We start from the raw sequence: 105,935 nt of genomic DNA, 5'->3' as shown, positions 1-105,935 counted from the left end.
GTACTATTTTGTGGTGGAGGTACCAGAAGTGGACCCCATTTTCTAACATTATTTAAATTTGTAAAATATATTACGGAACTATCGTGAAAGCCACATGAACGGACATTTGTAAATTGACTCCAAATTGTCTAAAACGGATATTATTGAGGCGAATTTTTGCCATAGCAAAGTTAAAACCATTAACATGAGGAGGCACCCTAATGTTTTTAATGATATGGCCGTATGATTGTGTGCGCACTCTGGTCGGCTATTATTACTTTCTTTTATCAAGACTCCATCCATATCATTCATTGATATTAAATATGGAATTGTATAAACATTTCAAGATTTCCCCATTACTTTAGAATTTCTTTATCACAAGCGTTGAATAAATACGGGTTTCACGACCTTGATCTGACCGACCGACCGGTGGTCGGTGCGACAGCCATTCAAAGAAATTGTACCATGTGCCCATTTACAAAAATAGCGCCATTCAAGAAAATCAGCGGCGTCAACAGCATAAACTGGAAACTATGGGTCACACCACCGCCGCAAATTTCCACGCCACACACAAATTGGCTGTCTCACGATACGAATTTTTTAGTTATGTAACTTTACTATACAATTTCTTTTCGCTTTCATTTCAAAATTCTCGAGAGGGGGTTTGTTTTTTCATTCAGACTTTGCCACCTTTTACCATCAGAAGACAGCAGACATTGTTGCAAATGACTTTGCCACCAATTCAATTCAATTGATTTGTTCCTCGACTATTTTTTGTTGGATGACTGCCAGCTAGCTACCTGCTAGCCACCAAAAACCCGGTGGATTACTTACTTGAGTTCCCTTTCCAGAGCCGGGAGGTCCCAACAGGATGGCATTGATGCCAACTTCAGGTTCATAACGAGATTGGGGTACGGCCTTAGCTGCGTTTGGAGCCATTTTCACTTTTCCGAATATTTCCTACGCCGTGATGATGCCGAAGCAAACAAAAAAATCGAAACGTGGATGTGAAGAAGTTGAAAAAACAACTAACGAAAAAAATACACACACGTTCAGAGAGTAACGCAGTTGGTGGCCGTAATGGGGGATGGAATGGAATTGGAACATGCAAGCAAAACATATGATGGGAATATGAGGGAAAATGAAACCAGTTTTTTATGGCAGCAATGTGGCATCTCGTTCATGGTTTGTGATTTAAACAGCTGATCGGTATTCAAATATATAAAATTTATTTGAAAAATTTAAAATAAAAAATAAATACTATTTTGCAAATACTCAAAACAGGAGTTATTTTTTTATAGACTCACACAAGGCGGGAATTTAAAAAAAATATTTTTTCAAGGCGTATATTCTTTAAAAAGCACCAATTCTTTAAACATTATTTGTAAGGACTTACACAAGACGTTGAATTTAAAACATATTTTTTCATGGACTCACACAAGGCTTTGTGAGTCCATGTGAGAGTTGTGAAAATATATTTTAGAACATATTTTCACAACCCGGAAGATTTTAGGCAAATAAGAAAATATTTTCACAACACGGGGGATTTTTAATAAATATATTTTACCCGTTCAAATAAAAACTCCAATTTTCTTCTTACATTTTGGAAACATACACTCATTTTATTTAAACAAAAAATAATAATGTATGGGTGATGTTCATTTGCTGTTGTTGTGTTACATTTCTTTTTGTTTTATTTTATTTTGACTTAGATAATACAATTTGTTGTTTTTTTCATTATAATTAAAACATTGCAATAAAAATTATCAACTATGGCGGCCAATTCGTTTCAACATTTTTTCTTTATTTGTGTCATTATTAATTAAAAATCTTAATTTTACTTTTTTTTCAAATGATTTAACTTTCAATTTGTTGTGTTTAGACAGACGGTGAATTAAAATTAATTTGAAAATTTGTTGTTTTTGGTTTTCTTTTCTTTGTTAATCTAATATTATTTTAAAAATCAATTAAATTTGTTTGTTGTATTTTGTTTTGTTTTTATTTTATGATAATAAACACACTACACATTAGAGGGGCGTAAAGTGGTCGTTGTCTGTAAAATATAAAAAAAAAATATTAATATTTATAAAATATTAAATATTTTTTGGGAGTTTTGAAAATTGCAATATTTATACCGTTTTCGTTTCAGACGGTTTGATATTTTCTACAGCTTTCTTCTCTTCTTCAACAATATTGTGCTGTTGTAAGGCTTCAATATATGAATTCTGGCATTCTTTGCAAATATTTTTAAAGGATAGCTCCATTTTTTGACTGGCCAACGATAAGAGGGAGATCTGGAAAAAAAAACAAGAGAAAAAATATTAATTTAAAATATATAATAAGTTATATTGCAAAATAAAAACATATATTAACACAGGATATTTCAAAATGAATGGACAAATAGAGAATGAATTTTTAAAGACCTCAATGTAGCGATTCTGGGAAATGTTTTTCAAAGAGATTTGACTTCCAAATCGATTGGAATTTATTTACAGATTCCATAAAAAGAAAGAGGTTTTAAACTCAATTTTATTTCCTTGCCCCGATGTTCATTCGAATCTTGAATTTCAAATTAATCCATTTTAACAAAAAAAGGTACTCCAGCCCCATAATAGATATTTCGTTAAAATCTCCACTTTCATTGCCTTTTCCATTTTGTGTATTAATTTTCAAAATTCATTGTCTATCATATATTGAATTCCCAACTTACATCCTTTTCCAAACGCGGTACATCTTGACCCAAATTAATAATTTTCTGTTTGTATTCTGGCCATGTGTTTTCCAATGATGTTACGTGGGATGTTATATTGGCACTGCGATCAAATAATTCATCCAATTTGTTCTGTAGAAAATAGAAAAACAAGTATTTTTTAATACGACCGGCATTGAATGAAGTTGTTCGGAATACGCACCTTGTGTTTCACCAACTCCTCATGCATGATAATTGACTTTTGTGTTAGGGTATCATTGATGAAACTGGCATTGGCTTCCAATTTGTCAATTTTCGTTTGTAAATCGGTACGCAGAGATTTCAACTCTTCGGTGTAGTTAACGGGTAAAGCCATGTTCTTCAAGCCATCACTGAAGTTGGACTGAAAAGAAAGAACAATAAAGGTTAAATATAAAATGGAACTAATGAAAACAAAGACAAAACTGTGGAAAGTGGTAACTAAAGTTCCGCTGTTTTTTTCCTAAACAAATATCGTGAGAAATGGATGGAAGGCATGTGTGTCCTTAAAAATAACTATTAAAAAATTTACTCCTTTTTTGATTCCTTAAAAATAAAAAAGTCATGTGTGAGTCCTTAAAAATAACTTTTTAAACATCCTTGTAAATAATTCATAGTCGTTGAAAAACTTGTTTTTAATCCACGCCTTGCGTGAGTCCTTAAAAATAACTTTTTAAAAAATCCACGAATTGTGTGTGTCCTTAAAAACAATGTTTAAAAAATCCACGCCTTGTTTGAGTTCATGTGAGTCCTTAATATTTAAAAAAAATCACGCCTTGTATGGGTCCTTGAAAATTTTTCCACTCACCTTCAATTTCTCGAAAACATTTTGCAAGTCCGTCTGTTGCCGCTTCACATTATTATAGTGGTCCTTCATGCTCTCCACATCCGTGGCAATCGCCTCGATTTTGGCACCAAAATCGGCCACAATTTTCTCTTCCTTATAGGTTTTTTGTGCTTCCTGTGAGGTACGATATTCACTGAAATTCTTCCATAGCACCTGTAACGATTGCTGTAGCTCCGCTAATTTGGAGGAGATCAATGTTTGATTTGTGATTAAATTTTTGGAGGTTTCATGCCAGGCTTGCAGGGTGTCGGGGAGGATTTGACTGGCTGCCGAGACTGAAAAGAGTTCAAAAATGAAAACAATTTCCGGGAATTAAAGTGGACAATGATACACACCTTGTTCAACTTTTTGTCTATATTCATAGATTTGTTGTTGCAAATTGAAATTTAGCCAATAGGTAAAGCCAACAAATATCGAAAGGGTTATCACGAACAATAGAATGCCGTATAGACGAAATATCAATTGTTTGTTGTGGCCACAATGATGTGTGGGTTGTTTGACTTTGGGCTGCAAATGCAAAGAGGGGGTGGGGGGAGGTTATGTGGTTAGTTTTGGATTAAAATTCATTCATAAAATGCTTGACTTGAGTATTGCACAGTGAATACTCACCCAATTGTAATCCTCCTGGTCATCGGTGGAAACATTGTTCAACAATTTGTCCTGGGAATATAATGCTCCGCCTCGACTATTATTACCGCGTCTCAAGGCGCCTCCACCGCTGGCACTGCCGCCACTACCACCGCCACCCTTGGCCTGTGACAGCAGAGCATCCAAGTCGCGACGTTTACGCATTTTCTTGATACCATAACGTAATGGTACCGTCACATGATGACTAGAATCCATTCTAAACTAAAATTTATTTATTTTAACAAAAAAAAAATTACAACAACTCAGTTTTGTTTTACAAACAAAATGAGGAGAAAGAAAATAACACGACACACACACAGACACCACAGAAAGTTTAAAACAAAATTTTCTTTCTATGAAAAAAAATGAAGAAGGATTTTCTGGCGTTTTAATTTTTTCTGATGGTCGGTCGGTTGGTTGATTATACTGCTTGCTCCGCTTCTCACAACTGATGTAAAGTAATTTTTATGAAAAACATTTTTTTATTATTGATTTCTTCCTTCGGCTACGCGCGGCTTGACTTTCAAGTCTATTGTCCAGTAGTTATAGTAGAACTGAGTGTATCTGCCTCTGGCTGTGTCTCACTCACCAAACACAACTAGACACAAAATTCACCTCAACCCTTGTGTTTGGAACTGAATGGCCGACGATTTGAATCTTGGAGACATTTTTTTGTCTACAATTTTTCACATTTCATCACACAAAAGAGCGACTATCTAATCACACGGAAGGAAGGACGGATGGATGGTTGATTGTTTGAAACTCAGAGAGCCATGTGTGGTGGGTGCATTTGTGCGGATTTTGCGCATTGTGGTCCCCACCAAAGTAGTTGCTGTTTTTTTGTTTGTCGTTTTAAATGCCAGCTTTGTTTATATCCATCCATCCGCACTCACAACAAACGTTTCTATATTCTTGAATTGTGTCAAATTTGTCATTGAATAACACTCGTCGTCGTCAGTCGTTGTAGATTCCGACAAAAAAACAGCGTTCACAGGCATTACTCTCATCAAGCCATTACCAACAGGCGAGTAGTACACTAAGGTCTTTTGGTTCGCGAAGGGAAATTTGAAAACAAAATTTTTTAGAAATGTTGGACTTTAAAAATATACAAAACCAATATTCAACCAATGAAAAACAATAGTTTCAAACAAAAAACACATTATAATGCATAATATTTGAATGCAATTTCTACTTATTTTGTGATATAATTTTTCTTTTCGAAAATTATATTTTATTATTTATTTTTTTTTTTTTACAAAAAAAATCTACATCCCTTAATCCGGCCATAAAAAGTGGCCCAAGTGTATTAAGTCAAGTCTACGTTGTATCCCCACAAAAAAAAAATAGAAATTGTATTCAAATATTTCCCCCATTTATTGTTATTATTATTGTTATGCCAAATGGGGAGGAAATAATGATTACGACCACTCTTTCTCGAGCACCACTCTCTCTCGAGAATTTGCCTCTCTTTTTGAGTTAACGTAATATTTTTGTACGTTTGTTTTTTTATTGTTGCTAATTTTGCTTCCACGATAAAGCCACTACTTGAGTACCGAACATCGGTAATAATAATAATAAGTTGGAAAAACAAAAATAAATTATATAGAATTTCATGAATTTATTTTTTTTTCTTTTCAAAATGAGTTATGACGTTTGTTGGGGGAACAAAGCAAACAATACAATGGAATGCATGGCTATATATGGTGGACAAAAAAAAAATATAGAAAAAGTAAATTGCAAAAATTAAGCCCCCCCTCATAAATGTAGTGTGTTGTTCGTTTGGCGGTTTGGCATGTTCGTTTTCCCTAAGCCTAGTAATTTGGCGCGAAAAAATATGACAATTATCCACAAGTGCATATTGAATTAGAGGCTTTTTGCAAAATTGTTAAAAATTTAATTTTTTCTATTTAATATATATATTTATATATATATATATATATATATATATATTTCTTTTTTTAACAAAAACTATTTTTTAGAAAATTTTGATTTAAAAAAATAATAGAAAAATTGAAATTTTGTATAAAATAAATTTGCGATCTTTTATAGTTATATTAAACATTTTTTGTTTGAAAAAAGTTGAATTTTTATTACAAAAAAATATTTCAATTTCAATTTATTTCATAAACGAGAATCTAGCCCAAAGGGCCAAAAGCATTTTTAATTTTTTAATTATAATTTTCTTCTTTATAAAAAAATTAGTTTTTTTGAGAGATTTATGTTGTGTATAAATGTTCTGTGAATCCTGGATTTTTTTTTTTAATTCTCAGTATTGGATTTTTGTTTGAATTGTTACACACACACTCACAGTTCCCACTTTAATTAAAACTTTGCAACATTGTTTGAGGGTGGTTGATGCAACCAACCAAAACCATTGGAATTTTTTCGTTAAAAGGTAGTTTTGAAATTTATTTAGGTTAAATTAGGATAGGTCATTGCCAGCACACCCTGTCCGCAAACATCAACCCCCCTTCGCCTCCTTTTGTTTAAGGGAAGGTTTGGTTGTTGTTGTGATGAAATTCGGTTTTATCAAAATAATTTTGATTTGCTTTCTTTATATAAAAAAATATTAATTAAAAAAAGATATTGAAATCAAACACGTATTCGTGGAGGAGATAGCATTATCAATTTAACCGATTACAAACGTCAATAAATCGTTCGATAAAGGTTGGTGTTGCAAAAAAAAAAATGACAACAAAAACAATAAACTCTGATCGAGTTTAAGGGAAATCACTGAGTTATTTTTTTCTTTTAATATTGAAATTAAATGAAGGTTACATTTAATGAAGGTTAATGTTGGATTATTGTATGTTTAAGAAGTGTGCACATATTTTGTTTATGCGTGGAAACTGTTTTTTTTTTATTTTTTTATTTTATTTATTTATTTTTTAATTTATATAATTTATTTGAAGCCTCAAAGGCCAATATCTATTATTATTATTATTTTTTAGGTGATTAGTTATACTCTTTCGAGTCAAGCTTAATGATCTAAGTTTTGCACTGAAAAGGAAAGCCAGGAGAAGAACCCACATACCCACCATTATGCGACGTGTTTCGCCGTTGGTTAAGCGGCTCATCAGGCATATTAGGCTATGTGCCTTTACAAAGGTCGCATGTTGATAACTTGTATTTCTTCCGCCCTGATGCGAAACTTGCATATGCGAATTAAATTCAAATTTGTCAAAGTTCGACATTTGTCTTCATTCTAGAAACAGTCCTTTTCAAAGCAAATTTTTGTTGTAGCGATGGATTTTTATTATTATTTTTGTGGGATTTGAGTTTTAAAACACAACACAGTTTCTTTATATTTCATTTCACAATGTGTTTATATTTATTTAATTAATTCTTTTTGTTGAATTCGAACTGATTCTTAAACTCAGTTCGATTTCTTTTCATTTCCATAGAGTTTCATTTCACTTATATTTTATTTTTAATATTACTAACCATAATATTAATATAAATATTTTCTTATTCTATAATCTATTTTATTTCATTAAAACAATAAACAATCGACCGCACCATTACTTCACACACACACACTCCCTCTCTAGATGATGTTTATCAACTAAAAAAGTGTTTATCGCCTTTGCCGTTTTTCACCCATAAATTATTAAAAAAAAACCGTGTAGAAATACACTTACCCAGCGTGGCCAATAACGAGAAGAAAACTTTGCCTGAAACTCATTCGCTCACTCGAACACTGATATTTGCCGTGAGCAATATGTGTGACTTTGTGTGGCTAGCCTTAATATTGACATCGTGTTGTTGTAGATATCGTCGTTATAACCATGAATTTGTTTGGTTTATTTTTTGTTCGCATTTATTTATTTACATTGGAATTTTATTTAATGCCAAATCATATTTGGGGGGATTTATTACTACATTCATTTTTTCCATTTTCTTCTTAAAATTACATATTCAAATCTCACAAATATTGATGATGACAATTATTTATTTGGCTAATTGATATACCCCACCGGAATAGATTAACTTGTGATCGCGTACTTTACGTTGCAGAAAATCTTTCAAATCATCTTGGGTAAATTCAACACCCAAACCATTTGAGGCAAATAATTTCAGCATTTGATGTATACGTTCAATGGGCAATGAATCCAAATTTGTTAACATGCCAACAATATAGGACCAGAAAACCTGTAAAAGGAAACGAAAAAAATGTTAAAATTCTGAATTCAAAGGTGTTAATCAGTAAATTCAATTTCAAGGTATAACTAAAAAGTGTTACAGTATTCTAGATTAAGTTGTTAATTAGTAAAACTGATATGAGGGGAAAAAATTTTGTAAAGAGAAATACAGCAAACACGAGTTTGAGGTTAAATTAATTTCCATAAAAAATAAAGAATTTCTTTAAATATTATTATTTATTTATTTATTTTTTTTTTTTGAGATTTTTTATAACCTTCGCCAAGCCTCATTCGGTTTGCAACACCTCCATATATCCATAACGGATATATATTCTTGATCAGAAAAACAAAATTCCATATCCTTGTAGGTATTACCGGCTGTTGAAATCCCGTGCATATACATTTTTACTAGTCCCAGAATCGGTAGTATTGAAAATGGGATATATCGTCCACGATTTGGTACAACCCCACAATATTCGATGGCGGGGGTCTACTATCCGAAACGACCCGAGTCTTACTCGGCAAACGTCTCTCACTTCAGCCATTGTGTTAAAGCAATATGACTGCTGCAAAACAACAATATTCCACGACAGAGGGGTTTACGATCCGAAACGACCCGAGTTATACTCGGCCAACGTCTGTCACCTCAGCCCATTTTGTAAAAGCAATAGGGCTGCTATAACAACAACAACAATATTCGATATTTTGGGCATGTTTTTTTACAATAATTATCAATATTGGCTCACTTTTCAGGTTAGCGCCCATATAACAGTACCTCCAAAAATTCTGCATTTTGGATAATTTGGGAACAGATTTCGACCAAATGGACGGTAATTTAGTATTTTGGCTACTCATTGGTTAGAAAATCTTCCTAATTTGTTCTAATTTTATATTTTGCGTTCACATTTAGAATAAAGTATTTCATATTAAAATTATCAACATTGGTCCACTTTTCAGGGTGGCTCACCATATAATGATACCTCCGAAAATTCGGTATTTTGAGGAGTTTGGGAATGGATTTCAACCGAAAGGGCTGTAATTTGTTAGCATCTTGGCCCCAAAAATTATCATATATACCCCATGAACATCAAATATTCGATATTTTGGGAATTTTAGACATTTTTAAATTTCAAGGTCACTGCCTAATGTTCCAAACTGATTGCACATCTCCCACATACTTTCTATGTCCACCTTCTTCTTTGTTTCCCACCCTGGAACCTGGATTTTTATATTAAATTTTAAATCCTACCTGTAACTCCTCTTCCCTTTGATCCGAAGCACTGGCCATGGCCGATTCATTATCTTCATCTTCGGTGATAATTTCATTGATTGGTAATTTTTCCAATTGTGACTTGGGTAACTCATCCTCAATTAATTTGTAAATACCCGGTTGAGATTCAATTATAATACCATGGGATTGCCAGAAGGCCATACGTCTTCTTAACACAGAGGGTGGAATTTTTACCAATGTACTCAAGTCGTCCAAAGACCATTCATCTGTAAAACATTTATTAGATAATTGACATCAATACTATGTCAATACAATACCTACTTTTATTTTGAAAATGATAGATGATAACAGCCTGAGTCGGAGCCACAGTCATATCTAGAACTCTCTCACCCAACTCTATACTAATGGATACCTTGCCGGTCACGGTGCGCCAATTTAGGGTACGATTACCTTTATACTCCTCATAGGATTTTGTGTATTTCCTAAATTCATTGGCAATTTCTTCGGGTAGCTCAACACTTTCCTTGTTAAACGAGGGCCAAAATTGTGCGGATATTATCAAGGAGGAGATATCAAATTGTTTATCTACAAAAAAAATAATAATATTGAATATGCACAATTTTAAACTAGAGAGATGTGTATTACTTACTCTCCACATATTTGGTATCACTGTGTATGTGACTATTAATACGCTTCGAATCGGCAATGTCCTTAAGCATTACCTCACAATTGTGTAGCAGCGACTCACCGAAACGCAATTTCAATAGCTCCAAATTACGTATCTCCTTTTCGGGATTAAATTCTAGTTGTGTTAGCAAACGATCTGCCAGCAGATTACGATATTCACTCATAAACAATTCCTTGCTACCATAAATATCCACAACCATGGAAATAATATCAGCACTGCGTGAAGTTTTTACCGCACGAGTTTGTACCGTTGTGTTGTCCAGACCAAATGGATCAGGTTGCCAATTTTCCCAATTACTGAGTTCATCGTGGACATTTCCTGTCGCACCATCTTTGACAGCATCTCCCTTGGCCAATTCTTCCGATAAATCAGTGGGCCCTGATTCAGTTTCTGTTAAACTTGTTACCACACAACGTACGGTGTCACTGCGCTTTCGAAGATACTCCTTAATGGGAGCTGTTACGGTTTCCAAAATAACACCACTACTATCCAAGTAGCGTATGGCTTTAATGGCCGCCACATAGCCGGTTAGAATATCCATGGTATTAACACCGGGATGTAGAATGCGAGCCTCCAAAGAAGTTTTTAAGGTATTGATAATTTGACGGCGTAAATTTATTTTCTCCATACAAATTTTTAAATCCTCTATGGCCGGTATGGAATCAGGGAAATCTGCAAAATAAAAATACTACTTGAAAATAACCATAAACTGTGAAGGCCTCCAAACTTACCAATGATAATACTAAAGAATTGATCAATCACACTCAGGGCATAGTTTTCATAGACATAAAAGGTCAATTTGACCTTCAGGCTTTGTATGACATCCGATGACTTGGAGTTATCATCGGTGTGCATGGCATCCGGATCACTGGAGACTTTGTTGTGGAATACTTGCATTAGCCAGCAAATGACTACATCATCAAGCCACTGTAAACATAGTAAAGAATAATATTAATTATTTTTTAATATTGAAACCTCTTACCGTTAACAAATTCTTCAAATGACTTCTATCGAATATACCATGACAGGTATTTTTAATGTGTTCTTTTATGCGTTGTTGTACCAAAAATGTCATGGACTGTCCGGCCAAGCGATCCAACAACTCCAAATCAACCAATTTTTGATTGACCTCATTGATGGTTTGCAATAGACTTTGGCATTGACACTTTTCCAATTCCTGATTGCAACCTTTGCAAGGCATGCCCGATTCATCCAAGTCTTCAGTATCTAGAAAATCAAAAAAAAAATCCCATTATTAAAATTCCAAAATTTTCAATCAGAACTTACCCTGCCCCTCATTCGTCGACTGATGTAAATTAAAGAATACCCTAAATGAGACACTATAGAACGAGAATACCACATTATTGAAATGTGTCGGCAATTGCGACAGCAGCGAGGAGCGCAATAATTCATTAAGTTTAGTCAACGATTTACTTGAATCCTTTTGCTGACCACATATACCATCTAATTTTTCCAAACTTGTTTTAACAAATTGATAATAGGCATCTAGGCTCTTAACGGCATTGACGAAATTTGTAAATAGTTTATATTGTTGTTGTAATGCCTCAGCACTTTCGCCATCTTTTTCAAATTTGGTCAGGGTTTGATTGTGCTTGAAGCAGGACCAAAATGTTGGTGTCAATTTACTGCGAACAAACGAGCCAATTTCAATCCACAACACTTCATAGATATATTCCAGAGAGTCTTCAGGTTCTTTGGACAATTCGGGGGTGTCCAACTGGAATTGAAATAAAAATTGAAATTTTTTAAAATCTTAAATTTCATACTTAATTCGCTTCATGGAAAATGCTTTACTCTGGAGGATGTATTAAAAGGAGCGGATTCCATATATAATTGATTAAAACAAGGAAAAATGACGTTACCTTTTGCGGGGTCTTATATGGACATATAGGAGAAAGTCGCAACTTAAAAAAATTAAAATAATTCTTCTTTAATTTTTTTAGACCCCTACCTCCGAAAGTATAAAATTCTCCTCTGGTTGTAATCAGTATCAGAGGAACTATCTCCAGCAAAATTTTTAAAAACATTCGAATTGGTATTCTTTAAGAAATTTAATAAAAAGTGTGGGTATTTTTGGAACTTTGGAGTCCCACCATATTACGGGAAGTACTAATTTCCCCCCCGGAACAACGTACCTGTGGTAGAAATTTCAAACTATTCTGAGAGGTGCCTGCAAAGGGCATTTGTTCCAAATCTATTTTTTATTGTGCATCAGTCTATATAACATCTAAAATTTGTTTGCAAGACCTCCAATAAAAAAATAAGAGTCTCGATGGGTGCCGTGCATTACCTTCGCCATTAACATATTCATATATACATATTTTATATACTAAAATTCTTACACATTCTTTTAATATTGGACAGCTTTCACTAAAATCGGACCAAACGATTTCCATTTTTCAGTATTTTTCGGTGCTAAAATTGCCTTCAAAACATTCCGATGAAGACAAATACAGCGACTCACCGGCAAATTGTGTGTTGTTTAGTTCAATTAAACGATTCACTGAAATGAACCACTGAACTTTGACACATTGTGCAAAACTCTGTAAAAGGGAAGCATCAACAAAAGTTCATGTTATAAATACGAAAGAAATCATGGTATACTAATAGAAGGTAACAGCAAGTGTTGTTGTACAACAAACGATACAACAACCACATGGAAATTTGTTGATGTAAGTTTTACTAGTGTCAACATCATTTGACAGACAAATGTAAACAAACAAACAAATTATCAACAAATTATATTTATTTTGAAAATGAAATATTTTCGAATCCTCAAAATAAAATTTGAAAAACATGAATACAAATCTATCAAATTTATATTTCTGTCGCTTCCACATCTGTCCTATAATTGAGCCATTGCCACTTATATGTGTAACACGTATGAAAATGCAGGGAATTGCGAGTTATTCCATGAAGAAAGATTTGCTTCCTCAAACTTTCCCAGCAGGCAGATTGAGTAAATTGAATACGGGAGCACATTTAATAAAGAACAATTTCGAATTGTATGCGTTAACAATTTTCCTGTTGGGTGATTTTTAAAAACATAATTTGTCAAATTCATATTGACACTAGTATTACGTTGGAATCAAATCAGCTGTGATTTGCTGTTACCTTTTATAATTGTACCATGGAAAGAAATGCAAAAGTGACGAATATGCTTACTTATGTTTACCAATGGGAATTCTATATATCTAAATTCTTACAGATTATTTTAATATTGGATTGACGGTGCTAAAATGCTTCAAAACATTCCGATGAAGACAAATGCAGCAATTCACCGGCAAATTGTTTTGTTTAGTTCAATTAAACGATTCACTGAAATGAACCATTGAACTTTTTTCGGTGCTTTTAATTCCATGAAAACATTCCAATAGACAAATGGCCTGTTCCCGTACTGCAAGAATCTACTATTTTTTTACTACGATAACACTTTTTTCCTTTATGATATCGGAAAAAATAGTAAAAACTCCCACTGTCCACACAGTCGATTTTTAGACTTTTCGTTTTTAGCCTTTGACTAAAAAGTCGACTTTTCGATTTTGTCAAGACTGTTCCAAATCGATTTTCGACTTTAACTGACTTCTGCCAAATCGACTAAAAATAGATAGAAGAAAATCGATAGTCGATCTTGAAATGTCGACTTTACGATTTTCTCATAGATCAAAAGTCGAATTCGACTTTTATGCGGTGTACACACTATCATTTTTGAATAGCACTCTTGCCCAAATTTTGCGTGTTTGATAGTGTGGCCTCACATGTTTGTCATTCATCAGGCAACCACAAAAATATTTATGGTTTTCCGACAGTCAGTAATCGATAAAAAAGTTGACAGTCAAAAATGATAGTGTGTACACTGCTTTAGACTTTTCAATACAAAAAGTCGATTAATCGAAAGTCGATTTACCTATCCCTACAACAAACGGCTTCAAAGACATAAAAGTATAAGAACACGGCGGCTTCGCATTGTGTATTGTGTTGACGACTCAAAGGGCGTATTCTTATTCAATTTTAAACTCTACAACAACAAAAATGAATTCGGATTTTTGGAATCGAGTAGCAAACATGAAGATCAACTATATTGATCCTTCTCTCCCTCGTGAATTGACGTGTTGGGATGATTATTATTTTGCTGAGACTCATGCTCAAAAGCAGAAATACAAGATTCCATCTGAAGTGGAGACTAAAACAGCAGGTCTCAATCTATGCCAGTTTTTTGCCGGCCAGATCACTATATACAGTGGACTTTTTACAGACATGTTAATTGTATTATTGTCCATGCCATCTCCTGGCATAGAATCAAACCGGGCATTTTTTAATGAATTTTTGGCAGCAGAGGGAACTATAAGGACTCCTTCTGCCGGAACTGGTGTAGATCAACAGGTGATTCCACAGTTGGATAACTATATCATGGAGCCCTATTCGACAAGCAAATTGTCCACCAATGATATCAATGCGGCATGGACAGCCATATCCAGAGGACTCCTGTCCATTTCAGCTCAAGGAGAGCCCACCAAAGATTCTCGAAATGCCAAGAAAGCCTTGGGTACAATCATTTTGCATTGTTTGAAAATGTTTTCTAAATCGGCAGAATCAACACGAGTGTCAATGGTTAAAACATTAAATAAGCATTTCAGAAGCATGTACAAAATAGATGGGGGTTATCCAACATTGGTACCTCCTCATTCTAAATCACTCAACGAACTAAGTAAGGTTCTTCAATATAACTGGGATTCCGCATTTGAAATATTATCGTTGCTGATATGCAAATTAATATCTATAACCAGTTCCAAACAACCGAATGCTGAAGCAAGGGATCTGTTATTTGGATCTTGTCTTACCCATATTGGTATGCATGGTTTATCTCCAATTAAACAACTTGAACAGACTGCAAATGCCTTGGGAAAATCAATCAACGAATTTGCGGCTATGATCTGTGGCACTTTTACCGAAGAATCCTTGATCCGTATATTGGAAATGATCAAAAAGATGGACCGAAAGGTTACCAAACTTAAAATTATGGACGTGGAATTTAATTATGACGAGCACATAACATGGAGATACTGTCGTCTATTTAATGAGTCTCATTACAAACGGTTCAAAACCAAAGATAACATAAGTGTCATAGTTCGATGCGCAGCATTTTTGGCCCATACAAATATGGGCCATCAAGTGAGCAATATGACGATACTACAAGACTCCATGTATAAAAATTGGTACAAAATGGAATATAACATGGCCAAAAAATATTGTCGGATGCATCTTAAACATTGCAGTGATGCTGATAATTCGGATTAAAAACAACTTATTTTTAATGAATTTATTTGGTTTTTTGTTTCATTTTCTTTTCAAACATAATCTAATATTGTATTGAATACAAGCAAGAAAAACATTACAACCCTTCGTTTCTTGATTGGCAAATAAAATAAAGAGAGAATTGGACTTGATCTGATAATTGAAATTGATCTGAAACATGGGCCAATAAAAACAGGTCGTATATGCGGGGTTTTACACTGTTGGTGATTGGTATTGTTCATGAGAGTTTTTTTCTCTCCCTCTCTTTGGTAAATTGAGAGTAATTAGAGTTGCCCTATTTTTAATTTTTTTAACAAGCGTACTTTTTGTTCGCAAAGGTACGAATTTACATAAACGTACCAAAACAAAAAGTAGATTTTTTTATTCCTGAATACATTTACGCTTAAATTATAACATATATTATTTATGCAAATAACTGGTATAAATATTGGACAATATTTCTGGATAATATATAGCATTTCCACATTAAATGAAACCTTTTACAAATTAAATGAAACCTTTTCCAAATTAAATGAAACCTTTTCCAAATTAAATGAAACCTTTTCCAATTGAAATGAAACCTTTTACAAATAGAATGAAACTTTTTCTAAATTAAATGAAACCTTTATTCTTATCTAAGGAAATATAATATTTGCAGTAATTTTAAACCAATATTTGAAAATTAAATTAACATAAATATTCTTTAATTCGGTGTGATTTCATTTAATATCATTACTACATAAAACTAAATAAATAGTAATACAAACTGGGGTATTTCTTGACATTTTAATAAATAAATATTTAAGAACAGGAATTGAATACCCGGTCCTAAATGCGAAATACATATTTGACTTAATAAATTGTTGATGATAAGGTAACTGCTTATCTTAATGAAGGGGTTCCCGACTTGCAGCTTGTGGGATTTTCAAAACCATGTCCATAACGTAGTTAGAACAATCTTGCCGAGTAAGCTTTTGAATACTTCGATCGATTACATCAACAATGTTATGTTCCATTGAAACGTCACACAGCTCAGCTCTTGGACATAATTTTATTTTTGAAAATGCATTTTCGATTGGATTTAGCATTGGAGAATAAGGCGGTAAGAATTTAAGGTTGCATCTTTTGGATTCGATCAAATTTTTTATGTCATGTCGCTTGTGTATTTGAGCGTTATCCATTATCAAGAACGAATTTTCCAACTCTGGATTGATTTCCTCCAAAAGACTTTATATAAATAATTTAAATCTGTCTGCATTGACACTGGAATTAGAAATGATTGTGTGAATGGGGTATCCCCAATATTCATTGATCGTTGTTGGGGTATCCATTTTGTAAAGTCTTGAGCATATTTTTGTCTCAAACCTAATGTTTCCAGGTTGACTTTCTAGATATAACTCGATCAGACTTAAAACTTTCCTCCACGCTTATTTTCCTTCAACAATTTCTTTTTGTATCTTCTTATGAATGCTTTTGCTGAACTTATTTTTATGCAGGTTAAATTTGCAGTCTCGGAAATTGTTCTACCCTCTTCATACAATTTACATAATAAAAATTTCATGTCTTTTATTATTTTGTTATACTCACCCAATTTGTTTCGGGGTCTTGTAGATGTAGCTTCGGTAGGTTCTGGAGCATTGCCACTTGCAATACTTGGCGAGGTTATAGATTCTTCTTCAGGTTCCCAATAATCAGAGGTTCCCGAGCTAAAATCAGGTTAGCTCATAATTATTTAATTGTGTATGACTATAAACTCTACTAAATGAATGACTCCAGAACATTAGGCTTGAGACAAAAATATGCTCAAGACTTTACAAAATGGATACCCCAACAACGATCAATGAATATTGGGGATACCCCAATCACACAATCATTTCTAAATCCAGTGTCAATGCAGACAGATTTAAATTATTTATATAAAGTCTTTTGGAGGAAATCAATCCAGAGTTGGAAAATCGTCTTGATAATCGATAACGCTCAAATACACAAGCGACATGACATAAAAAATTTGATCGAATCCAAAAGATGCAACCTTAAATTCTTACCGCCTTATTTTCCAATGGTAAACCCAATCGAAAAAGCATTTTTAAAAATAAAATTATGTACAAGAGCTGAGCTGTGTGACTTTTCAATGGAACATAACATTGTTGATGTAATCGAGCGAAGTATTTAACAGCTTACTCGGCAAGATAATTCTAACTACGTTATGGACATTCAAGTCGGGAACCTCTTCATTAAGATAAGCAGTTACCTTGTCAAAAATGTCAAGAAATACCCAAGTTTGTATTACTATTTTTTTAGTTTTATGAAGTAAAGATATAAAATAAAATCAGACCGAATTAGAGAATATTTATGTTAATTACATAGCCATACATCTATAGTTGTTAATATTCTTAGAAGTAATTTTCAAATACTGATTTAAAATTACTGGAAATATTATATTTCCTTGGATAAGAATAAAGGTTTCATTTCAATTGGAAAAGGTTTCATTTAATTTGGAAAAGGTTTCATTTCAATTGGAAAAGGTTTCATTCAATTTGGAAAAGGTTTCATTTAATTTGGAAAAGGTTTCATTTAATTTGGAAAAGGTTTCATTTAATTTGGAAAAGGGTTCATTTAATTTGTAAAAGGTTTCATTTAATGTGGAAATGCTATAATTCATTATCACATGAGAGAGAAAAAACTCTCATGGCCAATGCCAGTCACCAACAGTGTAAAACCCCGCTAAGAGGCGAACATTCAACACTTCCTGCAATAACAGGATGTTCCACAAAATACACAAAGCACAGATACTGGGTGTTACACATAAAATTTAAAAAAAGATATCACATAACGAAAGATATAATTTAAATTGTCTGTTTGAAATATTTTAAATAATCTCACCAAACACTTCCTTGGCCCATATATTTATATAGAAATTAATAAAAAAAACAGCCTTGTTAAACTAAATGACAACAAACGTCCAAAAGGAAGCTTTACATTTTGCCTTAACTATTCCTGCAGTAACAGGATGTTCCATAAAATAAACAAAACACAAATACTGGGTGTTACACTTAAAATTAAAAATGATAATGTGTCACATGGCGACATGTATTATTTAAAATTTGTCTTAACGTATATTTTTCGTACCAACACTAATGTGTTTATGTGGTCAAATGGTTCTATATTTTAAAATGTCTGAAATCAAAAACAACAATAATTAATTTTAAATAAAGATAAAAAAGTACTTGTGGTAAAGAAAAGAATCATGCATGTTAATCAGTTGTTACGTCATCATTTAAATTGACGACACACTTATCAATGGTACAATACCAATAAAGATTAAAAAAAAACAACAACAACATACATAAATAAATATTGTGAAATTAAGATAAAAAATACAATGATGAAATTGTAATGCAACATGACACATCGTGTCAACTAACAGTGCACATTTCGTGCGTGCTGTCCACTCCACAGAGAATGACAATTAAAAAATTCCTTTGTGGTATTCAATTGTCCATAGAGGGTGGTGGTTAGTCGGTCAGTATTGGTGTAAATTCTAAATTTAATTATGAAATTAAAAAAAGGTTTTCAACTGAATAAAATAGAAAGAATGAAGGTACTTGGTCACACATCAAATTTTATTTATAAAGAAAAATTGCTTTTATTTAATTGGATTTAAATTTGTGCCATTGAATTTGTCATTATCGAATAATGGGGTGTACCAGTCTATGGGGTAATATCCCGAAACATGAACCAATATTTATTTATTGTTTGGTAGGGAGATTTCCCATCCTTTGAGAATCAGAAATATCAAATTAACGCTAATTCCGGTGAAAATTGTGACCAAATTTTCCCAAATATGAAATTATGATGAGTACCGTTATATGGGGATTATCCTGAAAAGTGGACCCTATTAATAATTTCTAGTAGGAAGATTTGTTGCCCCATGAGAATCCAAAATACTAAATTGCAGACAATTCAGTTGAAAACCTTGCCCAATGAGAATCCAAAATGCGGTATAATTGGGGTATAGTAATATGGAAGCTATTCTAAAAAGTGACTTAATATTAATAATTTTTGGTAGTAAAATTTGTTACCCAATGAGAACCCACCAAACTACCAAATTACAGACAATTCGTTTGAAAAGCGTGTCAAAAATCCTCAAAATTCCAAATATTTTGGGGGTTTTATTGTATGGGGGCTATCTTAAAAAGTGAACCAATACTGATAATTTTTAGTAGGAAGATTTGTTACCCAATGTGAACTCAAAATATTAAATAACAGACAATTCGGTTGAAAAATGTGCAAAAAAAAAAAATTTAATTCCGAATATATGGGGGTATGATTGTATGGGGGCTATTCTAAAAAGTGGACCAATATTGATAATTTTTGGTAGGAAGATTTGTTGTTCAATGATAACCCAAACTATCAAATTAAAGCTTATTCGGTTGAAAAACGTGCCAGAAATCACGAAAATACCGAATATGAGGAAAGTCCTGTTATTTGGGAGCTCCTCTAAAAAGAGGACCAATATTGAAATTTTTTTGGTAGGAAGATTTGTTACCCAATGATAATCATAATTCCGAATATTTGGGGGTATCGTTGTATGGGGGCTATAGCAAGACGTGGACCAATATTAATAATTTTTGGTAGGAAGGTTTGTTGCCCAAAATGCCAAATTACAGCCAACTCGGTTAAAAAACGTGCCAAATATTTGGGGGTATCGTTTATGGGGGCTATAGCAAAATGTTGACCAATATAAATAATTTTTGGTAGGAAGATTTGTTACCCAATAAGAATCCAAAATCCTCAATTACAGCCAAATCGGTTGAAAAAATTTTCCAAACTCTACAAAATACCGAATTTTGGGAGGTTCCCTCAATGGTGGACCAGTTTTTGATGATTTTTGGCAGGAAGATTTGCTAGAAGTGAAGTGAAAAAATATTAATAATTTTTGGCAAGCAGATTTTCAACCCAATTAGAACCCAAAATACTAAATTATACAGGCTAATTCGGTTGAAAATCGATCCACAAAACTCTCAAAAATACCGAATTTTTGGAGGTACACCCAAAAGTGGTCCAATGTCTAGGAAGATTTTCTATCCAATGACAACCCAAAATACTAAATAACAGCCAAATCGTTTGAAAACCGTACCCAAAATCTCTTAATACGGAAATTTGGAAGGTACCGTTATATGGGAGCTACCCTTAGAAGTGGAACAATATTGCTAATTTTTGGTAAGCAGATTGTCTACCCCTAGAGAACTTGAAATAAGTATTTTCAGGACTTACCTTCTAGTCTAAATCTGTCTTCTAATGAAATTCAGTTTTTTTTTTTGTTTTGAATACTTAAAATTTAGAAAGTTTTCCATTTGTTTCATTGTTTTTTTTTATTATTAAGATGTGATATTCTAATTCCAATATTATAAACTAAACTAGAACGATAGAGATAAAAATTTAAACCAAAAATAGAAATTAAAGTAGGTAATTCATAAAAATAGGGGTTTTTTGTTTGCATTAAATTTCGTTTTCAAAAAATGAGTGTGGGGGGGGGGGGGGGGGGGGGGGGGGGGTTGTTTTGTTGCCAATATTATTTATGTACAGAAATATATATTTAGTTAACCAAATGTTGGTCGTCTCTTATTGTGTAAAGCGGCAACAAAGACAAATATTTTTGGATGAAGAATTTCAATTTGAATCATCCAATTAAGTCAGGGGATTTTTTTGCTTTCTTTCAAAATTTAGGTCTTCGACGCATTCGTTTTTTCCAACGCTGTCTTTTCTTGGCCTTGGTATTGGCATTGGCTGGGGGTTGGACAATTTGTTTCTTTTTGGGTGGTGGTGGCGGTACCTCTTCCAATGTCAATACTTTTTCCGTTTCCACCAATGACGGGCCGGTGGTGGTGGTGGCGGCGTTATGGGGTTTGGCAAATCGTTGTTCATAGATTTTCTGACGATGTTCTGGCTCCAGTATGTGATTCAGTGTATTGGTCAGGCGTTCAATGCGCATTTTGAAACGCTCCCGATCCCGGGCATACATTTCCCAGTTACCTTTGCGGGCAGCACGATAGGCATAGTTCCAGGTGTGCATAACATGTACCACGGGTTTGGTATTAAAGCGTACCTGCGATGATGGAAAGAAATACAAAATAGAAACAAAAACAAAGCAATTAGTTTACAAGGTTAAAACAAATGAATAAAACAATAACAACAACAAATAAAACAATACATAAATTAGAAGTCAGGTTGAACAATTATTGTTGTATAATTGTATCACGATTTTTTTATTTATTTGAAGAGAACGACGACATTTAGGAATTTCCCCCCAACAACAAAAACTCCATTGTCATATTGGAATGGAGAGTGGAGTACGTGAAGAATTGCAAATCGCACACAATGTTGATTTTGTTGTCGTCACCACACATCATCAAGAATTTCGGGATATGCCCCCTTCCATTTGGTTGAGATAAGAATTTACTATATACATATATATACATATTACTATATGTATGTGTGTTTGTGTTCGTATGTATAGGTGTATTATTTAGAGATAAACAAACCAGTACTTAAATACTTTGTTATGATGATTATTTTTTTTTGTTATGTGAAACAGTGCACATGACTTAGCGCTATTTCTCTTAAAAAAAGTCCGTCTGCAAAAACCCCAAAAACAAATATGGTGGAAATGAAATATCTCTCACCTGATTTATCAGCGATATTTTTTTGTGTAGAGTATTGAACTTCAATTATAAATTTTGTTTTGATAATTTGAAGTTCTATTCTATGTTTGTATATTATTTAAAAAAATATACAAATAAAAAATTATAAATAAGTTTGAAATTAATTTGTAGTTTTTGTTTAAAAGTTATCAATACTGATATTCGCTTTGTGAATACTAATTTTAAATTCAATGTCGTTTGCAAATAAAATAAAAAAACGCACAAAATAAAACCGCTAAACTGAAAACTCAATAAAAACAATTTAAATACCCAAAATATATTTTCTTCGAAAAAAAATCCTTGTTTCTGGATAAAATTCTATGGCGATTTAGCCAGTCTGTTTAATTCACGATCACGAACTCCCAACATTTAAGATAGAGCTTTGAAATGTTGCATGTACATTGTTATTACATCTAGGATGTTTGGTATTGAAAATGGGATATATCAGTCGAACCTTAGGTATAGTCTTCATATAACAGTATCCCCAAATATTCGAGATTTTGAGGATTTTTGTCACGTTTTTCAAATCGAATTGGCTGTAATTGGGTATTTTGAGTTCGCATTATGTATCGAATCTTTTTACCAAAAATTATTAATATTGGTCCACTTTTTGGGGGAGATCCCATATAAACGTACATCCAAAATTTCGATATTTTCGGAGTATGGACATGTTTTTCAAATCGAATTGTCTGTAATTTGGTATTTTGGGTTGCCATTGGGTAACAAATATTTTCCTAACAAAAATTATCAAATTTTTTGGGGAGCCCCTATATAAAAATACCCCTCAATATTCGGTATTCGGCAATTTGAGGATATATTGCGTTCTCATTGGGTAGCAAATCTTCCTACGAAAAATTATCAATATTGGCCCAGTTTAGTCCCAGATAGTCCCCATATAAGGGTATTCCCAATATGTTGGTATTTTGTTGTCCTTTAGGTATGTTTTTCAAACCGATTTTTGGGTTCTCATTAGGTAAAAAAATCTTCCCACCAAAAATTATGAATATTGGTCCACATTTTTGGGGGAGCTGCCATATAAAAGTACCCCTTATTATTTGGTATTTTTGGGATTTTAAACAAGTTTTTCAACCGAATTGTCTGTAATTTGATATTTTGGGTTTTCATTGGGTAACAAATCTTCCTACGAAAAATGATCAATATTGGCCCACTTTTTTGGATAGCTCCCATATAACAGTACCTCCAAATTTTCGATATTTTCGGAGTATGGACACATTTTTTAAACAAATTTGTTGTAATTTGGTATTTTGGATTCTCATTAGGTAAGAAATCTTCCTACCAAAAATTATCAATATTGGTTCACTTTTTATGTGAGCCCCCATATAAAAGTACCCCTCAATATTCGGTATTATGAAGATTTTAAGCAAGATTTTGATCCAAATTGTCTGTAATTTAGTATTTTGGCTTTTCATTGGGTAGCAAATCTTCCTACTAAAAATTATCAAAATTGGTTCATTTTTTTAGGATAGACCCCATATAACGATACATCAAAATTCTCGATATTTTCGGAATATGGACACGTTTTTTAAACGAATTGTCTGTAATTTAGTATTTTGGGTTTTCATTAGGTAAAATATCTTCCTACGAAAAATGATCAATATTGGTTCGCTTTTTAGGGGAGGCCTCATATAACAGGGCTCCCCTCATATTCGGTATTTTGGTGATTTCCGGCACGTTTTTCAAACGAATAAGCTTAATTTGGTATTTTGGATTCTCATTGGGTAACAAATTTGCCTATCAAAAATTTTTCAAATCTGCCTATAATGTTTTGCAAACGATTTGTCTATAATTCGGTATTTTAAGTTCTCATTGAGTAACAAAAGTTCCGAACAAAAAAAGTTCAATATTGGTTCACTTTTTAGGATAGCCCACATATAACTGCGCCCCTTATATTCGGTACTTTGGTGATTTCAGGCACGTTTTCAACCGAATAAGCTGTAATTTGATATTTTGGGTAACAAATCTACCTACCAAAATTATAAGTTACCTCCAAAATTTCGATAGAATAAAAAATAAACATTTTGGACCCCTTCAAAGGTCAATGTCTTTTCCCTATTCAAACCAAAAAAAATTACAACAATTTCCATTAAAATAGTTGTTGTTATAACCTCATTATATCATGGCGGGGAACCTGACCTAACACGTGACAAACAACTAAAACAAACAAAAATAAATTAATTTTCAGGTTAAAATTCACATTAAATAGTTCACGGTGAACAAAGGCACCCACTAAGAAACAAATTATTTTAAAATGTTCTTCATGTGTGTGAAAAACATTCACGTCATATTTGACACTAAAAAAAACTATTTTTTAAAAATATCTCACTGATTACGTATTTTTGTTAAAAGTACTAACGAAATATTAACAAACAAACGAAATGTACCCCCTCCTCCTAATGACGGTGACGGTGGTGAGTGTTCCTCATGATGATTTTCCATTCATTAAAAGTATTCAAACAAATATGATGATGTTCGACAACAACAACAATAACATTTCAATTTTGGGCAAACTATATATGTACTTGTTAAAAAAAAAGTTTTAGAATAACTCATAAAGTAAATATAAAGATCTAGTTAGGGAGAGAGTGTGCGATCGAAAGAGAGTGCAAAGAATTTTTAACATCTCGTGATTTGTTTTGAATGTGGTATGGTATGTATTTCTAAAAATAAATACAAAATTTATAGAATTTTGTTTTCCATTTTTTCGCAAGATGATTTTTTTAAAATAGAAACAAAAATGTATTGTCTATTTTTTTGGAGATCGAAAGAAAAAAATTGATTGTTACCAACTCTGTTTATAGAATGAATATCATATGGTATAATAAACAACTCAACGGGCTGACTAGTTGTTGTTATGAATTATTCAAATAAGTCTTGTGATTTTTTTTTTTTTTTTTTTGAATTTTGCTTTTCAAAACTTGTTTCATTGATATTGTGCTACAATATAAACCTTTAAAAAATGTTATGTGACTGGCAAAATGATGGACAAGTGGAAGAAAAAACAAAGTCAATCCGAAAAAATAAAATATATAAACCAGATCACAAAAAATAGAGCGAGATCATAAAATTAAAAAAAGAGTTAAACAATTGAGTATATTGATAATGATATTGAATATTAGAGAATAGATAAGATAGAGATTGCAACCTGAAACAAAAAAATAGAGTTAAATAAGTAAGTATTTGTTGTGATATTGAAATATTGGAATTGCTGTTTTTGCAAATGTTAACAACATATTGAAAAGTCAATATATCTGGGTTCTAGAATGTTACGACTCTAACAAAATATCAATTGCTTTTTTTGCAATCTTATCTCGAGTAGCTGGCAGTCGTCACACTGCATTTGAACATGCACACTCACATAAAAATTTAAATTTAAAAACAAATATATGTATTGAAAAAATATGTGTTTGAATTATTAAAAAAATAATCAATGAGACCATATTCTTACAGATTACAAACTGAGATCTAGCTGAACATCATACACGTGACCTTTATTTGTATACTATATAAAAATTATGGACTTTTATTGAAATCCCGAAATCGAAAATTACAAACCCTTATGAGAACCCAAAATATCAAATTAAATCCAATTCGCCTGAAAAACGTATCGGTAATACTCAAAATATCGAATAAAAGTTATATATTGGCCTATTCCAAAACATGGGCCAATATTGATCATTTTTGGTAGAAATATTTCCTACCCAATGAGAGAACACAAAATACTAAATTACAGACAATTATCTTTACAAACATGCTAAAAATACCCAAAATACCGATTGATAGGGGGCACTGTTATATATGGGTCTATCCCAAAACAGGGACCAATATTGTTCATTTTTAGTAGGAATGTTTTTTTACCCAATCAGAACCTAAAATCCTAAATTACAAACAATTCTGCTTACAAACGTGCAAAAAACTAAAAAATACCGAATAATTGGGGGAGGCTATCGTAAAAAGTATACCAATATTGATCATTTTTGATACAAATATTTCCTACTCAATGAGGACCCAAACTACCAAATTACAGATAATTCGTTTGAAAAACATTCCCATACTCGCTAAAAAAAATTAGGAGGTTCTGTTGTATGGGGGCTATGCTAAAAAATGAACCAATATTGATAATTTTTTGTGGTGAGATTTGGTACCCAATGATAATCTATAATATAAAATTACCGTCAATTTGGTTGAAAAATTAACTCAAACTCTCTATAATATCAAAATTTTGGGAGATACCGTTATATGGGGTCCCATCCTAAAAAGTAAATCGAAATTGATAATTTTTGATAGGAAAATGTTCTACACTATGAGATTCCAAACTAATAAAATAAAACCAATTTCGAAAGATGTACCCAAAATATCGTAATATATGATATTATATGATTTCACCTGAGCTGTCAAAATGGTTTAATTTTGACTTAATCGTATGAAAACGTTAACAAACTGACAGTATGGGGGATTTTCAACCAAAATGAAGCTACTCGATTTCAAACATCAATTCCACAGCGTATAGATTTCAAACATAAATTCTATAGAGTATAGTATACGTCAAATTAATCATTTTCACAAAATAATATTTATTGAAAAATTGATTTAAAAAAATGCATTCCTTTGCAGTTTGAAAATATACTTTAAAAAAGAAATCCACACCTTATATAGGAGCTTGAAAACCTCCACCTCATAATTATCCAATTTATTAAGAAGCCTCGCATTGTGTTACATTAATTTGACGTGTGACCAACATTCTATATTATAAAAATGTCACAAAAATAAATTCTTAACTGAATCACCCTGTTGTTAAACGGCAACTTTATTTCTCCTGTCAGAAAATGAAAGCATTATTTCGTATGAAGTGGAGAAAAGGAAATGTTGAAAAGTGTGGTTTTATATTTGTCGGGATCGGGATCGGTGTTGAGAGTTTCTCTCTCTTGAGAGAGTAATTAGAGTTGCGCTATTTTTAATTTTGTAACAAGCGTACTTTTTGTTCACAAAAGGTACGAATTGACATAAACGTACCAAAACAAAAATTATATTTTTTATTATTCGTGAATACCTTTACGCTTAAATTATAACAAATATTATTTATGCAAACAACTGGTATAAATATTGACCAATATTTCTCGATAATTATGATTTATTATCATTTGAAGTATAATTTTAGGTACCTTTTCGTACTTTTTTGTTCCTACCTGTGGCAATGTTTTCCAACACAATTCACAATTTACCACTGAGAGAGAGAGAGACTCTCAACACCGATCCCGATCCCGGCAAATATAAAACCACGCAAAGAATAATTCTTTTATTTACTCTCCCACCAATCTCTCACTCATCCCTCCATACAAATAAACAAATCCAGTTTCTGTGAATGACATACTACAATGGCATTTAGCACCCCGCCAAAAATGAACTTGTCACAGCCAACGGCAAGTGAAACGAAATGGAAATGAACCAAACTCACTCACTATCTCACTCTCCCACTGAGAAGCCATATGTCAGTGTTGGGCAAAATTCAATGGAGAGGAAGTTTCTGCGAGCGTAACTGAGAATTAACCATTAAAAACGACTGACGTAAAGAGAAAGAAAGAGATAATGTGTTTACCCATCGACCCTCAGTTACGGTAGCGTATATGGCCGAGCATGCCTGCCATATGTACTCTGCTCAGCTGTTGAGAAGTGAGGAAGGAAATCAATGATTAACTGACAAACAGCCACTACCCTTCTTATTTTAGCAGTTTAAGAAAAAAAAGGAAAAATAAATATTTACCCCCATTTTTGGTTTTTTTTCAGAAAAATGAAACCCCCTAAATAATAGTAATAAAAAATGGAAAGGGGGATGACAGTAAACACAAAAATAATGACATGCTGTGGCTATTTTCAGTGTATTGAGTCATGCCACATAATGGTTATGACGTTTTCACTTTTTTTTGAAGAAGCTATAAAACTGGTTTAAGGCATTGACATTTATATCGATTATAGTAAAGATCTAGAAATTTTGGGTAATTATTTGAGAATACATACAATAGTAAATAAAAAAATGAATGCTTACCTTTTTCTTTTTATCACAAAAACTATTTGGTACTTTTTGAAATGGGCAGGTGGAGGAGGAGTATGATGGTGGTGATTTAATAAAATCAACAACATCTTCGCCGTCATCATCATCATCGTAGAGGCAATTGCAATCATCATTGCCATTTAAGTCTAAATCCTCATCATCAGTCATATCATCCTCGTCGTCTTCATCCTCCTCCTCATCATCATCTTCGTCGTCATCATCATCATCCGAGAAATTTATATTCTGTTTTAAATCGTCCACATTATCATCATAGGCAAATTCTATGAGATCGTCTTCGGCATCTTCTTCGTCTTCTACTTCATCATCATCATGTTCGCTATTTGTCATACCAAATAGACCCATGGCTATTAGATTATCACATAAATCCGAAATTTGATGATTTATGGAACCATTGATTGTGGTACACATCATATAGACGTGGGCATCACGATCATCCAAGGGAATAGCCGTGGTCGGCATTGCTGTGGGAGCGGCCATAGGGAAATATCCGGCTGTGGTGGCAAATTGTGAACCAAATGGATGGTGGTTTTGCGGTTGTTGTTGATGAGGCGGGAAGGAGGAAAACCAAGAATTATTGTGAGGCGGGAGGTGATTTGTTGTTGTTGATTTTTCCTTGTTGATATTATTGTTGTTGCTGGCCATTGATGATGGTTTCGCAGTCTTTAAGGTCTGAGATTTTGCTAAGCCTGCAAGAGGTGGTGGAGGTGACGTTGTACCTCCTGCTCCTTTACCCCCAATGTCCACAACAATGCTACAAAAGGAGGGTTTCGCATATATGATGCTATTAACAACGACTGCGGCCTCCATCGGAGGCGCTTGTACAGCCGCCGTGGCCACTTTACACAGATCAGCAGCCAGTGATGACATCGATGTCATTGCAGCAGCGGCAGCAGACTTGCCCGTATTTCTGTGATTCGGCTCAAAAGAGGGCGCCATTGCGGCTGTGTGATGATGGGCTTTCAATGCTGTCGTCGACATTTTGTTTTGTTGGCCCAGGCAGTTAAGCAGCTGTTTGGTGTGTTGTTGTTGTTGTCTGTGGTTGTTTCCAATCATATGGCACCGGAATTCAGATGCCAAGTAAGGAAGCGTTTATGAAAGGAAAATCGTTGGTGCTGCTCCTTTTGTTGTTTCAGATGTTTTTTCTTGAACAAAGAGCCTTGTCGCAAACGCAGCACTGGTTGTTGTTGTTCGCCAACAATGGATCTCAAAGATTTCTTTTTAATGGGGTTACGAACGACAAAGGCTCTGAAATTATGGTTGTCGTTGTGGTTCTTGTTGTCGTCGATATTTCTCAATGCAAATACAACGTTCTTCTCCAAATGTTGTTCTTGTTGTTGTTGCCAGGATACATAACGATTTGTTGTAGTTGTAATAATAGCGTTCTTCTTGTTGTTTTCGATTGTTGTTGTAATAAAATTCTTAGAAGTCCCACATGTTAGCAGCGGGCTGTTGACAGGATGGCAGGAATGCCCCATGATTTTCATTCCGATTTCGTTAATTTGTACATCGTATTTATTGGAAACAAATAACATTGGGTTCAAAAATCAAGCTCACGCAACGGTCGGAGGTGCCCCGTATGAAAATTCTCAAACGGAAAATTTGATGATGAAAACAACAAAGCAATGCTTGCAATTTTTTATTTTGTTCAGAGTTCTTTCTTGTTGTTGTTTCTTTTCAATGTCTTTGTTATCAACAAAAATAATAAAAACACATACACACACAATTAAAAAAGTTCAGTCAGTTCACTTCAATATGTTTTTTATTATTGTTTCGCGTTTTCAGTTTTTGTTTCTTTTTTTCCTTGTGTTTAATTATTTTTCACTTCTACTGCTGTTGTTGTTATTATTGTTCGTGGTGGTGGTTGTTCCCCTTTACCATCTGTTCCTCTCCGTGTTCCTAAAAACAAAACGACGTCGTCAGTACAACAAATAAAACACACTTTACTATGTCGTTTGCCTTTCTGTATTTTTCTGTGTGTAATGTATCTGCTGAATTATTTCAATTCACGTGTGTGTGTGATTGTGTGAAAGGTGATTTTTTTCCTATATGTGTATATTCAATTCGTTCCCAACTGGTTGGTTTGGTTCGACTTGAAATTTTGTCTAATAATACGACGACGTGATCTTTTTTTCTACTGCTTCTTCTTCTCGGTTGTCTCTACTAGTCGTCGACACCACTTCTGTTGCAAATTAATGTTGTTTCAAGGACAAATGTAAATAATATTACAGTCTCTAAATGCACTCGTTTTAATACATTTTACGCACTTTTCTTTTTGCTCGTTATTTTAACTCTTTGTAAAGTCACTTATTATGCTTGTATACGCTTTTTAAGAATTGATGATTAATACACTTCCAAATAATTGCGAGATTAATAATATTCAGCTTGTCGTTGTCACTTTTTCAATGGGAATGACTGAGAAGAGGTATTTTTCTCGTCTTTCATATAACTGGGTGCAGAGTTGTATTTCGTTCTAGAAATTCACAGCAACGAAATGGAAAGAATAAAACACAGGGTGTTTCGCAAAAAAATGCAATGAAATGCCAAGGCGGGAAATGTCAAACAAAACAATGTCGACGACATGGCATGCATGTGTCGGGGATGGAAGTTTGGTTTCTTACAAATCAAAATATTTAAATGTAATTAATTTAAAGGAAGTTTTGTAAAATGTAAATAATGAAATAATACATATATTTATATATACCTTTGGAAATAATAAAAACAGGGTGTTTCACCCAATGTAGGAAAATAAAGGCGGGAAATGCCAAAGATATATATTCCTTTGGAAATAATAAGACAGGGTGTTTCATGCAATGCAGGGAAATAAAGGCGGGAAATGTCAAACAATGGCGGCAAGATGACATACATGAGTCAGGGATGGGAGTTTATTTTCTTACACATCTTTTAAATTATTTGAATTGAATGAATCTAAGGGAAATTTTTAAAAAATATAAAATAAAGAACTACTTTTTTGTTATTTTTATGATTTGTAATAAAAATTGAAATAATAACAGGGCGTTTCAGACCATGCAGGGAAATGAAGGCGAGATGGCATTGATGAGTCAGGGATGGATAATATTTCCTTACAACGGAGCGCGAAAAATTATGTTCTCTTGTCACATTGACTGGAAATTCCATTTATTTAAAAAATACATAATGATTTATTGACCGAATTTAAAACAACAAATGTTTATATGTGAAATGAATAATTTTTTTTATAAAATATTGATTTTATTGGCAGAAAGTATGTGAGTCACCCTGTAGCATAATAACAATTTTTAAAAATCGTATTGTGTTATATTATATTGAATGAAACGATAACGGACAATGGAAGATGAATGGAAATTTAATTGTTGTCATGAAATAAAAAAATAATAAAAATATTAATTTTGGTTCTGTATTTAATTACTTGTCTTTGTGTTTACAATAGACATAGCAGTTGCGTTTATGCATTCGGAAATTGTCACACATTTAAACAATGCATATAATTTTAATGATTTTTTATAGAAAAATTCATTTTCAATTCAATGAAAAATTAATAAAATAATACAGTCTTTCTATAACCTGCAAACATGGAACAATAATAAAAAATAGGGTATTTTTTCACAACTACCGAAAAATACAACTCTGGCCTTGTGGCTTGTTATGTCAGATTAAAAAAACAAAACAAATGTAGAAAGTCCTTAATTTGATATGTGAATAGTATTTAAAAAAATAATAATAATGGAATACTGCTTTTTATTAATTTTTATTGTGTTGGTCATTTTTACAAAAAGGTTTACACTGCCCTTTTTTTATTATTTTTTTTTTTTTAATTTAACATCGTCGACATAAATAACCCCGAGTATTTCCCCAAACAATCAATTAAATATAATCTCCTAATATGTTCTTTTAGATTTCCAAAGAATTCATATATGAACCGTGATTTTTTTCTATATAGACCACATGGGAATTAACGTTCCATCCGCATACAAACTCATTCATACATACATATATAGAGAAAAAATCAGAATAAAAATCATATTGTTTATCAGTTAATATTTGCGCACATTAATACTTGATGTTGTTCTTGTTGCTGTTATTTTTTTTTTCTTCCATACTGACAAAAGGTTATCATCCTCATGGTGGAACAGAAAAAAAAACGAACGGTGTTTACGCAAGTAAAGTATTCGCTCAGATTTAATTCCATTTTTATTAAGTACATTTAAAATTAAGTACAGAAAATACGGAAAAAATCATGATATATATTAGTAGTCTATGTTATTACTAACATGACGTTTATACAAGACAATTCGCCCGAAAATACAACTCTGATTTACTTTTTTAAATATGTTTTTTTTTCAATCTTCCATTTAAGGGGTGAATTTTTTAACTACTAAAGGCGTGAATTTTTTAAAAATATTTTTTTCAAGGTCCTTTCAAAGGCGTAGATTTTTAAAAATATTTTTTCAAGGTCCTATCAAAGGATGAAAAATAGGCGTGGACTTTTTAAAAATATTTTTAAGGATGAAAAATAGGCGAGAATTTAAAAAATATTTTTCAAGGATGAAAAATAGGCATGGCTTTTAACATTTTTTTCAAGGATGAAAAATAAGCATGGTTTTTAAATTTTTTTCCAAGGGTCAAATATAGGCGAGGTCTTAAAAACATATATTTTTAAGTATTAATTTTTAAAGTAAATATTCTCAAGCTCACTTGATAGAGTAGGATTTCATAGAAATAGTTTTTCAAGCTCCTTTTAAAGGCTTGAATTTTTTAAAAATATTTTTTTAATGCCCTAATATAGGCGTAGAATTTTAAAGATATTTTTTCAAGATCCTGTCATAAAAGTGGATTTTTTCAAGGTTACAAAACCCGACAGAGCTGTGTTTTTATTTCCTCTATATTTATTTTTATCGGAAATCCTTCCTCCAATAGGTCATTAGGTCAATTCCTTAAAACGTGATTAATATTTCTCAACAATATTTCTCTTCGCATTTCCATAATAATCTACAATATTCGCTGCTTAAATTTGGGTACAACGAAAAAAGCAACAACAAAAACTGAACACAACAACAGTGTACCAGAGTCCAACTGATAACAGAAATCTATCTTAAAACAAGTCCAAAGCTACAAAATAACAACAACACCAACAAACATCATTATGACGATTATTGTGATGATGATGAGGATGATGATGGTCGTGATGTTTTTTCTAACTCATTGAGCAGGAGAGTTCAATAACTCGTTGCTAAAACTAAAACACCGAATAAGCGATTAATCGCGAAACCTCAGCAGTACAGCCAAGAGCCAATAAGCACACGAATATCGCCCTTCGACTATACATGTATGTATATATATTCGCGATAAGCCATCAACGGATTTGTAATTAAATTCTATTATAATACAAACGTTTTAGCTAATCGTTTAGCCATTTGTAATCGGGCAAATGCCGAAGTACTTGGAAACATGTGTGTCCATGTGTGTCTTTACACCCCGTTCAATGTGCCGATTCGAAATCGGTCGTTGTTTTTGTGTTTGTCTTATATAGACCCCTCGAGAACACACAATGAGAACCTCGACACGACAGCGAGAGAGAGATTATAAGTAATAATTAAACAAAAAAGTACTTCATAAATATTATGAACCATAAAGCTTAAATAAATCAAATGGAGGTCTGGAATACACGGCGAATAAGTAGGTAATGTGGAAATGTTTCGATCGCTTTCACATTATTAATCAGCCTGGAGGTTATGACCAACCCGATTATCTACTAATTATACTACTTACATGATATTATATACAATAAAATAAAATAATGGTAATATCGGTAAACGCCTGCACCAGTGCCTTCCTCCATCTTTGATCCGACTGTGAAAAATTACAGACCTGACAGAGGTAAGGAGGCAATAGTCCAGGATTCCCTACTAGGAAAATCTACTCTGATGTCGTTAAAATCTCTATGAGAGGGAACATAGTAACTAATGTGAGTACTTCTCCTCAAGAAGTCATAACTTGGCGTCATGTTGAGGATAGATACTAGCGTGGCCGTAGTTCAAGGATTTCCAGGTATCCGTTTCTCAGAGCCTCAGGGCACATCTATCAGCAGCCTGGAATTTAATCAGAGTGTCCAGTGTTTGGAGATTCAAGATCGCATTCAAGGCTGTCTGTGGTGTTCTTCTTAGCGCTACGGTAGTCAGGATCGAATCCGATCGTAGAGTTGTAAAAAAATCGATGGCAATATCGATAGTATCGATTCTTTTTTAAAAATTGAATATCAATTGATAGTTTTGGCTATCGATATTATCGGACAGAATAACATAGGTTAGGTTTTGCCAATATGCCAATATAATTTGCTCGCCTTTTCGACTTTGTGTTTGTATAAAATAGTATTGTGAAATACGTATTATCCAAAACCGAACAATGTAAATTTGCTTAGAAGCACGTACATTTTTCAGAAACGCGAAACAATCGTAAAGGAGGATACATTGCGCCAGGCAAACCACTGACTGTGGTTCTCCTTGAGGTATGTATTAAGATGAATTATGTGAATTATTTTCAGTACCAAATGAGATTTGCGACACAACCAAATGTTCAAAACCAGGAAAAAGTCTACAATGTGTTACAAAAATTATTAATATCATCGGTTTAACAAAAGTCAAAAATATACATACCCTCAATTTTGTATTTGTAGATTCGGCATTTGTTTTTTGAATCAATAGTTTTGCGCCTTTGTGGTTTTATTAATAAAGTGTTTCTTTTCCGATAATATCGATAGCAATCGATAGATTGAAATGAAATATCGGAACTATCTAATGTTTGGAATATCGATGTTTTTACAGTTCTATCCGATCGCTGTACTAAGTTGATTTTAGTTAGTGTTTGGGTCAAAGCCTACTAATTTATTAAAAACAAAAAAAAAAAATAAAAATACAATGACAATGACAAAGAATAAAGGAAGAAAATAAAAAAAAAAACAAAATATATTCTGTCTTCCTCGTTTTTATGCGAAGCAACCGTCTTCCAGACGACTGACTACACGCTGTCATTGTTGTCATTATGTGTCACATATAATTGTCACAGTGAATTTCTTGCAGTGTAATACGTTGGTGATAAGAAGGCTCAGTTAAATGTGTGTTGTTGTTGTTGTTGTGGTTTTTGTTTTATTTTTCGAACTTTCCTGTTGTTATTGTTGTATTTTGTTTGTCTTTTCTGTAATAAAAAAATCGGAATCGGTGGCGGAGGAGGCGGAGGAGGCGGAGAAGTCATCACTATGAGATTTGTGTGAAATTATTTATTTCATTCAAGACAAAGACGGTGGGGACAACGGCGACACAGTCGAACGCCTAGAATCGAATGAAGCAAGAACAACAAAAACAACAACAAGAAGAAAAAGAGTACAAATCAGTTGTTTTTCCATTTCACTACAAATTTGTTGTTCTTGTTGTTGTTATCGTTTATATTATTTCATATTTTTATTATTTCAAAAATTATATTTCATATTTATTACTTTTTGTTATTGTGCTTTTGTTGTTGTGTTTCGATTCTGTGTGATTATTGTGACGGCGATGATGAAGATCCCCACTCTTAGACATCTTCTGGGGATTCGAGTAGATTTTTGTCGACGCTGGATTTATTCGACTCTCCGTTTCGGCTTGAGTTAAACGTATCGCTTTCCTGTCTGGCGGCTGCAAATCAATTATTTTTTTTCTTGGCATTTGCTTGTGGTCATCAGTTACCGTTACTATGTCAGAGAGTTCGCACCTACGGCGCTTGAGTTGATAACGAAAAAAATCGTTTAATTTTCCATGCGAGCGAGCGTGCGTGCGGAAAAAAAGGATTATAATTTAGTGAAGTGATTGTGGAAAAAAAATTAAATATTATTTAAAACAACAAAAAAGAAAGAATAAATTAATTAAAAATCCTAATAAAATATTGATCAGTTTGAAAACCTATTTTAAAAGAGCAACAACGTTATACGTCCAGCATATAATTAGAGTGTGAGAAAATGTACGTAAAAAAACATAAGAGCAAGTAACGGAAGTTATTTAATAAAAAAAATTAATAATGAAAATCATTTGTGTAATAAAAAACAACAACAACAATAACAAAAAAAAAACGGAAAATTAATATTTTAATTGTGAATGCGTCATTGTTCTCGCAATGTTGACACTTTTGAAGATCATGTTGCTGCTTGCTGTTGATGGTGATGCTGATGATGACAATGACATATTTATCATCCGTCTACCGTCGTCTGGAGAAACGTCATTATGACAAAGAACGAAACGTGCATTTCAATGTTTGAAATATGATTTGTTTTGTTTTCGTTAGCCGAATTTCTATTTCTGGAAAGTCAATTCAAGTGTTCAATAATTGGCCATTGCAGTTATCTATCGAACCCAACAGCTTATCATCAAATTTGCTATAATTTATGACCGACCGACCATTGGAATAATCCACGAGATAAGAATTTGTGATATTTGTTTTTAGTTTGAATATTAAAGTAGGTCATTAAATGCGTTATAAAAATAATCGATTTGAAAGTGTTCATGACCTTAATGTGTGGTGTCCGAAAATTAAAAAAATATGTTTGAAGACAAAAAGTCTACAAAATCATGAATGTTTGCGCTTTAATTAAAAAATATTTGTCGAATGTTCTAGCCCAAATGCAAACCTCCAAAATATTTTTTTAAAAACTTCACGAATTGGATATTCTTTTAAAAATCCATGCCTCGGATAGACTTCCACAAAATATTCTCTAAAAAATCCACGGCTTGAATAGACATCAAAAAAAATCTTCAAAAAATCCACGCCTTGGATAGACCTCTAAAAAAACAAACACATGTGTATACCATAGAAGCAATTCTAGGTTTGTAGATTAATTATCCATCACTACAACAAACATCTGCTTTGAAAAGGATTGTACCTAGAATGAAGACAAATGTCGAAGTTTGACAAATTTGAATTTAATTCGCATATGCAAATTTCAGGGCGGAATAATTACAAGTTATCAACATACACCTTTGTAAAGCCACATACCCCAATATGCCTGATGAGCCGCTTAACCAACGGCGAAACGCGTCGAATATGTAGGTTCTTCGTATGTACTTCTCCTGGCTTTCCTTTTCATTGCAAAACTTAGATCATTGAGCTCGACTCGAAAGAGTATAAATAATCATATAAGAAAAAAAGTGTTTGATTTTTTTTTAAATCCGCGCCTTATATACTTACTTAGCTGGCTTGTTACAGGAAGGTTGTTCCATAAGCCGAGCTTATTATGTGCGCACGATGCGCTTGGAAATCTTTTTTAAGCTCGGCTTTCTGTCTTCCTGTCAGTGTCTTGTAGAGTGTGAGTTTGGTCTGGCGGGAGGTGACCTTGTTTCTAAACTGCTTACTTAGACCATAGTAGTATTTGTCCGAATTTGGCGGTACCAAAGTATATAAAATCTTTGACTTCCTCGAAGCTGTAGTTTTCAAGTTCCACAGTTGGTCCGTGTCTACTGGACGTCTTGCGCTTTGATACCATTCATCTTGGTCTTCTGATCTTTTACCAGTTAAATTTATCCTGCATAGCCAGACATGGCTCCAAACGCCTCTGAACGGATAGGGATGTTGAATGCGGCTTTATAGTCGAAGAATAGGTCGCATGTTTCGATGTGTTTTCGTGGATCTTTTCCAGGATTTGGTGCAGAGTGGAAATCTGGTCAATGGTGGATGTTTTAAGTCCGAAGACACATTGATATGGTCCAATAATTTCATTGATAGAGTTGGGTAGTTCCGAAACGAACTAGTTCATTGGAACTATTCTGAGAAAGGAAACGATCGGAACTAGTTCCTTTCACTGATCTCTTTCCCTTATTTCCATCACGCACAATAAAAAGATAATTCATTTAGCGCAGCTGATGTCTCGATTAACTGTCCAAAGTGCGTAATTTCTCCTTGAATTCGAAATTTCGGAAAGAGCTCATTGCAAAGCTTCTGGTATCAAACAGTGGAGGTGAAGAAGATATCACAGAAACAATAAGAGATGACGGTAAAGAGTGTATACCACCTAGCCAATATGAGGTCAGAATAGCAATAAATTGACTGAAAAATAATCAAGCAGCCTTTGCTGATGGGTTACCCCAGCCGAATAGTCAACCTATGAATAAATTGAGTTTGGAAAAGTGGATCAGGAAGTACATGACAAAAAGGCCAAACTGATGACATTAACACGCAAGATGTCCAGTAGACTCGGGCGAACTGTGGAACCTGAAAACTAAAGCTTTAAGGTAGTCAATGATTTCATCTACCGTCATAATTAAAACAAATGACATCAGTTTTGGGATTCGGAGAAGGATAGTGTTGGCTAAAATATATGCTACTAAGGTCTAAGTAAGCAATTTAGAAACAAGGTCACGTCTCGCCAGATCAAACTCACACCCTACAAAACGCTGATCCATATACCGTGCTGGTATATGGATCAAAAGGATGGGTACTGGCGCAAGCTGATAAGGCAGTTCTTGGAGTGTTTGAGAGAAAAGTTAAGAGGGAAACACATCAGAAGGCTTCAGGCTTGGCATGTTAAGTTGGCTTCACTTATTATTATTATTATTTCGCTCACGTAGCTCCGTGTTGATGCAGTGTTGCCAGTTTAGGGGATTTCATTTCATTTATTTCATACATATTGAATATTTTTGTTTGGTTTGGGATCTGGGGATTTTTTGGGGATTAAAATTTCGATATAATTTATGAATTTAGGATATGATTTTAAGGAGGAAATTAAATTACAGTCAAAAATTTTTAAAATGCATTAACCGTTTTCATAACAAAGAAGACAGAGAAAAATGTCGTTTTTGAAATGTCGGACGGGGCCGACCATATAATACCCTACACAACTTCCACGAAAATCTAACTTTGCGTTATTTGCACCCTCTGGAAACCTGACTAAAGGTCAACATATATTACTAATATTCAGTAGACGAGGGCTGTACTTGTCCAGAATCACTTTGCCGTGGGTTATGTTGTGATGTTCGGATTATAATTGTGGCATATAGATCGTCTCGAAAAAAACACAAAAAAATTAAGTTTTCGGTCCACTTCATCCCAAAATTTTTATCTGATCTTCACCAAAAATTATAGCCGATATCCCTGACCATACCTGGATCCTCATTGAATATTTCAAAGCGATCAGCGCTATATTTCCGCCCTCTAGTGTGGTTTTGGGTTACTAAATAATGTCTGAATACGTAAGCACCTGTAAATATTTAAGTGTAGCTCCCACATCTGCGTACATACTACGACCCTATAATTGGTATCAATTTAAAGGTCAACCACTCCTCTTGAACATACTATCAACTTTTTGGGTCTAGGTCCTTCAGGGGCAAATATATACGCCATAGAATAAAAATTTTGTCATTTTTCACACAAAAGTCAGGGTCCATTTGACCCGCTAAATATTGACCGATCTTTATCAAAACAGGCATGCTTATTCTTTGGCCCGACCCCCTTCCCCATGCAAAAATTCGCGGTGTTTGAGCCATAATTGCGGTCTCTGGAGCGACCAGAAAATCAGACAAAAATTAAGTTTTTGGTCCATTTCATCCCCTAAATATTAACTGATCTTTTCCAAAAACAATAGGGGTCTTCATTGGCCCGAACCCATTCTACATGCAAAATTTCTTGAAGATTGGTCCATAACTGTGGCCTGTATCGTGTTTACAAATTATAATGGACAGACGGACGGACGGAAGGACACACATGTCTAGATCGACTCAGCTAGTCGAGATATGACGATCGGTATACTTAAAGGTGGGTCTAGGACCAATATTTCGCGGCGTTACAAACATTTGGGGCTGCACAAAGCTATAATACCCTGACAACTTAGTTGTGTAGGGTATAAAAATAAAATAATGTAAAAAATAGTTTCCTTATTATTCGAATAGCATTCGCAACAGCATCCGTTGTAATGCCATAATTGTGTTGTTGCTACTCGGGCACTATCGTCATGTTTTCGAAATTTTAAACATGACATTACATACATAACAATACATATACAAACACACATACATATATTTTTCACACTTTCTTCAAGTCCCGTCTGATTACTTGGAAATTACAATAAATCATGCATAATTAAGTAGCAACTTACATGCACACATACGTAAATTTCTTATGTATGAATGTATAGCATTTTTAATTCTACATATTTTTCTTCAGTTTTATAGGCGGCGGATCATTGGCTAGTTTGGTAGATTATTTCTTCTTACACTTCTTTCGGTTAATCAATTTTATTTGAAAAATTTCAATATTTATTGGAAAAACAAAATCCATTGATAAGATTTTCTTCGATTGACGCTACAGCGATGAGCACACACACATACGCACAAGACACTTTGGCTGTCGATCAGAATGTAAATATTAAAATTGTTTCTGATTAGAGAAAAACAAAAAACAAACGTTAGGCAGGGTAAATATTTAGAGATTCGAAAAGCAATTAGCATGAAACTATTTGTTTTCAAATACAAAAAAAATTGCACTTGGATACAAAAATATTCTACAGAAACATTTAGATTTAGGAGGAAACAATTAACTGAAAATTTTTGTAGTCAATTTTTTATAGAAAAACCTTGAGAGTCTATTATTTTTTCTCTTTATAACTTATTTTCTATTGAATAAAAATCCAGGAACCTGCGGGTCCCATATTTGACTATATTGAAAAAAATCAGAGACTTGCGAGGTTCAAAGTATGTACCTGCTTTTTTCCTATCGTCTAATATAGGACCCTCTTGAAATCAAGGGTCTGTCATTTGTTTCCTCAGAAAGAAAGTGATCTTGAGGGTCTGTGAATTTCGTTTAATAGGGAAAAAACTTAGACCCCCCAAGTGTCTGTGAATTTTTTACTTTAGAAATGCCTGGGACCCGACCCAAAGGTCTGCACATTTTTTACTATAGAAAAAATGGACCCTGAGTGTTTGTGAATTTTGTTCTATAGAAAAAATTGAGACTGTGATATTTTTTTCTATAAAAAAATTGGACCCCGTGAGTCTGTAAACTTGTTTCTATAGAAAATAATGGACCCTTAAGGTATGCTAATTTTTCTATAGAAGAGAATTGGATACTGATCATCTGCGATTTTTTTATATAGAACAAAATTGGACATTTCGATTTTTTTCTATAAAAGAAATTGAGGTTCTGAGGGTCTATAAATGATTTCTATAGGAAACGAGTAAACAGTGACCCTGATGGTCTATCGAAATATATGAACAATATAAAAAATTGTGAATTTTGTTCTATAGAAAAAAAAAATGGAATTGAGACTGTGATATTTTTTTCTATAAAAAAATGGACCCCGTGAGTCTTTAAACTTGTTTCTATAGGAAATAATTGACCCTTAAGGTCTGTTAATTTTTTCTATAGAAGAGAATTGGATACAGATCGTCTGCGATTTTTTTCTATAGAAGAAAATTTGACATTCGATTTTTTTCTATATAAGAAATTGGGATACTAAGGGCCTATACATTTTTTCTATAGGAAATGAGGGAACTGTGACCCTGATGGTCTATAGAAATATATGGACAATATAAAAAAATTAGATTCTGGAGCTTTTTAATTTTTTTGGAAATATCTTGGACATAAGGGTCTGTGAATTTCTTTTTATAAAAAAACTTGAACCCAAGGATCTGTTTATTTATTTTTTTATTCTATTGAAAAAATGGGACCCTGATGGTTTGTGATTTTTTTTTTCTATAGAAGAAAGTGAGATCCTTAAGTTCTGTGAATTTTCCTATAGAAAAAAAATTGGACCAAAGCATCTGTGAATATTTTTCTATAGAGGAAAATGGGATTCTGATGGCCTGTGATTTTTTTCTATAGAAAAAATTGGACACAAGAGTCTGATTTTTTTTATAGGAAAACAAAAATGGGACCCTGGTGGTCTGTGAATTTTTTTCTATAGAAGAAAATGAATCTGGGGTTCTTTGTTTTTTTTTTTAGAAAAAAATAGAAAAAAAAATCACAGACCCTAATGCTCCTAGGGTCTGTGATTTTTTTCTACAGAAAAAAATCGGGCCCAAGCATCTGATTTTTTATAGCAATAAATGGGATCCTTATTATCTGTGGATTTTTCTATAGAATAAAGTGGGATCCTGGCGGTCTGTGAAATTTTTTCCTATAGAAAAAAGTTGAACCCAAGCGTCTGTCAATTTGTTCTATAGATATTGATTTTTTTTCTATAGAAGAAAATTTAATTTTGGGGTTCTCAGATTTTTTATAGGAAAAAATAGGATCAATAGGTTCTGTGATTTTTTCCTATAGAAAAAAATTGGACCCAAGCATCTGTGAATTTTTTTCTATAGCAATAAATGGGATCCTTATTATCTGAGAATTTTTCTATAGAAGAACATTTTCCATATAGAAAAAAGTTGAACCCAAGCGTCTGTGAATTTTTTTCTATAGAAGAAAATTGAATTCCGGAGTTTCCTGAATCGGAAAAATAGGACCATTAGGGTCTGTGATTTGTTTCTATAGAAGAAAATTGGACCCAAGCGTCTGTGATTTTTTTTCTATAGAAAAAAAATGGGATCCTTGTTATCTGTGAATGAGCTGTGAGCTTGTTTCAATAGAGAAAAACCTGGACCTAGTGGGTCTGTGGATTTTTTCCTGTAGAAAAATCTTGCAGCCAAGGTTCTCTGAATTTTTTTTTTCAGTGATTTTTTTATAGAAAAAAATATCAGCCCAGCTAACAAAGAACTGTAGATTATAAAGTCATTGAACTGATGAAAATCGCGTGGATGAGTTTTGTTGTGGGGAGGCTTATCTCAACGTCGTTTACTTATCAAATCAAGCAGCAACAACATCTGTAGGTCTTTTTTTTTAAATTATAATCAGCTAAAAAAGTGGTCAATTAAGCGAATTATTTTTTTCACTTCCGTTCACAATTAGAATTTTACTCTCTTTCCCTGTTGAGAAAATCCCGCTCTCTGCCAGGTTGTCATTATCACCATCATCATCGCAGCCGTCAACAACAATTCTAATTATCTATCGGATCAACTTCGTTCTTCGAACAAACACACGACAATGATCGAACAAAGAAATCAAGCAACCCACCCAGCAAGCAACGAGCGAACCAACCAACCCACGAACCAATTCAATTCGCCAGTTAATCATTTTTTCTGTTCTTTTTTTCGCACCATTCCAGTGGAGCGTAAGGCTGATTACTGCTGCAGCTGCTCGCTCCTGAGCTGATAAGGTCATCATCGATTGTCGTGGTCTACCACATTTGCTGGTGTTGTTGTTGCTGCTGTTGTCGTCGTCGTTTTAATGTAACATCCAATAGGCTATGATGGGTCAGAAGGCGGAAGAAACTCTCAGCCGAGTTAATGGACATGGATCCAATGGAACGACGTCACACGAAGTGCGTAGGACAAAGGATTACAATGATGCCGCAGATGAGAAGCAACACTTGAACCAGGAACAACATCACTGCCACGAAAATGGCAACAAAAATGGCCAGTGCAATGGGAACGGCAAGGCAACGGCCGTGGTCAAATACAGCCGCAGTGATAGCGGCAAGAAAACTCAAAGTCTATTCGAAATTGTCTACGATATTATTCGGGAGAAGGAACAGCGGACCAAAGAAATGGGAACACTGATATGTGAGTAGCATTATTATTATTTTTTGTTTTGTTTTTATATGCATTTGTATGTATGTCACAGAATTATCATCATTAGAATATTAGTGTGGGTCAGATTTCTTGGAAGTCATAAAAAAAATTAAAAATAAGAGAATGGAATCGGGATTATTTCGAAAAAACTGGAATTATTCGGATTTTCGGATCTCCTATGGTTTTCCGGGTTTTAGAGATAATTCCGGTTCATCTGACCCCATCTACTGTATTGCACATGCACACTCACACATGTATAAACTTTCAGCCACACAAAAGCTGACAGACCGCGCATTGCAAAATTTTCGAAACAATAATAAAAAATTATTAACGCGATAAACAATAAGAAAATTATGACAAGAAATACAAGAACAAAAACAACAACAACAATGGATGAGATAACAGAAAGTTGTTGTACTGCATTTTTTTGTAAACAAAACAAAAGTTGTGGACATTAGGATGTAATGTAAAGAAGTAGGAAAAAAAATCCAACATTGGGAACCTGGAGAAAAAATATTTTTGAAAAATTCACGCCTTGATTTTTTTTTAATCCAAGCCTTGAAATAAATATTTTTGAAAAAATCCACGCCTTGATTTTTTTTAATCCAAGCCTTGAAATAAATATTTTTGAAAAAATCTTCGCCTTGATTTTTTTTAATCCAAGCCTTGAAATAAATATTTTTAAAAAAATCACGCCTTGAAAAAATATTTTTAATAAAATCCACGCCTTGAAAAAATATTTTTAAAAAATCCACGCCTTGAAAAAATATTTTTAAAAAATCCACGGCTTGAAAAAATATTTTTAAAAAATCTACTCCTTAAAAAAATATTCTTTAAAAAATCCACGCCTCGAAAAAAATATTCTTTAAAAAATCCACGGCTTGAAAAAATATTTTTAAAAAATCTACTCCTTAAAAAATATTCTTTAAAAAATCCACGGCTTGAAAAAATATTTTTAAAAAATCTACTCCTTAAAAAAATATTCTTTAATAAATCTTCGTCTCCTTGAAAAAATATTTTTAAAAAATCTACTCCTTAAAAAAATATTCTTTAAAAAATCCACGCCTTGAAAAAAATATTCTTTAAAAAATCAACGCCTTGAAAAAAATATTCTTTAAAAAATCCACGCCTTGGATAGGCCTAAAAAAAAATATTCTTTAAAAAATCCACGCCTTGAAAAAATATTTTTAAAAAATCTACTCCTTAAAATATTCTAAAAAAAATATTCTTTAAAAAATACACGCCTTGAAAAAAATATTTTTAAAAAATACACGCCTTGAAAAAAATATTTTTAAAAAATCCACTCATTGAAAAAGTATTTTTAAAAAATCCCCGCCTTGAAAAAAATATTTTTAAAAAATCCACGCCTTGAATTTTTTTTTTTAAATCCACGCCTTGTTTTTTTTAAATCCACTGAAAAAATAATTTTTTAAAAAATCCTCGCCTTGAAAAAATATATATTTTTTTTTTAAATTCATGCCTTGAAAAAATATATATTTTTTTTTAAATTCATGCCTTGAAAAAATATTTTTAAGAAAATCCACGCCTTGAAAAAAATATTTTTTAAAAAATCTTCGCCTTGAAAAAATATTTTTTAAAAAATTCACGCTTTCTACCCACCCTAATAAACATATGCCACTACATATATGTTTGTAGGTCAAACGATATCAGAAAAGTCCATTTGGTGTAGTTATTTTGTTGACATTTTCCTGCCTATCGACCAAAGTGTGACTCAGAATTCAAAGATTCTGTCATGACCTTCGTTAGCGCTCGAAGGCATCATACATTTCTGTACCTTTCAATATTTTTCTTTTCAATATTTATCAAATGGACCCTAATATATATATTTTTCTTTTTCCTACATTTCAGTACTGCGGCATGGCTCTGTTATTTATTATGAGCTTAACCGGTTTATTTGTTATGTGGTTTACACAGTATTACAACAATAAAATCCTGGAGGTAAATATTTGTAATTTATTTAAGTTTTTATTTTATTATTTAATTTCTCTAATCATTTGTTTTCAGAATCTAATATTGTCCAAAGATTCCGAGACCACAAAATCATGGATCGATCCCAACCCGAAATATGATACATTTCTTAAAGTACACATTTTCAATTATACAAATATTAAAGATTATCTCGAATATAAAGCGGATAAAATAAAGGTGGAAGATCTAGGACCATTCCTGTATAAGGAACACACGACAAAAGTTAATGTGGTGCACAATGACAACTATACTGTAACATTCCGGGTAAGTATGACAATTATTTAAATCATTTAATTAACGGAAAAGGTCATATGAAGGTCAAGTTTTCAATAGAATTCAGAAATTTTGTATTATTTGTTATTCAAATAATAAATAATTAAATTTAAATCCATTTATGTTAATTAACCTCATTTACTGAGAGCATTTTCCATGTAACGCCTAAAAGTATGCTTTAAAATATGTAACTATATCAAAATGGCATTGGAACGCATTTGGATAAGGTTGCAATGGTTTGTTGCGAATAATGTGGCAAATTTTCATTGTTTTAATTTTTAAAAAAATAAGGCCCAGAGGACCTGCAATATATTTTCTATACAAAAAATAGGACCCTGAGGGTCAGTGATTTTCTTCTATAGAAAAATAGAACACTGGGCGAATCAAAGAAAATTAAAATAGCAAAAAATAAGACCCTGTTGGCCAGCAATTTGTTTCCATAGACAAAATATGTAGGTCACTTTGGAACCTCTGTGTACAAATTCTATAAAGAATATTCGAACTTAGTCGCATTTAAATTTTCTACCATAACAAGCTAATGACTTCCCCTTTTTTCTCCCTTCTCCAGGACCATCGCACATATCAATTTCTGCGTGATCGTTCATCCCATGACGAAAACGTTTCGGTGGTTGTGCCGAATGTCCCATTTTTGGCTGCATCGGAGGAAATTGAAAAAATGAAGAACCCGTTTACGCGTGGCCTAAGTATGGGCGCCGTGAGAGCTGCAGGACGCCATGCATTTTATACCCTTAAGGTTAAGGATTATTTGTGGGGCTATAAGGATCCCATATTGAATATCAAGAAAACATTTTTGGGTGGTGACGCCTATTTTGGTCTATTGAAAAATGTAAGGAATCAAAAAATATCATCATTATTCAGATATTTATATAATAAAAAAAATCAAATTTAGCGTAGGGGTACCAGTGTCGACTCCCTGCAGGTCTATACCGGCGAAGATGACATCCGGAAATTTAGTAAAATTACCCAATTTAATGGCAAACCCATGCTGGACTTTTGGACCGATGAGGAGTGTAATCGCATTGATGGTTCCGATCCCTCAATGTTTCCGCCTCACGTCGTGGAGACTCGTGAGCCGTTGAGCGTATTCCTGCAGGTCTTCTGTCGCAAAGTCCCTTTGCTGTTCGAAAAGGAGGTGACCATTTACGATAACATTGATGCACTGCGTTATCGCACCCCCTTGAATGTGTTCGGTAATCCTGAGGAGAATCCCGATAATGCCTGTTATTGCCAGAATACCAAGCGTTGCATGCCCAGCGGGGTCATTAATGCCACCCGGTGTTATGATGATGCACCAATTTATCCCTCATTTCCACATTTCTTTTCTGGAGATCCGATTATCTATAAAGATTTTGAAGGTATTGAGCCGAAACAGGAATTGCATCAAACATTTGCCGATGTTCATCCACGTTTTGCATTTCCCATTAGCGGTGCATCGCGTATACAAATTAATATGGCTCTGCACAAGGGGGATCTGGTGAAAGGTGAGTAAGGGGGGGAAGGTGAATTGTCGAGGTGGGTGTGTGTGATTTTTCAATGAATATTTAAAAGAGCGTAGAGGAAACAAATGTTGATTTAACATATTAAGACAATTGTTTACTAATAAGCGGCACACAGACATACTTACATTGGGATATGTATGTACGTTCGGGCATGGGTGTGTGGAATATTAACGGTTTCTCTGGTTATTATGTAATGAATTTTTGCAGGAGCCATTAGGGCTATAAAATAAGATTTTTTAAGGAAAAAAGTTGTAAAAAACCCACGCCTAATGTAGCCCCTTGAAAAAATATGTTTAAAAAATCCAATCCTTAGAAAGCTCTTTGGAAAAATATTTTTAGTAATCCACTCCTAGGTTAGGGTGTTGAAAATGATTTTGAAAAAAAAATGACTAGACCTTAACAAATATTTTTTTAAAATCCACATCTACGTTAGGGTGTTGAAACAATATTAAAAAAATATTCATTTCTTTTTATCATCTGTGAAGCCTTAGGTTTTATAATCTGCCTTAATGAAAACCACGTATTAAAACCAAATTTCATGCAACGAAAAAAATCTACCCTCAGGGGAAAATAAACCAATAAATGCTAACTCATCAATCTTCACCTCGAGTCGGAGAAAAAATTACATAACTTTTGATTTCATTTGAAATTCATTAATTAATATCGATTTTTTGTTGTTTCATTACAGGCTTGGTACGACGCTTGGATGATGGTGCCATCTTACCCCTGATATGGATTGAAATCACTTCGGGAGATTTTACACCGGAAATTCTCGATACTTTGTATGCCAGTACCTTCGGTCTCAATCTCATCGAATATATTCTCAAATATGGAACCCTTCTAATGAGCATCGTATCGTTTAGTTTAATTGTGGCGAGTTTCTATTATTTGGCCCGAAGACGTGAAGCGAATCAAATGAAAAACGAGAAAATTCTTACGGCTGAATTGCGTGCCCTACAAAATGGTGACATGTCAACGGCAAGTTTATCTCAGCTGCAGCAACAGCAGACGTGATTTGTTGTAATCACAAAAAGAGAACAACAACAACAAATACAAATCAAAAACCAACATTCGCATTTAAGTTTTAGTAGCTGTTCCACACACTTAGATTTTAGTAGCGTTAGATGATCATCCATAGACATAGTCGAAGAGAACGGAAGAGAGATCGAGCGAGAGAGCGAGCGATGAATTATATATATTATGAAATTATTCCCCCGCTGCCGACGGAAACCCCCCTATTACAATGTAAAAACCCCCTCCAAAAAATTCAATTCAAAACAACTGCCTAATTGCGTTTTGTTCGCCTTACCTTGGAGGGAGTCTGGCAAACAGAAATTTCACAAAAAAATAAAAATAAAAATTGTCAGAAATTATAGAGAAATGTAGTCGGTGAAATTTTGAAAAAATGAATTTGAAAGAATCTGTATCATCATCCTAATTAATTACTATTATTACAAAAGTACATATCCCCGTGCGTTTACTTCGTAGTTATAGTGCCATTCGTTTTTTATACTTTTTTTATATTCTATGTTAAGTTTACAAAACAAACAAACAACAACAAAAAAATAAAGGCCATATTTTTGTACAAAATAACAAAAATGTAATTTTTTAATTTTCAATGGGGAAATATAAAAAATTCAAATAATATCAAGACATCAAAAAAAAAAAAAAATGAAAAAATATTTTTTCAAGCCGTGGATTTTTGAAAAAAATATTTTTTCAAAGGCGTGGATTTTTTATAAATATTTTTTCAAAGGCATGGATTTAAAAAAAAATTTTTTTCAAGGCGTGGATTTTTGAAAATATATTTTTTCAAAGGCATGGATTTAAAAAAAAAATTCAAGGCGTGGATTTTTAAAAAAAAAAAATTTCAAAGCGTCGAAAAATATTTTAAAATTTTTTCAAGGCGTGGATTTAAAAAAAAATTCAAAGCGTCGAAAAAATATTTTTAAAATTTTTTTCAAGGCGTGGATTTAAAAAAAAAATTCAAAGCGTGGATTTTTAAAAAAAAATTTCAATGTGTGGATTTTTTAAAACAAATTTCAAAGCGTGGATTTTTAAAAAAAATTTTCAAAGGCGTGGATTGTTTAAAAAAATATTTTTTCATGGAGTGGATTTTTTATAAAAATTTATTCAAGGCGTGGATTTTTTAAAAAAAATTTTCAAAGGCGTGGATTTTTTAAAAAAATATTTTTTCATGGAGTGGATTTTTTATAAAAATCTATTCAAGGCGTGGATTTTTTAAAAAAAAAATTTCAAAGGCGTGGATTTTTTATAAAAATCTATTCAAGGCGTGGATTTTTTAAAAAACAAAATTTCAAAGGCGTGGATTTTTTAAAAGAAATATTTTTTCATGGAGTGGAATTTTTATAAAAATTTTTTCAAGGCGTGGATTTTTGAAAAACATTTTTTCAAGGCGTGGATTTTTGAAAAATATTTTTTCAAGGCGTGGATTTTTGAAAAATATTTTTTCAAGGCGTGGATTTTTGAAAAATATTTTTTCAAAGGCGTGGATTTTTTTAAAAATATTTTTTCAAAGACGTGAATTTTTTTAAAACATTTTTTCAAAGACGTGGATTTTTTAAAAATATTTTTTCAAAGGCGTGGATTTTTGAAAAAATATTTTTTGGGCCTATCGCAGACGTGGATTTTTGAAAAAATATTTTTTCAAGGCTCGGATTTTTTAAAAAATATTTTTTCAAGGCTTGGATTTTTTGGCCCAAGGACAAACCCTATTGAAATTGGGAAAAATCGGTTCAGATTTAAATATAGCTCCCATATATATTTTCGTCCGATTTAATGTAAATGGTGCACCAAAGTCCCTATATACATTTCGATTTGGACGAAATTTTGCACAGCGTAATGAATTAGGTCTAGAATAATGTGTGCTAAGTTTCGTGAAAATCGGTTCAGATTTAGATATAGCTCCCATATATATTTCTATCCGATTTAATTTAGATGGTTCACCAAAGTCCCTTTATATTTTTTGGTTTGCACGAAATTTGGCACAGCGTAATGAATTAGTTCTAGAATGATGTGTGCTAAGTTTCATGAAAATCGGTTCAGATTTAGATATAGCTCCCATATATATTTTCATCCGATTTAATGTAGATGTTGCACCAAAGTCCCTATATATCTTTCGATTTGCACGAAAATTGGCACAGTGTAATGAATTAGGTCTAGAATGATGTGTGTTAAGTTTCGTGAAAATCGGCTCCCATATATATTTTCATCCGATTTAATGTAGATGTTGCACCAAAGTCCCTATATATCTTTCGATTTGCACGAAATTTGGCACAGTGTATTAGGTCTAGAATGATGTGTGTTAAGTTTCGTGAAAATCGGTTCAGATTTAGATATAGCCCACATATATATTTCCGTCCGATTTAATGTAGATATCTTTCGATTTGCACGATATTTGGCACAGTTCTAGAATGATGTATGTTAAGTTTCCTGAAATCGGTTCAGATTTAGATATAGCTTCTATATCTGACCAATTGAAAAATATAGTATCGGTTGCAGAATGACATGTTTATGGATCCAATTTCATTATATGGGTCCTTCAAAAATGCAACGTCTGTTAGGAATCATCTGTCAAATATACCCAAAGTGGTGAAGGGTATCATATACAGTCGGTTCCGTGCGACTTTACTACTTTCCTTACTCGTTTTTTAATATATTTTCGAGGACCTAATTCAATTTTCAAGTCATTGTCCGGCTCATAAATTTCTAAACTGACCTTAAACAAATGTATCGGATTATGGCATCTCAGTATTATCTTCATTTAGATTGACAGTCTAATAATGTTTAAGCATGTTTGTTGGTTGGTTGTGCATATTATATGTACTTAATCATAATTAAAAAACAGGGTCGTAGAAGGGGGTCTGCTGGGGGGAGCCCAACCCCTCTTTCAATTTTCGGAGGTTTCAAATATTTTATAATTTCTCGAGCTTTAAGTATTTCTCTTAGAACCTTTATCCTTATTCAAAAAATAGGACTAGCTACGCCCCTGCCATAAACAATTAATATGGAAATTTTCCATTTATTTGAAAGAAAAAAATATTAAATTTTATTTTTCAGATTTTTTTAGAGGTGAAAAGAAAAAAACCTGCATTGCGAAAAGTGATATAGGCCTAACAACCTATTTGGATTAGTTAACTACTTTGCAACAGTTGCAGCGAATTGAGAAATCAAGTTTCGCCAAATGACAATGAAATGCGGTTGGCTTTGTTCGAAATCGGCTAGAATTCCGATATAAATGGGAGGCGTGAAAATTGTTCTACAATTAGTAGCAAGTGTTTATTAAAAACAACAACATTAGCGAACATCAAATAAAGTGAGTGTGAACATAAAAAAAAAAACAAAAACAACAGCAATAAAAAAAATTAAATAAAAATCTGTAACTCTCCAAAAAAGGATAAAAAGTGTTCCGCAAAAAACACAAAAATAACTTCCTGTTTATCCTGATTTTTTGTGTGTGTTTGATTTACAGCTCCATCAAACATGAAATTCCTTACCGTTGCCTTTGTCATTGCTGCCTTCCTGATTGTCAGCATCGCTGCCGGTGATAAGTACACCACGAAATATGACAACATCGATGTTGATAATATTTTGAAATCGGAACGTCTTTTGAATAATTATCTGAATTGTTTGATGGACAAGGGCAGCTGCACGCCAGAGGGTGCAGAATTGAAAAAAGCCATACCCGATGCCCTGAAGACGGAATGCAGCAAATGCAGTGACAAGCAAAAGAAAGCTGTCGATAAGGTGGCCCACTTTTTGATCGACAACAAGCCGGAGCAGTGGAAACAATTGCAGGCCAAATACGATCCCGATAATGTTTACTATGGCAAATACAAGAAACATTTGTAAGCTGCAGCAGGAAGAGGATGAGAGGCCTTTATTTGCAATAAGTTTTGTGTTCAATCATTTTATATTTTTTTCGATTTTTCACATTTGATTTTAATCAATAAAATTATGATATTTTAAAATACTTTAAAAATATGATTTTTTTTAAATATTTTTTAAAGCTCTAAAATAGTGGCGATTTTTTACAAATATTTTTTCAAGCACCCTAATATAGGCCTCGATTCAAAAATAGGGTTTCTTGCACCCTAATAGCGTGGATTTTTTAAATATGTTTTCTGAGGTATTTTTTAGGCCTGAAGTTTTTAAAGTCCCAACATAGGCGAGGATTTTTTAAAAATATTATTTCGAGGTCCTAACATGGTCATAGGAGTGGATTAAAAAAAAAAATTTGAGGTCCCATCATAGGCATGGATTTTTAAAAAAATATTTTTTTCGAAGTCCTATGAAAAGCGTGAATTTCTTAGAATTGTTTTTCGGAGGTCCTTATATAGGAGTGGTGGCATAGGCCAGAGCAACGGCTCTGATTGGCTTTAACATGGGGAAGGGACCAGGCTTATTTTTGTCTCTCTTTCAACTCAATTGTGGACACTGAGCTCCCCGCAGTGTCACCTGGGGTAACTATTTTTATCATCCATTGAAATAGTGAGCTAATATGTGCCGCGAATTCACCCATAAGAACTGTAAAAAAATGGGTTGAGGCGTCGGGTTAGTTGCCCACACTCGGAAAACACCTCCTACTATGAAAAAGCAACGAAAAAGAAAATCAACCCACCCCCCTCCACCCCAATGTTGACGACCCCCGCAAATGTATAAAGGACCACGATCTGCGAATCTGCACTTGGAATGTGCGCACGTTGTGCAGAACAGGCGGCGCAGTGTTCGCTTTGGCGGATGTACTCAAGAACTACAAAGTCGATATTATTGCCTTACAGGAAATACGATGGAAAGGGACTGGCGTAAGTAAATCAGACGATTACGCCATGTATTATAGCTACCATGAAACGAGACGTGAATTTGGCTGCGGTTTTATGGTTAACAGGAGAATAAAAGACCTCGTCTCCAGATTCACTTCAGTAGATGAGCGAAATGCTATAATCCGTATAAAAGCGATGTTCTTCTACATCAGTTTTATTTGCGCCCATGCTCCGACGGAAGACGAAGATGAGCAGACCAAAAGACATTTTTTACAAGCGCCTAGAAACCGCATATGACCGTTGCCCTGGCCATGACATTAAAATTCTGCTAGGAGATTTTAATGCAAAAATCGAAAGGGAAAATATTCAGCACAGTGGCAAAATTCAGCCTTCATACAAACATCAGCAGCAAAAGCAACACTTCGCGGTAGCAAAGAAACCATGGAAATCCAGCACCAGATTCAAGCTCTCGATATACAAATGCAGCGTATAGGGCAACCCTGCAGACAGAGAAATCAAATTGTAATGTGTGATGGAGAAGGCATTCATCCAGTGTTTTAGAAAAGTCCGAGAGAGAGGAGAAACGTATTTTGGCAGCCAAAAGTGATCCAATGAACACGAAAAACGTGACGCGTGAAAAGCTGATAACACAACAGGCAGCCGAAAATTCTACCAACGGGCTAAAACTTACCCAACTGCTTTGGTGCAGGCACATCCTTCTGTAGAGATAAAGAAGGAATCCTGGCAAAGAACAGACAGCTGCTACAAAGTGCAGCAAAAGCAACATTTTGAAAAGCTTCTTCAAATACCCATGGCAGTGAAGAGGATACCCTGCGGACAGAACAACAAATGCGATGGAGAATTATACCACCTAGGAGAGAGAGAGAGAAACTTATTTTCAGAAATCAAGGCTGAAGAAGAAAAACGTGAGCGTGAGCAAATCGAGATGTACAGGAGTCAGAACAATTCAAAAATTTTACCAACGGTAAAACACCAAACCGAAGGCTTTGGTGCAGGCACATCCCCCAGCTGATTTTTACATTTTGGCAAGACAGAATGCATGTCAATGGTTGGAAACTCAGCATCCTGTGTCCCGTGCACAAAAAAGGAGACAAGACTGTATGTGCCAACTATCGCATATAAAGTGCTATCCAGCGTATTGTGTGAACGACTGAAGCAAATGGTCAATGACATTATTGAACCATACCAATGCGGCTTCAGACCTGACAAATCCACCATTGATCAGATTTTTACTCTGCGCCAAATCCTGGAAAAAACCCACGAAAAACACATCGACACATACCACCTATTCGTCGGCTATAAAGCCGCATTCGACAGCCCTATCCGTTCAGAGGTGTTTAAAGCCATGTCTGCGTTTGGCATTCCTGCAAAATTAGTTAGGCTATGCAGGATAACTTTAACTGGCACAAGATCAGCAGTTAAAGTCGGAAAGAACATCTCGGAGCCCTTTAATACCGAACCAGGATTCAGACAAGGTGAAAGTTTGTCGTGTGATCTTTTTAACATCCTGCTGGAAAAGGTCATACGAGAGGCAAAGGTAAACAGAAATGGCACTCTGTACACCAATAACACATGTTACTCGCCTACGCCGTTTACATCGGAATAATGGGTTGAACATTGAGAGCGATAACAGCCACCTTTGAACAAATTGAGAAGGAGTCTGCCAAAGTGGGTCTGGCAGTAAATGGCGAGAAGACCAAGCTGATGGTATCAACGCGCAAAACGTCCAGTAGACTCGGACCAACTGTGGAACGAGGTAGTCAAAGATTTTATATACCTTGGCACCGCCATTAATAAAGCGAATGACATCAGTTTTGAAATTCGGAGAAGGATTGTGAAGGCCTTGCTTTTGAGTTGTTTGCTCAGGCCATAGTAGAAGTCTGAGCAAACAACTCAAAAGCAAGGCCACCTCCCGCCAGACCAAACACACACTCTACAAGACGCTGACACTACCCGTGCTCTTATACGGATATGAAGCATGGGTACTTTCGCAAGCAGATGAGGCAGCTCTTGGAGTGTTTGAGAGAACAAATTTCCGAAACTTCTATGGGTCGATCTGCGTTGACGGTGAATATCGCCGTCGAATGAACCATGAGTTGTATCCAGCTATTCTCGGACATTGTTAGACGTTGGCTAGGTCATGTTGTGCGAATGGATGAAGATGCCCCAGCCCAGAAGGCATATAAAAAACGAACGAAGGGGAAGACCTCGATGGAAAGACCAACATTGCCAAATGTGGTCTTTCAAATTGGAAAAACTGCACAAAAGACGGACACGCCTGGAAATCTTTTTTAAGCTCGGCTTATGGAATGAAAGTTCTGTCACAAGCCAGCTAAGTAATTAAGACAATTTTTTTCCATTTCCGATTTTTTTATTATTAATTTTTTTTTAAACTTTTTTATTATTATTATTTCCAACACATTTCTCTCTCTCTCTCTCACTTTGCTCCAAACATTTACAAATGATTTCTATATTTATTGAAATACACATTATTGGGATCATATTTAGCCTGCAATTGCTTCCACTGTTCCGGCTTGTTATCGATAAGGAAATTGGCCACCTTATGAATGGCCTGCTTCTGTTTTTCACTGCATTTGCTGCATTCCGTTTGCAGGGCATCCGGTACGGCACGTTTCAACTCTTGAGCTTCTGGAGTACAGCTACCCTTGTCCATGAGACATTTGAAATAATTGTTAAGCAGACGATCCGATTTCAAGATTTCATCGATGTTGACATTGTCATATTTGGTGGTGTAGGTTCCCTGGGCCGTGGTGGCAACAATCATGTAGGCAGCAACAATATAGGCAAGGTAGATGTATTTCATTTTGATAATTTTTTTTTTTAATTTTTTTTTTCACAAAATTTTTATTTTTTTATTTCCGAATATTTGTTTTAAAATTCTTTGTTTTTAATTTTATTCACCTTGCTAGAATGCTTATAGGTAGAAGACTAATTTGAAATCTCAATTGCCCATCATTTTATATGTTAAATCTTCAGCAGAATGCAAATGCATTTGATTTTTTATTAACGTCATTTGCAAACCTGATTAATATTCTAAAACGAAAATGTTCGAATTTGAAAATTTCTTACGTTCGTAAGAAGGGTCTCTGACTCTCTGAGATGAAACAGGTTTCATTACTTTTTGATTCATAATAATGATGAGTCATAATAATTTTAATAGAAAAATGAATAAATGAAGTTTAACAAAATATTTAAAAAATTACAAAAGCTAATTAAAAAAATCCCCGAAAGTTTAGGTTCAAAAAAAATTTTTATAACAAATTCAAGAGAGGACTTTAGAAAAATTAAAAAAAAATCATGCCTTTGATAGGACATTGAAAAAATATTTTTAAAAAATCCAAGCCTTGGGTTAGGCATGAAAAACTATTTTTAAAAAATCCACGCCTTAGGTTAGGCTTGAAAAAATATTTTTAAAAAATCCACGCCATGGGTTAGGCTTAAAAAAATTTTTTTTAAAAATCAACGCCTTGGGTTACGCTTGAAAAAATATTTTTAAAAAATCCACGCCTTGGGTTAGGCTTGATAGGACCTCGAACTCACAGAACTTTCATTCCATAAGCCGAGCTTAGAAAAGATTTCCAGGCGCGTCGGTCTTTTGCGCAGTTTTTCCAAATTGAAAAACCATTTTCCGCAATGTTGTCATCGGCTTGATCTTTCCATCGTATTCCTGGCCTTCCCCTTCTGCGTGAACCATCAGCTGGTTCACTTTTATATGCCTTCTGGGCTGGGGCATTTTCATACATTCTCACAACATGACCTAGCCAACGTAGTAGCTGCAGCTCAATATGTCTAACAATGTCGATGTCAGAGGATAGCTGGTACAACTCATGGTTCAATCGACGGCGATATTCACCGTCAACGCAGATCGGACCATAGATCTTTCGGAAAATTTTTCTCTCAAACACTCCAAGAGCTGCTTCATCTGCTTGCACAAGTACCCTTGCTTCAGATCCATATAACAGCACGGGTAGTATCAGCGTCTTGAAGAGTGTGAGTTTGGTCTGGCGGGAGGTGGCCTTGCTTTTGAGTTGTTTGCTCAGACTATAGTGCCATCTGTTGGCTATTACTATCATTCTCCGAATTTCAAAACTGATGTCATTCGTTTTGTTTATGGCGCTACCAAGGTATATAAAATCTTTGACTACCTCGAAGCTGTAGTTGTCAAGTTCCACAGTTCGCCCGAGTCTACTGGACGTCTTGCGCGTTGATACCATTAGCTTGGTTTTCTCGCCGTTTACTGCCAGACCCACTTTGGCAGACTCCTTTTCAATTTGTTCAAAGGTGGCTGTTACCGCTCTCAGTGTTCGATCCATTATGTCTTGGTGTAGTTGGTGTTTGGTGTACAGAGTGTCATTTCTGTTCACTTTTGCCTCTCGTATGACCTTTTCCAGCAGGATGTTAAAAAGGTCACACGACAAACTGTCACCTTGTCTGAATCCTCGTTCGGTATTAAAGGGTTCCGAGAGGTCCATTCAGATTTTAACTGCTGATCGTGTGCCAGTTAATGTTATCCTGCATACCCAAATTAATTTTGCAGGAATGCCAAACGCAGACATGACTTTAAACACCTCTGAAAGGATAGGGCTGTCGAATGTGGCCATATAGTCGACGAATAGGTGGAATGTGTCGATATGTTTTTCGTGGGTTTTTTCTAGGATTTGGCGCAAAGTGAAAATCTGGTCAATGGTGGATTTGCCAGGTCTGAAGCCGCATTGGTATGGTCCAATAATGTCATTGACCATTGGCTTCTGTCGTTCACACAGTATGCTGCATAGGACTTTATATGCGATGGGAAGAAGGCTAATTCCTCTATAGTTGACACATATCGTCTTGTCTCCTGTTTTATGCACGGGACGCAGAATGCTGAGGATCCAATCATTGGGCATGCATTCTTCTAGCCAAATTGAACTAATCAGCTGGTACATGCTCCTAACCAGCATCTGACCACCAGTCTTGAATAGTTCGGCTGGTAGCCCATCGGCTCCTGCTGCTTTATTATTCTTCAACCGATTAATTACTATTCTGACCTCATCTTGGTTAGGTGGTATACCTTCATTTCTTATTGGTTCTGGAATATCCCCTTCACCGCTACTATTTCATATCAGAAGTTTTTCAAAATGCTCCTTCCAGATCCTCAGCACGCTGTCTGTATCTGTCACCAGATTTCCTTCTTCATCTCTACAGGAGGATGTGCCTGCACCAAAGCCTACGGTTTGGTGTTTTACTCGTTGGTAGAATTTTCGGGCTTCATTCTGATTCCTGTACACTTCCATTTGCTCACGCTCACGCTCACGTTTTTCTTGTTCTTTCTTTTTTTCAGAAAATACGTTTCTCCTCTCTCCTTTTCTCCCGATAGTTCTCCATCACATTACGTGCTGCTACTGTCCGCAGAGTTGCCCTATACGCTGCGTTTTTCATATCAGTAGCATTACGACACTCCTGATCGTACCACGGATTAATTTATGGCGGTCTTTGGCCTCGAAAAAATATTTTTAAAAAATCAACGCCTCGAAAACATATTTTAAAAAAATTCACGCCTCGAAAACATATTTTTAAAAAAATTCACGCCTCGAAAAAATAACTTTTAAAAATCCACGCCTTTGATAGGACCTCGAAAAAATGTTTTAGAAAGCTCAACGCCTTTGATAGCGCGATATTTTGAAAAAATCAGAGGCTATGATAGACAGTGGAAAAATATTTTAAAGAAAACAAAGGCTTTGGTGATCGAAAATATATTTTTAAAAATCCACGCCTTTGATAGGACATCGAAGAAATATTTTTATAAAATCTACGGCTTTGATAGGACCTTGTTTTTAAAAATTCCACGTCCCGAAATCTATCCCAAATAAAATTTTTTAAATATTTTCCGCCAGAGTTAGAGAAAAATAACTGAAAAATATTTAAAAAAATCAAACCAAATTTTTATTATTTTTTATAAAAAAATATTTATTTCTTTTTTTATAACAGCCAATTTTGGAATTTGTTTTAAATTAAAAAAAAAATAATAATTGGTCAACTAAAAACTAAAAAAAAGTACAGAGAAAGGGAAGGAAGGCGGGAAGAAGTGCCCTAAATTCACAGCTGATGACGATGATCAAAAACGACTTTCAAATCAATTTGAAAATTTCAATAGGATGCGTGAAAAATACTTCCGTTTTCAGGGTGGGGAAATAAATTATTGAATGATTTTAAAAAAGGTGTGGGGTGCGGTGTGGTGTGGTGTGGTGCGGGAAATAATTTAGATTTTAATGCCACGCTTCTCGGCCTCAATCTTGTATTTGTTGTAATAGGTCTGTTCGGGATCGTATTTAGCCTGCAACACCTTCCATTCTTCGGGTTTGTTGTCGATGATGTAACGCAAGACCTTATCGGAATTTTGACGTTGTTTCTCACTGCACTTGGAGCATTCGGTTTTCAGGGCATCGGGCAGCGACTTCTTCAGTTCACGGGCATCTGGGGTACATTTGCCCTGATCGATCAGGCAATTGTAGTAATTTTTGAATAGACGATCGGATTTCAAAATTTCATCGACATCTACGTTATCGTATTTGGTGGTGTATTTATCTTCGGCAGAGACAGCCAAGATGGCCATGGAGGCGAGGGCAATGACGGCAACGAAGAGTTTCATGTTGTCTGTCAAGAGGTGAAGAAAATCGATTAATAAAATCATAATTATGTTACGGGGGATTTAGTTAATCAATTTATGTGTCGATGTGTGTGTGTGTGAGTGTGTGTGTACATTACTGCCAGTCATTATTCCGATTGCAAAAGCCGGCTTTTGTCAAAATTGATCAATTGATTGTTCGTTCCGATCGATCAATTGATCGTTGGTTTGTTCGAAACGTCATTGCCTGATCAACAAATCATTTGTTCGTCGGTTTGTTGCTTCATCGAAGTGTTGGAAAAAAAGTTGCAAGGGCAACTGGTGTTGTTTACCCAGTCGTCGTCGACATCGACGTCGTTGTTGTTTTTGTTGTTGCTTTTGGTACATTTCCCATAACATAAATCTGGTAGGGGATATTTTTTTTTGTATAAAACCGGCAAGCTTTACGTCTGCGTATTGAAAATAAATTACATTATGTAATTGCAATTTACAGTCGTACCCATACATACACATACTTATACAAATATACAATGTATGTTCAGCTTGTTAACAAAAACCAGAAATCGGTAAGGCAGCAGTTTTGGTGCAAAGAGACCAAAGAAGCGGTTAAAACGACGAACGACTTTTTACAAAGGAGAGAAAATATAGGTCAAATTTTACTTTTGTTTGGGGTGCCACAGTGGGTGCTCGGCCTAATGAATACCTCTATAAAAGCAAGAATTAGAAATTGGCGATTGTTTTTACCGAAAGAAAATTTGAGATCTTTGAAAAAATGACACTTTAGTACCCAGTGAGATGCCGAAATACCAAATTTCAGCGGATTGGCTTTAATAACGTGCCCAAATTCTCAAAATTCCGAATTTTAGGAGGTTCGGTAATATGAGGGTAACTCTTAAAAGTGGACCAATATAGACATTTTTTAGTAGGAAGGCTTACTAACCAATAAGAATCAATAATACCAAATTACAGCCTATTCGGTTGAAAAATGTCCCCAAGATCCTTCAAATTCCGAATATCGGAGGGTATATTTATATGGAGGTTATACCAAAACGTGCATCGATATTGACCATTTTTGTTTGGAAGAGTTTGGCACCTAATGAGTATCGAAAATATCAAATTACAGCCAATTCGGTTGAAAATCGTGCTCAAAATTCTCTAAATTACGAATATTAGGGGGTTCGGTTATGTGGAGGTTACACCAAAAAGTGGACCGATATTGATTATTTTTGGTAGGATGATTTGACATTTACTGAGAACTCAAAATAGCAAATTATAAGCAATTTGGTTTAAAAACGTGTCCAAGATCTTTAAAATTCCGAATTTTCGGGGGTTCGGTTATATGGGGGCTACCTTAGAAATTGAACCTAAATTTTTGATTTTTGGTAGAGAGGTTTACTACTCAATGAGAACACAAAATACCAAATTATAGGAAATACGGTTGAAAAACGTGTCCAAGATCCTCAAAATTCCGAATTGTAGGGGGTTCGGTTATATGGGGGCCACCCTAAAAAGTAAACCAATACGGACAATTTTTTGTATGAAGGTTTACTACCCTATGCGAATCTAAAATACCAAATTACAGCCAATTCTGTTGAAAAACATGTCCAAGATCCTCAAAATTCGGCATTTTATGGGGTTAGGTTATATGGGGGCTACCTTAAAAAGTAAACCAATACAGATAATTTTTGGTATGAAGGTTTACTAGCCTATGAGAATCGATAATACTAAATTACAGTCAATTAAGTTGAAAACTGTGTTCAAGATCCTCAAAATACCGAAATTTTGAAGGTAGCGTTATATGGGGACAATACCAAAAAATTGACAAATATTCGTAATTTTTGATTAGGAGATTTTCACCCCAATGAAAACCCATAATACAAAATTACAACCAATTCGCTTGTAAAAGGTGTCCAAAAACCTTCAAATTCCGAATGTTGGAGGATATCGTTATTTGGGGGCCATACCAAAAGGTTGACTGATTTAAATAATTTTTCGGGGGGACATTAATTACCCAACGAGAACCCAAACAACTAAATTTTAGGCAATTTGGTTAAAAAAACGTACCCAAGAACCTCAAATTACCGAATATCGGAGAGTATCGTTATATGGGGGCTACACCAATACGTTGACCAATTTTGATTATTTTTGGTAGGAGGATTTGGCAGCCTATTAGAACTCAAAATACACAATTAAAGCAATTTCAATTTAAAAACATACCCAGATCCTAAAAATTCCGAAATTCGGTAGGTAGGGTTATATGGAGGCTAGACTAAATAGCGAAGCAATATTTTTGATTTCTGGTAGGAAGATTTGTCATACAATGAGAACTTAAAATGTCAAATTACAAATTATTTGGTTAAAAATTTTGAACAATTCGGAAGGTAGGGTTATATGGAGGCTATAACAAAAAGTGAAGAAATATCGATGATTTTTTGTAGGAGGATTTACTACCATATGACAACCCCCAATATTAGTCCAATTTATTTGATAAGATGGAAAGCCCTTAAAATATCCAAATTTTGGAGGCTATTCTGAGATTTTTTTAAAGTCCTGATTTTTAAAATTCAGATTTTTTTTATTTTGTTTTTCACTCATTTTTTGGATGAATGTAAAAACTTCTTAAAGTTTTAAGTTTTAATTTGTCTTCTATATTTTTATTTTATCCTGGAGATTTTGTAAAATCCCCACGGGGATTATGATCTCCTTATGGTGATGATCTCCAAATGGTGTATTTTTTTTAATAATAAAAATTTATATTTCAAAAACCTTAATTGGTTGATGCATTATTGTCTAACCTTTCAGATTCCCATATTTTTATTTTCCCCGGTAATTTATCAAAATCCCCACAAAATTCCAAAAAAAATGGATTTGATCGGTAAATTTGCGAATTTTGAGAAAATGTGGGTTTCGGGAAGATCTAAACTCGCTATAAAAATTATTTTATATAGACTATTTTTTATTGATTTATATATCCCTATATTTGTATTTATCCTGGAGATTTTCGAAAATCCCCACAGAGAACTCAACTATAGTTGTGAAACTATTATTTTTCCGACACACAAAATTTCGACATTTTTTTTCAAAATTGTATCCCAACTAAAATTTTTTGCAACACCTTCGATTTCCAATGATTTCTTCCAAACACCACTTTTGTGCAAAAAAATATTTTTTGCTTCTTCTTTGTTTATTAAATATTTTGTAATATTTTTTGTATTTTGCGAAATCTTTACAAGCTCACAAATTGCACACATGGACACACTCGTTAACACTTAACCACAAATTGAAAATTATTTCAGTTAATTTTTTCTTTTTTGGCAAAAAATCAACTTACAAGTTTTTTTTGGTATTTTTTTCAAGTAATTCCAAAAAATACTTTTTTTTTGTTTTGGTTTCAAAGCTGCTAACACCAAAGACAACTAACTTCAGGTTCAGAATCTAGCCGGCTTTTATATTAGTGACCACACCGGGTTAGGTGTTACAAGCCTCAGTAGTCTATGGTTAGGGCTTTTGTTTCTCTGAATTTAAGCCGGCTGTGGCTGAATTGTGTCACCGTGGTATTCAGCTGAATTGGGAAGAGAGAGGGAGAGAGAGAGACTGAAAAAATAAACGCTGCTGAAATCCAACTATTTGAGCAGCTCAATACTGGTGGTCACTTTAATTGTTTATGTATGTGTGTGTGTGGGACTACCACTTGGACTATGACGTCGCTTGCGCCTGGTGGCTGTCTGGTGTGTTAATGTCTCTGTACTCTGTACCCAATAATCTCACCCCAGGTGATCTCCCGTGATTTACAAATAAAATTAAAAATACGAAGAAAAAATAATAATAAAGTAACAACAACAATACAAACAAAAAATAAACATTAAATATCGTGCATACATAGATATGTAGGTATATATATTTTTTATAAAGATAAAAGGGGTTGCCTTGAGGTACATGTGGGATAAAAATGGGGGAAATATTTTTAAAAATATTTTTTGAGGCATGGATTTTTAATTTTTTTTCAATACGGGGTTGATAGATACCAAGCAACGGCTCTGATTGGCTTTAACATGGCGAAGTCCAGGCTTATCTTGGTCCCTCTTTCATTTCAATTGTGGACACTGACCTCCACGCGGTGCCACCTGGGGTGAGCTGATATGTGCCGCGAGTTCACCCATAAGAACTATAAAAAAAATGGGTTGAGGCGTCAGGTTAGTTGACCACACTCTGAAAACTCCTCCTACTATGAAAAAGCAAAAAAAAAAAAAGAAAACCAAACCCCCCTAATGTTGACGACCACGATCTGCGAATCTGTACTTGGCATATGCGCACCTTGTACAGAACATGCGCAGTTTTCGCTTTGGCGGATGTACTCAAGAAGTACAAAGCCGATATTATTGCCTTACAGGAAATGCGATGGAAAGGGACAGGCGTAAGTAAATCAGATGATTACGCCCTGTATTATAGCTGCCATGAAACGAAACGCGAATTTGGCTGCGGATTTATGGTTAATAGGAGAATAAAAGACCTCGTCTCCAGATTCACCCCAGTAGATGAGCGAATTGCTATAATTCGAATAAAAGCGAAGTTCTTCTTCATCAGTCTTATTTGCGTCCATGCTCCGACCGAAGAGATGAGCGGACCAAAAGACATATTTTACGAGCGCCTAAAAACATCATACGATCGCTGTCCTGGCTATGACATTAAAATTCTGCTAGGAGATTTTAATGCAAAAATCGGAGGGGAAACAATTTTTGGTCCCACTGTCGAAAAATTCAGCCTCCACGAAGAAACATCCGACAACGGCATGAGGTTGATAAACTTCGCGGCAGCAAACACCAAATTCAAGCAGCTCGATATACACAAGGCCACCTGGATTTCTCCTGATCAAGCAACGAGAAATCAAATTGACCATGTTGTGATAGACGGAAGGCATTCGTCCAGTATATTAGACGTTCGATCGATCCGAGGAGCGAATATCAACGGACCATTACCCAGCAAAAGCAACACTTGGGTTCCAAAAACCACCATCAAGAAATCCATGGTACGATCAGGAGTGTCGTAATGCTACTGATGTCAAAAACGCAGAGTGTAGGGCAACCCTGCAGACATTAGCAACACGTAATGTGATGGAGAAATATCGAGAGAAAAGGAGAGAGAGGAGAAACGAATTTTCAGAAAAAAAAGAAGAAAGAACAAAAAAAACGTGAGCGTGAGCAAATCGAGATGTACAGGAGTCAGAATGAAGTCCGAAAATTTTACCAACGGGTAAAAGTCCAAGCCGAAGGCTTTGGTGCAGGCACATCCTCCTGTAGAGATGAAGAAGGAAACCTGGTGACAGATACAGACAGCGTGTCGAGGATCTGGAAGGAGCATTTTGAAAAACTTCTGGTATCAAATAGTAGCGGTGAAGGGGATACCCCAAAACCAATCAGAGATGGTGGTATAGAGTGTATATCACACAGCCAAGATGAGGTCAGAATAGCAATCAATCGGCTGAAGAATAATAAAGCAGCAGGTGCCGATGGTTTACAAGCCGAACTATTCAAGACTGGTGGTCAGATGCTGGTAGGGAGCATGCACCAGCTGATTAGTACAATTTGGCTTGAGGAAAGCATGCCCAATGATTGCAACCTCAGCATCCTGTGTCCCGTGCACAAAAAAGGAGACAAGACGATATGTGCCAACTATAGAGGAATTAGCCTTCTTCCCATCGCATATAAAGTCCTATCCAGCGTACTGTGTGAACGACTGAAGCCAATGGTCAATGACATTATTGGACCATACCAATGCGGCTTCAGACCTGGCAAATCTACCATTGACCAGATTTTCACTCTGCTCTAAATCCTGGAAAATACCCACGAAAAACACATCGACACATTCCACTTATTCGTCGACTATAAAGCCGCATTCGGCAGCCCTATCCGTTCAGAGGTGTTTAAAGCCATGTCTGCGTTCGGTATTCCTGCAAAATTAATTTGGGTATGCAGGATAACTTTAACTGGCACGCGATCAGCATTTAATGTCTGAAATGACTTCTCGGAGCCTTTTAATACCGAACGAGGATTCAGGTGACAGTTTGTCGTGTGACCTTTTTAACATCCTGCTGGAAAAGGTCATACGAGAGGCAAAAGTGAACAGAAATGACACTCCTCTGTACACCAAACACATGTTACTCGCCTACTCCTATGACATCGACATAATGGGTCGAACACTGAGAGCGGCAACAGCCACCTTTGAACAAATTGAGAAGGAGTCTGCCAAAGTGGGTCTGACAGTAAACGGTGAGAAGACTAAGCTGATGGTATCAACGCACAAGACGTCCAGTAGGCTCAGACCAACTGTGGAACTTGAGAACGACAGTTTCGAGGTAGGTAGAGATTTTATATACCTTGGTACCGCCGTAAATAACACGAATGACATCAGTTTGAAATTCGGAGAAGGATAGTTTTGGCCAACAGATGCTACTATGGTCTGAGTAAGCAGTTTATAAACAAGGCCACCTCCCGCCAGACCAAACTCACACTCTACAAGACGTTGATAATACTCGTGCTATTATATGGATCTGAAGCATGGGTACTTTCGCAGGCAGATGTGGCAGCTCTTAGAGTGTTTGAGAGAAAAGTTCTCCGAAAGATATACGGGCCGATCTGCGTCGACGGTGAATATCGCCGTCGAATGAAGGATTTATGTTATCGGGCCAAAGCTAACACAGACTTGGCCCAAAAAAGGTATTTCATGTGCGACTAAGTGTAAATCGATTATGGTTGGTTAGATGCCGAACTTTTTGCACACTCTGCATCATAACGAGGAAGGTGGTACCCAATAACGTCTACAAAATACGAAATTACAGACAATTCGGTTGAAACACTTGGACAAACTTCCCAAAATGCGGAAATTTGCGAGGTAGTCTTATATGTTCGATATCCGAAAAAGTAAACTAATATTAAAAATTTTTGCTGAGAAGATTTGCTACCACAACAGAACCCAATAAAAAAAAAACAAAAATTTAAGGCAATTTCGATGAAAGACGTGCCCAAGTACCACAAAATACCGTAATACAGGAGGTACCTTTATATGTGGGCTCCCCTAAAAAGTAATTCGATATTAATAATTTTTGGTAGAAAGATTTGTTAGCTAATGAGACCTAAAAATACTTAATTGCAGGCAAATCCGATGAAAGGCGTGCCCAAGCTCCTCAAAATACCGAAATGAACCAGATATTCTCGGACATTGACATTGTTAGACGTATTGAGCTGCAGCGACTACGTTGGCTAGGTCATGTTGTGAGAATGGATGAAGATGCCCCAGCCAAGAAGGCATATAAAAGCGAACCAGCTTATGGTTCACGCAGAAGAGGAAGGCCACGAATAAGATGGAAAGACAAAGCGGAAGGCAACATTGCCGAATATAATCTTTCAAACTGGAAAAACTGCGCAAAAGAAATTGTTTTTAAGCTTGGTTTATGGAACGAAAGTTCTGTCACAAGCCAGCTAAGTATGCAAAGTAACCAAGGGGTGGATTTTTTTAAAAATATTTTTTCTCCCGGAGATTTTTGAAGATCCTTTTTTTTAACTGGAAGTAAATTAAACTTTTATTTAACTATAAGTTGTTGTTTTTTTATTTACGTTGCGCATGTCCATATGTCGCGATGTCACATCAAATCTCACATTACGAGTACGTTGTTGTTGTTGTTGTCGTGATAGTTCACGATATATGAAATATTGACTTTTCCACAGAATTACTCGGTCGTTACTTGTTGTGACTATTTATTTAATTTTTTTTTCATGGTATGGGGTTTTTTCCAAAAAAAATCTTAAAATTGTTGTTGTTATTGTTACTGTTTTGTAAGCAGTGCAATAATTTTTCCATAACTACCCGCTAAACAAGATCTCGCTCCCTGTGTAAAAAATATTGACATACGCAATGGCTCTCTTATTTTTCAGTTGTTGTTGTTGTCATGTGTAATTGTCAGTATCGAAGTTTTTGTATTGAAATTGAATGTTTTTCCAATGAAAAGTAACAGTTAATATTTGAATATACTATTTTGTTGTTGTTATTTTTTCAATATTGTTAAATTATTAGATAAACAACAATATTGGAGACAGACCGACAGACAAACACAAAACATGCGAATAAACACACAACGGACGGAGGATAAGGAGCGACTTCGTCATCAATAACTTAGAAATTATCGAATGATTTCAAATCGAATAAATAAACAAATAAAAAATAGCAAAAAAACAACAACTAACGACGTCGATTTCTAGTTAAATATGTATAATATGTTAATTAATATGTAGATATGTATTAGAACGAACATGTCATGTTGGAGAACACCGGAATTAGAAATAAATTTATAACAAATTTTTCAAAACCAGTTGCAGCTTAACCCAATTATCCACTGCACTTCGGTGTTTTGTGTGATTCAGAGATTTTTTTTTTTTCAAAACACCATCGAACACACTAATTTTGAAATCTATTAATTTGTTTGTTGTTTTTTGCTGTTTGGCGTGTGACTTTTTTGGGTGACATTGATTTAAATTTTTGTTTTTTTTTTTTAATTTCAAAATAAGACACGTGCTTTCAGTTTTTGTGGGCCTATGCCGTAGCATGACACCCGGTTTGAAGGATTTATGTTATCGGGCCAAAGCTACCATAGACTTGGCCAAAAAATTTAATTCTTGTGTGACAAAGTGTAAATCGATGGTGGTTGATAAGATGCCAATAAAAGTTTAGTTTGGTGGACCGAACTTTTTACACACTCTACACCATAAACAGGAAGGTGGTAGGAAAAATGTATACCTAATAACGAATCTAAAATACGAAATTGCAGACAATTTAGTTGAAAAACATGGACAAACTCCTCAAAATTCCGAACTCTGGGGATACCGACGTATGGGGGCAACTCTGAAAAGTCGATCAATATTGATAATTTTTGGTAGGAAGATTGTCTATCCACTGATAACCCAAAATACCAAATTAAAGTTAAATCGGTTGAAAACCATGCCCAAACTCCTCTAAATACCGAAATTCAGAAGGTACCCTTATATGGGACCAATATTGATAATTTTTTGTAGAAACATAAGAGAGCCCAAAATACGAAATTACAAACAATTAGGTTGAAATAGGCGCCCAAGCTCCCCAAAATATCGAAAATTAGGGGGTGACGACGTTACATGAGAGCTACCCTAAAAAGTTAAAAAATTTTGATAATTTTTGGAAGTAAGATTTGCAACCCAGTGAGAACCCAAAATACCAAATTACAGGCAATTCCGATGAAAAAAGTGCCCAAAACTCCCAAAATGCCGAAATTCGGAAGGTAACCTGAGGGCTACGCTAAAAAGTTAACCAATTTCGATAATTTTTGGTAGAAAGAATTGCTAGCCTATTAGAACTCAAAATACCAATTTACAGCCATTTCGATTCAAAAACGTATTCAAGCTCCTCAAAATACCGAAATTCAGGAGGTATCTTTATATAGGGGCTATCCTAAAAAGTGGGTCGATATTAATAATTTTTGGTACGAAGAATTGCTACCTAATGAGACCTCAAAATACCAAATTACAGCCAATTCCATTGAATGACGTGCCCAAAATCCTCAAAATACCGATTATGGGAGGGTACCCTTATATGGGGGCTACCCTAAAAAGTGGGCCAATATTGCTAATTTTTAGAAGAAAGATTTTCTACTCTAAGAGAACCCAAAATACCAAATTACAGGCAATACCATTGAAAGACGTGCCCAAGCTCCTCAAAATACCGAAATTCAGGAGGTAAATTTATATGGGGCCTACCCTAAAAAATGGATCAATATTAATAATTTTTGGTATGAAGATTTGCTACCCGATGAAACCTCAAAATACCAAATTACAGCCAATTCCGATTAAAAACATGGCCAAAAACTCTCAAAATGTCGAAATTCGGGAGGTAGCCTTACATGGGGGATACCCAAAAAAGTTAACCAAATTTGATCATTTTTGGTAGGAAGATTTTATATGGGGCCTACCCTAAAAAAATGGATCGATATTAATAACTTATTAGAACTAAAAATTCCAAATTACAGCCATTTCGATTCAAAAACCTATTCAAACTCCTCAAAATATCGAAATTTTAAAGATACCTTTATATGGGGCCTACCCCAAAAAGATAGTCGATATTGATAATTTTTGGTACGAAAATTTGGTACTCTAAGAGAACCCAAAATACCAAATTACAGCGACTTCTATTGAGAGATTTGCGCAAGCTCCTCAAAATACCGAAATGGTGGCTATCCTAAAAAGTGGATCGATATTGATAATTTTTGGTAGAAAGACTTGCTACCCAATAATACCTCAAAATACCAAACTACAGGCAATTCGGATGAATAGCAAGGCCAAAAACTAAAAAAATGCCGAAATTAGGGAGGTAGCCTTACATAAGCCTTAAAATACCGAAATTTGGCCATTTAAAGGTACCTTTTAAATTTCGGTATTTTGAGGCTACCCTAAAAAGTGGATCGATATTGCTAATTTTACAAACATATTTACAAACAAATCGGACCTCAGCTTCTTTGAATTTTTTTTTCAAAAGAAAAAATTTGGATCATAGCTTCTCTGAGACTATTTTTTAAAAGAAAGTTTCGGACGTCAGTTTCTCTCATTTTCGATGGAGGTTATTTTTTCTACTGAGGTTATTTTTTGTTCAATAGAAAAAATCGGACCTCGGTTAACTGAGGTAATTTTTTGATTAAAAATAAAAAAAACGGATCTCAGTGTATTTTTCTATAAAAAATAGGACCTCAAATTCGGACCTCATCTCAAATTTTTTTTAAGAAAAAATTCGGAGGCAAATTTTTTTCGGGCCTCAGCTTCTCTTTTCTACAGAAAAAAATCTGACCTCAGCTCATTTTTTCTATAGAAACAAAATTTGGACCTCAGCTTTTATGATGCAATTTTTTGCTTAAAAAAAATAGGACCTCAGCTTCTCTGAGGAATTTTCTCCTTAAGAAAAAATTCGAATCTCAAAAAAATCGGACCTCTGTTTACTGAGGTTATTTTTTTCTATAGAAAAAATTCGAATCTCAACTTCTGTGAGACTTTTTTTTAGAAAAAAATTCCTACTTCGGTTTTTTTATGGAAAAAAATAGGACCTCAGCACACTGATGTATTTTTTTTTTCAATAGCAAAAAAATCAGACCTCTGTTTACTGAGGTTATTTTTTCTATAGAAAAAAATCGGATCTCAACTTCTCTGAAGCTATTTTTTTCTATAGAAAAAAATCTATGGACTGAAGTCATAGAGGTTATTTTTTGTCTAAAAAACATTCGGATCTCAGCTCACAAAAAAAAATGATTTCGCTCAGTGAACTGAAGTCCGTTTTCTTTATGAAATGAAATCGAAATAAAAAATCAGACCTCTGTCCGGGGCTACGATGGCAGTTATAATAACGTCGATGGTCTTCTTGATCCCTATATATGATTTACTTGAAATAAGTTAAAAATAATTTATTTGTTTTTTTTAGATTTTAATACTTTATTTGATGTTTTCTATTTTGTTGTTGTTGTTTTTAACAAAATAACAAAAACAATAAAAACCTCAATTTAATTCTATAAACGAAAAACAAAATGCAAACAATAACAATGAGAAATTCTTTGGAAATAATGGAAAAATTCATTAGACCTATTGGGCGCCATTACAACTAAGGAGTATTTTTTTAAAGGATCTTCATTTTAAATTGTCTTCAAACTTAGACCTTAATGCCACGCTTGGCAGCTTCATCCTTGTACTTGGCATAGAAGACACCCTCAGGATCGTATTTAGCCTGCAAAACCTTCCATTCCTCAGGTTTGTTTTCGATGACAAAACGGGCTACCTCTTCGGCAGCGGCCTTTTGTTTATCACTGCACTTCGAGCAGGCAGTTTGCAGGGCATCGGGCAAAATCTTTTTCAATTCACGGCCATCGGGAGTGCAGTTACCTTCATCGGTCAGACATTTGTAGTAGTTGTTGAAGAGACGATCCGATTTCAAGATTTCTTTATAGTCGACATTGTCGTATTTGTTGGTGTACTGCTGCTCTTCTTCGGCCATTGTGGCCATGGCGAAGCAGCAGACGGCGGCGACGGTGATGAGTAGGAGTTTCATTTTCAGGTTTTGTTAGTTTTTTTGACTGTGTGGAAAACAAGGGGATTAACATACATAAGTAATCATGTGTTTTTGTTGTTATTGCTGTTGTTGTATTTTTTAATGTTTTTATTAATTATGATATTATTGTTGTTGTTGTTTGGGTGCAGCTTTGCACCAAAAACCCTAAAATCGAATGCAAATCAGTTTTGGTTTTTATTTTAGTTCCAGTTTTTAATGACATGTTATTGCCGATGACGTTTTGTAGGTTAATCAGCTGTCTTGTTACGATTTTGAAGGTTATGTTTACAAAAATTAAAAATAAAAACAAAACCAACAAAATCTTATTTGCTTCAGAAACTTGAACCAATTTTTGTTTTGCGATGTAATATAGTATCTGATAACTAAGGCTCAAAGGCCCATAGTCTGAGTACCAATTTTTTCCTGTAGAAAAATTAGACTGAGGTCCGATTTTTTTTATAGAAAAAAAAAATAACCTCAGTGAAGCTGATGTCCGAATTTTTTTCTAAGGAAAAAATAGACACAGTGAATCTGGGGTCTGAATTTTTTCTATAGAAAAAAGTTAACCTCCGTGAAGCTGAGGTCCGAATTTTTTTTCTATAGAAAAAAGTTAGCCTCCGTGAAGCTGAGGTCCGAATTTTTTTCTCAAAAGAAAAAATAGCCTCAGTGACGCTGAGGTCCGAATTTTTTTCTATAGAAAAAAAATAGCCTCAGTAAAATGAGCTCCGAATTATTTTCTATAGAAAAAAAGTCTCAGTGACGCGGAGATCCGAATTTTTTCTACAGAAACAAAAAATATCCTCAGTGAAGCTGAGGTCCGATTTATTTTCTATAGAAAAAATAGCCGCAGTAAAACTGAGGTCCAAGTTTTTTCTTTACCAAAAAAAAAAAAAATGTCTCAGTGAAGCTGAAGTACGAATTTTTTTCTATATAAAAAAATATCCTCAGTAAAGCGGAATTCCGAATTTTTTTCTATAGAAAAAATTGCCTCAGTGACGCTGAGGTCGGAATTTTTTTCCATTGAAAAGAAAAATAGCCTCAGTGAAGCTGAGGTCCGAATTTTTTTCTATAGAAAAAAACTAGCCTCAGTGAAGCTGAGGTCCGAATTTTTTTTTATAGAAAAAAATAGCCTCAGTGAAGCTGAGGTCCGAATTTTGTTTGTATAGAAAAATACTTTCTGAAGCTAAGGACCGATTTTATTTTATTGCAAAAAATTCTTCTGAAGCTGAGTACCGATTTTTTATTATAGGAAAAAAATTTCTCAGTAAAGCTGAGGACCAAATTTTATTCTATCGAAAAAATATCGAGGTATGAGGACTCATCAGAAAATAGCCAATGAAGAAAAATTCATCAGCAGTGGAAAATCGTGTTCTTTTTCTTTTCCTCAAAAATTATCAATGTTGGTCCATTTTTTAGGCTAGTCCCCATATAACGGAACCTTCAAAATTTCGGATTTTTGAGGAGTTTAGGCAAATTTTTCAACAGAATTGGCTGTCATTTCGTATTATAGTTTCCCATTGGGTGACGAATTTTCCTACCAAAAATTATAAACATTGATCCACTTTTTAGGATAGTCCCCATATAACGGTACCTACAAAATTTCGGATTTTTAGGACCTTGGATACTTTTATCAACCGATTTGGTTGTAATTTGGTATTTAGGTTTCTCAATTGCTGGAAAAACTCTTTACTAAAAATGTTCAATATTGGTCGATTTTTCAGGGTAGCCTTCATATAATGGTACCTCCCATATTTCCGATGTTTGAGGAGCTTGGACACGTTTTTCAACCTAATTGTTTGTAATTTGGTATTTTTGGTTCTCATTGGATAGCAAATCTTCCTACCAAAAATTATCAATGTTGGTCGATTTTTCTGGGTAGCTCCCTTATAACGGAACCTCCGAATTTCGTATTTTGGAGGATTTTGGGTAAGTTTTTCAAAGGATTTGGCTGTAATATGGTATTTTGTGTTCTCATAGGTTAGCAAATCTTCCTACCAAAAAGTATCAACATTGAACCACTTTTTAGGGTAGCCCCCATTTAAAGGCACCCTTCAAAATTCGATATTTTGGGAAAGTGGTCTCGTTTTTCAACCGATTTGGCTGTAATTTGATATTTTGGATTCTCACAGGGTATCAAATCTCCCTACAAAAAATTATCAATATCGGTTCACTTTTTGGGTTAGCCCCCATTTAAGGGTACCCTCAATATTCGATATTTCGGGAAGGTTGGGTAACTTTTTTCAACCGATTTGGCTGTAATGTGATCTTTTGAGTTCTCACAGTGTAGCAAATCTTCCTACGAAAAACTTATCAATATCGGTTCACTTTTTGGGGTAGTCGCCATATAGAAGTAGCCTTCAAAATTCGATATTTTGAGAAGATTGAGTAAATTTCTTCCACCGAATTGGACATAATTCGATATTTTGAGTTCTCATAAGGCATCACATCTTCCTACCAAAAATTATAAATATCGGTAAAATTTTTCAGGGTATCCTCCATATAAAGGTACCCTCCATATGTCGGATTTTGAAGAGCTTGCCAGTAAATATCAACCGAATTAGCTCTAATTTGGTAATTTTGGTTTAACTTTGGATAGAAAATCTCCGTATTAAACATTATAAATATTGGCCAAGCGTTGGTGGTAGCCCCTATGTAACGTTACCCTCCATTGGGGGTATTTGGGGTAATTTGACACGTTGGGGTAATTTGACACATTGAATTGTCTGCAATTTCTTATTAGGGCCACATTTTAGGCAGGTCCTTTGCTTTAAGTTAATTTAATTTTTTTGATATTCTTTTTTGTATTTTATTTCAATCTTTTTTACAACTTATTTTATAAAAATTTTTATTTTTTAAAAAACACTCACAATTATTTGAAAAAAAAATCGCACACCAAACTTCTTGGAATGACTGAAGCTAGTTAACTAATGTTAGCCAATATTGGCAAACAGTTTATATATCAAAACGCTGTCAAGTAAAAATAATAAATTTAACGATTATTAAATGCTTGGATTGGATTGAACTACTGCAGAAATCCAAAATCAAACCCACCATCATCATTCAATTCATTTATCATCGTAAAAATTATAAATTTGAAAAAAGAAAAAAAAATGAAAAACAAATTTGCAAGTAGTAAAGTTCCGCTGGAGTGCCACAGTTCAGGGCATACATAAATTGATTATTTGTCGTTTGCGATGTTGTTGTTATTGTTAGTGTTTTGTCTTAGTTCCAAAAAACTTAAAACCTGCAAATGTCATTGACAAATCAATGACAAATAAACATGATTAGCTGCGGATCGATAGATGCTTCGATGGATGGACGGATGGATGGATATGCATATTATTAAAAGATGGCAAAAAAATTGAAAACAAAACAAAAATAATTTTAAATTTAAAATAAGACGTTTTGAAGTTTAATAGATATCAATGAAGATCAGATAGAGTTACTGAGAAGATTTAGAGTAACTGCAGACGATTTTTATTTAAATATTAATTGGCCAATTGAAATGAATTTACAAGTGGTCTAAAGGCATTCAAGCATAGTCTGAAATGCCCGATCTAAGATTAAATTAGGCGTGGATATTTTAACATTTTATTTCCATACCCTAACATAGACGTGGATTTTTTTGAAAATATTTTTTCAATACCCTATAAAAGGCGTGGGGATGACGAAGGGGATGATAGATACCAAGCAACGGCTCTGATTGGCTTTAACGCGGCGAAGCCCAGGCTTATCTTGGCACCTCCTTCATCTCAATTGTGGACACTGACCTCCCCGCGGTGTAACCTGGGGTAACTATTTTCATCATGCATTGAAATAGTGAGCTGATATGTGCCGCGAATTCACCCATAAGAACTATAAAAAAATGGGTTGAGGCGTCGGGTTAGTTGCCCACAATCGAAAAACCCCTCTTACTATGAAAAAGCTACGAAAAAGAAAACCAAACCCCCAATGTTGACGACACCCGCAAACGTTTAAAGAACCACGATCGCGAATCTGCACTTGGAATGTGCGCACGTTGTACAGAACAGGCGCAGCAAGAAGTACAAATCCGATATTATTGCCTTACAGGAAATGCGATGGAAAGGGACTGGCCGGAAGTAAATCAGATGATTACGCCCTGTATTATAGCTACGAGGCGTGAATTTGGCTGCGGATTTATGGTCAACAGGAGAATAAAAGACCTCGTCTCCAGATTCACTCCAATCGATTGGCGAATTGTTATAATCCGTATAAAAGCCAAGTTCTTCTACATCAGTATTTTTTGCGCCCATGCTCCGAGGGAAGGCAAAGATGAACAGACCAAAGATATATTTTACGAGCGCCTAGAAACAGCATGTGGCCATTGCCCTGGCCTGACATTAAAATTCTGCTCAGAAATGATTTTAATGCAAAAATCGAAAATATTTTAGGTCCCACTGTCGGAAAAGTTAGCCTCCATGAAGAAACATCCGACAACGGGATGAGGTTGTTTGACTTGGCGGCAGCAAAAAAAAATTGTAGTTAGCAGCACCAGATTAAGCATCTCAATATACACAAGACCACCTGGATTTCTCCTGATCAAGCAACGAGAAATCAAATTTACCATGTTGTGATAGACGGAAGGCATTCATACAGTGTTTTAGACGTTCGATCGATGCGAGGAGCGAATATCGATTCGGACCATTACCTTGTGGCAGCCAAGGTTCGCTCTCGTCTTAATGTTGCACCAAAGTGCGATCTAATGTAAAACGGAAACTCGACGTCGAAAAGCTGCAAACACAACAGGTAGCAGAGGCCTGCTTGATGAAAGCACTTCTTGTCCCGATAATAGTATAGAAGCACAATGGCAAAGAATTGCCCACTTCCTAAAAACTGCAGCAAAAGCAACACTTGGGTACCAAAAACCACCATCAAGAAATCCATGATACGATCATGAGTATAGGGCAACCCTGCAGACAGTAGCAACATGTAATGTGATGGAGAATTATCGGGAGAAATGGAGAGAGAGGAGAAACGTGTTTTCAGAAAAAAGAACAAGAATAACGTGAGCGTGGGCAAATCGAAATGTACAGGAGTCAGAATGAAGTCCGAAAATTTTACCAACGAGTAAAACACCAAACCGAAGGCTTTGGTGCAGGCACATCCTAGAGATGAAGAAGGAACCCTGGTGACAGATACAGACAGCGTGCTGAGGATCTGGAAGGAGCATTCTGACAAACTTCTGGCATCAAATAGCAGTGAAGAGGATACCCCAGAACCAATAATAGATGAGGGTATAGAGTGTATAAAACCTAGCCAAGATGAGGTCAGAATAGCAATCAATCGGCTGAACAATAATAAAGCAGCAGGTACCGATGGTTAACAAGCCGAACTAACCAAGAGTTGTGGTGAGATGCTGGTAAGGAGCATGTACCAGCTGATTAGTACAATTTGGCTTGAAGAAAGCATGCCCAATGATTGGAACCTCAACATCCTATGTTCCGTGCATAAAAAAGAGACAAAACGATGTGTACCAATTATAGAGGAATAAGTCTCCTTCCCATCGCATATAAAGTGCTATCCAGCGTGCTGTGTGAACAACTGAAACCATTGGTCAACGACATTATTGGACCATACCAATGCGGCTTCAGACGTTGGAAATCCACCATTGACCAGATTTTCACTCTGCGCCAAATCCTGGAAAAAAACCCACGAAAAACACATCGACACAATCCACCTATTCGTCGACTATAAAGCCGCATTCGACAGTCATTTCCGTTCAGAGGTGTTTAAAGTCATGTCTACGTTCGGCATTCCTGCAAAATTAATATGGCTATGCCGGATAACTTTGAGTGGCACATGATCAGCAGTTAAAGTCGGAAAGGACCTCTCGGAGCCCTTCGATACCGAACGAAGATTCAGACAAGGTGATAGTTTGTCGTGTGACCTTTTTAACATCCGGCTGGAGAAGGTCATACGAGAGGCAAAGGTGAACAGAAACGGAACTCTGTTCACCAAACAACACCAGCTATTCGCCTACGCCGATGACATCGACATTATGGGTCGAACATTGAGATCGGTAACAGCCACTTTTGAAAAAATTGAGATGGAGTCTGCCAAAGTGGGTCTGGCAGTAAACGGCGAGAAGGCCAAGCTGTTGGTATCAATGCGCAAGACGTCCAGTAGACTCGCACCAACTGTGGAACTTGAGAACTAAAACTTCGAGGTAGTCAAAAATTTTATGTACCTTGGTACCGCCATAAATAAACGAATGACATCAGTTTTGAAATTCGGATAAGGATTGTGATGGCCAACTGATGCTACTATGGTCTGAGTAAGCAACTCATAAGCAAGGCCACTTATGAGTTGCTTACTCAGACCTATGGACACTATGGATCTGAAGCATGGGTACTTTCGCAAGCAGATGAGACAGCTCTTGAAGTGTTTGAGAGAAAAATTCTCCGAAAGATCTACGGGCCGATCTGCGTTGACGGTGAATATCGCCGTCGAATGAACCATGCGTCGTACCAGCTATTCTCGGACATCGACATTGTTAGACGTATTGAGCTGCAGCGTCTACGTTGGCTAGGTCATGTTGTGAGAATGGATGAAGATGCCCCAGCCCCCAGAAGGCATATAAAAGCGAACCAGCTGATGGTTCACGCAGAAGGGGAAGGCCAAGAATACGTTGGAAAGATCAAGTCGAAGATAACATCGCCGAAAATGGTCTTTCAAATTGGAAAAACTGCACAAAAGACCGACGCGCCTGGAAACCTTTTCTAAGCTCGACTTATGGAACGAAAGTTCTGTCACAAGCCAGCTAAGTAAGTAAGTTATAGCCGTGGATTTTTTAAAAATATTGTTGAAGGTCTATAGAAGGCGTGGATTTTTTAAAATTATTTTTGAAGGTCTCACGTAATATTAAACAAAAATTACCCACGTCATTTGTAGATTTCAATACGAAATTTACCTTCCAAATATATTGTCACTTTAAATGTTATTGTTCTAATTTCCTAATTAATGGCTCAATTAGTACAATTTTAGGCATTTTTTCAAAATACCAAGAAAATAATAAAAAAAAATCCCATTCTGGAGGTTAAAAGCATTTAGCGTAATTAATAACTACCCAAAATTTGTTTATTTTCGGATTAATTTTTTTGCTTTGATTTACAACAATTGACGCAATTGACGGGAATCGGTGATGATGGTCGTAATTAACTGCTTCAGTGACATTAACAGTGAACGGCATTGTGCGAAACTACCATCAAAAGGGTAAATATTGAATTTGGAGGAGCGGGTGGGAGGTAGGGTACTTAGACGTTTTGTTTATTTTTGCAGTTAGCAAAAAAAAAAAAACAAATTTCGGCTATTGACTCAACTAAACGGTGGTGTTTGGTTGGCCCATTGACCGAAAAAATATATAAAAGCTGAAGTGGGAAGCAATTGAGAAAGTAGTCTTCTAATTCGAAGCATTTGAAAAAGGTGTTCGGAAGTGTTCAATTTCAAAGTGTGAGTTTTGTGAAAATTTCAAACAAATTTTCAAAATTTGTTCTATAATCCTTCCATTATTGTCTCTTAACAGCCCAACTGAAAGCAAATCCTCCACAATGAAATGTGTAATCATTGCCCTGGCTCTCTTCGTCGCCTGCTGCCTGGCCATGCCCCAGGATAAATATACCACCAAATATGACAACATCAATTTGGATGAAATTCTCAAATCGGATCGCCTATTCAACAACTACTACAACTGTCTAATGGATCAGGGAAATTGTACCCCCGAGGCTCGTGAATTGAAGAGGATTTTACCCGATGCCCTGCAAACGGAATGCAGCAAATGTAGCGAGAAACAAAGAAAAGGAGCTGAGAAAGTGGCCCGCTATCTAATCGAGAATAAACGTGAGGCCTGGAATAATCTACAAGCTAAATACGATCCACAGGGTGTCTACTATCAGAAATATAAGGATGAAGCTGAAAAGCGTGGCATTAAAGTCTAAGACCCACGATATACATACGTATATTTTTTTGGAAGTTTATGATTTCCAAAATTGTTGTTGATATTGACATTTGTTGTTTTTTTTATTATTCGATAACTATACAAAAATAAATTAAATATTGCGATCAAAAAATTCAAATTTTTGGTTTTTCATATATTTTAGTGGAATATTTTTTGAAGCCACCAACATTACTTACTTAGCTGGCTTGTGACAGAACTTATGTTCCATAAGCCGAGCTTTGAAAAGATTTCCAGGCGCGTCGGTCTTTTGCGCAGTTTTTCCAATTTGAAAGACCATTTTCGGCGATGTTGTCTTCGACTTGATCTTTCCAACGTATTTTTGGCCTTCCCATTCTGCGTGAACCATCAGCTGGTTCGATTTTATATGCCATTTGGGCTGGGGCATCTTCATCCCTTCTCACAACATGACCTAGCCAACGTAGTCGCAGCAGCTCAATACGTCTAACAATGTCGATGTCCGAGAATAGCTGGTACAACTTATGGTTCATTCGACGGCGATATTCACCGTCAACGCAGATCGGCCCATAGATCTTTCGGAGAATTTTTCTCTCAAACACTCCAAGAGCTGTCTCATCTGCATGCGGAGGTACCCATGCTTCAGATTCGTATAACAGCACGGGCAGTTTCAGCGTCTTGTAGAGTGTGAGTTTGGTCTGGCGGGAGGTGGCCTTGCTTTTGAGTTGTTTGCTCAGACCATAGTAGCATAGGTTGGCCATCACTATCCTCCTCCGAATTTCAAAACTGATGTATATATGTATATAAAGTCTTTAACTACCTCGAAGCTGTAGTTCTCAAGTTCCACAGTTGGTTCGAGTCCACTGGACGTCTTGCGGCTTGATACCATCAGCTTGTTCTTCTCGCAGTTTACTGCCAGACCCACGTTGGCAGACTCCTTCCCAATTTGTTCAAAGGTGCTGTTACCGCTCGCAATGTTCGACCCATTATATCGATGCCATCGGCGTAGGCGAGTAACATGTGTTGTTTGGTGTACAGAGTGCCATTTCAGTTCACTTTTGCGTCTCCAGCAGGATGTTAAAAAGGTCACATGACAAACTATCACCTTGTCTGAATCCTCGTTTGGTATTAAAGGGCTCCGAGAGGTCCTTTCCGACTTTAACTGCTGATCTTGTGCCACTTAAAGTTATCCTGCATAGCCGTATTAATTTTGCAGGAATGCCAAACGCAGTCATGGCTTTATACACCTCTGAACGGATAGGGCTGTCAAATGCGGCTTTATAGTCGACGAATAGGTGGAATGTGTCGATGTGTATTTCGTGGGGTTTTTTTCAGGATTTGAAGCAGAGTGAAAATCTGGTCAATGGCCAGGATTTGCCAGATCTGAAGCCACATTAGTATGGTCCAATAATGTCATTGACCATTTGTTTCAATCGTTCACACAGTACGCTGGATAGCACTTTATATGCGATGGAAGGAGACTTATTCCTTTACAATTGGCATATATAGTCTTTTCTCCTTTCTTGCTGAAGTTCCAATCATTGGGCATGCATTCCTCTAGCCAAATTGGACTAATCAGCTGGTGCATGCTCCTTACCAGCATCTGACCACCAGCCTTGAATATTTCGGCTTATAACCCATCGGCAGCCGCTGCTTTATTATTCTTCAGCCGATTGATTGCTATTCTGACTTCATTTTGGCTATGTGGTATACACTCTATACCGTCATCTATTATTGGTTCTGGGGTATCCACTTCACTGCTACTATTTGATACCAGAAGTTTTTCAAAATGCTCCTTCCAGATCCTCACCACGCTGTCTGTATCTGTCACCAGGTTTCCTTCTTTATCTCTACAGGAGGATGTGCCTGCATCAAAGCCTTCGGTTTGGTGTTTTACCCGTTGGTAGAATTTTCGGACTTCATTTTGACTCCTGTACATCTCGATTTGCTCACGCTTTCGTTTTTCTTCTTTTTTCTGAAAATACTTCTATAAAGGACCTCGAAAAATTGGTTTAAATAATAAGCCTAAACTATGAAAGGTCCTTAAAAACGTTTTGACCCACAAAAAATAAAAAAAATTGAAGGCCTCTGATTGTAGCACTTTATTTCACACATGTTCGAAACATAATTACTGATCTATCTAACACTTAATGATTTTTAAAATATAAGTTTATATCCTCATTTACAATTTTATGCCACGCTTCAAGGCCTCATCCTTATATTTGTTGTAGTAGACCCTTTGCGGATCATATTTAGCCTGCAGCGCCTTCCACTCCTCCGGTTTCTTGTCGATAATAAAACGTATCACCTTATCGGCATTGGCTCGCTGTTTGTCATTACATTTACGGCATTCCGTACGTAAGGCATCCGGTAGGATTCTCTTCAGCTCACGGCCATCTGGGGTGCACGAACCCTTATCAATCAAACATTTGTAATAATGATTGAAGAGGCGATCTGATTTCAGAATCTCATCAATATCCACATTATCATATTTGGTGGTATATTTTTCCTCTTCCGGACGGGCCAGGGTGAGGGAGCTCAACGCAACCACAAGGAGTAAAAGTTTCATTTTTTTCACTGAATTTAAAAAAAATATTATTTACAAAAATTCTCAAATTTTATTCTGATTGAAAACTCACGCACCTTGCCAACCAATAACTGTTCAATTTGTGACTAAGTTTTGCCAAGATTCTAGACCCAACTATTTATACTATTTGGCCAAGTTTTATTTTTTTTTTTTCTTTCTTATTATTGCCAATATTGAACAATTGCAGGCCTCTGTATCATATGTACATCTAGCTCCAGCACACCCACAACGCAGTTAATTGCACTTCTGAGTTCAGGCTTTGCATTTTAATAGAATTTATAACTGTTTCTCAGTTTTCATGGTCAATTGATGGAACTATTTCAAAATATTTATTATCAAATTAATTTGTTGTTTTTTCTATTTTGAATTTGTAATTTACTTGTTCGAAAAAAACTATACAGATTTGAGTCATATTTAGTTAGATCCAAAAAAGTACAGTTCGACCTTGTAAAATTCGATATTATTAATCAGTTGAAATATTTTTTGAGGCGTAGATTCTTTTAAAAAATTTTTAAGGCGAAGATTTTTTAAGACGTAGATTTCTTTAAATGTTGTTGTGGTGTAGATTTTTTTAATATATTTTGAAGGACTATAGAAGGCGTGCATTTTATTAAACACTAGCATATACCCGCTACTGCTTTAGCGAATGTGGGAAGTATTTAAAACCCAATTCCGACCATTCTTAACATTTTAGAACCATTGGTACTAACTTATGTTCTCTGATAGTATGTTTTTCTAATCTACCTCTATATCTCAATCCTACACACCAATTCTGACCGCAAACAGAAGTCTTTCTCTATACTGAATTTTGTATAATTTTTTACCCTTTGTACTCTTGTAATACTTATTAAAAAATCAAATATAGGTTATCCCAAATCCAAATTAAGTACGAGTTAGTACACATTAATATAAATTTCCATAACTACCTACTTTAACAATCATAAGTACGAATTTCCAACACTTCACACACATACCCCAATCTTAATTCAAAATTTCAGGATTCTATCGGTTCACCCAAACCCTAATTTGTATACAATTTAGTACACATTAGTAGACATTTCCAAAACTTTATGCATTCCCCAATCCAACACCCCAACAGTGATCCTAACCATCATTTGGTACCATTTAGTACACGTTAGTAAGAATTTCCAAAACTTAAACCTACATACCCCAATCCTACAAAACAGCAATGATCTTAACTCCAAATTTCAGGATCCCAGCTCTATCAGTTCACCCAAAAATTCAAATTGTACCAAACTTAGTACAATTTAGTACCCACGGGTATGAATTTTCAAAACTACTCCGACGCACCAATCCTACACTCCAACAGTAACCTTATTCCCAAATTTCAGTGCTCCAGCTCTATCGGTTCACCAAATCCACATTTGGTACCATTTTGTACACATTAGTACTCGTTTTCAAAATTTTCTACATATCACAATCCTACACCGCAACAGTAACACTAACTACTAATTTCAGGAATCCAGCTGTATTGGTTCAGCCAAAATTTTAATTGTACCAAATTTTGGCAAACATTAGAACGAATTTCCAAAACTTTCGACAAAGCCCAATTCTACAACCCAACAGTGATGCTATAATCAAATTTTAAGATTTCAGTTCTATCGGTACACCCATATCCAAATTTGGTAGCATTTAGTACACATTAGTAGGATTTTGCAAAACTTCCTATATACCCCAATCCTACATCCCAACAATGATCCTGATTTCAAATTTCATGATCCCAGCTCTATTAGTTCATCCAAAATTCAAATTGTACCAAATTTAGTACAATTTATTACCCACGGGTATGAATTTCCAAAATTACTTCGACACCCCAATCCAAAGTAACCTTATTTCCTAATTTCAATATTTGGTTCCCCAAATCCACATTTGGTACCATTTTGTACAAATTTCCAAAACTTCCTACATCGGTTCACTTAAAATTTAAATTGAACCAAATTTAGTTCACATTAATAGGAATTTCGAAAACTTCCTAAATAGCTCATTTCAACACCACCAACAATGATTATAACTCCAAATGTCAAGATTCCAGTTCTATCGGTTCATCAAAATCCAAAATTGCTACCATATGGTACACATTAGTACGAATACAACAATCATACACCCCATCAATGATCCTAACTCCAAATTTCATTGTTCCCACTCTTTCGGTTCACCCAAATCCAAATTGTACCAATTATTGTACTGTTTAGTAATTTTTGGTACACATAAGTAACAAATTTCCAAAAATACGTACATCTCCCAATTCGACGGTAATGTTAATTTTAAATTTCAGGATTCCAGCTCGATTTTTATCTTCAAATTAAATTTGTACCAAATATAGTACCGCATAGTACTTTCCGCAAACATGAGTAAACGCTTTGAAAACCATCTCCATAAATATAGCCTTCATCTCAACCATTATTCGCTTTCAAAATTTCAAGTTTCTAGCTCTATCCATTCACATGCTACGAAATTGTACCAAATTTAGTACATTTTAGTACTTTTCACATACTTGTACTTCGAATGTCCAAGAAACCTTTTACTATATCTATTCTACACTCTATCAGTGAAACTCATTTAAAATTTGAGAGTTCTAGCTCTACCGGATTGCCAAACACAAATGGTATCATATTAAGTGTTTTTTAGTACTTTTTGTACCGTTCTAGTTCGAATTTCCAAAAACCCAGCCCTATCTGACAACTTTGGACCAAGATTGACCCTCACCTAAAATTTCAAGATTGTAGCTTCAGCCGTTACTCTTTTATTAGTATAGATTTTGGAGGGTCTTGGAATTTTTTTTTTTTAATATTTTTTAGAGTCTAAATTTTTTTGTAATGTGTTTTCGAAGGTCTATAGACCTTCGCGGTTAATGTCCTTCACACAATTGATTATTTTGAGAATTGAGAATTCGAGCACCCCTCCCTGAGAAAAACGTTGATTAAATTGCACTTACCTTTGAAATCTCATTTCAAACCTCTCAAGGTTTTTTTTTTAAAATTTGGCGAAAACAACGAGAGAAAAATGTCATTTATAGTAGAGATCGAACGATGACGGCAGCGACTGCGACTGTGGCTGAGACGACGGCGAGAGTGTAAACGTAAAACGAAAACACAAGATGCACACACACACACACACACATCGACATGATCATTTAAATCAAAATAAAAGAACAACAGCACAATTTTGCCACCAAACTTATTTCAATTTCATTTTCATATTGAAATATTGTTTTGAAAATTACTTTTTTCACTTTACCCAAAGAATAACAACAAATTTGTTGGCCCTTAAGGGACTACATGAATGAATGCACACACAAACTTCGGCAGAAAGAAAATCATGGCACAACAACAACAAATAAAGAACCACAAAAACAGATGGGCAATTTGTAGTTAATGCAAAACTTTTTTTTATAACTTTTACAAAAACAATCAAATTCACTGGTTTATAAACTATTAATTAATTTAATTACACTTTACAATTAACATTTCTTTAAACCGAATTTACCGAAACTCCCGACCGAAAACACGACTCGCGAAACCGTCGACAAAATCTATTTTGCAAGTTGCAACCTGTTGCAATGGGGAAATGTCAATGAACTAATGAGAGAGACAGAGAGTTGTACAGTTCACCAGTTCACGAACGAACTAGTTCAAATCAACGTTTCACTGATAGGAGCGACTGAACTAGGTCCTACAAACCCGTTCTTTATATCATCAGCATTATGGCATATGACAGAGTATATACCCATTATTCTAAGGCAAAAATGTACCTTATCGAAATATGGGGGTTTGGACTGCATATTTCATTGAACCAAATCCGTTTTAGACAAATTGGCGGGGATTTAGAAATGAAATAACAGTACGTTTACATTTAACCGGATTTCGTTAACCCAGTGGGTTTCAATTGTCAATTCCTTTGAATATATGTCAAATAAATCCTCATAAAGTAGGTTAACCCAATAAAAAGTTCTAATGTATATGCCGTTTAACTCTCGAAGGAAGTAAATCTATCATACAAAATTTGCACATCGTAATATTTGTTTCAAACTCAAATCCAAGTAGAAGAGGGGAAATATTGGTCCACTCCTTCTGGTATCTCCCCCACAAAGTGTCAACATTTTCAATATGTAAAAGGCCAATGTATGTCGAATGGACTGTCCGATTTGATATAAATTGTGCACATCGTAATATTTTTTTCACACTCAAATCAACTCTGAAGATGAAACGCATCGATCCACTACTATTTATTTAAACACCGATTTTTACTTGTTATATTATAAAAATATTAATATTTTATTACAGCCAACTGATATAAAAAAACAAACAAATAACAATAATCATCATATATCAAATGAAAATCAATTATTGTAATACATATACACATAGAGACAGGAACCATCAGTTTCGTCACTCCATTTCATTTGAGTATTTCAAAATAAAAATTCCCCTTTACAATTTAATACCACGCTTTTCTGCTTCATCCTTATATTTGTTGTAGTAGACATGTTCCGGGTCGTATTTCTCTTGCAACGATTTCCATTCCTCTGGTTTATTTTCAATAATGTAACGAATAACTTTATCAGCATTGGCCTTCTGTTTCTCATTACATTTACTGCATTCCGTTTGCAGGGCATCGGGTAGGGTATTCTTCAATTCACGACCATCGGGAGTACAGGTGCCCTGATCAATCAAACATTTGTAATAGTTATTGAAGAGACGATCCGATTTCAAAATTTCATCGACATCAATGTTGTCATATTTCGTAGTATATTTCGTTTCTTCATCAGCTGGTCTGGCAGCCACCATGTAGACCGAGGCAATTAGTACGGCAATGATTAGGAATTTCATGGTTTGTAAGTTTGGAGATACAATTGGTCTGTAATTAGGTTGAAAATTATTTCATTAATTAAGGAGATTTTAATTGTAGTTGTTAATTTATTATTATTTAGGGGAATTTAAGTTAATATTTCGAGCTCTAACAATCTGTGTAATTAAAATAACAAAACATGTTGTTGACATAACAAAGAATTTTAATTGAAATAATAAAATAGGAGGAGAAAGGAACATGAAAGAAAAGGAGCATGATCCTATTTCATAAAAGAGGAAAGAAAATAATGTAGAATTGCACCTAATTCTGAGAGCATAACAAAGTTCGTCAAATTAAAATATATTACAGTAGTGTTGGCGGTTTATTTGGGATACCATCAGTATTTTGTTTTTGCAAAATAGTCAGGCAAGGGAACTGATGAGGATCAGTGGCGTGATCCGAAACTATAGTCTTCCCTGCCTTACCCCTCGGCAAACAATGCCATACATTCCCCACTAATAAATAGTTGTTTTTTATAAAAACAACAAACTGGGATTCAGCCTGACTATTTTGCAAAAACAAATATATTACAACACAATCTTCAATTTCTTGAGTGTTCATAATTTTGAAAACAAGAAGTTCATAACTTTAACTGTATTTTAAATATATATTTGATCTATATGATCTACGATTTCATGATGGAAGTTAAATAGACATAATAGATACGTATTTTGGGAACAATTTTCCCAACGAACTCAAATCCCTAGCATGCTTCCCTAACCCATAAAATCTATCACACAGAAAATATGCAAATTGTATCTATATTCCTTTAATTGGATTTTTCACTTATTGGATCGGGGATTTCAATTTCCAAGTTAAAGAGAGAATTATAGAGTAGCATTTCGTGAACATTTTTGCCAAAGAAGTCAAGCACGTAGCCCTTTTCACTAACCTTGAAAACATAACCTCAAAAATAAATAATGCAGGAAAATATTGAATTTTAAAGGGAAGTAAGTAACTATGTTTGATGACATTTTAGATATATATACCTCTATATTTTAGGTCTGATGTTAAGGAGAGAATAATAGATAAGTACTTTAGGAACATTTTTGCCACAAAAGTCAAGCTCCTGGCACTCATCCCTAACCTCGAAAACTGAACATCAAAAATAAAAAATGCGAAAACTATATGCAATTTAAAAAAGTGAGGAAAGTAACTTTCGTTTTGGCGTTTTGTAGGTATATAACTTTCTATTCAGGTTTAGATAAGCATTTTAGGAATATTTTTTTCACCGAACTCAAGCCCCTAGCTCTCATCCTTAACCTCGAAAACTTAATAACAAAAATAAAAAATGCAAAAACGGTTTGGAGCTTAAAGTGAAGTAAGTAACTTTCTCCTGAGAAGGTGAATAGCCTTTTATTTCAGGTTCGATGTGGACGAGAAAATAATAGATAAGCATTTTTGGAACATTTATGCCACAGAACTCAAACCCATAGCTCTCTTCCCTAACCTCGAAAACTGAACATCAAACATAAAAAATGCAAAAACTGTTTGCAATTTAAAGTGAAGTAAGTAACTTTCTTCTGAAACATTTTGGAGGTATATAACCTTTTATTTTAGGTTCGATGCTGAAGAAAGAATAATAGAAAGGCATTTTATGAACACTTCTGCCACAGAACTCAAGCCCCTAGTTTTCATCCTTAACCTCCAAAATTTTATAGGAAAAAGTAAAAAATGCGAAAATGTTTTTAAATTCATAGTGAAGTATGTGAAGTTTCTTCTATTGGAATTTTGAGGTACATAACCTTTTATTTTAGGTTCGATGCTAAAGAAAGAATAATAGAAAGGCATTTTAGGAACATTTTTGCCATAGAACTCAAGCACCTAGCTCCGATGTCTAACCTCGAAAACTTAACATCAAAAATGAAAAATGCAAACATGTTTTTAAAATTTTAAGTTTAGTAAGTAACTTTCTTCTATGGCATCTTAGAGGTATATAACATTATATTTTATGTTTGAAGTTAAGGCAAGAATAATAGAGAAACATTTAAGGAATATTTTTGCCAAAGTAATCCAACGGCTACCTCCATTTCCTAACCTCGAAACCCTAACCTCAAAAATAAAAAAATGTATGAACATTTTTATTATTTTTTGTGAAGTCTTGAACATAATTTTAGAGGTATATAGCCTCATATTTTAGGTTCGATGTTGAAGAGAGAATAATAGACAAGTATTTTAGGAACATTTTTGCCACATAACTCAAGTCCCTAGCTCTCATCCCTAACCTCGAAATCTTAACATCAAAAATAATAAATGCAAAAACTTTTTGAAATTTTAAGTGAAGTAAGTAACTTTCTTCTGAGACATTTTGTAGGTATAAAAAGTTCTATTTTAAGTTCGATGTTGAAGAGGGAATAATAGATACGTATTTTAGGAATATTTTTGGAATTTTGAAGCCCGTAGCTTTCATCCTTAACCTTGAAAACTTTATAGCAAAATAAAAGAATGGAAAGACTGCTTGGAATTTTAAGTGAGGTAATTACTTTCTTCCATGGCATTTTAGAGATATATAACCTTATATGTTCGGCTCGATGCTGAAGAGAGAATAATTGATAAGTATTTTAGGAACATTTTTTCCATAGAACTCAAGTACCTAGCTCTCATCCCTAACCTTGTAATCTTAACCTCAAAAATGAAAAATGCAAACATTTTTTTTTTTTGAAATTTTAAGTGAAGTAACTTTCTCCTATTGCATTTTAGAGGTTTGAACTTAAGGCAAGAATAATAGAGAATCATTTAATGAATGTTTTTGCCACAGTAGCTCTTTTGCCTAACGCCGACAACATAACCTCAAAAGTAGTTCGAAAATAATGTAGAATTTTTGATTGTAGATTTTTTGATAATTTTAATTTGGAATATTTAAAATAATTTATTTTGGTACTTTTTATGTATTATTAAATACATGTTTTAGTTTTTAAATTAAAATATTTTTGTATATGTATATTATTATTTGTTATTATTTATTTTTCCGTTTATTTTTTAACACATTGGTTATAATTTTTTCTTTTAATTTTTCACATTTTTATAAGCCAATAAATTTATTTGTATTTTATTTTTTTAATATAACTTTCGGACTTTTTTTTATTTTTTTCTATATATAACTCACTATTCAAAAAATTCTATATATTATTGTTCAATTCTTTGCTGTTAACAAACGACTAGTTTATGGCCATGTTTAAGCCACCTTTTTATAGCCATATTGATGGTGATCAATTCATAGCCCTCATCAGTAATTAAAAAAGGAAAATATTGAGTACTTGCATTACTCTGAGCCACAATTATCCATTCTATTAACGTCCCGACCCACCTCAGCTGCAGTTTGCCACTCATGTGAGCAAAATATTCCTATTCTACGAAAGCTCTTTAGTTTGTTGTTCTTATGGAGCTAAAGCTTTGAATTTTAATTAACCTCAAGATGAGATTTTTCTTCGAAGTGGCAGTTTTTAATTTTTTTTTAAGAAAATAATTTGAAGCAATTATATTTTGTTAATTAGTGATTTTAATATTGATAAAAACAATTGAAATAGAAAATAATTGAAGAAATTTTAATTTAAAATTATATATATATATTTTTAAAGTTCAAATCAAATGTAAAATTCAATTTCATTATTCTAAATTGACATTTAAATTTTTTTTCAAATTTCCAACTTACCCTATTTCAACTAGTTTAATGGCAATAGAAAAAAACTTCTCCACCTTCAATAAGGAATTAAAAATGATTAAAGTTGCCATTTAAATCAATTCATAAAAACAAAATAACGTTTATAATAGCAACATAAAAAATTGAAATCGAAAATCGTTAAAATGCCGTACCGTAGCTATGACATTTTGGGCGGAAAATTTTTTGAAAAAAAAATAAATTAAAAGGCGGTAATTAACATGCAAAGCTTTAGCTCAAACTAAGCTTTTCGTAGAATTTTAAAAATAATATTTCTCGCATGAGTAAGTGCAGCGGCGGCGGGAACAACAGCTGATGAGTGTGGATGATGATGGGGGGTGGGGTATTGAAAATTGAGTACTGCAAGTACTCAACATTTTAATTGAATTGTATGGCCAATAAATTGTTGTATATAAATAGGTGGCTAGCATCCAAACAGAAACTAGTCGGTTTTGGATTTACGATAAATAAACTGATTAAAGATTTAAGTGAGTTTTATTAAAAGAAAAATAATAAAAAATATTCAATATTAACTAAAAAATATAGAAGTGATTAAATGTGATTAATAAAAATTTAGTATAATAAAATTGAAAATAAATGAAAAACTATTGAATATATAATGAAAATATATAAAAATATTTTTTTTAACATAATTTAACACAAAATTAACAAAAAAAATATAAAAACAAATTTTATATAAATAAATAAAATAAAATATTTGGTGAAGGCTTGAATTTTTTTTAAATAATATTTGAAGAAATAAACATACTTAAAAAAATATTTTTCGAAGAAACCAATCAACCGTGAAATTTTCGTCGTAGATTTTTTTAAAAAGTAGTTTTCATTACAAACACAATACGTGAATTTTTTAAAAAAATATTTTTTGAAGGAACCACAAGGTGTGGATTCCTTAAAACAAAGTAGAGGTCGCATTTATGATCCGATTTGGATGAAATTTGGCACAGCTCATATATTTGGCCCAGTGACGAATCATACTGAAATTGAAGAAAATCGGTTCAGATTTAGATATAGCTCCCGTATATATTTTCATCCGATCTTATGTGAATGGTGCACCCAAGTCCCTATATAACTTTGGATTTTCATGAAATTTGGCATAGAGTGCTGAATTTGGTCCAGAATGATGTGTGCTAAGTTTCGTGGAAATCGGTTCAGATTTGGATATAGCTCCCATATATAGTTTTGTCCGATTTTATGTAAACGGTCCACCAAAGCCCCAATATATCATTTGATTTGCACGAAATTTTGCATAGTATACTGAATTATGTCTAGAATGATGTGTGCTAAGTTCCGTGAAAATCGGTTTAGATTTGGATATAGCTCCCATATATATTTTCGTCCGATTTTATGTAAATTGTGCACCAAAGACCCTATATATTCTTCGATTTGCACGAAATTTTGCATAGTATACTGAATTATGTCTAGAATGATGTGTGCTAAGTTTCGTGAAAATCGGTTCAGATTTATATATAGCTCCCATATATATTTTCGTGCGATTTAAGGTAAATGGTGCACCAAAGTCCCTATTTATCTTTCGATTTGCACGAAATTTTGCACAACGCACTGAATTATAATTATAATGAAGTGTCTTAAGTTTCGTGAAAATCGGTTTATATTTATATATAGCTCCCATATATATGTTCGTCCGCTTTAAGGTAAATGGTGCACCAAAGACCCTATACATTCTTCGATTTGGACGAAATTTGGCATAGCGTACGGAATTGAGTCTAGAATGATGTGTGATAAGTTTCATGAAAATCGGTTCAAATTTGGATATAGCTCCCATATATAGTTTTGTCCGATTTTATGTAAATGGTCCACCAAAGCCCCAATATATCATTCGATTTGCACGAAATTTTGCATAGTATACTGAATTATGCCTAGAATGACATGTGCCAAATTTCGAGAAAATCGGGTCAGATTTATAGCACCCATATATATTTTCGTCCGATTTAAGGTAAATGGGGCTATAAAGTCCCTACATATATCTTTCGATTTCTTTATTTTTATTTACACTTGATGTTGTTGTTCTGCATGTTCATGGAGATTTTCGTGTCTTTGAGATGGATATCTGTCCGTTCCATAGCTTGTGTGTAAAGTTTCGAGTAAATCGGGTTAGATTTAGATTTACGTTTGTACAATTTTTAATTTCTTCAACTTTCATATATTCTCTTTTCTTATAAATTACAGCGCACTAAATCTCACCATGAAATTCCTAATCATCGCCGTATTGATTGCCTCCGTCTGCATAGTGGCTGCCAGGCCAGCTGATGATGACACCAAATATACCACAAAATATGATAACATCGACGTCGATGAAATTCTAAAATCAGATCGTCTCTTCAATAACTATTACAAATGTTTGATTGATCAGGGTACCTGCACCCCCGATGGTCGTGAATTGAAAAATACACTACCCGATGCCTTGCAAACGGAATGCAGTAAATGTAATGAGAAGCAAAAGGCCAATGCTGATAAAGTTATTCGTTACATTATTGAAAATAAACCCGAGGAATGGAAGTCCCTGCAAGAGAAATACGATCCGGAACATGTCTACTATAACAAATATAAGGATGAAGCTGAAAAGCGTGGTATTAAATTGTAAATTGTGATTACCATTTGGAAAAAAACAGTACTCAATTTGTAAGGAATTGAGTTTTTTTATTGAATTTCTTGAATTTGTATAAACATGTCCCTGTCTCAAGTTTTAGAAGTATTATGATATTTAAAAATGTTTTTATATATTATATTTATATTTATAAAATAAAATGTTGGATGTAAAAAAAACAAACAGACTTTGGATTTTTAAATACTTTTGCAAGGGGATCTTTAAAGTAGTAAAGTTAAAGCATAGCCGAATTAAGGTATATAAAATCTTTGACTACCTTGAAGCTGAAGTTCTCAAGTTCCACAGTTGGTCCGAGTCCGCTGGACGTCTTGCGCGTTGATACCATCAACTTGGTCTTCTCGCCGTTTACTGCCAGACCCACTTTGGCAGACTCCTTATCAATTTGTTCAAAGGTGGCTGTTACCGCTCGCAATGTTCGACCCATTATATCGATGTCATCGGCGTAGGCGAGTAACATGTGTTGTTTGGTGTACATAGTGTAATTTCTGTTCACCTCTGCGTCTCGTATGACCTTTTCCAGCAGGATTTTTTTTATAGTTTTTACGGGAGAACTCGCGGCACATATTAGCTCACTATTTCATCGGGTGATGATAGTAGCTACTTTAGGCGACACCCCGGGGGAGGTCAGTGTCCACAATTGAGATGAAAGAGGGACCAAGATAAGCCTGGACTTCGCCATGTTAAAGCCAATCAGAGCCGTTGCTTGGTATCTATCATCCCCTATGCCACCATAAAAATACGTGGATTTTTTAAAAAAAATGTTTTGAAATTATGATAAGGCGCGGATTTTTTAAAAAATATTTTTTAAAAAATATTTTTTAAGGAAACCACAAGGCGTGGATTTTTTAAAAAATATTTTTTAAGGAAACCACAAGTCGTGGATTTTTTAAAAAAAATATTTTTTAAGGAAACCACAAGGCTTGGTTTTTTAAATATTTTTTAAGGAAACCACAAGGCGTGGATTTTTTAAAAAATATTTTTAAGGAAACCTCAAGGCGTGGATTTTTTAAAAAAATATTTTTTAAGGAAACCACAAGGCGTGGATTTTTTAAATTTTTTTTTTGTAGGAAACCACAAGGCGCGGATTTTTTAAAAAATATTTTTTAAGGAAACCACAAGGCGTGGATTTTTTAAAAAATATTTTTTAAGGAAACCACAAGGCGTGGATTTTTTAAAAAATATTTTTTAAGGAAACCACAAGGCGTGGATTTTTTAAAAAATATTTTTTAAGGAAACCACAAGGCGTGGATTTTTTAAAAAATATTTTTTAAGGAAACCACAAGGCGTGGATTTTTTTGTAAGAAAAAATATTTTTTAAGGAAACCACAAGGCGTGGAACCACAAGGCGTGGATTTTTTAAAAAATATTTTTTAAGGAAACCACAAGGCGTGGATTTTTTAAAAAATATTTTTTAAGGAAACCACAAGGCGTGGATTTTTTAAAAAATATTTTTTAAGGAAACCACAAGGCGTGGATTTTTTAAAAAATATTTTTTAAGGAAACCACAAGGCGTGGATTTTTTAAAAAATATTTTTTAAGGAAACCACAAGGCGTGGATTTTTTAAAAAGTATTTTTAATGAATCGGATTTTTTTCTTTCAATCATCTAATATTTTATTATTCAAATTAAATCATTTAGATAATAATTAACATTTCTAAGTGACTCAATACGAATTGAAAAAAAAAACAAAATCCTCCACTTTCTCTAATTAAATCAAAACTATTTTTCCATAAATTAATTAAAAATCCCGACAACAATAAAAATAATTAATTTAAATGCCAACCTGCCATAGGCACGTGCTGCACAAATCAGCTGCTGTGGCTGCAGTTGCAACAATTTAAGCTTTTAGAACAATGAAAGCTTAAGCTTAAACTGCATAGTTCTCAGGTGAGAATACCTGAGAACAATAGAACCGATAGGAGGGCAGCCAGGTGTATGGGTAGATGGTTGGAGGATAGGTGGAAGTTGCTTTGATGGTTCTCCAAGATCATTGCAACAACTACATGGCCACTATTCTAATTGAACCGGCGGGGTCAATTGCATATAAAATGCCTGGCCATTACGAGTTAGAAACCAGTCGTTTGGTTACAGCAATCAGCTGAACATTACAACAAATTTTCAAAACTAACTAAAAAGCGTTAATTTTTTTCGTGTGAGTTTTAATCGAGAGAGAACGAAAAATTAATAATAAATAATTTTCAATAAAAAAGGACATTAAAAATTAAATTAAAAAAATATTGTGTTAAAAAATATACAAAAAATTATCCAATTGAAAAAAACATAAAAATTAGAAATTCGCAATATTGATTTTAATTTGAACAACTAATCTTCTAAGTGTCATAATTTAATTTTCAATAAAAAATAAATCTCAATTTTTTAAATAAAATACTGAATTTCGTTACTATTTTTTTAATTTCCCCCCTTCTAGTTCTTAAAAATCCACCATGAAATATTTCATCCTCACAATTGCCCTCTTCGCCTCCTTGGCCTTGGCTCAGGATAAATACACCACCAAATACGATAACATTGATTTGGATGAAATTCTAAAATCTGATCGCCTTTTCAATAACTATTATAAATGTTTAGTGGATTCGGGTACCTGCACTCCCGATGGTCGTGAATTGAAAAATACCCTACCCGATGCCCTGCAAACCGAATGCAGTAAATGTAACGAGAAACAAAAGGCTGCTGCCGAAAAAGTAATTCGTTTCATTATCGATAACAAACCCGAAGAATGGAAGGCATTGCAACAGAAATACGATCCCGAAAATGTCTACTATAACAAATACAAGGGTGAAGCCGAGAAACGTGGTATTAAAATCTAAATGCCTGCAAAACGAATCCAAAGAAAACCAACGGTCAAATACTCAATGTGATGCTGATGATGAACAACAACATATTTTTCGAAACTCAACGAATATTTGGAACTTAGTTCTGAATACTTAATTTTTACTTTTTTATATATTAGAGAGATTGCAAAAAATTGTAAAAATATTGAAATTTTAAATTTAGTAGTCAATGCACAATTGTTATTATTTGTAATATTGTAGAAGAAGTATTTTTTTTAATTGTATCAAAAAATTAACTCCTGTTGGTTATTAAAAAAAATTTATAATAAAATGTAGAAAGAAATTCAAAAAATACATATATATTTGTTTTAATTATATATATATATATATATATATATATATAAACAATGTAGTATACACTACACATAAATACACGATTTTAACATTGACAAATCGAAGACCCTTCAAATTAGACCTTAAAGTCCCAGAAAACGTTAATTTAGCGGGATGTTGTCAATGACAGAAATATTCAGCATCAAATTTCACTGTATGTTACCGAACAAACGAAATCGGTATATATGCAATATATAGGTAAAATATCGATTCGAAATAATATATAAATATAATAAGAAATTTTCGTAGTGGAATTTTACTCTTTTTTGAAAATGGGACCAAAAGTCCCTCAAAGCGCTATTTTAGCGATATGCTAACAATGAGGAAAATATTCTCCATCGAATTTCACTATAGGTTGCCGAACAAATAAAATCGGAATATATGACATATTAAGTTCAAATATCGGTTCTAATTTAAGTATAAGTATAACACTATATTTTCTTATTAGATTTGTTACCTTTTTCTCATATTGCCCCAAAATTTCCAACAAAACTTTATTTTAGCAGGATGATACCAATGACGAAAATGTTCTCCGTCGAATTTCACTATAAGTCATCGACTAACAAAAAACGGTATGTATATGAAATATATGTCAAATATCGATTTGAATTGAAATATAGATTTTTTTGTGTTGAATTTTACTCTTTTTTTTTAAATTGGGACCAAAAGTCCCTCAAAACACAATTTTAGCGGGATAGTGCCTATGGCGGAAATATTCTCCATCGAATTTCACTATAGGTTGCCGAACAAATAAAATCGGAATATATGACATATAAAGGTCAAATATTGGTTCTTATTTATGGATAAATATAACACTAAATTTTCTTATTGGATTTTTACTCTTTTTCTCAAATTGGCCCAAAATGTCCACAAAACTTTATTTTAACAGGATGGTACCAATGACGAAAATGTTTTCCATCGAATTTCACTAAAGGCTCCCAAACAAACAAAATCGGTATATGTATAAAATATAGGTCAAATATCGGTTCGAAATAGAATATGAATATAATAAGAAATTTTCTTAGTGGAAAATTACTCTTTCTTTGAAATCGATTCCAAAATTCCCTCAAAACGATTTTTTAGCGATATGGTGCCAATAAGGAAAATATTCTTCATCGAATTTCACTATATGTTGCCGAACAGATAAAATCGATATATATAACTAATATATGTCTAATATCGACTCAAATTTAAATATAAACATAATAATAAATTTTCCTAGGGAATTTACTATTTTTTTTCCAATTAAGCCAATATGTCCAACAAAACATTATTTTAGCAGGATGGTACCAATGATGAAAATGTTATCCACCAAATTTGACTATATGTTGCCGAACAGATGAAATCGGTATATACACCGTATATATGTCAAATATCGGTATAATTGGGATATTATAATATTTTTTGGGAAAATATAATATTTTCTTTGTCGAATTTGGCTTGTTTCTAATTTGGTCCAAAAATAACAACAAAACATTATTTTAGCGGGATGATGACAATGACGAAAATGTTCTCCATCGAATTTCACTATAAGTCATCGACCAACAAAAATCGGTATATATGTCATATATAGGTCAAATATCGGTTAGAATTGAAATTTTAATATAATAATAATTAGTTTAGTGGAATCTTCAATTTGGGTCAAAATAGCCCACAAAACATAATTTTAGCGGTAAAGTATCAATGAGGAAAATATTCTCCATCAAATTTCACTATAGGTTGCCGAACAAACGAAATCGCTATATATAATATTTATCGTATAAATATCGGTATTAATTCGGATAAATGACCAAATCTTTGATTTTTGAGTTAATTTGGTTTTGTTTTAAATTTCTAGCAAAATATCCCACTGTTCTTAATTTTAAAAGGATGTTATCAATGAGAAAAATGTTCTCCATCAAATTCCACTATAGGTCACCGAACAACAGAAATTGCTATATATAATATATATCACAAAATATCGATATCTATTCACCCATGCATAAAAACATTAAAATTATTGAGTTACTTTTGGTTCTTTTCATTTTCTTACAATTTGATGCAAAATATCCCACTGTTCTTGATTTTAGGATGACGGTATCAATGACAAAAAGATTCTCCGTCAAATTTTACTATAGGTCACCGAACAACAGAAATCGGTATATAATATAATATATAATAAAATATCGATATCTATTCACCTATGCATAAAAACATTAAAATGATTGAGTTACTTTTGGTTATTTTCAGAAATGGTATAAAATGACCCACTGTATGTAATTTTTGGTGGCAGGTCTTAATGGATAAAATGTTCCTCATCAAATTTTACTATAGGTCACCGAACAAAAGAAATCGCTATATATAATATATATCGTATAAATATCGGTATTATTTCGGATATATGGCCAAATCACTGATTTATGTGTTATTTTGTATCTCTTTTCAATTTTTTACAAAATATCCCACTGTACTTAATTTAAGAAGGCAGATGTCAACGAGAAAAATGTTCTCCATAAAATTCTACTATAGGTCACCGAACAACAGAAATCGGTAGCTATGATATATATCAAAAAATATCGATATATATTCACATATAAGTACATAAGGAAATTGAGTTAATTTTGATCCTTTTCAGAAATGGTACAAAATGTCCCACTGTACTTAATTTTAGGTGGCAGGTGTTATTGGAAAAAATATTCCTTATCAAATTTCACTATAGGTCACCGAACAAAAGAAATCGCTATATATTACATATACCGTATAAATATCGGTATTAATTGGGATATATAGATAAATCGTTGAATTTTGGGTTAATTTTGATATGTTTTCAATTTGTTGCAAAATTGGCCATTGTTCCTAATTTTAGAAGGATGGTATCAATGAAAAAAATGTTCTACATCAAATTCCACTATAGGTCACCGAACAACAGAAATCGGTATATAAAATATATAACGCAAAAATATTGATATAAATGTGCATATAAGCCATTCAGCATTTAACGATTTTTTCATCCCCTTTCAAATTTGGTAAAAATTCCCCACTGTACTAAATTTTAGGAGTTAGGTGTTAAAGAAAAATATATTCTTTATCAAATTTTACTATAGGTCACTGAACAAACTGGATCTCTAAAGGCATCATATATAGTAAAAATTTCAATTTTAATTTCTATAGATATGTATATGGTTAATTTATTGGTTTAATTTGAATTGCTTCCATAATTAGGCAAAATGTCCCACTGTTCTAAATTTTAAGGGTTTGATGTCAATGAGAAAAATATTCTCCATAAAATTTCACTATAGGTCGCTGAACAAAAGAAACATCTGAGGTAAGTAGATATTACAGAAATATGGGTTGCAATTTGGGACAAAAAATTATTATTGGCTAATTTTACACCTTTTCCAATGAACAACGAGTTTGGGCCAAGATGGACCACTATAACCTTTTTTTGATTTAAATGCAAAAAAACGATGTCTTCACCAAATATCTCATCCATAAAGATTTTATAAAAAATACACATATTTTTTTCACTTTACACTTTTTTATTAAACAAAAATTTTTACAAAACTCAACAAGCCATTCAACTACTTCATTTATTCTGCATTCACACTTTTCGATGTAATAGCCTCCTCCTTCTCATCTTCCATATTTCTCTACTGCTCTTCAACGTTTTGCACTTAAAGATGATTCTTATATTTATTATAATAGATATTGTCGGGATCATATTTAGCCTGCAATTCCTTCCAGTGTTCGGGTTTCTTTTCAATCAGGAAATGGATAACTTTATCGATAATTTTCTTTTGCTTTTCGCTGCATTTACTGCACTCGGTTTTCAAGGCATCGGGGATGGCTCTCTTCAGCTCTTGGGCATCGGGAGTACAGCTACCCCGTTCCATTAAGCAATTGAAATAATTATTTAAAAGGCGATCGGAGGCAAGGATTTCATCGACATTAATGTTGTCATATTTGGTGGTATATTTCTCCTGGGCGGAGATGGTGGCCACCATCAGGCCAGCAATTAGAAAGGCAACAGTGAAATATTTCATTTTGAGAGGACTGGAAAAAAAGGATAACACATTTTATTTAATCCTTTTGTAAAAATTATGGTTCCTGAGTTTCGTATCCTTACCTCAAATGTTTGTATTTTTCCCTTGAACTGCAAATCCAAGACTATCTGCTAATTTCAAATTCAAATCTTTTTATATATCTTTGTTATTATTTTTTAATTTCAATCGGGATTCTGCATCCAGTCCAGTTTTATTGCACTTTTTTGCCAAAAAACTTGTTTTAACGAATTCTTAAATTATTCCCAAAATTAAAAAATTTGTAAATAAACTGCATCATTTGTGCTACTTATTTTTTGTTTGTTCGGAAGATCTGCAATTGCTTCCCGTAAAACAGGTTCAAACATATAAACAGTAATGTTTGAAAATTAATAGAATTTTTTTGTTTTGATAATTATTTTTAATTAATTTTAGCCATATATTCCTTTAGAAGTATCCAGAAGTAAATAACCGGAATAAAAATTGTTCGGCTAGCTTGTTAAAGAGATCAAATAGTTTGTGATAAAAATAAGTGCTACTACTTTCCAGAATTGGCCAATAAAAATTGAAAATATAAATAAATGAAAAGAATACGTGATTTCAAAGTCAGTATCATTTTGGTAGCTGGGAATAAGAGTAAAAATTAGAATATAAAACTTAGAAATGGATTTTTTAAAAAATATTTTTTAAAAAAAACCCACGCCTTGTGTATTCTTCAAAAAATGTTTTTAAAAATCCTTTACTTACTTTCTTAGCTGGCTTGTTATAGGACGGTTGTTCCATAAGCCGAGCTTAAAAAAGATTTCCAAGGCCGTCGATCTTGTGAGCATCTCCACCAAGATGTTGTTTTCTACTTGGTCTTTCCATCTGATTCGTGGCCTTCCCCATCCATTTTCGCATTCATTCGCACAACGTAGTCGCTGCAGCTCAATACGACTGACTATATCGATGTCGGCGTATAAATTGTAAAGCTCGTGGTTCATTCAACGCCGATATTCACCGTCGATGCAGATCGACCCGTAGATCTTTCGGAGAATTTTTCTTTCAAACACCCCAAGAGCTGCCTCATCTGCTTGCGCAAGTACCCATGATTCAGATCCATATAACAGCACGGGTAGTATAAGCGTCTTGTAAAGTGAGAGCTTGGTCTGGCGGGAGATGGCCTTGTTTCTAAACTGCTTACTTAGACCATAGTAGCATATGTTGGCCATCACAATCCTTCTCCGAATTTCAAAACTGATGTCATTAGTTTTATTTATGACGGTACCAAGGTATATAAAATCTTTGACTACCACCTCGAAGCTGTAGTTCTCAAGTTCCACAGTTGGTCCGAGTCTACTGGACGTCTTGCGCGTTGATACCATCATCTTGGTCTTCTCGCCGTTTACTGCTAGACCCACTTTGGCAGACACCTTCTCGATTTGTTCAAAGGTGGCTGTTACCGCTCGCAATTTTCGACCCATTATATCGATGTCATCGGCGTATGCGAGTAACTGGTGTTGTTTGGTGTACAGAGTGTCATTTCTGTTCACCTTTGTGTCTCGTATGATCTTTTCCTGCAGGATGTTAAAAAGATCAAACGACAAACTGTCATCTTGCCTGAATCCTCGTTCGGTATCGAAGGGCTCCGATAGGCCCTTTCCAACATTAACTGCTGACCTTGTGCCACTTAAAGTTATCCTGCATAGTCAAATTAATTTTGAGCAATGCCAAACGTAGACATGGCTTTAAACACCTCTGAACGGATAGGGCTGTCGAATGCGGCTTTATAGTCGACGAATAGGTGGTGGAATGTGTCGATGTGTTATTCGTGGCTTTTTCCAGGATTTGGCGCAGAGTGAAAATCTGGTCAATGGTGGATTTGCCAGATCTGAAGCCGCATTGTTATGGTTCAATAATGTCATTGATCATTGGCTTAAGTCGTTCACACAGCACACTGGATATGCGATGGGAAGGAGACTTATTCCTCTATAATTGGCACATATCGTCTTGTCTCCTTTTTGTGCACGGGACACAGGATGCTGAGGTTCCAATCATTGGCCATACATTCCTCATGACTACCAGTCTTGAATAGTTCGGCTGGTAACCCATCGGATCCCGCTGCTTTATTGTTTTTGAGCCGATTAATTGATTTTATGATCTCATCTTGGCTAGGTGGTATACACTCTATAATATCATCTCTTATTGGTTCTGGGGTATCTTCTTCATCGTCACTACTTGATACCAGAAGCTTTTCAAAATGTTCCTTCCAGATCCTCAACACGCTGTTTGTATCTGTCACCAGGTTTCCTCCTTCATCTCTACATGAGGATGTGCCTGCACCAAAATCTTCGGTTTGGTGTTTTACTCGTTGGTAAAATTTCCGGACTTTATTCTGACTCCTGTGCATCTCGATCTACTCACGCTGACGTTTTTCTTGTTCTTTCTTAGTTTTTTTTTCTGAAAACACGTTTCTCTTCTATCCTTTTCTCCCGATAATTCTCCATCACATTACGTGTTGCTACTCTCTGCAGGGTTACCCTATACGCTGCGTTTTTCACATCAGTAGCATTACGACACTCCTGATCGTACCATGGATTTCTTTATGGTGGCTTGTGGTACCCAAGTGTTGCTTTTGCTGCAGTTTGTAGGGAGTGGGCAATTCTTTGTCATTGTGCTTCTATACTATTATCGGGACAAGAAGTGCTTTCGTCAAGAAGGTGGTTAAGTTGAGCGGAGTAGGCCTCGGCTCCATGTTGTGTTTGCAGCTTATCGACGTCGAGTTTCCGTGTTACATTAGGTGGCACCTTTGCTGCTACATTAAGACAAGTGCGAACCTTGGCTGCTACAAGGTAGTGGTCGGAATCGATATTTGCTCCTCGGATCGATCCGATGTCTAAAAAACTGGAATGCCTTGCGTCTATCACATGATCTATTTGATTTCTCGTTTTTCGATAGGGAGAAATCCAAGTGGCCTTGTGTATTTGGAGATGCTTGAATCTGGTGCTGCTAACTACCATGTTGTTTGCTGCCGCGAAGTCAATCAACCTTATGCCGTTGTCTGATGTTTCTTCATGGAGGCTGAATTTTCCGACGTTGGGGCCAAAGATATTTTCCCTTCCGATTTTTGCATTAAAATCTCCTAGCAGAATTTTAATGTCATGGCCAGGGCAACGATCATATGCTGTTTCTAGGCTCTCGTAAAATATCTCTTTGGTCTGCTCATTTTTGTCTTCGGTCGGAGCATGGGCGCAAATAAGACTGATGTAGAAGAACTTCGCTTTTATGCGGATTATAGCAATTCGCTCATCTACTGAATCTGCAGACGACGTATTTTATTCTCCTGTTAACCATAAATCCGCAGCCAAATTCACGTCTCGTTTCATGTCAGCTATAATACAGGGCGTAATCATCTGATTTGCTTACGCCAGTCCCATGCCATTGCATTTCCTGTAAGTCAATAATATCGGCTTTGTACTTCTTGAGTACATCCGCCAAAGCAAGAACTGAGCCTGTTCTGTACAACGTGCGCACATTCCAAGTGCAGATTCGCAGATCGTGGTCCTTTATACGTTTGCGGGGGTCGTCAACATTATGTGGGTTTGGTTTTCTTTTTCATAGTGTGGACAATTAACCCGACGCCTCAACCCACTTTTTATAGTTCTTATGGATGAACTCGCGGCACATATTAGAGTCTAAACGCAACCATAGAGTCTAGAGTCAGCGACAGTCGTTTGCCGTGTGTTTCTTATTGGCAACGGGAAATCGCGACGGCTGACGTTCGCGTCTAGCGGCATGACGCTAGAATAGATTTTATTCATTTTTGCTCAGCGTCATACTCAAAATTTCTCTCTTGCTCTCAATTGAGTTGCCATATTTTGGGTAAAAATCAACAGTGCTACCAAATTTCAATGAGAATATATATCAAAACATATGACAGTACTGTTAAAAAAACAAATATTTTCAAAGATTGTGGATGTTTTTTAATGAATTATTAATAAAATGGAAGAAAAATATTTTTTTCAATAATTTTATCCAAATTCCTTGACATTATTGTTTATTAAATAATAAATTGATTTTGGTTTGCACAACGTAAAATTTTCTGTCAGAAAATTAAAACAAATAATTGACATTTTGTGCCGCTAACGCTAACTCTTTCGTTTGGTTTTCACGCCGGCGAAAAAGTATGACGCTGACTCGTGACTCTCTGGTTGCGTTTAGACTCCTAGCTCACTATTTCAACGGCTGATGAAAATGGCTAACCCAGGTGACACCGCGGGGAGGTCGGTGTCCACATTTGACATGAAAGGAGGGCCAAGATAAGCCTTTTAAAAAATCCACGCCTTGTGTATTCTTCAAAAAACATTTTTTTAAAGAATCCACGTCTTGTGGTGGCTTGAAAAAATATTTTGTTATGAAATACATATATTATTTTGAATACTGTTTTCGATATTTATCTAACAATAAATTAAATTATTATTTTCATGTTTTTTACAATTGTTGTTGTTGTATTTTTCTTAGAAAATGTAGGTAATTTGCCACAGATATGTTAGAAAAAATAATTAACATTGTGTATTGATATTTTCTTATTGTTTTTGTTGTTGTTGTATTATTATCACATAAAATCAATTGATTTTCTTTGGAATTACAAGCTAAGCTTTCAATTGGATATGAATAATTATTTATTTATATTATATAAAAAATAAAAAACAGCATCATTAACATTGACCTATAATTTCGAAATTAGAAGAAGAAGAAGAAAATAATCAGTTGACTAG

The 105,935-nt window shown here is 34.3% G+C and overlaps 14 protein-coding genes and 1 long non-coding RNA gene across 16 annotated transcripts in view; 5 read left to right on the top strand and 10 right to left on the bottom strand.

Annotated features, from left to right (window-relative positions):
* Window positions 1–921, bottom strand: part of LOC133332390 (adenylate kinase) — a 3,935-nt gene extending 3,014 nt beyond the window's left edge. The window contains exon 1 of the mRNA XM_061540791.1: window positions 814–921. Coding sequence (XP_061396775.1) covers window positions 814–918 — 105 coding nt within the window. The 5' untranslated portion in view covers window positions 919–921. The remainder of the gene's footprint in view (window positions 1–813) is intronic.
* Window positions 922–1,964: 1,043 nt separating this feature from the next.
* LOC133332401 (uncharacterized) lies at window positions 1,965–4,440 on the bottom strand. 2 transcript variants are annotated; one of them, XM_061540803.1, is made up of 7 exons: window positions 4,164–4,440; window positions 3,890–4,061; window positions 3,516–3,829; window positions 2,892–3,071; window positions 2,690–2,821; window positions 2,115–2,273; window positions 1,965–2,032 (listed from the first exon to the last, which is right to left on the bottom strand). In XM_061540803.1, the coding sequence occupies exons 1-7, from the start codon at window positions 4,395–4,397 to the stop codon at window positions 2,000–2,002; spliced, it is 1,224 nt and encodes a 407-aa protein (XP_061396787.1). In that variant the 5' UTR covers window positions 4,398–4,440; the 3' UTR covers window positions 1,965–1,999. The 2 variants fall into 2 exon arrangements, with proteins under 2 accessions (XP_061396787.1, XP_061396786.1); XM_061540802.1 differs by having other exon boundaries at window positions 3,890–4,065; window positions 4,165–4,440.
* A 3,692-nt stretch (window positions 4,441–8,132) lies between these two features.
* LOC133332389 (anaphase-promoting complex subunit 2) lies at window positions 8,133–11,464 on the bottom strand. Its single transcript, XM_061540790.1, has 6 exons — window positions 11,225–11,464; window positions 10,974–11,169; window positions 10,204–10,914; window positions 9,876–10,139; window positions 9,573–9,820; window positions 8,133–8,333 (listed from the first exon to the last, which is right to left on the bottom strand). The coding sequence occupies exons 1-6, from the start codon at window positions 11,441–11,443 to the stop codon at window positions 8,133–8,135; spliced, it is 1,839 nt and encodes a 612-aa protein (XP_061396774.1). The 5' UTR covers window positions 11,444–11,464.
* Window positions 11,465–21,473: 10,009 nt separating this feature from the next.
* Window positions 21,474–28,379, bottom strand: LOC133332419 (uncharacterized). Its single transcript, XR_009754423.1, has 2 exons — window positions 28,324–28,379; window positions 21,474–21,667 (listed from the first exon to the last, which is right to left on the bottom strand). It is a non-coding gene; the product is annotated as an uncharacterized LOC133332419 (long non-coding RNA).
* A 17,468-nt stretch (window positions 28,380–45,847) lies between these two features.
* On the top strand, window positions 45,848–48,770 carry LOC133332404 (lysosome membrane protein 2). The gene is made up of 5 exons (XM_061540806.1): window positions 45,848–45,929; window positions 45,996–46,223; window positions 46,801–47,079; window positions 47,143–47,734; window positions 48,441–48,770. Exons 1-5 carry the CDS (start codon window positions 45,849–45,851, stop codon window positions 48,764–48,766), a joined length of 1,506 nt encoding a protein of 501 aa, XP_061396790.1. The 5' UTR covers window position 45,848; the 3' UTR covers window positions 48,767–48,770.
* A 3,485-nt stretch (window positions 48,771–52,255) lies between these two features.
* LOC133332413 (ejaculatory bulb-specific protein 3-like) lies at window positions 52,256–52,636 on the top strand. The gene has a single exon (XM_061540816.1). The coding sequence runs from the start codon at window positions 52,256–52,258 to the stop codon at window positions 52,622–52,624; it is 369 nt and encodes a 122-aa protein (XP_061396800.1). The 3' UTR covers window positions 52,625–52,636.
* A 3,375-nt stretch (window positions 52,637–56,011) lies between these two features.
* LOC133332435 (ejaculatory bulb-specific protein 3-like) lies at window positions 56,012–56,380 on the bottom strand. Its single transcript, XM_061540838.1, has one exon. The coding sequence runs from the start codon at window positions 56,378–56,380 to the stop codon at window positions 56,012–56,014; it is 369 nt and encodes a 122-aa protein (XP_061396822.1).
* Window positions 56,381–59,779: 3,399 nt separating this feature from the next.
* LOC133332410 (ejaculatory bulb-specific protein 3-like) lies at window positions 59,780–60,205 on the bottom strand. The gene has a single exon (XM_061540813.1). The coding sequence runs from the start codon at window positions 60,203–60,205 to the stop codon at window positions 59,816–59,818; it is 390 nt and encodes a 129-aa protein (XP_061396797.1). The 3' UTR covers window positions 59,780–59,815.
* An 11,684-nt stretch (window positions 60,206–71,889) lies between these two features.
* Window positions 71,890–72,286, bottom strand: LOC133332409 (ejaculatory bulb-specific protein 3-like). Its single transcript, XM_061540812.1, has one exon. It carries the CDS (start codon window positions 72,284–72,286, stop codon window positions 71,891–71,893), a length of 396 nt encoding a protein of 131 aa, XP_061396796.1. The 3' UTR covers window position 71,890.
* A 7,565-nt stretch (window positions 72,287–79,851) lies between these two features.
* On the top strand, window positions 79,852–80,241 carry LOC133332417 (ejaculatory bulb-specific protein 3-like). Its single transcript, XM_061540819.1, has one exon. It carries the CDS (start codon window positions 79,855–79,857, stop codon window positions 80,239–80,241), a length of 387 nt encoding a protein of 128 aa, XP_061396803.1. The 5' UTR covers window positions 79,852–79,854.
* Window positions 80,242–82,391: 2,150 nt separating this feature from the next.
* On the bottom strand, window positions 82,392–82,788 carry LOC133332422 (ejaculatory bulb-specific protein 3-like). The gene has a single exon (XM_061540825.1). It carries the CDS (start codon window positions 82,783–82,785, stop codon window positions 82,399–82,401), a length of 387 nt encoding a protein of 128 aa, XP_061396809.1. The 5' UTR covers window positions 82,786–82,788; the 3' UTR covers window positions 82,392–82,398.
* Window positions 82,789–87,254: 4,466 nt separating this feature from the next.
* Window positions 87,255–87,659, bottom strand: LOC133332416 (ejaculatory bulb-specific protein 3-like). Its single transcript, XM_061540818.1, has one exon. It carries the CDS (start codon window positions 87,651–87,653, stop codon window positions 87,255–87,257), a length of 399 nt encoding a protein of 132 aa, XP_061396802.1. The 5' UTR covers window positions 87,654–87,659.
* Window positions 87,660–93,554: 5,895 nt separating this feature from the next.
* LOC133332408 (ejaculatory bulb-specific protein 3-like) lies at window positions 93,555–93,958 on the top strand. Its single transcript, XM_061540810.1, has one exon. It carries the CDS (start codon window positions 93,555–93,557, stop codon window positions 93,951–93,953), a length of 399 nt encoding a protein of 132 aa, XP_061396794.1. The 3' UTR covers window positions 93,954–93,958.
* Window positions 93,959–96,419: 2,461 nt separating this feature from the next.
* Window positions 96,420–96,809, top strand: LOC133332411 (ejaculatory bulb-specific protein 3-like). The gene has a single exon (XM_061540814.1). It carries the CDS (start codon window positions 96,422–96,424, stop codon window positions 96,800–96,802), a length of 381 nt encoding a protein of 126 aa, XP_061396798.1. The 5' UTR covers window positions 96,420–96,421; the 3' UTR covers window positions 96,803–96,809.
* A 4,003-nt stretch (window positions 96,810–100,812) lies between these two features.
* Window positions 100,813–101,181, bottom strand: LOC133332412 (ejaculatory bulb-specific protein 3-like). Its single transcript, XM_061540815.1, has one exon. The coding sequence runs from the start codon at window positions 101,179–101,181 to the stop codon at window positions 100,813–100,815; it is 369 nt and encodes a 122-aa protein (XP_061396799.1).
* Window positions 101,182–105,935: the final 4,754 nt, after the last annotated feature.

Source organism: Musca vetustissima, unplaced genomic scaffold (genome assembly GCF_032173495.1).
Source record: "Musca vetustissima isolate MV318-11 ecotype Yass unplaced genomic scaffold, APGP_CSIRO_Mvet_v1 utg698, whole genome shotgun sequence".
NCBI lineage: Eukaryota > Metazoa > Arthropoda > Insecta > Diptera > Muscidae > Musca > Musca vetustissima.
The sequence above is the reverse complement of the archived record's forward strand: the minus strand, read 5'-3'. Positions and strand labels throughout refer to the sequence as shown.

What these genes read in the sequence shown, in the direction of transcription:
- LOC133332401 (XM_061540802.1), bottom strand. Translation starts at nt 4,397, where the DNA reads ATGGATTCTAGTCATCATGTGACGGTACCATTACGTTATGGTATCAAG. An exon ending in AGGAGTTGGTGAAACACAAG is followed by an intron (nt 2,822 to 2,891) that starts GTGCGTATTCCG and finishes TATTTTCTACAG; the next exon opens with AACAAATTGGATGAATTATT. An exon ending in AACCGTCTGAAACGAAAACG is followed by an intron (nt 2,033 to 2,114) that starts GTATAAATATTG and finishes TATATTTTACAG; the next exon opens with ACAACGACCACTTTACGCCC.
- LOC133332389 (XM_061540790.1), bottom strand. Translation starts at nt 11,443, where the DNA reads ATGCCTTGCAAAGGTTGCAATCAGGAATTGGAAAAGTGTCAATGCCAA. An exon ending in TGATACCAAATATGTGGAGA is followed by an intron (nt 10,140 to 10,203) that starts GTAAGTAATACA and finishes TTTTTTTTGTAG; the next exon opens with ATAAACAATTTGATATCTCC. An exon ending in CTATCATTTTCAAAATAAAA is followed by an intron (nt 9,821 to 9,875) that starts GTAGGTATTGTA and finishes AATGTTTTACAG; the next exon opens with ATGAATGGTCTTTGGACGAC.
- LOC133332404 (XM_061540806.1), top strand. Translation starts at nt 45,849, where the DNA reads ATGGCTCTGTTATTTATTATGAGCTTAACCGGTTTATTTGTTATGTGG. An exon ending in ACAACAATAAAATCCTGGAG is followed by an intron (nt 45,930 to 45,995) that starts GTAAATATTTGT and finishes ATTTGTTTTCAG; the next exon opens with AATCTAATATTGTCCAAAGA. An exon ending in ACTATACTGTAACATTCCGG is followed by an intron (nt 46,224 to 46,800) that starts GTAAGTATGACA and finishes TCCCTTCTCCAG; the next exon opens with GACCATCGCACATATCAATT.
- LOC133332413 (XM_061540816.1), top strand. Translation starts at nt 52,256, where the DNA reads ATGAAATTCCTTACCGTTGCCTTTGTCATTGCTGCCTTCCTGATTGTC.
- LOC133332435 (XM_061540838.1), bottom strand. Translation starts at nt 56,380, where the DNA reads ATGAAATACATCTACCTTGCCTATATTGTTGCTGCCTACATGATTGTT.
- LOC133332410 (XM_061540813.1), bottom strand. Translation starts at nt 60,205, where the DNA reads ATGAAACTCTTCGTTGCCGTCATTGCCCTCGCCTCCATGGCCATCTTG.
- LOC133332409 (XM_061540812.1), bottom strand. Translation starts at nt 72,286, where the DNA reads ATGAAACTCCTACTCATCACCGTCGCCGCCGTCTGCTGCTTCGCCATG.
- LOC133332417 (XM_061540819.1), top strand. Translation starts at nt 79,855, where the DNA reads ATGAAATGTGTAATCATTGCCCTGGCTCTCTTCGTCGCCTGCTGCCTG.
- LOC133332422 (XM_061540825.1), bottom strand. Translation starts at nt 82,785, where the DNA reads ATGAAACTTTTACTCCTTGTGGTTGCGTTGAGCTCCCTCACCCTGGCC.
- LOC133332416 (XM_061540818.1), bottom strand. Translation starts at nt 87,653, where the DNA reads ATGAAATTCCTAATCATTGCCGTACTAATTGCCTCGGTCTACATGGTG.
- LOC133332408 (XM_061540810.1), top strand. Translation starts at nt 93,555, where the DNA reads ATGAAATTCCTAATCATCGCCGTATTGATTGCCTCCGTCTGCATAGTG.
- LOC133332411 (XM_061540814.1), top strand. Translation starts at nt 96,422, where the DNA reads ATGAAATATTTCATCCTCACAATTGCCCTCTTCGCCTCCTTGGCCTTG.
- LOC133332412 (XM_061540815.1), bottom strand. Translation starts at nt 101,181, where the DNA reads ATGAAATATTTCACTGTTGCCTTTCTAATTGCTGGCCTGATGGTGGCC.